General features: G+C 51.2%; 5 protein-coding genes and 1 non-coding gene across 17 annotated transcripts in view; 2 read left to right on the forward strand and 4 right to left on the reverse strand.

The window, feature by feature from the left end:
• Window positions 1-6319: 6319 nt before the first annotated feature.
• On the forward strand, window positions 6320-26741 carry LOC138824820 (tRNA-splicing endonuclease subunit Sen2-like). 3 transcript variants are annotated; one of them, XM_070019148.1, is made up of 12 exons: window positions 6320-6358; window positions 8468-8672; window positions 9141-9222; window positions 12551-12587; window positions 13493-13949; window positions 14760-14837; window positions 18676-18726; window positions 20268-20406; window positions 21796-21832; window positions 22374-22485; window positions 23100-23189; window positions 23933-26741. In XM_070019148.1, the coding sequence occupies exons 2-12, from the start codon at window positions 8484-8486 to the stop codon at window positions 23990-23992; spliced, it is 1332 nt and encodes a 443-aa protein (XP_069875249.1). In that variant the 5' UTR covers window positions 6320-6358; window positions 8468-8483; the 3' UTR covers window positions 23993-26741. The 3 variants fall into 3 exon arrangements, with proteins under 3 accessions (XP_069875249.1, XP_069875250.1, XP_069875251.1); XM_070019149.1 differs by having other exon boundaries at window positions 6345-6387; XM_070019150.1 differs by lacking the exon at window positions 6320-6358 and adding an exon at window positions 6710-6740.
• On the reverse strand, window positions 26732-36238 carry LOC138824821 (MKRN2 opposite strand protein-like). Of its 2 annotated transcripts, none has more exons than XM_070019153.1 (5): window positions 35577-36238; window positions 34018-34301; window positions 29463-29512; window positions 27930-28092; window positions 26732-27172 (listed from the first exon to the last, which is right to left on the reverse strand). In XM_070019153.1, the coding sequence occupies exons 2-5, from the start codon at window positions 34233-34235 to the stop codon at window positions 26950-26952; spliced, it is 654 nt and encodes a 217-aa protein (XP_069875254.1). In that variant the 5' UTR covers window positions 34236-34301; window positions 35577-36238; the 3' UTR covers window positions 26732-26949. The 2 variants fall into 2 exon arrangements, with proteins under 2 accessions (XP_069875254.1, XP_069875252.1); XM_070019151.1 differs by having other exon boundaries at window positions 35559-36238.
• On the reverse strand, window positions 32907-33036 carry LOC138824911 (small nucleolar RNA SNORA40). The gene has a single exon (XR_011371225.1). It is a non-coding gene; the product is annotated as a small nucleolar RNA SNORA40 (small nucleolar RNA).
• Window positions 36239-36392: 154 nt separating the features above from the next.
• On the forward strand, window positions 36393-51006 carry LOC138824823 (E3 ubiquitin-protein ligase makorin-2). Its single transcript, XM_070019161.1, has 8 exons — window positions 36393-36497; window positions 41515-41643; window positions 42983-43161; window positions 44386-44687; window positions 45581-45795; window positions 46748-46858; window positions 49842-49986; window positions 50071-51006. The coding sequence occupies exons 1-8, from the start codon at window positions 36472-36474 to the stop codon at window positions 50206-50208; spliced, it is 1245 nt and encodes a 414-aa protein (XP_069875262.1). The 5' UTR covers window positions 36393-36471; the 3' UTR covers window positions 50209-51006.
• A 93-nt stretch (window positions 51007-51099) lies between these two features.
• Window positions 51100-119051, reverse strand: LOC138824822 (RAF proto-oncogene serine/threonine-protein kinase). 7 transcript variants are annotated; one of them, XM_070019156.1, is made up of 19 exons: window positions 118877-119050; window positions 118525-118709; window positions 73842-74072; window positions 68675-68787; window positions 66840-66942; window positions 66430-66587; window positions 64659-64757; window positions 62474-62627; window positions 61895-61954; window positions 59149-59176; window positions 58912-59039; window positions 58496-58613; window positions 56423-56507; window positions 55789-55965; window positions 54663-54709; window positions 53400-53518; window positions 52439-52570; window positions 52233-52367; window positions 51100-52061 (listed from the first exon to the last, which is right to left on the reverse strand). In XM_070019156.1, exons 2-19 carry the CDS (start codon window positions 118597-118599, stop codon window positions 51918-51920), a joined length of 2106 nt encoding a protein of 701 aa, XP_069875257.1. In that variant the 5' UTR covers window positions 118600-118709; window positions 118877-119050; the 3' UTR covers window positions 51100-51917. The 7 variants fall into 7 exon arrangements, with proteins under 7 accessions (XP_069875257.1, XP_069875255.1, XP_069875260.1 ...); XM_070019154.1 differs by having other exon boundaries at window positions 118602-119051; XM_070019159.1 differs by lacking the exons at window positions 118525-118709; window positions 118877-119050 and adding an exon at window positions 118435-118457.
• A 10826-nt stretch (window positions 119052-129877) lies between these two features.
• Tmem40 (transmembrane protein 40) overlaps window positions 129878-138984 on the reverse strand; it is a 19260-nt gene continuing 10153 nt past the window's right edge. Inside the window, exons 3-12 of one of the 3 annotated variants that reach the window (XM_070019167.1) lie at window positions 138488-138622; window positions 137250-137339; window positions 136353-136406; window positions 135521-135565; window positions 135275-135307; window positions 134676-134723; window positions 132177-132248; window positions 132009-132083; window positions 131346-131408; window positions 129878-130346 (exon numbers count right to left, since the gene is read on the reverse strand). In XM_070019167.1, coding sequence (XP_069875268.1) covers window positions 130327-130346; window positions 131346-131408; window positions 132009-132083; window positions 132177-132248; window positions 134676-134723; window positions 135275-135307; window positions 135521-135565; window positions 136353-136406; window positions 137250-137339; window positions 138488-138622 — 635 coding nt within the window. In that variant the 3' untranslated portion in view covers window positions 129878-130326. The remainder of the gene's footprint in view (window positions 130347-131345; window positions 131409-132008; window positions 132084-132176; window positions 132249-134675; window positions 134724-135274; window positions 135308-135520; window positions 135566-136352; window positions 136407-137249; window positions 137340-138487; window positions 138623-138984) is intronic. The other 2 variants (XM_070019169.1, XM_070019168.1) reach the window with 2 other exon arrangements.

Raw genomic sequence — 138984 nt, forward strand, 5'->3', positions numbered from 1 at the left:
TGTTCCCAATTTACTAATTTACAGCAAGAAATGTAACTGCCAGAAAAGACCGGATACACGCGTCTTCCCGCCAGGGCCTGGGCTCTCTGAAGACCCGCTCCGCACAAAGCCAAACCCGGGCCTGAGCCGGGCTGGCTGTGGGGTTCTCCCGTCCAGAGGCTTTGGAGCAGAGTCCTGCCTCTGGGGTCCACTCCGCCCTCCACCCGTTCTTCCTCCCTCTGCCTTCCCACCCACCCAAGCTTTCTTTAGATGGAGAGGTTCTTTGCTGAGCTGCGTGTCTACACTCAGAGCTGCGAGCGGAGGCACGCCTGTGGTCCCGGTGCTCAGGAAGAGACAGGAAGATGGCTGGATCCTAAGAGCTCCAGACCCCGCTGGGCCGCACAGCCAGAGCCCAGCTCTTTACTACAACAAACAAACAAACAAAAAGAGCAGGGCGCCGGTGGCTCACGCCTGTCATCCTAGCTACTCAGGAGGCTGAGATCTGAGGATCATGGTTCAAAGCCAGCCCTGGCAGGAAAGTCTGTGAGACTCTGATCTCCTGTGAACCACCAGAAAACCAGAAGTGGCGCTGTGGCTCATGTGGTAGAGCGCTCACCTTGAGCTGAAGAGCGCAAGGACAGCGCCCAGGCCCAGAGTTCAAGCCCCACAACACACAGACTACAACACTGCCATCCCTAGGGCGCTAGTTCCTTATGAGCTCCTCCCTCCCTGGTCTCCTTGGGCTGAGCCCCATTCCTCTGGGGTTCACCGAGGGCCCGCGGGGGCCTTGTGCCGGGCATCTTCCTGGTGTCTGGGATCGTCGCCCCTCTGCAGCTGAAGCAGCTTCAGTGTCTGTACGCAGGGTACCCAAGCAAGTCTGAGTCACGCATGCCCTCCCTCAGCCTTTCCTGAGTCTCCATCACCCGCGTTCCTAAGACAGCATTCACAGCGCACCCCAACTTCTCAGGCTGGTTTGTCTTTCTAGCTGCCTACTTGGTGGTTCTAATCACACACACACACACATACACATGTGCTCTGTCTCTGTCTCTGTCTCTGTCTGTCTCTGTCTCTGTCTCTCTCTCTCTCTCTCTCTCTCTCTCTCTCTCTCTCTCTCTCTCTCTCTCCTCTTTCTCAGCACTGGAGTTTGAACTCAGCTTCCTCAGTAGTCAGGATTACAGGCATGAGCTACAGTGCCCGGCCCCAGAGCTGACCGGAGGCCCTGAGGACATGCTCCTCCAGCATCCTGGAGTCAGGGCCATGACTCAGGGCTTCCAGGGGCTTCCGGGGGCATCGCACCACCACCATCTGCCAGGGCAGAAAGCTTGGACTGGAGGAGGAGAGAGGAGCAAGCCCAGAAGGAAGAGTTGGAAGAAGGTTCTGGAACACGTGACTGTTTGCTTCTCCCATCAGAGACAGCTCTTAAACAAACAGCGCGCTTCCTCCATGAGCCCTCGTGTGGAATGCGCGGACTCTTCCTCCTGCTTTCTGCTGATTAAGTTCCCCCAAAACCCCCTGAAGAATTTTAATAAGAAATGCAAAAATCAACAACAGTGCTGCCGGCCCTTTCCTGTGATTAAAGAAGGGGAAAGCAAATATCGCAGATTGCACATATTTCATAAGAGGATGTTTGGTTTGGGTGAAAAAATATGAGAAAGAAAAGAAAAAGCGATTTTCTTTCTGGCAGCAGATCCCTGCCTTCGCTGCAGTCTGGTTTCGGGTTTGATGACTGCGACATTATTCCTGGTTTGCTGGAATTCGGGCCCAGGGACGCCCTGAGGAGGACGCGGCCGCCCCAGGGCGAAGGCCACGTTTGGCCTGTGGGGGTCCAGCCTCAGCGCAGGGCACGGGGCTGCCCAGAAAGGGAAGAAGAAAGAAGGGGGGCAGGAGGAGGAGGAAGAGAACGAGGAAGAGCAGGAGGAGGAGGAGGAGGAGGAAGAGCAGGAGGAGGAAGAGCACGAGGAGGAAGAGAAAGGAAGAGCAGGAGGGGGAAGAGCATGAGGAGGAGGAGAATGAGGAAGAGCAGGAGGAGGAAGAGAATGAGGAAGAGCAGGAGGAGGAAGAGAATGAGGAAGAGGAGGCAGAAGATGGGTGACACCACCTGGGTTATGGCGGCGGCAGCAGCGGGGAACGAGGCCTGCAGGTGGAGGACGCGGGTTTGAATCCCCCTCCGCCTTCCTTGCTGGGGTCATGTTGGGAATGACAGGAAGCGTTTACTAAGAGAAGAGCCAGTGCCATCATGCCTGTCATCCCAGCTAGAGGGGAGGCTGAGGGCTGAGGATCCTGGTTTGAAGCCAGCCTGGGCAGGAAAACCTGTCAGATTCCCATCTCCAGTGAACGACCAAGAAGCCAGAAGTGGAGCCATGTCTTGAGTGGTGCAATGCCAGCCTTGAGTGAAGAAGCTAAAGGCAGAGCTCACGACCTGAGTAAAAAGAAAGAGGCGCAGGGCACAAGCACTACCAGCCACCAGGTGGGCCGGGGAGGAGGTGTGGGAAGGGGGAGGGGCCGTGCCCCCCATCCCCAGCCTGCTTCCCCCAGAGCAGAGCGCCAGCCACCACCCTCAAATCCCAAACAGGAAAGTCTGACCTTGCTGTATTCTAGTCTTGTATTTATTTGCTTTCCTGAAACATAATTTCAGGGGCAAATACTTAAATATAAGAAATAGAGGTACACTGGTGGCTCAGGGCTGTCATCCTAGCTACTCAGGAGGCTGAGATCTGAGGATCACGGCTCAAAGCCAGCCCGGGCAGGAAAAGTCTGTGAGACTCTTATCTCCAGTAAACCACCAAAAAGCCAGAAGTAGATTGTGGCTCAAGTGGTACAGTAAAAAAAAAAAAAAAAAAAAAAAGCTCAGGGACAGTGCCCAGGCCCTGAGTTCAAACCCCAGGGACTGGCACAAAGAAAAAGAAAAAAATGTAATGATTGCTCATATTTTCAACACCCATATTTACTTTTGTGAAGGAATAAAACATTAGAGATAAGGCTGAAGTCCCACCTCCCAGCTCCTACAGATGACTAATGACTAGGTGCATACACATCCTGTCTTTGTGTGTGTGTGTGTGTGTGTGTGTGTGTGTGAGAGAGAGAGAGAGAGAGAGAGAGAGAGAGAGAGAGAGAGAGAGAGAGACATTCCCAAGGCTTGAACATAGGGCCTGGGCACTGTCTCTGAGATTTTTTTTATTTTATTTTTTGTTCAAGGCTAATGCTCTGCAGCTTAAACCACAGCTTTGCGTCCAGCTTTTTTGGCTGTGATTAGAGATAAGACTCTCAGGGACTTTTCTGCCTGGGCTGGCTTTGACACATGACCCTCAGAACTTAGCCCCCGGAGTAGCTCGGATGACAGGTGTGAGCCACCGATGCCTGGCTCCTGGCAGTTTTAAACCATGTCACCTACCTGTCGGGACAGTCCCTGTATGAGGGCATCCAGTGTAGGTTTGATTTTCCAGCATGGTATATATCCCATGATTCGTATCGTCCTGCAACTTGTCTTTTGAAATCCGTGATCACACACACGCGCGCACACACGCGCGCACACACACTGGGTATGCGTGATTGCTGGTGGGAAGGCACAGCCGGAGGTGCCATTCCGGGGCCCCGCGCCCGCTCACCTCTCTGACTATTTTCGCACTTGTAAAACGTGTGCACGCCCCGACCCCCTGGTTCCGGGGGGAGCTGAGCCTGCCCTGCGGTGGAGGCGCCCAGGCCGCCGGGCCCGGGGCGAAACCTGCAGGGACACCGCCATCTGGTGGCCGCTCCGGGGCACTGCAGGGCCGGGCCGCGACTCCCCGCTGTCTGCGGGGTAAAGTCCGAGGGCCCAGCCTGCGAGGCCCGGGCCTCCGCCGCCGCCCCGCCCGGCCCGGCCGACCTCACCCGCGCCGACCTCCGGCCCCGCCAGGCACGGCTCCTCCCCGAACCTCGGAGCCCACTGCCGCCGCCTGGGCCTGGACCTGGACCCCTCGGGCCTCCCCCTGCCCTCCTCCTCCCCCTCCCCCCTGCAGCCCCTGCAGGCTCCGCTCCTGCGCCACCTCTTCCAGGAAGGCCCCCAGGCGCCTCCAAGCCCCCCAAGCCCACTGGCTGAGCTCCCTGGTCAGGCCGCACTGTTTCCTACCAGGAGATCAGGTGTGCAACAAGCCCTACACCCAGCCCAGCCTCCAGCCCTATGCCCAGCCCCACACCCAACCCTACACCCAGCCCTACGCCCAGCCCTACACCCAGCCTCCAGCCCTACGCCCAGCCCTACACCCAGCCCTATACCCTCCCTACATCCAGCCTCCCCGCTACACCCAGCCCTACACCCAGTCTCCAGCCCTATGCCCAGCCCTACACCTAGCCCCCCAGCCCTACACCCAGCCCTACACTTAGCCCCCAGCCCTACACCCAGCCCCCAGCCCTACACCCAGCCTCCAGCCTGTCATGGGAACCAGATACCCAAGGGCAGTGCGCACAGGGGACTGAAAATCCGGTGTAAAGCTTTCTTCCTGGACGTGCCCCACATGTCGCAAGGTGGTCCTGTGCACTGCTGCAGGGGCAGATGCAGCGTTCTGGGTTAGGACTCACGGGCCTAGTCATCTACGGCTGACACCCATGGCCTTTGCCACCCCTGGGTGCCCCACGCCCCTCCCAGCTGCTCCGCCTCAGCCCCCTGCCCTCTCAACTTGCACCCCGTCCCACCAAGAAAGGTGCTTTCTGGGCTCCGCTTAGTGCCTGTTTTTTTGCCTGGGGGGGGGGGGGAGGTTGATTTGTGACTTAACTGTTGTGAACTGCGCAGTCACGGCGGTGACTCGGGGTGGAGGGAATGTGTGCCTGATACGGCTCTTGGCACTGGTGGCTCCAGTGCCAAGCGTTGTCTTAATGAATCAACAGCTGATAGTCTATCAGGTATCTTTAAATAGAAATGCACAATTCAGAAATTAAGCCCTGGCCTAGGAGAGATATATATGGAAATGCCACGAATTCGATTTTATATATGTGAGACTATTTCTGTGCCAGGACTGGGGCCTAAACTCAGGGACTTGCACTTCTGCCTGACTTTTTCCACTCAGGGCTGGTGTTCTACCACCAGAACCGTACCTCCACTCCTGGCTTTGCAGGAGTTAATTAGAGATAAGTTTCATAGACTTTTCTTCCCAGGCTAGCTTTGACCTATGATCTATGGATCTCAGCCTGGAGCACTAGGTGGGATTACAGGTGTGAGCCACAAACAACGGGCTTTGATTTTTTTTTTACTCTTTTATTATTTTTTATTGTAAAGATACATGCATGTATTTTAATTTTTTATTACCTTTCAGTGGTTGCACAAGAAGTTCCCTTTCTACAAAACCATGTCTGGCACTGTCAGCCACCGCTCCTAACCCACCCCTTCTCTCGCTTTCTATTTATTTTGGTCAGTCTGTCCCTCAGCTCTTCAGCTCAAGGCGAGCGCTCTACCACTTGAGCCATGGCGCCACTTCCGGCTTTTTCTGTTTCTGGGGTGCTGAGGAATGGAACCCAGGGCCTCATGCATGCAAGGCAAGGGCTCTACCCCTGACCACCTTCCCAGCCCCACTTTCTTTTTGATTGAGGTCAGGTGATTGCATACATTTCACTTCTTCACAGTGTAGTGATTCTTAAGGCACAAACACCTTTTAACCTTCCCATTGGCTACCTTTGAATTTTAGGAATTCTAGTGCAGGCCAGGGGCGGTGGCTCACGCCACACATCCCGGAGGCTGAGGCGGGATGGGCCGAGCTCGGGGCCAGGCCGGGCGCACAGGGAAACGTTCTGAGGATCGCGGTTCAAAGCCAGCCCGGGAGGAAAGTCCGTGAGGCCCTGATCGCCAAGGAACCACCCGGAAACCGGAAGCGGCGCTGTGGCTGGCGCGGTAGAGCGCTCCCTGGCGCTGCAGCGCCCAGGGCCCGAGTTCGAGCCCCACGACCGGCAGAACCACCCCCGCCACCCCCCGTGCAGGTGATCCAACATCCGGGATCCGCACGCCTGGGCGTCCCCGACTTTCCAGGGCGCCGACCCCGGGTGAGGGGCCCCAGGACCGTCCATGCCGAGCGCGGGTCCCCAGCGGCCGTGGCGGGGGCCGCTCCGGGCAGTGGGGCGCAGGGCCCGACCCGGACCGGGCTCCCGCCGCCCGCCCGGGCCGCCGCATCGAGCAGCAGACGGGGCCGCGCTGCCCCGCGACGCCCTCGCGCACGCGCGCACGCGCGCACACGCGCACGCACCCGCTGACCCGGCAGCTGGGGCCCGAGGCGGACCGCGGGGGCTCGGGGACCCGCCGCGCGCAGGCGCACTGCGCTCGGCCGGCCGGGCGCTCCGCGGCTGCGCGCTCGGCTGCTTTTGCGACTGCTCTGCTTGACGGCAGCGGGTCAGCCCTCCCGGGAACCGGCGTTACCAGGTAACGGCAGGCGCGTGGGGAGGCAGCAGGTGAGGCTCGCGGGCGGCGTGGGGAGCGGGAAGGGGTCCCGCGGCCGGGCCGGACCCTCACCTCGGGGCCGGGGCGCGGGCTGGGCCGCAGCCGGGCCGCTCCGGACGCGCCGGGCCCCGGCCCGCGGCTCGGGCTCCCCTGTGGCCCGTGGGCAGCCTCTCCCGCCAGACGTGCCTGTGCGTGCACCCCGTCTGGAGCCTCTCCCGCCCCGCACCCATGGCAGCCCTCCCCACTGCCCTCCGCCCCCCACCTCGGCCCGGGACAGCCTCCTGTGGGGAAACTAGAGTGTCTGCTCAGCTGCCCTCCGTGGAGGACCCCCCCCCCCCCCCCGGCAGGACCGACCCTTGCAGTGGTCAGTTTTTCTTTTTCTTTTTCTTTTTTTTGGTCGGTCGTGGGTCTTGAACTCTGGGCCTGGGCACTGTCCCTCAGCTCTTCAGCTCAAGGCGAGCGCTCTACCACTTGAGCCACAGCGCCACTTCCGGTTTTCTGGTGGTTCATTGGAGATAAGAGTCTCACGGTCTTTCCTGCCCGGGCTGGCTTTGAACCGCGATCCTCAGATCTCAGCCTCCTGAATAGCTGGGATGACTGGTGTGAGCCACCGGTGCCCGGCTCAGTTTTTCTAAGTGATAGATTTATTTTATTTTATGCTAGTCCTAGAGCTTGAACTCAGAACCCGGGTGCTGTTCCTGAACTTTTGTGCTCAAGCCTGGGGCTCTACCACTTGAGTTACAACTCCACTTCTGGCTTTTTGATAGTTCATTGGAGATAAGAGTCTCATGAACTTTCCTGCCCGGTCTGCCTTCCAACTGTGATCCTCAGATTTCAGCTTCCTAAATTGCTAAGATTACAGGTGTGAGTCACCAGCACCCAGAAGGTTTATTTAGGTGGGGGGGGTTCGGGGGATTTTTTTTTTGTCCTAAGTCCAGCACTCAAAGTCAGCACCTGATGCTTGCTTTCATTTGTTGGTTGGCACTCTATGACCAGAGCCATGCCATCAACCCCAAATAGTGTGAGCATGCACATGTGCACGTGCTCTGCTCTCTCTCTATATATACATACACACACACATATATACATATATATACATAGAAACACACAAAAAATACTTTCTGACTTACCCTTTTAAAATGTACAGTTCAGCAGTCTTAGGGTTTAAAGATGGGCAGCAGCCCTATGATCAAATTTTAGAACATTTCATCACCCCAAAATAAACCGCATCTGTTCTCAGTCACTGCCGCTTCTCTCTCTGTTCAGCCAGGTAGCCACTCACCTGCCGTCACAGAGTCTGCTTATTCTGGATGCTCTATATTAAGGCCTCACATTTGCTCCTTTCCGTCTGTGTCTTTGACTTAGCCTAATGGTTTCAAGGCTCATCCATGTTGAATGTATTTGAACACATTCCTTTTTGTGGCCAAATAATATGCCATTGTGAGGATAGACCATCTATAGTTTGTCAGTCATTCTTGATGGACATTTGGACGTTTTCTCCTTTTTTGGCTGTTATGATGAACACAGCTGTGAGCATTCATGTACAAATGTTTCCATAGACAAGGGAGTTCACTTCTCTTAGATTCCGAATCTAGGGCCACAGTTCAGTTGTTGGATTTCTTGGAATGTCTCGAAGTGAGCTGTCAATTTGTTTTTTTTAAATTCTGAATGCTGTATCCAGGTCAAGGAGGACTCAGGCTAAGCTGTGAAGGTGGCACTGAGAAAAGCCCAGTTGCTCCGAAAGCCCCTGGGTGGGTGCCTGGCTGAGGAGGCGCGGGAGGCCCCGGGAAGGCGCCATCCTGGTGGGCGTTTGTCGTGGGGCCTTTGTCCCAGGAGACCCAGCACTGTGACTTCACAGCCAAGCCTCCACGTTGTCACCTTTCCTTGGAAACACCACCAGTGACTTCTTGGGGTCCCGAGCTGGAGAGCAATGTCCTGGTGTCTCACGTGTACCGGCCAGTCCTGTCTTCCAGCTAATTATGGGATACATATGTAATTCACAGACAGAAGGTGCTGGAGCCTGGGAATCTTAGCTCAGGTTTTACATGTCATTATTGTTTGCTTTTCTTTTTCCTTGTCTGCTCTCTAAAGAACACAGCCCTGAAGAATGGCAGAAGCAGTCTTCCATGCCCCAAAGAGGAAAAGAAGGGTGAATGAGAGCTATGAGTCTCCGTTGCCCATCCCGTTCTGGCAGGACCCCGGTCCCAGGCAGGGATGCCCACAGCTCCGCGCCGAGCTCATCAACAGCAGGGTGATCGTGAGGCGCTCGGAGGACATGAAGCAGCTGTACAGGAAAGTAAGTCCGGCTCCCTCCTGCCCGCCCTGAGCCCGCTGCCCTTCGCCAGCTCCCAAGCGGTGCCACCCACCCCCAGAAGCTCCAGAAGTCATACCACTCACCCGAATCCTGCCGGGAGCCAAGCAGGGTGGGTCAGATTAGCCACTCACAGCCCACTCAGTGAAATGGGGTCAATGGCTTGACCTTCGTGGTTCACTTATGAAAACAAAGCCAAGTCGTTTGTGGAGGTGTGGAAATGACCCTCACTCACCTGCCTTCTGTCCCCAGAGGAGTGGGTTCCAGGAGCCCAGCTGGGGGCGATGGAAGGGTGGGAGGGGCCTTCGAATGTTCTCAGTCCTCTGTGTGCTGGAAGGAGGCCAGGTTTGGTGTTGGCTGTTCTCCAGCGGAGGTGGTTTTGGCAGGGCACTGGTAGCATTTTGGTGGGATTTACAAGCACGCCTGACTAACCATGTGCCCTTTTCCCCAAAGGGCTACTTTGGAAAAGGTGTTCTTTCCAGAAGCCGGCCATGCTTCACGGGTTCAGATCCTAAGCTGGTTGCCACGTGGAAAGGTAAAGTTGAACAGCAAATCTTCATTTCCTTTCATCTGTGACCTTGCACCTAAAATTGAATGATGAGTTCTAAAGAAGAAGTAAGAAGCACACTGACAGTTTACCACTGCCCCAGAAGAGCAACTAGGAAATCTCATCTGGGTGCTGGTGGCTCACATTTTCCATGTAATCGTAGGTACTCAGAGGGCTGAGATCTGAGAATCCAGGTTCAAAGCCAGCCCAGGCAGGAAAGGTGTGAGACTATTATCTCTAGTTAACCACTAGAAAACTGGAAGTAGTGCTGTTATTAAAGTGGTAAAATACTAGCCTTGAGCAAAAAAGCTCAGGGACAGCACCCAAGCCCCGAGTTCAAACCCCTGAACTTTGTGGCTTGTGTCCAAGCTGTTCACAAACTCCTTCCTCAGCCTCACCAGGCTCGACTTTTTTTTTTTGGTCCAGTCGTGGGGCCTGAACTCGGCCTGGGCACTGTCGCTCAGCTCTTCAGCTCAAGGCTAGCGCTCTACCACTTGAGCCACAGCGCCACTTCCGACTTTTTTCTTTTTTGCTTATGTGGTGCTGAGGAATCGAACCCAGGGCTTCAGGCATACAAGGCAAGCGCTCTACCACTGAGCCACCTTCCCAGCCCCCCCTTTTTTTTTTTAATAAAAAATAATCCTAATAGATGCAAACTTTTTAATTTTATCTATTTTTATCTAGTTTATTCTTTCATCGCTTGTACTTTTGGTATCATATTTTTAAAAATTGCCAAATCTAAATCATGCAGATTTTCTAGTTTTCTTCTAAGAGTATAATTGTTTTAGCTCCTCTGTTTAGGTTTTAGGTCCATTTTGAGTTAATTTTTTCATGTGGCATAAGATGAAGGTTCGGCTTCAGCTCTGCCTGGGAATCTCTCATTATTTCAGCATATGAACTTACTTTTTTAGGGGGAAGAGTGGGCTTTTGGTGTGGTTTAGTTGGTTGGTTGGTTTGGTTTTGTTTTTGATAGCCCTAGGGCTTGACCTCAGCCCAGACACAACCCACTTCTAGGAATTTATCTTAAAGATAAACTAGAAAAAATGGGGAAAGTGTTTATTGTAACACTGTTTTTAATATTCAAAGAATAAGAAAAATCCAGACACCCTTTAAAGGGACCAGTCACAAAAGCTAGTGTATTGGCATAATACAAAGCCTAGATCAGAGCCACAAGAAATACTGCTTAACAGAGTAAAGTCCTCACTGAGCGATGGTTTATCTAAAAAGGGAATAGTAATGTATGTTGAAGATGAAAGCACTTGAGAGGTTTGTCTAACTTGATTTAAACATCAGACACGTAGATATGTATTGAAATATCATGTTACCCCATTAGTAGTTACAATTGTTAAGTTTTTATGGGTTTTGATTTTGTGCCAATACTGGGACTTGAACTCAGGGCCATGTGCTCTTGCTTAGCATTCCTTCCTCACCTCAGCTCAAGGCTGATACTCTACAACTTGAGCCATAGCTCCACCTCTGGCTTTTTGCTGGTTAACTGGATATAAGAGTCTCTCAGATTTCTCTTCCCAGGCTGGCTTTGAATTGCACTCCTCAGATCTCAGCCTCCTAAAGTAGCTAGGATTACAAGTGTAAACCACCCAGTTGTTATGTTTTTATGCCCCAGTTGTATATTAATTTGGATTAGAGGCATGGCCTAGTGGTAGATTGCCTGCCTAGCAAGTATTAGGTCCTAAGTTCAAACCCCAATATCACCACAAAGAAAATTAAAAATAAAAACAAGAGCCAGGCGCCAGTGGCTCACACCTATCATCCTAGCTACTCAGGAGGCAGAGATCTGAGGATCTCAGTTCAAAGTCAGCCTGGGCAGGAAAATCTGTGAGAATCTTATCTCCAGTAAGCCACCAGAAAACCGGAAGTGGCACTGTGGCTCAAGCAGTAGAGTGCTAGCCTTGAGCTGAAGAGCTGAGGGGACAGTGCCCAGGCCCAGAGCTCAAAACCCACGACTGACAAATAAGTAAAAGCAAAAGGATAAGTTGATGTGGTGGTGTGTGCTTATAATGCCATCACTGTAGAGAAGGAGTGCAAGTGTGAGGCAGCCTGGGTCGTAGTGAGAGCCTGTCTCATAAAAAACAAGGATAAACCATTATTTTTAACTATGCCTAGGAGAGGGAATGAAACAGGTAGGAAAGAGATGGGACTTGGAAGTCTTACAGATATATAATTGTAAAACGAAGCTTTTTTCCAGAAACGCATCTTTCTAGGGAAGTTGTGAAATAAATGACAAGCATGTGGGTAGTTGGGTAACCCCTAGCGAATTATTTGAAGTAAATAACTTCATGGATGGATGGATGGATGGATGGATGGATGGATGTAGAGATAACAGTCTTGCTGTGTAACAAGGGCTAGCCTCCAACTCCCAATCCTCCTCCTAACACAGCCTCCCAAGTGCTGGAATCCCAAGCATGCACCACCATGCCTGGCTGTTATATAACTTGAAAACATAGAACTTTAGCTCTTTAGTCCTGGGGTAGACTTTGTGTCCCTTTCTCTTGCTGCAAAGATGCTGATGCCATTTGTAAAGCAGCCACGTTGATGGCTGTGCACAGCAGCCTTTTGCTCTCTAGACCGCAGGTTTGCCTGGAGGTCTCTGACCCGAGGGTGGTGGGTGGTGAATTGACCAGTCTCAAGGCAGAGAGAGAGGACCAGAACTGAAACCCAGATCACTCAGCAACCCCATGAGCACTTTAGAAAATGAGACCCAGCCGGGCGCTGGTGGCTTACGCCTGTAATCCTAGCAACTCAGGAGGCTGAGATCTGAGGATCGAGGTTCAAAGCCAGCCTGGTCAGGAGAGACCGTGAGACTCCTATATCCAATAAAACCACCAGAAAACTGGAAGTGGCGCTGTAGCTCAAGTGGTAGAGCGCTCGCCTTGAGCTGAAGAGCTGAGGGACAGTGCCCAGGCCCAGAGTTCAAGCCCCACAGCCGACCAAAAAAAAAAGTGAGACCCATTGAGATTTCTTGAGCTGGAGCTGGAGCCTACACTTCCCAGGTCTGCGCCCACGTCCCCGCCCTTCCCCGCTACAGGGGCCTGTGCTCTGCTCTCCACCTGGCGTTCGCCCAAGTGGTTGGATGTGATGGAGAGGTGCCCTTCCCCCGCCGCCACTGCTGAGCTGGGGTGCAGAGTTGAGGGTCTGGAGAGCCCAGCGGCAGGGGCCAGGTTGGCTGAAGCGCTTGCCGGGCTGAGCGCAGGGAGGCATGGCCAGCAAAACAAGTACGCACACTCACCTTCCAGCTGCGTGCCTTCGTAAACCTGGCGTCACCTCGGACACTAATAGACCGTGTTTGTTGTTGCAGACGTGAAGACACGCATGCCTATAATCACGTCAAAGAAGTAAGTGACCTGAAGCTTGGCTTTCCTTATAGTTATAGCTCAAATAAGACTCTTAGGTAGCCTTTTTCACATGCAAGGTTTTTTCTTGTTTTGTTTTTGCATAGACAGGTTTTAGAGAATCTGAGTTTTATGTGGCTCGAATCATATTTGAAATGCATTAAGTGAACTCTCTGCTTTAATTTACTTACATTTTCATACTTTGTTAAATGGTGACTTAAGTCTTATCAAATGAAGCTCTTAAAAAAAAAAAAAAAAAAAAAAAAAAGCCAGGCACCAGTGGCTCACACCTGTAATGCTAGCTTAGGAAATTTGAAGCCAACCTAGGCAGGAAGGTCTGTAAGACTCTTATCTCCAGTTAGCTATAAAAAGCAAGAAATGGAGCTGTGGCTCAAGTATTAGAACAAATAGTAGCCTTGGGCAAGACAAAGCTCAGGAACAGCACTCAGACCCGGAGTTCAAGCCCCAGGAACAGCACTGAAAACAAAAACCAAACAATAAATGCTTTTTTCATGACACTTAGAATATGCAGAAGTAGCCGGGCGCTGGTGGCTCACGCCTGTAATCCTAGCTACTCAGGAGGCTGAGATCTGAGGATTGCGGTTCAAAGCCAGCCCGGGCAGGAGAGACCGTGAGACTCCTATCTCCAATAAACCACCAGAAAACCGGAAGTGGCGCTGTAGCTCAAGTGGTAGAGCACTCGCTTTGAGCTGAAGAGCTGAGGGACAGCGCCCAGGCCCAGAGTTCAAGCCCCACGACCGACAAAAAAAAAAAAAAAAAAGAATATGCAGAAGTATATGAGGGCAACCTTTACCCAGGATCCGCTGTTGAAGAATGCTCCGGTTGTTCACTGTGCAGTCTTCCAGCCTGGTACAGACATGCTGGCACTGATGCATTTCTGCTTGCAGGTATGAGCGTCGTGTAGAATGGGCCACAGAGGTCATGCGGAGACAAGGCCAGGAGGAGAGCACAGTGTGCGAGATCCTCAAGGAGTTCACAAAACCTCTTGGACATCCTTGCACAGGGAGGAGCGAAAAGTGTGAACAGTGCGATGCCCGCGGCTCCCCGGTCGCCTCCACCCTGTGCCACACAGCAGAGCCCCAGGGCCCTTCTGTGACGAATGGAGACTCTGGACAGCGGGGTGGGCACCCTGATGGCCTGCAGGAGAGCTCTGGACACGACCTGCTTCCTGCACCCCCCCTCGAGGGACCCATGGTAGAGGAAACGGCAGCTCTGCCCCGAGAGCCCCTCAGCACCCAGAGCGGACATCAGCCATCAGGACAGAGGGGGTCCGAGCCTGAATACGTGCTCGTGGAAGAAGGCGTGTGTGATGAGCAGCAGGAGGCAGGCACCCCAGCGGAGGAAGTAAGTAAAAGAAAGCACCCCAATTCTCCTTAGGTGTGGGCAGCCCCCATTATCCACAGACTGAAAATACCTGGATTTGTCTTGATCTGGGGAGAGAGAAACCACACTGACACCACTTACCATAGTACGTTGTTACAGTTACTCTGTTAGTGGTTGTTGTTAACTCCTACTACACCCGATCTATAAGTTAGTTAAACTGTCTTGAGCGTGTCTGGATGGGGAGAAGCGGGGTTTGTATGGAGCTTCACTGGGACCCTTGGGCGCCCCCTGCAGATACAATAGTATGTATTGAGTTAGGGAGCCGCCTGGAAGTCACTCCCTCCACAGCCATCTGTTCTGGTCACTGGAGGCTCAGCTCTGCGCGCAGGCCTGTCAGCCCCAAGCATGTGGGATGAAGTTGGAGGGAACCTGCGGGCTGTCAGGGCCATTTCTTGGGACAATAGTAACTTGTTTAAATAACATGCTAGTAATATAAAGCAAGACCAATAATTCCTCTCCTTTGATGGGGAAAAAAAGAAATGCAGTGATCCTTTACATATGATCTGCAATACAGCCCGCATGAGAGAGAACGGGTTTATGAAGTCAAGAACATACGTTGATCGCAGAATCCAGCAAAATGCTCCAAGCTGCAACAAGACTCATAGACAAAGGGAGATCAAATAGGTTATTTTTATAAGCGAGGATTGTTTGTTCACAGTATTTCCAAGGCAGCTTTTTAGTTCGGGAGAGTTTATCATTTTAGAGCGCAGTGGCTCTATCAGGGCTTGCACTCGTTCCTGCTCTGTGCTTGATTTCTTTCCTTCTCCTCAGTGGGTGCACAGGCAGAGATTAACATGCCGGAGGAATCCATATAGGATCTTTGAGTATCTGCAGCTCAGCCTGGAGGAGGTACGTGTCCACCAAGCCTGTCAGCTCCCAGCGGGCCCTGCGGGATGCTTCCCGCGAGCCGGCCTTCGCAGCGGCCTCAGGGCACGGTTCTGAACAGAACACAGCCGTGGGTTTGGGGTCGCCATGAGCAGCCTCAGAAGCAGGCCTGCCTACATTTCCCTTCTCAGCCTTTTTCATTTGCTCTAAGTTGTGTGTTGGGGCTGAGGAGATAATGTCTGCTGTAGGCCAATGGTAGAGTGCTTACCTGTCGTGACAAGGCCTAGGTTAAAACCTTGGCACTGGGAAGTGGCACTGTGGCTCCAGTGGTAGAGCACTAGCCTTACACTGAAGAGCTGAGGGACAGTGCCCAGGCCCAGAGTTCAAGCCCCACAACCCATAAAAACAAAAACAAACCTTGGCACTGCTAAAGAAAGAAAATGTAAGCCGGGTGCCGGCGGCTCACGCCTGTAATCCTAGCTTACTCAGGAGGCTGAGATCTGAGGATCCCGGTTCAAAGCCAGCCCGGGCAGGAAAGTCCGTGAGACTCTTATCTCCAATAAACCACTAGAAAACAGGAAGTGGTGCTGTGGCTCAAGGGGGTAGAGCCCTTGCCTTGAGCTGAAGAGCTGAGGGACAGCACCCAGGCCCAGAGTTCAAGCCCCACGAACGACCAAAACAAAAGAAAAAAAGAAAATGTATTTGAGGACAATTCTCCTATTGTTTCATGGAGGATTAAAGAGGGTTCCTCTGGCATTTGTCTTGTGGTGGTGGTGGGGAGTGGGGGGGTTGAGATAGTTTTCTCACTACGTTTAGAACTAGGAACTAATCCTTTTGCCTTGGTCACCTGAGTGCTAGGACCACAGTCATACATTGCCACTCCCAGCTGAGTACTTGTTTTCTGTTTAGGATTTCAGATTGAATGTTTCAGCACTAATTTTCACCAGATTCTTTTTTTAATATGGCTTTGTTGAAATATAATTAACATACCATATAATTCACCATCTAAAGTATACAACCTTGGGGTAGGGACGTTATTGAAAAGAAAAAAAGAGATCATATTGTTGGTGGTGGTAGTAAAAGATACTATAAAATCATTAAAACAATGTAGTACTGGTGTAGGAGTGGAAAGATCAACCAGAAGAGTCTACAACCATACCCACGCATAGATGAGAATTCAGAGTATGGTAAAAATAGTGTACCTTATCCATAAGGAAAAGACAATGGATCTGAGGTATGGAGCTGATTGGCCATGTGGGAAATAAGTCATAATCCTCCCTCCTATCCTATGTCAGAACAGGTGAAGTATCCCCATGGTCCTGTGTGCTGGGCCGCTTGCCAGCTGGTGGATGGATTTGGGGGAAGTGACTGGATCCCAGAGGGCTCCGCCCACTCAGTGGACTCACCCCTCAAGGCTTCATAATAGGAGGGGAGGCAGGACCCGGTAGAGGAAGGGAGTTTCTAGCTTCGTCCTTTGGGGACTGTATCTGCCCTCCCCCCCCCCTCTTCCTGTATTCTTCTCTGTTCCTGTCCTCATGCAGTGGGCTGTTCCTGTGAGCCCAGCCACTGATTGAAACCCGAGATCCTCTGAACCAAAGTAAATCTTCCCTCCGTTCATGCTACATCAGGCCTGCTGTCACATTAGTGCAAAGTCTGACTGGCACAGAGACATAAAGGAAGAAATTTTACGGAAAAAAGCAACAATAGTAAACAGATATTGGTGGCTCATGCCTTATAATCCTAGCTACTCAGGAGGCTGAGATGTGAGGAATGAGGTTCAAAGCCAACCCAGGCAGACAAACCTCTCATCCAGCAAAAAGTGGAGGTATGGCTCAAGTGGTAGAGCACCAGCCTTGAGTGAAAAAACTAAGCAAGAGTTCAAGCCCTAGCATTGGCACAAAAGATAAAAAGTTAAGAGGTATGAGCTGTCTTCTAAGAAACATAGCACATAGATTCCACTATTTAAAACTCCGTGTTGGGGGTATAGGTAAGTTGTAGAGCTTGTATAGCATGCCTGTGACATGGATTTGATCCCCAGACCATCACTGCAGAAAAAAGGGCTCAAGCCTAACCAGAGCACCACCCATCCGGAACTCATCTTCCCTTTTAGATTGGTTTCCAACTTCAGCTCCTGCGCCTGCCTCACTCAAATCCTCATCCTGTCTAGAGCACCCTTGCTCTCCTTGGCCTCTTTCCATCCTTGGGATGAGAACCCCAGGAAGCCCCTTTGTGGGGATGACAAAGCAGGGGTGTGCCCTGTTCACGGAGGACGCCGTCTGCCCCGTTTCCTGGTGCCACCCACGTGTTAGGTTAGGTGCTGGAGATGAGAATAGGAAATGGGCAGTCCCTGTAGCTGAGGGAGAGGTCGGTGGGACAGGAAGGGGCGTGAGCAGTTGTGCACCTCTGATAAGGCCTGCTGTGGAAGTGGTCGGCAGCCGAGCCGGCTCCACCGAGCTTCGGCTCACAGGGTCCGGGTTCTGTACCCGTTTCCATCTTGTGGGTTGGGGCAGTCCATGGGGAAGTAGCTTTCACCTCAGGCTCCACTCCAGGGTGGAGAGGAGCTGACGGGGAGTGGGAGCAACGGAAGAGCTGTGCGCAGGGCCCTGTGCTGGTGGCAGATAGACGCCTTACCTTACTGAGTCCTCACCCCACCCCATGAGGAACCCCAGGTCCTGTTACCTGGCTTTGATGGGGGAGAAGCTGACCCTTTACTGGAAGGCGGGGCGCCCCTCCTCTGCTGTCCGCGTATTTATAATGTCACTCTCCAACTGTACGGAAGCATCAGCGCTTTCTTGGGCCTCTGTATGGCCTGTGGGCCGGATGCTGTGGTTTTGTAATGATAGATGAGGATGAGCAGCAAGCTTGCCCAGCACAAACAGGGTCTTGAGTTCCATTCCCTGTATGGCCCAGAAGCTAAGAACAGTTTAGTTTGTTTTGGTTGGTTTGCTGTGGACTTCTAATCAGGACTCAAACTCACAATCCGCCTACAGATGGGCATGTTATGCCCAGCCCAGAACATCAGTTTACTTTTGAGGTGGCAACAATTCAATCTATGTAAGACTCTTCCAGGAACATGAACTATTTTTTAAGGCAGTGCTGGGGGTGGAGCCCAAGGCCTTGAGCATGCTAGGCAAGGGCAGTGCTCCACCCCTGAGCCGCAGCAGCCCTAGCCCGCGGCGTGGCACCAGTCCATTTTTGCTTTTTTTTTTTTTTTTAAAGTCAGTCGAGGGGTTGATATCTGGACCTGGGTGCTGTCCCTCAGCTCTTCAGCTCAAGGCAACTGTTCTACCTCTTGAGCCACAGTGCCACTTCTGGTTTTCTGATGGTTCATTGGAGATAAGAGACTTACGGATTTTCCTGCCCAGGCTGGCTTTGAACTGTGACCCTCAGATCTCAGCCTCCTGAGTAGCTAGGATTCCAGGCGTGAGCCACCAGTGGCCAGCTTCATTGTTCATATTCTTGTTGCTGGCCAGTTGTATTGGGATGAGATAGAATTTTTTTTTTTTTTTTGTCGGTCGTGGGGCTTGAACTCTGGGCTTGGGCGCTGTCCCTCAGCTCTTCAGCTCAAGGCGAGCGCTCTACCACTTGAGCTACAGCGCCACTTCCGGTTTTTCTGGTGGTTTATTGGAGATAGGAGTCTCATGGTCTCTCCTACCCGGGCTGGCTTTGAACCGCGATCCTCAGATCTCAGCCTCCTGAGTAGCTAGGATGACAGGCGTGAGCCACCAGCGCCCGGCTATGAGATAGAATTTTGTAGTTGCTTTGATCTGCATGTGCTTTGCAGCCAGGGATGCTGAGCACTTCTTCATGCATTTAGCGACACGGCAGCGTTTCTAATGAGCTTTCCCCTTGCTGTCTGCAGGCCTTCTTCCTTGCATATGCCCTGGGATGCCTGAGTGTTCACTATGAGGAGGTAAGGTGTTTTGTTAGACAGTCCTCCTAAAAGTTTCCCGACACCCACAGCAGGCCGTACTAATACTCTTACTTAAAGCCAAATGCTGTCCCTGGTGCCATACCCCAACCCCTACTGATTAAAGTAGGAATTGAGGTGTCTTTTCCTGAGTTTTGGCTTTGGGTTCTGACTGAAGACTGTTTAAGTAAAAGCCAGCTTTGAAGACTGTTTAAGTAAAAGCCAGCTTTGATTTGACCCTTTTAAATTGAATTTTACTCTCAGGAGGACGGTTTTTTGTATATATTGATCAGGAACTCAGCATCAAAGTAGTACTAAAAATATGCAACAGTAGAATCTAAGGGCTGTCATGCGTGATTCAGTCATTGTAATGTAGCTATACAGAAACAGGACCAAGAGTCAGAAAAGCACATGATCATCTCAGTTGACACAGAAAAACCCTTGGACAGAATTCACCCTTTTACGATAAAAGCTCGGAAGAAGCTAGGCGTGGCAGGCACGTCACTGAGCTTAATGAAGGCTACAGATGACACACCTACACCCAACATCATATAACATGGAGAAGGGCAAACTCGTTTCTCCTGAAGTCGGGAACTCAGCAAAGGTGTCCACCCTCCTCACTCTTCCCCGAATCCCTAGCAAGAAGGTAGGAGAAAGAAAAAAAAAGGGATTCAAGCAGAGAAAGAGTAAGTCTGCTTATCCCCATATGCAGATTATATGATCCTCCAAAAGCCTCGCCGGTCCCCCTCTCCTGCCCCTTCCCCTTCCTCCACACCGGTCCCCCTCCCCTGCCCCTTCCTCCACACCGGTCCCCCTCCCCTGCCCCCTCCTCCACGCCAGTCCCCCTCCCCTGCCCCCTCCTCCACGCTGGTCCCCCTCCCCTGCCTCCTCCTCCACGCAGGTCCCCCTCCCCTGCCCCCTCCTCCACGCTGGTCCCCCTCCCCTGCCCCCTCCTCCACGCCGGTCCCCCTCCCCTGCCCCTCCTCCACGCCAGTCCCCCTCTCCTGCCCCCTCCTCCACGCAGGTCCCCCTCTCCTGCCCTCTCCTCCACGCAGGTCCCCCTCTCCTGCACCCTCCACGCTGAGATGGGCTCTGCGGCTGCGCTGTACCTCTGGCCTCAGTTGCCACTTTCCTGCTTCTGCCTGCCGGTGGGAATCGCGGGGAGCCCAGGCAGGAGCTGCGGGGGCCGGAGCCTCGGGAGCCGTGCAGATTGCTTCTAGTAGCCACATTAAATTAAAAACAGGTGATGTTAATTTGAATCACATCACATCGTTCATAGATCAAAAAAACGATGCGTTCTTGTCTTCTTTCTCGTAGTGAGTTGGATCTTGGTGTGTTTCACACTTCCAGCGCCTCTGTGGGGCTGAGCCGGTGGATGGCGGGGCTCAGTCTTCCAGCTGGGCCCCAGGGCAGGGGCAGCCCCAGGGGTCCGCCGGCCCTGGCCCAGGGCAGGGACACATGCTTCAGGGCAGGGACACATGCTTCATTGCGCCTTCCCCCCTTCCTTTTTTTCTTCCCTCCCTCCCTCCCTCCCTCCCTCGCAGGAACCTTTAACGCTTGTGAAGCTCTGGCGCGCGTTCACCGCCGTGCAGCCCACCTTCAGGACGACGTACATGGCATACCACCACTTCCGAAGCAAGGGCTGGGTGCCCAAGGTGGGGCTCAAGTACGGGACGGACCTGTGTGAGTAGCTCCCGGGGAGGGAGGGCGCGGGCGGCCTGTGTGAGTGGCTCCCGGGGAGGGAGGGCGCGGGCGGCCTGTGTGAGTAGCTCCCGGGGGCGGCTGGGGGCCTCTGGCTCACGGGAGACTGCGGAGCGCATGCACCGCACGCACAGCCCACCCGGCGCCTGCCCTCAGTTGTCTTCCACGACCCCCGCTTGCCTCACGCCATCCTTGCCCTTCAGGACTCCCCGCGGTGGATCGCTGGAGACTTGTAGGCATGGTTTGCCTGGGCCCCAGGGCCGGGGCTTCCAGCCCAGGCACCGCGGTAGTCCAGTACTCCCTCCCCCAGCGGCCAGGCGCTGCTTAGAAAGAGAACACAGTTGTGAGCACCACAGACACAAAAAGCAGGCAGAGTCATCTTGAGGGCGGCCAGCGCCCTGTGGAGGAATGTCATGAGCAGAGGCCAGAGCAAAGGCTGCTACTTAGGTCAGGAAACAGCTCTGGAAGCTGCGAGCGCAGGTGGGGAGCAGTTGGCAGGTGAAAATGGAAAGAGCATACTAGGCAAATGGCAAGTGCAAAGGCCCGAGGCAGGAACACGCCCAGCAGGTCGCAGCAGCAAATGTGCTGCTCTGAATTTCCAGAAGTAGGCATAGGCTGTTTGTTCAGATGGGCTTGAGTCTCACTCATCTCCAGCCCCAGAGCTGAACCAGCCAGAGTGGCTGCTCAGCACATTTGGAGTAATACAGGATTGCTCCACATCATTCAAACTTCCTGCTTTTTTTTTTTTGGTGGGCGGGGGGGGGGGGGTTGCGTGGAGTGGTGGTATTGGAGTTTGAACTCAGGGCTGTGCGCTTACTAGACAACGCTCTGCTGCTGCTCCCGCCCTTTTTATTTTATTTTGAGGTAGAGTATCGGAGGGTTTCCCTTTTTGCTTGCTGTATCTGGGACGACAGGCACATTCCACCATGCCCGGCTTTCTCTGTTGAGATGGGGTCTTGGAAGTGTTTTTGCCCTTGCTGTCTGGGAACTGGACTCCTCCTGATGTTTCTCTGAATTGCTAGCATTGCAGGCCAGGTGCCTGGCAGAACTTCACAGCCATGATACAGTTTCACACTCTACCATGGAGAGTGTAAGGGAAGAGGCAAGATAAGGCTCACAGGGAGGCCTTGTGTTTAGTCCCCAGTGCCAGGGAGAAAAGAGAGAGCAAGAAAGAGCCACATGTGCTCAACTGGTCGGAAGTGCGTGGCGAGGAGGGAAACCTGGGGGGCCAAGGCCTTGGGAACTCCCTTGCGTCAGGAAAGGCGTGCCGGCGGGGCGCAGGGCAGAGCGCACATGCAGAGAAAAACAACTTAGCAGTAGAGGACGCCGTCCATGGCCCATGGTGATAGGCTGTCTTTTTCTTCTTTGCAGTGCTGTACCGGAAAGGCCCTCCGTTTTACCATGCAAGGTTTGGAGCACTCTTTAATTGATTGAAGGCCACACAGGGCTTCCGGTATTGTCGCCATAGTGATGATTAAAAACCAGGTCCCTCTGGCCTGACCAGGACCATGCAGATGTCCACGTGGGACTGGGGGCGTGGCTTGGTGGCGAGAGGCTGTGCAGCATGTGGGAGGCCCCCCTTCCGTCCCCAGCGCCTCAGAAACAGGCCCGGCCTCTGCCCTCACCCCCAGCGGTCCCCTATTGGGTGGAAGACTGTGTTGGGTCTGTGTTGAAGTCAGTGTAGGCACATAGTGGTCGCCCCAGGCACCCCGGGTACCTGTCTGCAATTGTGCTGGGAAGTTCTGTTCCTTGTCTACAGTTCTGTGTTGGAGCCAGCTGCAAGTTTGAGGTTACAGGAGAGAGAGGGCTCTGGTAGCCGTCAGGGTGTCTAGGCCCCCTCAGGACGCGTGTGCTTTTCCTGTAGCTTCATTCTTGGGAAGACAGGCAGTGTTGTTTGTGGGCAGGTTGGCTGCATGGTTTTGATCTCCTAACCCACCTGTGTTTTGCAGCTACTCGGTGATCGTGGAGCTGGTTGATGACTGCTTTGAGGGCGCCCCCCGCAGGCCATTCAGCTGGAAGTCCTTGGCTGCGCTGAGCAGAGTGTCAGCCAGTGTCTCCAAGGTAACTGCAAAAAAGTCATTTGAAGCCTGGTGCCAGTGGCTCATGCCTGTAATCCTAGCCACTCAGGAGGCTGAGGTCTGAGAACCAGGGTTCAAAGCCAGCCCAGGCAGGAAAGTCAGAGAGACTCTTGTCTCCAATGAACCACCAGAAAACCAGAAACAGCACTGTAGCTTAAGTGATAGAGCGCTACCCTTGAGCTGAAGAGCTGAGGGACAGTGCCCAGGCCCAGAGTTCAAGCCCCACAACTGACTAAAAAAAGTCATTTGTAGAACTTCCTGACATCCCTTATTTTTGCTCAAAGCTGGTGCTCTACCACTTGAGCCACAGCTCTACTTGTAGCTTTTTGTTGGCTAATTGGATATGAGTCCTACAGATTTTTCTGCCCAAGCTGCCTTCAAACCATAATCCTTGTATCTCCGCCTACTGAGTTGCTAGGATTACAGGCGTGAGCCCCTGGCGCCCAGCCTGAGTTTAGTCTTCTACCTCCATGTTCACATGCGCAGTGTGCTGCACCTGCGTTCTCTTGCGCCTTGGCGGGTGCCGGGGGAAGCAATGTGTCCGTGTGTGCCATGCACGCATGCCTGCCCACACTCTCTCGCCGCTGTTTCTCACAGGAGCTTCTGCTGTGTTACTTGGTGAAGCCCTCCACCATGACTGAGGAGGAAATGGGGTCCCCGGAGTGCATGAAGAGAATTAAAGTTCAGGTGGGTCCACAGCTAGACATGCACTGTCCCAGAGTCCTGGCCACTGCTGTGTGACCTTCCAGGCCCCGGAACCTCTCCCTCTGCCCTCCTCCTCCCTCCCCCACAGTGGCCTCTCAGTGGCCAGGCCCGGCCTCTCACATGCCTCACCTCCTGATGGCTGAGCTTCTTCCTGTCCTCCTGGCTGACTCCCCCGCCAGGGCTGCCCGGTCCACTGTGGAATCATCCATTGACTCTCCCCCGCCAGGGCTGCCCGGTCCACTGTGGAATCACCCATTGACTCTCCCCCACCAGGGCTGCCCGGTCCACTGTGGAATCATCCATTGACTCTCCCCCACCAGGGCTGCCCGGTCCATTGTGGAATCACCCATTGACTCTGCCCCGCCAGGGCTGCCCAGTCCATTGTGGAATCATCCATGTTTGTGTTGGTCCTGGTAGCCCTGTATGCACACTTACACACACGCACATACCCAGCCTGCCCCTGCCTTCTCTCACGCGTTGCCCCCCGCCTCTCACGCTGCCCTGCCTCCCACCCTGCTGTCATCTCCAGGGCATCAGTGCCCTCCTCCCCGAGGCTGGCTGGCATGGGGCTAGCGGCTGGGGCTGTGGCGTCCGGCTGCGTGTTTACACATCGTCTGCCAGCGGGGCAGGGGCGGCTCACCTCTCCACCGCTGCCTGGAGCCTGGCCTGATGGCATGTGCTTGGAACCTTAGAGAATCAGTGCTTCTCATTTTTCCTGCCTGCAGGAGGTGATCCTCAGTCGCTGGGTTTCTTCACGAGAGAGAAGTGACCCGGATGAACTTTAGTGACCCAGTGCAGCCTCCCGGTCTCCTGCCAGGGCCCGGGCGGGTGGGTAGAATGTCCTGTCCTGGAACTGAAGCTTTAAAGGGCGGCATGCACACCACAGAAAGGACTGCAGACTCCACCCGAGCGCCCGCCGTCCCTCCTCCTGCGCTGTGGAAGTCAGAGCTGGCGAGTCCAGCCCCATGGCAGTTCTATGATCTGGGCACAGGCTGAGTTCCTGTCACCCTGTCCCTGGGAGGTGGCGCCGGCAGTCCCCTGGGAAAGCTCTTCTCTGGGGACCTGAGCACTGGAGCAGATGCGGACTCAGGACCCCACGTCCCACGCTTTAAATGGAAAGGCAGGCTGTGTGTGCCCGTGTACCTATGGGCTTGGCGCTAACCCGAGCGCTGGAGAGCCGCTTTCCGAGGCCGCCACTGCAGCGCTGGCTCTCCACGGTGCCTGTCCTCTGCCGAGCGCAGCCAGGCCTGCGTGTTGAGAGACCTGGACCAAGCCAGCGCGCAGGGAACGTTTCGGGAGGGTGAGCCGGCGTCAAGGAGCAGGGCTCGCTGGGCTCGGCTTCTGCTGGCTGCGAGCCGAGCGGAGCCGAGCCGGAGCTGTCACGGCCCGGCGGGGTGGGGGGCGGGGCGGGGCCTGCCTCCAGCCTCCGCCCCGCGGAACCTGTCAATCCTTCCAAGGGACCTGACTCTCCCTTAAAGAGCCCACCCGGCAGCCCCCACTGCACCGACAGTGAGGCGTCTGCGTGAGTTTGGGTGAGGACCCCACATCCACGCGCTAACAAGGAAGGGCTTGGACGGGATGGGGTGAGAGGGCCGGAGGAAGCCTGGGGCTCCTCGAAGCTCAGCCCTGCGCCTCTTGGCAAGCAGATCGCAAAGCGGGCACGGCGGGCGCCCGGGCCGCCGAGGCCTGCGCTCACCCGCGCGGGGCTTTCCCTTAGCAGCCCCGGCCCCTCCGCGCTGCCGTGCCGCGGCAGAAAGCAGCCAGAGCAAAGCCCACGGAAGCGTGGCCCCAGGGTACCGCACCCGCCCGGCGATCCGAGCCCTAACAACAAGCCCGGAGAGCCGACTCCGGGCTCGCGCGAAGCCCCTCCGCGCGCCTCCACCTCTCGCCTCTGCGGGGTCCCGGCCGCGTCCCGCCCGCGCACCCTGCGTCCTCAGCCCGGGGCTGAGCTGCGGTGCCGCGCCCCGAACCGCTCCAAGGGTAGAAGCCGCTTTGCGTCTTCTCCACTGAGGCTCCCGACGCTGCCCCCGTGTCACCTCCGCGGGCCAGGGGGCGGCACCGCCATCATGGAGGACCGCGACCCCAGGCGGAGCCGGGGGCGGCACCTGGGTGCCAGGGGTCCGCCCGAGGGGCGTCGAGGCGCAGTCTTCAAGCTGAGCACAGGGAAGGTCGCCATTCACAGCGTTGGCTGAGCCCCGCTCCGAAGGCCGCCATCCGCACCCGCACGCTTCCCGGGAGGCTGCGCGCTGGGCCCCGGCGGTGCGGACGAGGAGGGGTGATGAGTGTAACCGGCGTGGGGGTCTCCCGACACTGAATGCGCGAACTGACACCGCTGTTTGCTTTACAATGGTCGGTTCTATGCACCGTGCGTCCCCGCGGGAGGCCGCTGTGTGGCGGGCCCCGCGGCCCCGCGGCCCTGGTCTGCAGGCGCACTGTCCAGTGCCACCTCCTGGAGTGTAGCTGGCACTGGGCAGTGGCTAAAGCTCTGTGGTTGGGACTCAGTTCTGAGCAGGCCAACAAGACTGGAGACTGGCTTTTCCTTCTTGTTTTTCCTTAACTTTTCTTAGATTTAGGGGGTTGGCCCGTGCCATGCACGGTGTAGGAGTTTGGGAAGAACAGCCTGTGTGGGTGGTTGTGTCTTTCAGTTCAGTGACCTCCGAGGCTGGGTTGTGAGGGCCCACTGGTCACTCCATGAGCACAGACCTGCTCCTAATGGCCCCAGGAGTAACGGCGTGAAGGGCGCAGTGGCTCACGCCTGCAATCCCAGCTACTCAGGAGGCTGGGATCTGAAGATTGCAGTTCAAAGCCAGCCTGGGCAGCAAAGTGCATGAGACTCATCTCCAATAAAAAAAAAAAAAAAAAAAAAAAGCTAAAAAAGTAAGTGGTGCTGTGGCTCAAGCGGTAGAGCACTCGCCTTGAGCTGAAGAGCACTTGCCTTGAGCTGAAGAGCGCAGGGACAGCGCCCAAGCCCAGAGTTCAAGCCCCACAACCAACAAAAATAAATAAAAAAGGTTTCCCTTTAGCTGGGTACGGTGGCTCAGGCCTATAATCCAAGCTACTTGGGAAGTAGAGATCAGGAAGATCATGGCTTCAGGCCAGCCTAGGCAAAAATTTCACAAGACCCCATCTCTACAAAAGAAGGCTGGGCGGAGGGGCTGTCGTCCCAGCCATAGCAGGAAATATAAACGGGGATGGAAGTCCAACCAGCCTAGGTAGACATGGATCCTATCTCAAAAATAACCCAAGCAGAACAGACTGGAGAGGTGGCTCAAGTGGCAGTGTATCTGCCCGGCACAGGAAAGCCCTGAGTTCAAAATGAGCACCACCACCAAAAAGAAGTTGGCAATGAAAACCATGAAGTATTCTGCATTTCCCTGCCCCACCCCCACCCCGCCGGACTCCACCAGCCGGGATCTGCTGAGCTCCAGGCAAGTGATAGGGCGCGACTAAACAGCACTGCCACTTTGTACCCTAACAGACCTCCATCGCAAGAGCCCCAGTGTCTACAACAGTTGTAATGCGTGCCATTTTTTTACAGTTTTATTCGTTAGTGTTTGTTCATTGCAGTGCTGGGGGTGAGATGCAGCCACAACCCCGGCCTGAAATGTCTACTAGCTCCGTGACTCCTCACCTTGAAGAAAAGCCATACGTGTGCTCAGCCATGGTGAAATGCCCTTAGGTGACCTGTAGCAGCCATCCCCTCTCCAGCGCGTGCGTGTGTGCACACACACACATGGCTTCCTCAGGGACGGCCTGTCTCAGGGTGGGGCCAGTGGATGGCGTGGAAGCCATGCTCCTCCACGGCCCGGTAGAGTGTGATGTACTTGGAGGCCAGCCTCGTCCTCGGGACCACATACTTCTCCGTGAACTCGCCCTTGTCCAGCTGTGCTTTGCCTTCGATGCTCAGCACGCAGTTGACGAAGGTGAGGGCATAGCTGTAGCAGTTGTGGTGATCTTCTTCGTACCTTCGGGAGAGGCCACAGGCAAGAGAGAACCCAGCTCTTACTTGTTTTTGGAAGAGATGGGGTCTTGCCGTGTTGCCCAGGCTGGCCTTACACTCCTGGGCTTGGGTGATCCTCCGGCCTCGGCCTCCTGAGTGCCCGGATGAGCAGGTTCACCGCCGTGCCTGGACCCTCAGAAGGCTGAGCTTTATGGTTTGCTTTGGTTTCAGTAATGGGGCTTGAACTTGGGGCCCGGGTGCTGTCCCTACGCTTTTTTGCTCCAGGTTAGTATTCTAACACTTGGAGCCACAGCGCCACTTTTGGCTGTTGTGGTTAGTTGGAGATGAGAATCTTGCCGACTAGTTCCTGCCCAGCCTGACTTCAAATTGTGATCCTCAGATCTCAGCTTCCTGAGTAGCTAGGATTACAGGCGTGAGCCACGGGTACCTGGCTGTCTGAGCTTTAAAGCCGCTTGGATTCGCCAGGCCAGGTCAGGAGGAGTTTGAGGCTAGGCGGGGCCTCATAGGGGGACTGTATTTCAATTAAATCGGGAGGGAGAAAGGAAAGGAGAGAAGAAAAAGGGAACGGGAGAGAAGTCTCAGGAGCAGCTGGGAAGCACTTCCAGAGCGTCCCGGGACCCTGAGGGCTGAAGCCACCCAGAGACCCACCGGCCATGGCTGCATCGGTGCAGCACCCTCTGCAGGACACCTCAGGCGCCCCGGGAGTACACAGGGACCCACTGGTGACAGGTGGGAGCCGGGAAGGGCCTGCGGCTGCTTACCTGTGGGGCAGCCAGGCCCCTGCGGCAGAGAAGTCCTCCAGGTACTTGTCCCACTGGTCCATCAGTGCGAACAGGCCCGGCTGCACCAGGGGGACGCTCAGGCTCTGCTCCCACCCCGCCCGGTCCCGCTGGACGCCCAGCGCCGTGTAATGGTACACGACCCCTGCAAACGCAAAGGGCCGTTCAGAGGCCGACTCCGGACTTGAGCCCAGGCGTGCAGGACCAGCCTGGGCACATCCAGCTCATCTCAGAAAAGGTCAGGTGCATCTGACAGTTTAAAAAGCCCCGCTGTAAGTTTCTGGTCACTCACAGCTGATGTACTGAGCCAGGAGTGAGGCTGCTGGCAGCACCAGCTACGGCGGCCTGCAGGGGGCGCCCTCTGCGCCTTCTGCAGGGAAAAAAAACTCTGGGTGAAATCTGCTGCCAAAGAAACATTTTGTGGGGGCTGGGAAGGTGGCTCAGTGGTAGAGCGCTTGCCTTGCATGCTCGAGGCCCTGGGTTCAATTCTTCAGCACCACATAAGAAAAAAGCCGGAAGTGGCGCTGTGGCTCAGGTGGTAGAGCGCTAGCCTTGAGCTGAAGAGCTGAGGGACAGCGCCCAGGCCCAGAGTTCAGTCCCCATGACTGGACCCCCCCCCAAAAAAAAAAGAAACATTTTGTGTCATCTTTCTATGCGGTGTGTGTGCGTGCACACGCATGCACATGCTGCAAAAGCACTCTACCGCACTCCAGCCTGTGCTGGTGGGGTTTCTGTTTAACTTCTGTGGGATTTTGTTTTGGGAGGGGGGAGGTACACCAGTACTGGGGCTTGAACTCAGGGCCTGAGAACTCTCCCTTAGCCTTTCCAGGCAAAACTGTTGCTGTATCCTTTAAGCCCCAGCTTAAAAGCTTAAAAAAGCTTCCAGCTTTTTGCTAGTGAAGCAGATAAAAGTCACAGACTTCACTACCCAAGCTAACTTCAAACCATGATCCTTCGACCTCAGCCTCCTGAGTAGCTAGGGTTATAGCAGTAAGCCGCCAGCACCCAGCTCCCTGCCCCTATTTTATCCCTGCAGCTTCTCAAACACAGGACACCACTGGCAGTAGGTGTGAGTTGGGCATTTGGGGACTTGAGATCAGATCCCAGTTCTGGATCCAACACAGAAACTGACATCTTTGGGCAACTCAGCCTCTCTGGACATCTGTTTCTTCCTCTCTTATACATCTAGTCGAGCCAGCTACCGGTAGCTCATGCCTGTAATCCTAGCAACTCAAGAGGCTGAGATCTGAGGATCATAGCTCAAAACCAGCCCAGACAGAAAAGTTCCTGAGACTCTTAAGCTCCAACGAACCACCAGAAAACAGAAGTGGAGCTGTGGCTGAAAGTGATAGAGCTCTAGCCTTGAGCAGAACTCAGGGACAGCGCCCAGGCCTCACGTTCAAAACCCAAGACCAGTAGAGCCAGGGTGTGGCTCTTGCCTACGTATGTAAGGCCCTGTCTTCCCATCCTGACTGTGGGGCTGATGAGCTACAAGGGGTGTGAGAACATACTCACCTGTGGTATTGGTTATTCCAACATGAAGATCAGACTGCCCATCGTACTCCCTGAAAGAAAGGCCATCGCGTCATCGTCTGTGTGCATTGACAGTGCTGCCTGAGCTGGTCTCGAACTCCTGGGCGCACACACCCCTCCCACCTCACCCTCCGGAGCAGCTGGAACTGCAGGTGTGTACCACTGCACCAGCGATCAAGGGTTATTTTTCTTGTTTCTGTGTGTTTGGCCTACTGCATCCTCCAAAAAAAAGAAGGAAGAATTGTTGATATTGTTGATATTGTGCCATCAGGACCAAAAGGCGTGCAGAACTGCCTTCCTGGGGCTGGGAAGGCAGCTCAGTGGTAGAGCGCTTGCCTTGTATACATGAGGCCCTGGGTTCGATTCCTCAGCACCATATAAGCAGAAAAAGGCAGAAGTGGCACTGTGGCTCAAGTGGTGAGCACTAGCCTTGAGCTGAAGAGCTGAGGGACAGCGCCGAGGCCTAGAGTTCAAGCCCCACAACCAACAAAAAAAAAACTGCCTTCCTTTCTTGAGGATGGGGGAAGGGAGCAAGATCATTTAGGATAAAAGTCTTCTCATTCATTTGTTGTTTTGTTTTTGTTTTTATCAGTCCTAGAGCTTGAACTCAGGGCCTGGGCCTGTCCCTGAGCTTTTCCACTCAAGGTTAGCACTCTACTACATTGAGCCACAGCTCCACTTCTGGTTTCCTGGTGGTTCATTGGAGATAAGAGTCTCCAGGCTGGCTTCAAACCTCGATCCTTAGATCTCAGCCTCCTGAGTGGCTAAGATTACAGGCGTGAGCCGCCAGCGCCCAGATCTCTCATTTGTCTTGAAAATAACAAAGCTAGAGAGTCAGCTGTCAGAGTGCTGTGGCGCCCCCGGTGGTGACAGCTCTGGGTCACTGGTTGAGGGGTGCACTTGAGGTCAGAAATACTCCCTGCTGCTGTATTTGCTTGGACCGCAGAGGCCATTCCTTCTGAAGTGGAACTTCGCATCCTCCTGGGGCTCCTGGGGTCCGCATGGAAGTCATTTGCCGGTGGGGCTCCTCACTCCCTTCTGCGGGAGGGCTCCCCACTTTCAGGCTACTGCAGCTGAATCCAGAAGTATCAGAGGCCCTTCTCGTTCCAAGCCACCCTGGCCCAGACCCCAAGCCCAGACCCCAGCTCAGCCCCAGCACCATAAAACAGGCAAAGGGGAACCCCGCCTGGTGGAAACGTTAACCTGCACAAAGGAGGAAGGACCACCAGGCAGACCAGCAGGGCATTGTGGGAAAGAAAACACATTCTTTTGCTTTTTGGTTCCTTTCAAAAACAGTGATATAAAGCTGAAATAATAATTTGCTGTTTCTGTGTGGGTTCTCCTGATTATCCTTGGCTTTTCCATTTTAAGTTTTACTTTTGCAAGTCCAGAAGAGAATGTGTTGAGATTTTGATTGGAATTGCATTAGATCTGTACATTAAAGTGGGGAGGGGCAAGGGGGGAGCTTACAGGCAGTGCTTCTCTGAGCATGTGCAGAGCCCAACTTCCATCCCTAGCCCCAGGGGGAAAAAAACTAATTTTTTTCCTTTTGTCAGTCATGGGGCTTGAACTCTGGGCCTGGACGCTGCCCCTGAACTCAAGGCTATCACTCTACCACTGAACCACAGTGCCACTTCTAGTTTTCTGGTGGCTCATTGGAGATAAGGGCTGGGAAGGTGGCTCAGTGGTAGAGCGCTTGCCTTGCATGCCTGAGGCCCTGGGTTCGATTCCTCAGCACCACATAAGCAAAAAGAAAAAAGCCGGAAGTGGCACTGTAGCTCAAGTGGTAGAGTGCTAGCCTTGAGCTAAAGAGCTGAGGGACAGCACCCAGGCCCAGAGTACAGGCCCCACGACCAGACCCAAAAAAAAAAAAAAAAAAAAAGAGTCTCAAGGATTTTCCTGTCCTGGCTGGTTAGGAACCGTGACCTCAGAGCTCAGCCTCCTGAGTAGCTAGGTCGACAGGAGTGAGCCACCGGCACTTTTTTTTAAGGACCAATCCAAAAGCAATGTCACGTTATCCCGAGGCTTGTTTGGTGTGACAGCACACAGCTGCAAGCTTCTGGAATCCAACTCAGTTAGCACGAGCCTCTTAACCAACAGTGGGAGTCCCAGGGTCCTGGATGGTTATGAGTGGAGGCCAGGCAAGCTGGTGGGTGGGAAGCACAGGGGAGAGGCTGGGGCTGGCTTGTGCCTCCTCTGCTGGCCAGCTTGGAGCCACCCAGAGTCGGGGAGGAGCCTGGCTTCTTCGTGGAAGAATCAAGATGGGAACCTGCAGGCTGACCAGTGCCTGCTGCTTACAGCAGCTGGGGGGGGGGGGGAGTGGGGGAGAGGAGACCAGGGCGGAGCCCTGAGCCGGGCTGGTAGCTCCTGGCAGGGCCATTGATTTAGTCACTACCAGCAGCTCCACAGACCATGGGGCACAGCCTCTTCTCGTGATTTTGGAATCCATCCTTTATAATAATAATTAGTAGTAGTATTTTAGTGAGTCTCACTATATAGCCCTAGGTGGCCTCAAACTCCAGATCTTCTTGCCTGCACCTCCAGCTGGATGCAAAGCCAGATGACGTCTGCAGCAGGAAGAGACCAGCGCTAGCCCTGGACATAAGGTGGGGTGCGGCTCAGTGGAAGAGCTAAGTGCCATCCCTGGAGGATCACACACACACACACACACACACACACACACACACACACACACACACACACACACACACACACACACACACACACACACGTCCTTCCTGTTGAGTGAGTTCCCTTCCATACAAAACAGTCTAAAAGCCGGGCGCCACTGGTTCATACCTGTCATCCTAGCTACTCAGGAGGCTGAGATCTGAGGATCACCATCAAAGCCAGCCCCAGAAGGAGTCCGTGAGACTCTTATCTCCAATTAACCATCAGAAAACCAGAAGTGGCGCTATGGCTGAAGTGGTAGAACGCTCATCTTGAGCTGAACAGCTGAGGGACAGGGCCCAGACCCAAAATTCAAGCCCCATGACTGAACAAGGGAAAACAAAAGACAGTCTAAGTACTAGCCCTTCAGGCTCTGCACATAGTACCTGCTTGTCACACAAGTGATGAACTATCCCAAATCATTTTTTGTTGTTGTTGTTTCTGAATTACCTGCGGGGGCATTTACAAGTTAGACTTTTTTCTTTCTTTCTTTCTGTTACATCAACTCTATTCTCATTGCCAACTGCTGGAGGAATCATATTCCTTCTTTTTTTTTTTTTTTTTTTTGCCGGTCATGGGGCCTGAACTCTGGGCCTGGGCGCTGTCCCTCAGCTCTTCAGCTCAAGGCTAGCGCTCTACCACTGGAGCCACAGCGCCACTTCCAGCTTTTTCTGTTTATGTGGTGCTGAGGAATTGAACCCAGGGCCTCATGCTTGCAAGGCATGCACTCTACCGCTGAGCTACCTTCCCAGCCCTCATAATCCTTCTTAACCTACCAGAATCTCATATTCAGCAATGAGTTCTGAGTTGCAAAACAGCATTGGCTGTTTACACCTGTCTGTAAGGCTGTGTCACAAATTAAACAAGACACAAACAGGCAAGTGCTCCAAGTTGGGCTCTTCACACATATTTTCCCCTCCTAAAATCCCTTCTGCGGGGTTGTTCGTGGATTGTGGTGTATGATTGCCCGTGTCATTGCAGGGAGGTGTACATGCCCCCTCCCCCGCCTTCCCCCCTCTCTCTCTCCTTTTGTCTGTTTCCTCTTGGACAAGCTGGGAATGAAACCTGAGGCTCGCTGTGTGTGACACAAGTGCTGTGCCGCTACGATGTGCCTCTGGCCACACATTGTTGCCTGCTTGGGTTTTTTGCTATTGTTTTGTTTTCCATTCCTGAGGTTTGAACTCAGGGCTTACACTAGCTAGACCGGTGCTCTACCACTTGAGCCACACTGTCAGCCCTTTTTGCTTTATTTTTTGAATTGGCTTTTGTGCCCAAACCAGCCCAAACTGTGACCCTCCTATGTATGCACCTTGCATAACTGGGATGATAAGTGAACATCACTGGGCTCAGCTTGTTGGTTGAGATGGAGTCTCGATAACTTTTGCCCAGATCTCTGCCCCCTGAACCGCTGGGATAGTAGGTATGAGTTCCCACACCATTTTTTGTTTTGTTTTGTTTTTTGTTTTTGTCACTCGTGGGGCTTTGAACTCGGGGCCTGGGTGCTGTCACTGAGCTCTTTAGCTCAAGGTGAGCGCTCTACCACTTGAGCCACAGTGCCACTTTCGGTTTTCTGTGGTTTATTAGAGATAAGAGTCTCTCAGATTTTCCTGCCCGCGCTGGCTTTGAACCCAGATCCTCAGATCTCAGCCTCCTGAGTAGCTAGGATTATAGGCGTGAGCCACCAGCGCCCAGCACACCATTCATGTTGATAAAACAGAAACCCATAGGTATCAATCAGGACGTCAGGCCCCCACACCAGAAGGACTGCCCACCAACCCACACCGCACAGCACAGATTAGAAAGAGAAAGTGACTGTGTGCCATAAGGCCAAGCTTGCAAAGTCAGCACAACACAAGAGACTCGGTACCTAAGAAACGTGCCCTGGGTTGGTCTGAGGAGGAAGGAACATGTTTCCTGATGCCCGTTGGTAAGTGGGCTGGAGATGCTGATCGGGGCTTCCTCCAGCCTGGCTGAGCCCACGTCCTGCTGGCAAAGGGGGCAGCGCTGTGGCACCCCGAAGCTGTAGATGGACATCTTGCAGTGGTCGAATTTAATTAAAGGCCTCCCGGCCTCAGCACAATGCATCTCCGGGGCTCTGGAGACTTCCCTTTCCTGCTCGCACAGCCAGCAAATGAGCCCGCAGAGAGTAACCTGAGGAAGGCAAACCCAAACCGTGTGGTTAACCAGTAACCAGCCAGCACACAGGCTGCGTTCTTAAAGAGCAAGTCTGATGTGTTGGTTTCATTTCGTAGTGGATAGTATCCAGCTCCCACTCATTCATTAAAGCCCTACTTTCTATGCCTCCTGTCTTAGCTTCCGTGTGTGTGTGTGTGTGTGTGTGTGTGTGTGTGTGTGTGTGTGCGCTTCTAGCATTAGACTTACAGTACTACCAGAACTATTGTTTAATTCATTTTGTTTCTCCCACAAGTCTGGGGGCTTCTTGGGTTGTGGGAATTTTTTTTTTCTTTTCTCTTTCTTTCTTTGTCCAAGAAAAATAAACTCATGCATTCAGCCTTGGGCAGTTTTGTGGAAAATTGTGATTGCCTGTGTTCATAGACACTGGGCTCTGTTCCTGGCTCCAAGGAGAATATATAGCATTACTGGCGTTCATTTTTGTTGTTTTTTTTGCTGGTGCTGGGGCTTGAACTCAGGGCTTGGGCGCTGTCCCTGAGCTTCTTTTTGCTTAAGGCTAGCACTCTACCACTTGAGCTACAGCACCACTTCTGGCTTTTTCTGTGTATATGGTTCTGAGGAATGGAACCCAGGGCTTCATACCTGCTAGGCAAGCACTCTACCACTGAGCCACCTTCCCAGCCTGGCATTCACTTTTGTGTTGCATAAATACCTGTAATCTTTCTAGGCTGCTTGGCCATTGAGTTATTCTGTAAAGTGAGAAATCCAGAGTGTGATTGTTCCAGGTGGAGAGATTGCCAGGGAGGGGCAGAGGTAATTTCTGGGGTCTGGGGCTATTCTGGGTCTTTAGGGTTACTGCACTATTTCCTGAGTGAAAATCCATCACCCATCATTATTTTCCAATTTAAAATAACTTTAAGCAACTGCATACAAATACAAGGGGAAAAAAAAGCAAGGCTTCTCATTTCTCCTCCATTTTCCCAAGAATAGTAACTAACAGTAGGTTACTAGGCATTTACTATTATTAAGTTAACCCTATTATGGTTTGAGGGCTGGGGTTTCTCTCATTTTGGACCTTTCCCCAGCCTTGGTGATCCAGGCTTCGGATGAGTGCGTCATAACCCTGCGCTCTGCACCCGGACTGTGTCCCTGCTCAGGCAGAAGCAGCCTTAAGGTGAGAGCTTCTGAGGAGGGCTCCCCACCACAACAGAGGCCCGGGGTGTTTCCTCCCGCGCACTTCCTGAGTTTAACGTGCTGGGCACAGGAAATACCCACCAGCCTCCTGTCACTCACAGACTACACAGGTGCCCGTGTTCTCCTGACAGCCAGGCAGACAGGCTCTAGCTGCCGCTCAAGGACCTGGCAATCACCGGCTTCCAGAAACACCGTCAGATCGTTAGTCCCGAGGCCGGCGGCGCCGTGTGGCCGAGTGCAGACATATATACGTGTGTGTGCGCACATCATGGACAGAGAAGGAGGTGCATTATTTGACACATCACAGCATCTTCAATCCTATTTATATTACGGATAAAACCAAAATGCACAATTCATAGAGGGTGTGTGTCCCGAGGCTGCTCCGGACGGCTCCCGCGCGGGCCCGCAGTCTGCGTCTCCCCAGCTTCTCCGGTTCCTTCCTCCACCTCGGTTCGCTAGCTTCGGACGTGCTGTGGCTTGGCCGGAGCCGACCTCAAGCCGTCTGAGGCCCGAGTTCCACGAGAACAGCAGGAGAAGGAATGAGACGAGCGCGGGGCGAGCGAGCGGGGGCTGCCCCGCGCTGGCCCCGGGGGAGCGGAAGCCGGCGCGGGCCGGGCGGGGGGCGCGGCGGGGGCCCGGCGGGCGCGGCGCTGCGGGGCGGGGGTGACCCCGGGCAGGGGCGCGGCGCTGCGGGGCGGGGGTGACCCCGGGCAGGGGCGCGGCGCCGCGGGGCGCGGACGCCCAGGCGCTCGGGCGGGCCGGGCAGGGGAAGGGAGGCCTGCGGCCCGCGGTCCCCGCAGCCAGGCTGGCTCCGCCCCGAGCTCCCGGAAGGCCCGCCCCCGCCCGCGGGGCGGAACCAATTGTGACGAGGGCGCGGTTTCCGGCCGGCGCTACAAAGGTGCTGCACGTGGGGCGCCGTGACGCGGCTGCGCGGGTCGGGCGGCGGCGGCGAGGCGGCGGCGGAGGCGCGACGACGGCCCCGCAGCCGGCCGCCATGAGCACCAAGCAGGTTACGTGCAGGTCAGCGCGCGGCGCCGCGGGCCCGAAACTGAGGCTGCCGCGGGACTCGCAGAAAGCCGCCCCGCGGCTCGCGGTGGCGGGTCGAGGCCCGGGGCGGCGGCGCGGGCCCTGGGGCGGACGGGCGGGGGAGGCGAGGCCGCTGAGGGAGGGAGGGAGGGGCGCGGCCTCGCGCAGGCGCGCGCCCGGGCCCCGCCGGCCTGCGGCTGCACCTGAGCCCGGCGAGTTAGCGAGGGTCGGCGGGCAGCGCCTCAGCGCGCGCGCGTCCTCTCCCCCCCTCAGCGCGCGCCCCGCCCCCAGCGCGCGCCCCCGCCCCCAGCGCGCGCGCGTCCTCTCCCCCCCTCAGCGCGCGCCCCCGCCCCCAGCGCGCGCGCCCCCGCCCTCAGCGGCGCCCCCTCCCCGCCCCCAGCGCGCGCGCCCCCGCCCTCAGCGGCGCCCCCTCCCCGCCCCCAGCGCGCGCGCCCCCGCCCCCAGCGCGCGCGCCCCCGCCCCCAGCGCGCGCGCGCCCCCGCCCTCAGCGGCGCCCCCTCCCCGCCCCCAGCGGCGCCCCCTCCCCGCCCCCAGCGGCGCCCCCTCCCCGCCCCCAGCGGCGCCCCCTCCCCGCCCCCAGCGGCGCCCCCTCCCCGCCCCCAGCGGCGCCCCCTCCCCGCCCTCAGCGGCGCCCCCTCCCCGCCCCCAGCGCGCGCGCACCCGCCCTCAGCGGCGCCCCCTCCCCGCCCCCAGCGCGCGCGCACCCGCCCTCAGCGGCGCCCCCTCCCCGCCCCCAGCGCCCCGCCCTCAGCGGCGCCCCCTCCCCGCCCCCAGCGCCCCGCCCCCAGCGCCCCTCCCTCAGCGGCGCCCCCTCCCCGCCCCCAGCGCCCCCGCCCTCAGCGGCCCCCCCCCCGTGTGTGGGGCTGTGGGCGCGCCGCTTCCTCTCGGGCGCACGCCGGCGGGCTCGGGGATCGCGTCTCGCGGAGCTGGGCGCCTGCGCATGGGCCGAGCACCCCTCACGCAGCTGCAGAGCCCGCGCCCCGCCGCTCCACGGGCCGCAGCTTGGGCCCGGTAGAACCATCCGCGTGGAAAGTTGTGTTTTCATTTTGAACTCGGGGTGGGCGCTGCCTCGGAGCCTCTCTGTGCTCCAGGCCAGCGCCCTGCCTCTTGAGCACCACTCGCGGCCTTCTCTGTGTATGTGGTGCTGAGGAATCGAACCCAGGGCCTCAGGCATGCTAGACAAGCCAGGCCCTAAGTGGAAAGTTCAGCACTGTGAAATGCTGTCTCCTGTGCAAGAAAGTATTAGAAAATATTGTATAAAGTTACTTTCAGGAGCTGGGCGAGGCGGCATGAGTCTGTTATCATTAAAGAGACAGGCCCACCGGGTGCCCGTGGCTCACGCCTGTCATCCTAGTTACTCTGGAGGCTGAGATCTGAGGATTATGGTTCAAAGACAGCCCAGGCAGGAAAGTCCATGCGACTCTTATCTCCAATTTATCACAGAAAAAGCTAGCAGTGGCACTGTGGCTCTAGTCGAAGAGCACTGGCCTTGAGCAAAAATGAGATCAGGGACCACACCCAGGCCCAGAGTTCAAGCCCCAAGTCTGGCAAAGATAAATAAATAAGATGAATTCCTTGCTTTTTAAGTCCAGTGTTTTCACTTTCACTGTCTAGAAGTATTTTTTGGATCCTGTTTAGTGGGAGTTCTGTATGCCTCTGCCAAGTGTATGAGATTTTCTCTCAGTCTTGGGGAAGTTTTCTGTTACTTTATTGAATAAGTTTTAGTGCTTTTAGTTTTGAATTCCTCTGCTCATCAGTTCTGACTGCGTTAATTGGATCTTTTGGCTGAGTCTGTCAATTCTTGGATTTTCTTTTGGCATGTGCTGAATATTTTTCCATGCCTTGGATTTGTTGTTGTTGTTGTTGTTCTAATTCTTCTATTTTATGCCCAGCTCCTGATTCTGTTTTCCATTTCACATGTTCTGTTGCTGTGCCATTCAACTGTGGTTTGCACTTGTGAAATCAAAACTTTTATACTTCCAAGTTCTTTGTTAAGGTCAGCTCTCATGGTGTTAATATCATCTCTTAATGAGGTGTGTAGTGTTCCATTTTTCTCTGTCTTTTTGTGTGATTTGTGTCTTCTTTGTCATTTCCTCCTTTCATTCTATTTGCTTTTGGATATCCCTTTTATGTCTTCGACCAGTTCTCTCATCATTTCTTTGATGGTTCTTTTGTCCTCCATCTCTTCTTCACTTGGATTGTTGGCTTTTGGATTTGGTTTGTTGTTGTCTTGGTTGTTGATGAGTTTTGTAATCTTCTTGTATGCATTTGGGTGCAGGGGCTGTGGAGGTCGTCGGGGTTGTGAAGTGTGGTGGTGGAGTGACTCACTGGATGGATCTGTCAGACTTAGCGTCTTCAGCTCTGGGTGGTGCGGATAGCATAATATGTCCTGCTCAGTGGTTGGGGCTGTGTGGTGTGGGGTCAGTCTGGTGTTCAGGCCTAGGCTTGGGCCCAGTGACGTGTTCCTAGTATGTAGTGCACAGCAGTCTGGTATCTTGATCTGGTTCTGTATCCGGGGTAGGTGGATCCCCACTAGCCCAGTGGGGACTGACCCCTGGCCAGTCCTGAACTGGCGTCTCTTTGCAGAGAGGCCGGGTGGAGGCGGACAGGACAGGACAGGACAGCGTTGAGCACCTGGACCCCCTCAGAGGTAGAGGGGGAGGGCGCAGGTTCCCACTGTCTCCCCCCCCCAGTCCTGGATTGGGACAGGAGTGTACCCCTGGGTGGGTTCCCACCGGGCAGTGCGGGAGATCGTCTCCACTCGTGTTCTGGGTCGGTGGGTTTGTGGTCCTGGCCGCTTGCATGGCTGATGGCTGGCATGCACTTGCTCCAGGGCTAACTTGCACTAGGTGGACTGGTTCCGCGTGGGTGCCCCGGGCTGGCCAGCTCTCCTTGGGCTGGTGTGCTCGGTCAGGCCTGGGATGGAGGCTGGGGGGCCTAGATTCAGGCCTCTGGGGTGGGAGTGACCTTTAGAAGAGCTGGCTCTCCCTGTAGGTGGGGGAGAGTATCCCCCCTTCTTTTGGCAGATCAGGTTTTTCTGCTTCAGCCAGGGTGGTGTTGGACACAGGGTCCTCGTGCCCACCCGGTATTGGTCCTGGTGGTCCTCTGCTGGAAGCAGATGGAGCGGGGAGGGGGGGCAGGGAGGTGAGGAAGGAGTCTGCCTTCAGGCGGGGGGGAGGGGTCTGGGCCAGCACTCTGGGTCCCCACCAGTCCTGGTCTCCCGTCCCCAGCAGGACACTCACAGCTGCTGGCCTTGGTTCTGGGCTGACCAGCGGTGTTGAGAACATTTTCTGTCTCTGGGTGCTGGGTTCACATTGCTGATCTTTGTCGCTGTCTGTGCTGGTCCGGCCCTGGGCAGCTGAGGAGCGGCTCCGGCTGCTTAGCTGTGCTGTGGAGCTAGGCTGGGGGCGCGGGGGGTGAGTGTGTGAGGTGTAAGTTCTTCATTCCTGTGAGTCTCTGTTTATGTTCTTCTTGTTGTCGATCTCTTGGGGTGAAGTGTGCGTTAGGATCCTACTGTCTGACTGGAGAGAGCAAGGTCACTCCCTCCTGCTTGGCCGCCATCTTGACCAGCACCAGGTGTGAAATTTTGTCAGTTGGTGAGTTGTTGGATATTTGGGCTCCCTGTCTTGGACCATCAGATACAAGTATTCATGTGGATGTGTATTGTTTTTTGGGTAAACACCATTATGGCAAATGTGTTTTCAAGAAACTGTCCAACTCTTGTCCACATCAGCCCCTTTTCCCCATTTATAGACCGGGTCTAGGTCTAGGGTCTCCTCTATTTCCTTGCTTTTTTGGGGGGGGGGTGTAGGTGTGTGTGTGTGCACATGTGTATGTGTGTGTATTATAATTGACTGGGTGTTCGTGGTACACATCTGTCATCCTAGCTACTCTGGTGGCTTAGATTACAGTTTGAAGTCAACCAAGACATAAAAGTCCATGAGACTTATATCCAGCTAACCAGCAAAAATCCGGAAGTGAGAGTGTGGCTCAAGTAAAGCACCAGCCTTGAGCAGCAAGAACAAATGAGAGCAATGGAGCCTTGACTTCAAGCTGTAATACCAGCACGACAATTTCAATAACTATAATTACATGCATGTATGTTGTATACACACATCATATACGTTATATACAATTTGTTAGCAGTCTTGGGACTCACGGTCAGGCAGGTGCTCTACAGCTGAGCTACTCTACTGTTTTTCCCTGGTTCTTTTTTAGGATAGGGGATCTTGCTTCTTGTGTGTGTGTATATGCATGTGTGCGTGTGCACATGCACACTGGTCCAGGGCTTGAACTCAGGGCGTGAGTGTTATCCCTGAGCTTTCTGCTCAAAGCTAATGCTCCACTTCTTGAGCCACAGCTCCTCTTTTGGATTTTGGGGGGTTTATTGGAGATAGAGTCCACAACCTTGCCTGCCCAGAATGGTCATACCCTTTAAAAACTCAGTGGTGATAGCACAGCAAGAAGTATTTTCTACATGAGGAGGCTCACATTTTTCATACTTAACACATCTTATTTCAGAAGGATGTATCTTCAGATAGAAACTTCTGGGAGTATTAATTTTTCTTCCAGAAAAGCGGTCCTTGTAGTAGACATCTATACTAATTTGGGGGGGGGGTTGGTCATGGGGCTTGATCTCTGGGCTTGGGCGCGCTGTCCCTCAGCTCTTCAGCTCAAGGTGAGTGATCTGCCGCTTGAGCCACAGCACTACTTCCGGTTTTCTAGTGGTTTGTTGGAGATAAGAGTCTCACGGACTTTCCTGCCCAGGCTGGCTTTGAACCGTGATCCTCAGATCTCAGCCTCCTGATTAGCTAGGATTACAAGCGTGAGCCACTGGCGCCCGGCTTTGTACTCATTTTTCGAATTGAAGATAATACGTATCTTGTGCAGATCAGCGTAATAGCATTTGCTTAGTCCGTGTCTGTGGGGTTGAACATGTGCTGAGTTCATATGCGTGCGAGAGACAGCTGTGTGCTCTTGTCTCTCTCAGGTACTTCATGCACGGCGTGTGTCGGGAGGGCAGCCAGTGCCTGTTCTCGCATGACCTGGCGAACAGCAAGCCGTCCACCATCTGCAAGTACTACCAGAAGGGCTTCTGCGCCTACGGAACCAGGTGCAGGTAAGGCTGGGTGGGGATGCGGGCGGTGTTCAGTTCAAAAGTAATGGAACATCATCTCAAACCATGAGAAGCGTAAAGTATAATGTTTTATATCTATTTTACCCCATTTAGCAGGTCCTAGACTCTTCCTCTGCCGGCACTTTATCTCCTTGCTGTAATTTTGCTGAGTAATGTTTGTGTGTCATCTTTTCGTTTTTGTACTGGTCTTGGGCGTGAATTCAGGGCCTGGTGCTGTCATGAGCTTTTTTGTTCAAAACTAGAGTTTTACCACTTGAGCCCCAGCTCCACTTTCAACTGTTCAGTGGTTCATTGGAGATGAGAGACTTTCCTGCCCAGGCTGACTCCTAGCCATGATCCTCAGATCTCAGCCTCCTGAGTCCCTAGAATTACAGGCGTGAGCCACCAGTGCCTGGCAACCATCATTTTTGAAACTAATCTTCCGTACATATTTATGTGCCTTTTGGTTTTTTGGTACAAGTACTCGTGCAGTGAGCATTTATATACACAAAGCCTTTGTTTGAAAGGTGGCTCAGCGGTAGAGTGCTTGCCTCACATGCGTGAGGCTCTAGGTTCGATTTCTTAGTACCACATAAATAGGAAAGGCTGGAAGTGGCGCTGTGGCTCAAGTGATAGAGCACTAGCCTTGAGCTGAAGAGCTCAGGGACAGGGCCCGGGCCTAGAGTTCAAGCCCTACGACAGACAAAAGAAAAAAAAGAAAAAAATCTTGTAACTAATAAACTGGAATGTGGGCTGGGTGTGGTTCAGGTAACGGATGGCTGGCCTGCAGGCGTTAAGTCCGACTTCAAACCATAGCACCCATAGCACCCGGGAAATAAAGCACAGCAAAAACCTGTCTGCAGAGTGGAATGCATTGTAAAAGCTTTTTTTTGGGTGTGGGTGTGGGTGATAGCAAGGCTTGAACTAAAGTCTATGCAAGCTAGGTGGGTGCTCCAGCCATGCTGAGCCATGTTTCCAACCCCACCCCTACCTCCCCAGCACTGAGCATACTTCTGCACTGCTGCCTGTTTTATGCTTCCCGTCATAGGTAGGATAAAAGTATGGGGCACCGTGCGCAGCTTCTTCTACCAAAGGACTTCTCTGCCCGGGCTGGCCGGGGCTACAGCGCTGTGCGAGCCTTCTGCTCTTGCCGGATGCTGAGCGATGCACCCTTCCACGCGCAGGCCACGCGCAGCGCTCCCCCTAGCGGGCAGTCCTCACGGACGCTCCCAGCGGCCACCTCAGCCACGTGGCAGAGGCAGCGACAGCGGCAGGTGTCTGGGGCGAGGCAGCACGCATGGCCAGCATGGCTGTGACGTGTGTGTGTGTGTGTTTTGTTCAGATACGATCACACCAGGCCCTCAGCGGCAGCAGGCGGCGCCATGGGGCCTGTTCCCCACGCCGGGCCTTCCCCAGGCACGCACAGCCCGCACCCTCCTGACCTCGCCACATCCACCGTGAGAATGCACGCGCACGAGCCGGGGAAGCGGGAGAAGAGGACGCTGGTTCTCAGAGACCGCAGTGCGTGAGCAGCAGCCCACCCAGCCCGGGCTCCTCCATGGCCTCCTCTCCCCCAGGGTCCTCACCCAGGGCTCGCGGGGGCTGCATGCACCCCAGATGGGCGAGTGAGCCCCTAGTTTGTCCCCATGGAGCATAAAAGCAATCTTTAGGGGTGTCGGCTTGGCGGGGAGCGTGTGCCACCAATGCATGGGTCGGCGCGGCGTCTGCTGGTATCAGGTCTGGCATTGCAGGGGGGGCAGGCGCCGGCTGCTCTGTCCTCTTAGCAGGTGGCAAGAGCTGTGTTCGTTGGCCTCGCCTCACCGTGAAGGCTGTCTGGCTGTCAGTGGTGAGCCTGGAGCCAGGCATGTTCTCCTGGCCAGTCTGTGGGGCCACGGCTGCCAGCCAGAAAGGCTACTGGGCGGCTCGCGTGTGGGCGGCGTGGCTAAGCAGGGCTGGGCTCACCTTCCTGTGCCTGCCAGGCGGGCCCCGGAGGCCGCACCTATAGTGCTGAGGCTTTTGTTTTTTTGTTTTTTTGTTTTTTGTCCGTCCTGGGGCTTGAACTCTGGGCCTGGACATTGTTCCTGAGCTTTTGTGCTCAATGCTAGCATACTACCAGTTGAGCTACAGCTCAACTGGCTTTTTGGTAGTTTTTTGGTAGTTTTAGTGGAGTTGCATGGACTTTCCTGCCCAGCTGGCTTCACCATGATCCTCAGATCTCAACCTTCTAAGTAGCTAGGGTTATAAGCAGGAGTCCCCTGCACCCAGCTTGTAGTGTTCGGGCCCTGACGTTGGGCTTGAACTCTGGGCCTGGGCATTGTCCCTGTGCTCTTCAGCTCAAGCCGAGCGCTCTACCACTTGAGCCACAGCACCACTTCTGGTTTCCTGGTGGTTCTTTGGAAATAAGAGTCTCACGGACTTTCCTGCCTGGGCTGGCTTTGAACCACGATCCTCAGCTCTCAGGCTCCTGAGTAGCTAGGTAGGATTATAGGCGTGAGCCATCAGCTCCTGGCTAGTGTTCTTTTTTTTTTTTTTTTAATACTACCATGCTCTGTTCTTTCCTTCTCTCCCCGTACTGTGGGGCTTGCTTTTGGTATGTTGTGAGTCTACGGTTCCTTTCACTTTCTCCTCTTGGCCTCTTTTCGCTCGCTGTTCCAGGCTTGCTGCTCGTAGGTCACAGGCAGTGGGTGAATCCTCTGGGTTTTGGCTCTGGGCCGCCCCGTTCTCATTGGTTGTGTTTGTGCTCAGATCTGTGTGGCGTGGCTGAGGAGAAGACGTCCGTGGGCGTGGCGAGTCACCCGGGCGGCTGCAGCGACGCCCAGATGGGCCTGGAGACCAAGCCGCACTCCTACCTGGACGCCATCAGGAGCGGGCTGGACGCTGCGGAGGCCGGCGGCTCCTGCGGCGGGGAGCAGCTCTGCCCCTACGCCGCCGCTGGCGAGTGCCGCTTCGGGGACACCTGCGTCTACCTGCACGGGGACGTGTGCGAGATCTGCAGGCTGCGCGTGCTGCACCCCTTTGACCCCGAGCAGAGGAAGGCGCACGAGAAGGTAATGCGGGGCCTGCGTGGTGTGGCCCACGTGCTGCTGTCGTCCGGGCCGCACACGTGGCACCGGGACGCGCATCTCACGTTCTCGTTAGCGCAGTGCCATCCCAGCATTTTAAAAAGCAATTTGGAATAAGGAGAAAAAGAAGAGGCCTTAGAAGTGTACAGTTCCGAGAATAGATACAACAGGAGCAGGGTGTGTGTGCGTACGCGTGTAAGCACGTTCGTGTGCTTGCCATCACGCATGCGTGCTCACACTCACCCAGCCTCCTTTCTCCCCAGGGTTCTGCTTGTCTGGCTGGTTGCGGGCGGGCGGCCTGCACTCTGGGGCCTTTCAGGTTCCGAGCGTCTCCGGCCCCGCAGCTTCCCTCGCACGGGGCTGTGTGCCTTGCACAGGACACGGGAGGACCCGTGGAGGGGGGCCAGTGCCGTCCGCACCGTGCATGGGGCTGGGGCAGGGGTGTGACATGCAGGGGAGCAGGGAGCCGCGGTGCTGCAGCGAGCTGGCCCAGCCAGGGCCTGGCGGAGGTGGCACCCAGGTGCCCACGAGCGAGCAAATGTGGCAAAGGAGCTGCCGCTGCAAACCTTTCGCTGTGCCGCCAAGCTCGCCACGCAGGTGCGCAGTCCAGCACTTCTGATTCTACTGTGGCCGAGTGGGGTGGAACTCAGGAGCCATGAGGCCGGGGTGCCAGCGATGGTGGGTGCTGACCCCCGTCCTCTGCGGCTTGGCTCTGCGCTGGGGGCAGCCCTGTCCTGCAGGGCATGTGTCTGCGGCCCGGTGACTCCTGCTGGGCATCTGAATCTGGGGACTGTGGCCACGCAGGTGTGTGCTGCGTGTATCCTGCCCGAGCTCCCTGCCAGTCCGGAGTCAACGCCGCCGCTCCTTGTCTCCTGCAGATGTGCATGCTGACGTTTGAGCACGAGATGGAGAAGGCCTTCGCCTTCCAGGCGAGTCAGGACAAAGTGTGCAGCATCTGCATGGAGGTGATCCTGGAGAAGGCGTCGGCCTCAGAGCGGAGGTTCGGGATTCTGTCCAACTGCAACCACACCTACTGCTTGTCCTGCATCCGCCAGTGGCGATGCGCCAAGCAGTTCGAAAACCCCATCATCAAGTGAGTGCCAAGGCCTCAGCCGCCGGGCCAGGGATCTGCGCCGCCTCCTGGCCTCAGCGCCCTGCCCAAGACCTGGCCTGTGGAGCCCCGGGCCGCAGCCTGTGCTCACAGAAGCCACAGCGTTGCATGCATGGGTGCTCCCGCAGCCTGGTTCCCTTTTTCATCGTTGTTTGTTCACTGTACTTGAGGATTCCCTGGACTGGTCTGTGGTCACGAGTGCATGCTACACAGCCTGACCTCGGAGGTGCCCCCGGCAGTTGCTGTGCCTGCCCCATGTGCTTCCTGCGGGCTGTGTCCTGGGGGGGGGGCACAGGCTCTGCATTGGCTCCGCCCTGGGCAGAGTGCATCATCCACCGGACACTGGTGCAGACACTGCCGGGCCCAGCCGGGCAGCCGAGGGAGGCTCTGGCTCTCTGTGCCTGCTCTGGGCACGGCGTGGAAAGACACGTGCGCAGTGTGGCCTCTCGTCACATTTTTGTAGTGTGGCACTTCAAGGCCCAGCCCTGTGGACGCGTAGATCAGCACCACTTTCCACTTCATTGTAAATAAGTCTGTTGGCTGGGCAGCGCGCCTCTGTCCATCTGCTCACCTGGTGAACAGATGGAGGTGTCCATCTGTGACACCTCCATGCACACCTCCATGCTTGTGAGCACGTCTGTGATGTTTTTCTTCCTGAAGTGTATTCCAGGAGTGGGGTGCAGGCCCTGGGGTAACTGCATTTCACTGAAGGGCGGGACACCCCTGGCACTCCTTGCCCCTCGCCCGCCCTGAGACGCCCTAGAGGAGGGAAGCCGTGGCGCCCGTCCTGCTCTGGAGATGCGCTCCGCGCCGTGCGGCGTCTCCCAGCTTGCAGGTGCAGGACGCCTGCCACGGGTAGACGTGGGAGCCAGGCTCCACGGAGGCGCGCGGGGTCCAGGACGACCTCCTCTTACACACCTCGTTCTCGCTGCAGGTCGTGTCCGGAGTGCCGTGTTATATCAGAGTTCGTAATTCCAAGTGTGTATTGGGTAGAAGATCAGAATAAAAAGAACGAGCTGATCGAGGCTTTCAAACAGGGAATGGGGTAAGTGTCTGCTGGCTGGGGTTCAGCCTCTCCCCCCTCAGGCTGTGCTCCAGGATGGGGGGGTGAGGGGCGTCCTGGCGTCCTGGCGGAGGGAGTGGTGGCATCCCCTAGGGACCCTGGACATGGCGCCTGTGGGTCTTTGGCAGTACCTATGGAGGATCTTCCACGTCACAGCCTGGTCTCCTGCCCGAGATGCAGCACCAGGAAGGCTGATGGCAGCCCCTCCCACAGCTGAGGTGAAGTGGCACAAACAGGAAGCTAGAAGGCAGACATGCGAAGCCCAGGCCGAGGGAGGAGGGGCATGCTCTGGGTTTCTGTGCCTCGGTGTGGGACTTGAGCCTTGTTGAGATGAGGGATATTCCAGAACATTCCGGATGGAGGGGAGCTGAGTCTTGAGGGGCTCTGTGTGTGGTGTAGGGAATGCAGCTGTGCTGGGTGCTGCTCTGGAGGTTGTGGGATGGGCTGTGCGGGCTGTGCGGGCCAGGGCTTGTCCTGCGGCAGGTGAGCGGGACCGACATGGCCAGGGCTGGGTCTGCGTGAAGCAGCATTGCTGGGCGATGGAGCGTGGCCATGGAGCATAGCGGTGTGCTGGGATGTTTTTCTTTTCTTAACCAACCTTTGATCTTGGCCAATTTAATATTTTATGACTTTTTAACAATTTTTACGTGGTGTGCAAGGGGTTTGCTGTTGAACTTGTTGGGTCTGGTACTTCTCCATCTACACTTGAATCCGGGCCTCCCACTCCCCGCCTGGGCTGGGACTCTCCCTTGAGCCGGCATGCTTGCCGCCCCGCTGGATGCCACCCCGCTGGATGCTGGCTGTCCTGGAGGTGGCGTCTCACAGGCCAGGCCGCACGCGCGAGCTGCTCCTGCTGTGCCGCCCTGCTCCCGCCCAGACCCTCTGCACCTGATTCCCTCGGCCCTTTACAGACGCCCTTCTCCAAGGCAAGCTGGCGCCCGCCCCTTCTGGGTCGCTGGGAAAGCGACTCTGCCAGCAGAGCTGCCTTCCCTCCCCACGCGTCCTTGGCCACCAATTGCTGGGGAGGGGGGGTTTCAACATCTGGCACTGCTGGCACCGCCAGGCGAGTCTCGGTCCCCGCGTGAGGCCTTCACTGGCCTCCGGCCGTTACTTCAGCCAGTGTTCCCTGCCCTAGTCTTTCCTTCCCTGTGACGCCGTCAGCCGGCCGCACTTCCGGTTTTGTCAGTCTTTACTCTTTGCTCACTTCCTGACCCAGCTGTGTCCTGCTGCTTCCAGCTGTGTCCTGCCTGGCTTTAAGGTCTTACCCTCCGCATTATAAATGCTGTACAAGCGGCTCCATTGTTTGGCTCCAGTGTAAAATCTGTTGGATTTTGACGGTGGGTAGATGACCCAGCTCGGGCTTGGCAGCGCCCGTTATTTGCTGTGGTTTGCATCGCACAGGCTGCTTGGGGACCTGCTGGTGTCCTGTTGCTGCAGGCGCCATGGAGATGCACGTTTCCCCCCATCCCACTGCCAGTGCTTGTGCCTACTCTTGTTGCGATTTTTTTTTGCCAGTCCTGGCACTTGAACTCAGGGCCTGGGCACTGTCCTCGGGCTGCTTTTGCTCAAGGCCAGCACTCTACCACTTGATCTAAGGGGCCACTTCCAGATTTTCCCCTCCATGTAGCACTGAGGAATTGAACCCAGGGCTTCATGCGTACTAGGCGAAGAACACTCTACCACTAGGCTACATCCCCAGCCCCTTGTTTTGATTCCTGAGCCAGAAAACTATGAAAACATTTTTCCTGGGGGTTTCAGGCATCTGCCTTTCCACAGACCTTGACCTAGGCCGGACTAAAGGAGGTGTCGCCACAGCCACCTCGCTGCCCTCGGCGCTTACCCCCCTAGGAAGCCACCTACTTGTGTTTCTACAGTGTCCGAACCTCCTCATATTATCGTCACCGGTGGGAGGTTCGTGGAACTGTGACATGTTAGTGGCTCCCTCAAATCCTAATCCCCACACTCAAGAAGCTGAAGCAGGAGAGGCATAAGTTCAAGGCCAGTGTGGCCTACATGGTGAGGCTCTGTCTCCAACGATGAACAAAAGGTTCCTCACTGCTCAGGAAGCCTCTCGTGCCACCTGTACAAGGGGAAGGCAGGCACAGCTGGGTGCATTGGGCTCCGCACAGGTTCTGAGTAGGAATGTTCCAGTATACTGTGGTAGGGACCCTAGGGACTCTTCCTGATGGCATGGTCTTGAACATTCCTGTCAGTGGCGGGGTGCTGCGGGCAGCTGGGTGCGGCAGGGACGTGGGACGGCTCAAGGGGCCGTGGTGACAGGTGGGCGATCCCCTGCATGCTTGCGGGCAGGTCGATGCAGTCTGACGTGAGCAGCTGCACAGGCCCTGGGATTGAAGCCAAGTGCGGGAGGCAGCCGGGCCCAGAGACGCACTCACGTGTGCATGCGCGCGCACGCTACAGACGGGCTGAGCCCCTGCTTGATGCTGGTTTTAAGAGCACAAAGCATGAGGTGGGACACTGGGTGGTGTGGAGGGAGGGGGGCGTGCCGGGCTGGCAGCTCAGGACCTTGCTCGTGACCAGGCCGCGCCTCTCCATGCAAGAATGCCTGCCTGAGGGGCCTCAGAACGGGGGGTCAGCAGGGGTCACCCAGAGACCAAAACCAGAGCAACCTGATTGGCGCTGAGGCTCCAGTGGCAGAGAGCTTGCCTTGCACCAGAAACTCAAGCACAGCGCCGGAGTCACGCGGTCCTGCCTGGGGTGGGGACCGAGGGAAACGAGCTTTCCTAGCAGCCGTCTAGGGCCGCTGCAGGGACGGGGGGAACGTGCAGGGCACTCTTGGGACTTGGGCAGAGCAGGTGGCCGAGCTTCAGACCTTGGCATAGAGCACCAGAGGGCGAGGGTGAGGGCTCACAGCGGCCTCCAGTAGGGTGGGAGGCCTTGCTCCTTGCAGCCTCTGGATCCCCCTGCCGCCTCTTCCTCCCGCCTCCCTCCCCCTTCCCTGCAGGAGGAAGGCTTGCAAGTACTTTGAGCAAGGGAAGGGGAGCTGCCCCTTCGGAAGCAAGTGCCTGTACCGCCACGCCTACCCTGATGGGCGCCTGGCAGAGCCCGAGAAGCCCCGGAAGCAGCTCAGCTCCGAGGGCACCGTGCGGGTGAGAAGGGCGTCCGAGCTGGGGCTGGGTGGCGGGGTCCGAGGGCGGCCTCTCCTGACCTGCCTCGCCGCGGCTCCTGTGCAGTTCTTCAACTCCGTGCGGCTGTGGGATTTCATCGAGAACCGGGAGACGCGGCAGGCACCCGCCACGGACGACGATGACGTGGCCGAGCTCGGGGATCTCTTCATGCACCTTTCCGGAGTGGAGTCGCCAGAAACCTAGTCAGGGGTGCTCCCGACTTGGCTGTGCCAGGTGCCCGGTGGAGCCCGCAGTGGCGTGGGGCTGGGCCCGGGCGGGCGGAGAGCGCCTCCCCTGGCCTCATCCCACCTCGGGGCAGCTGGGAAGAGCGAAGGGATAAAAGGACGTGCGCCTCGCCCCCACGATCACTATTTTTATAGCTGATTTTAGTTGTCCCTCCGGCCCCCGGGGACCAGCTCGCCCTTCCAACTACTCTGATTGCTTTGAAAAGAAACCTGGCTCCTGTCCTTTGTGAGTTTTTCTCAGAAGCAGCCGCCTGCAGCCACGCGGGAGGCCCGCCATGGTAATGTCCTGCCGTGAGAAGGCCTTGAGCTCCTTGAACGCTGCACACGCTGGCCCGTGGCTCTGGGCCTGTGGAGTGAGGACGTCCCTCTCACGTCCCAACTCAGCCACCATCCACCCTCCCGTGTACGGCATGGTCCAGGGCAGGCGTGCTGTCTGGCGGGGGGTGGCCAGCACCACCTGTGGGCTGAGGCCCGCCAGGCCCGCTCCATCCATCCTTCAGCCCTTTTGTGTGAAAACTTCACAGCACCCAAGACAGTTTCTGACCGTGACTTGATTTGAACTGGAGTGCAGACAGACTTGCAAGGCAGAACATTTATTCCAAACCTTAGTTTTATCTATTTTTGTAAAAAGCTGAATATTTTATAAAGGTGTGGGCTGCGGATGTCTGTCTTACTTGAGTGAGTGTGGCGTGCGTTCCTTGCCAGTTAACTGCAGTAAAGGTTTCAGAAGGAGCAGGCACGGATGTGGGCCTGGCTGAGCCCATCTCCAGCCGAGCTCTGCGCCTGCATTTCTGCTGGGAAGGGGGTGGGGGGTGTTGTTCCTTTTGAAGGAGCTCGTAGCCATTACACCTAAACTTAATTTATTTTATTAAAATAACATCATTGAGGAGTCATCAGATAACTTGTATCTTGTCAGACGCAATAAACAAAATTAATTAAAACCCAAATCATTAAGAAAACCTGTATTTCCTGGCTTTCTTGTAGACGTGACGTGACTATAGGCAGGGCTGGCCCGTGGCCCGCCCCACAGGGGCAACTCCTGGAAGACAAACTGAGCATGAAGGGGGGGCTGCTGGGGGGCGGGGACGGCTGGGGAGGGAGAAGGGGAGTCTGCTGGGGGGTGGAGGGGAGGGGAGGCTGCTCCCAGGTGGGCTGGTGGAGCACCTTGCCTCCCCACAAGGTCAGATGTGGGCGCCGGGAAGGAGGCTGTGTCCCCGAGTCACACTCCTTAGTACCAAAGCAGGCTCCTCCGGGCGGCTGGCACAGCAGTCCGGGGCTGTTTGGTGCATTATGTGCAAAACTGGCCACGCACCACTGTGAAAAGCCCACATCCACAGCCCCGGGTCCCCGCAGTGGGCTGGACTGCTCCATGCCCTGGATGTTCGTCTGACAGCCAGAGCCCAGCTTCCATGACACTGGACCAAGGGAGGCTCTGGGCAGGGCCAGGAGCAGGATTGGCCAGCCTGGGAGTGGCTTCCTTCTCCAGGGTCAGGTAGAAAAGAAGGCAACATCCGTGATGGTAAGGCCCCGTGAGTTGTCTAGATGGTCCTTAGCAGCAGCAGCAGCAGCTCCTCTGAAAGCATGCACTGTGCTCCCAAAGAAAGGGGACAGAAAAGTGCCCGCTCCCTCCTTCCTCCCTGGGTGGCCAGAGCACAGGTGCAAAGTCAGCTAGAAGACCGGCAGCCGCGGGGACGTGGTCAGCGTGCAAGAGTTGATGTCCTCGGTGTGGGCTGCGCGGTGCAGGGAAGGCTCAGACGCACTCCGGTTGATTTTCGGCAGAGAGTGTTGGAGCAGCTCAATGGAAGACAGGATCTGAAACAGGCCACACCGTGGTCTCTCGGTTGGGGCCACGCTTCCTGTTGGGTCCAAAGACAGGCCACCCCCTACACGGGACGGGACGGGACGGGACAGGGCGACACGGCCGTCCTCCCCGCAGTGGCAACCCTGCCGCTCCAAGTGCTGCATGCACCCAGGAGCGCTCACCTGGGGGAAGAGGGGCCTCTCCTCCTTCGCCTTCTTCACACAGTCAGCAACCAGCCGTTTCATTGCTTTGGGGCAGTTCTTGTACAGCTTGCTGAGATCTGGTGAGGCGTACCCTCGGCCCACCATGAAGATGATCTAGGGAAAGAAGGGCATTGAGAAAGGGAACAGAGCCAAGCCTCCACTGCACAGCGTGTCCCACTGGTCACCTGGTCTCGGTCGCTGATGTGAGAGTAGGGCAGCTCCCCGGTCATCAGCTCGTACAGCACGATGCCGTAGGAGTAGACATCCGACTGGAAGCTGAACGGGTTGTTATCCTGCATTCGGATCACTTCAGGGGCCTGTGGAAAGCAGACACATCTGTCCTGCAGGGTGACCCACAGCAGCCCCTTCCACTCAGTAGGGAAATCCTGTCCTGGGACATGACACACTTCTTTGTGGTTACTGGAGTTTGAACTTAGGGCACTGCACTTACCAGACACTTTTTGAACAAGAGGGTGGGGGTGGGGGTGGGGGCGGTGTGTGTGTGTGTGTGTGTGCGCGCGCACGTGTGTGTGTGTGTGTGTGTGTGTGCGCGCGCGCGCGCGCACCATTCCTGGGGCTTGAACTCAGCTGTCCCTAAGCTTAACTCAGCTGTCCCTAGGCTTTGAGGCTCAAGGCTAATGCTCTATCACTTAAGCCACAGTTCCACTTTTGGCATTTTTAGAAGATATTTGGGAGATGAGAGTCATAGGCGGGGGCTGGCTTCAAACTGCCATCCTCAGATCTCAGCCTCCTGAGTAGCTAGGATTAGAAGTATGAGCCACTGGCCCCTGGAATGGCATTTCCTGTTCATTCTCAAGCCTACCCAGATGGTGACCCTCCTGTTTACACCTCCCATGTGGCTGGGAGACAGGCACATACCACCACACTGGGATCTTGCCCAGGCTGCCTTCCACGTGGCTACGACTGTAGCTGCAGCCACCAGGCCAGCTGTTCCCTGAAGGACTTGACCCTCGGGCTCACTCTAACTGGGGTCCTGCTCTGCCGCCTCACCCATGCTGAGCTTCCGCTTTCGCTCCATACAGTCTGACACTAGAGGAATTTACTGAGGTGCGGGGAAATGCACAGGGCTCTGGGGTGCGGCCCCAGCTGTGCGCAGAGGACAGCAGTGGGCACCCAGCTCCTCACCATCCATAGCACAGAGCCAGTGGGCTGCTCAACCTGCTGAGAACCACTCCAGCGCGACTTCACCGTTGCCAAACCAAAGTCTCCAATTTTCACCGTGAGGCCTTCGTGGAGAAATATATCTCAATGCCTGTTAAGGACTCTGGTTGCAAAGCAGTGGCCCAACTAATTCTGAAAAACTTCCCAAATTTCTGTCGCACGTTCTCTCTACTCCCCCTGGTCCAGCGTTCTCAGAACTGAAGTTTAGGTTTCTGGAGTTTTAAAAAGTGCTTTTGAAATTGCCTCTATCCCCACAAGGCCAGTGGCCTTATAATCTTCCTGGGACTGTTACCCAGAGTTCTTCCAGGCCTAGCCACACGTGGTGACGGCTTTATGGTCACCTCTGCCCGCTTTCTGCATTCACACAGCCCACGGATGGAGTGCTGAGTCGGGAGGAAAGCTCACTAGATTACCAACGGGTAGCCCGGGAAGTCAGCCCTCCTCCTCCAGTCTGCGCCGCCTGCTGGCATAGCGTGGCTGGATGCTAGAACCCACCCGGCTGTGACCATCTCCAGCCTCAGATGAGTAAGTACCCAACACAGGCCATGTCCTGATCCAGCTCCTCTCCCCAGCTAAGCAGCAGAACTGGGTTCTAATACCTCCATGCTCCTCGCAGAGGTGAGGGGTGTGGCAAGAGCAGAAAGTTGAAATCTGAAACAGTTTTCCACACACCCTGAAGACTTGCCTCCACTCACACTTCTGAAACACACTTGAGCATCAGGAAGAGGCAGGAAACCCCTGCATATCAAGGTCTTTGCCTAGAGACAGGGTCTCCCTCCGTACCTAGCTGGCCTCAAACTCACCATACTCCAACCCCAGCTTTCTCAGCTGTCGATCACAGGCGCTTGGCACCACACCTGCTGCACTTTTGGGAATCTTCTAGCATTTGGCTTGTAAACGAGTTATCTCCTTTATATACATACACGTCCTCCACAAAGTAGAAAAAATAAGTAGGTCTATTTTAAGTTTAACCAAAATGTGTATCGCAACTCTTGTGGGAACGTTTTCAAATCACGGTTGCTGGGAAAATTTTTAAAAGAAAGGAACCTTCCCCAGAAAACCCAGTTTTGTGGAGAGTTTGTGGAAGGCAGCCACTCTTCTGGTGCCTACAGAGTTTGCTTCTCCACCAACTTCCTGACTTTTGCCCTTTCCTAAAAAGTTGTCCCTCAGCACGGAGGCTCCCCTCTGAAGCAAGCGGTTTGTTGGACTCAAATCACCAAAGGATACTGTTGGATTTCATGTCTCTGTGGATGATGTTCTTTGCATGGAGATAGCTGCGAAGGGAAAAATGAGTGAGTCAGACAATTTCAAGTTCCTGGGAAATAAAGCCTGCCTGCCTCCAGGGAGGCTGTGCGGCCCGTCTGATCCCACCCATGGCGATCAGCACAACCACACTAACACTTTAAGCACCAACTGTCCTTACAAGTCCTTCTGATAACAGTGCCCATTACCTAAAGGACAAGTAATGTGACGTCCCCCAAATTAAGTCTCGTGCAGGTTCCGATTTGGATTTACCTTCAACTAAGCCAAGTAAAAGAAGCTAAGCATAGAAGACCGTATCTTAAACTTCATATGGCGTGACTCTGCTTATATGAAACACGAGCTCTAGAGACAGGATGTGTGTGCCAGGGCCTGTGTGGAGGTGACTGTTAATGAGCGTGGGTTCTTTCTGGAGCGATTGAAAATGCCCTAAAATTAGACTGTGATGGTCATATTACTACAAACAGACTAGAAAAACACTAGGATAAACTGATAGAAGGATGAATTTCAGTTTTTCAATTAGACTTCTGTTTTTTTTTTTTTTCATGAAATTCTGACAAATTTCTTAAGATTCTGAATTCCACATGAATTTTGGGACAGACACGCAGACTGCAGCATTTGCCTGCGGACCACAGCCAGAGGGGTCGGAGGCTCCCTGTGCCTTTACCCTAAGGGCGTGTTTATCCCGTGGTGCTTCCGATGCAGCACTTGCACGGCACCGTCGCTAGTGTCTCTAGCTCTGAGGACTGTAGCCAGCAAAGAACTGTGGCCAGAGGGCAGAACATAACCGAGAGCTGGGATGAGTCATAAAAGGAAAACAAATCATCTCCAGGTGACATCCCGCCCCGCCTCGGTACTGTCCGCCTGACACAGCAGTGCAGGTCCAGCCCCAGAGCTCGAGAAGATGGTGCCGGTCGCGCTCTGTGGTCACGCCTCCCCAAAAGCTGAGTAGCAACTGGAGCCGGGACCAGGGCCCAGTGCGGAACGTGCACTTCTCATTCTTGTCAAGCCTCCATTGGGCCACAGCAAAGACCCCACCTGATCAGACCACGCACCACAAAGCGAGACAAGGGCCGCCCGGCCATCTACTCACTCCATCCCCTGGGCCGTCTGCCGCGCGATGTCAATGAGCTGGAACATCTGGAATTTGGTCTCCTGGACGTGCAGGTGTTTGTAGAGGCTGCTGCCCTCGCACCACTGTGTCACGATGGCCAGGTTGTCCTTCGTCATGTACCCCATGAAGAGCAGTATGTTCACATGCCGGGTTTTGCTGCGGGGAGAAGAGGGTGCTCAAGACCGTCTATTTCCCACAGGCACCCCGACTCGAGGGGACTGGTGGAGCGAAGCTATGGGACTGCCAGCTGGGGTGCTAGGCAAAACAAGGAGCTGCTCTTGGAGCCCCTCTGTGCTGGCCATGCCAGTGCCCTCCACTGGGGCAGCAAGGACCCTCCTCTGCGCAGTCCACACTATCTGTTGCTCTCCCACAAGTCTGAATGGTGAGCAAAGACTGGAAAGCGGGAGGCGCTAGACCCAGAGGAAAGCAGACCAGCACGTAGAGGAAAACAATGGGAACAAGAGAGCCATTTCCCTACTGCATGTCATCACCAACCAAAAGCTGGGCTGCTGAGTGCCGTGGGCCCCGAGAGCTGAGCATACAAAAAAAGACTCATGCCTGATCTGTACCGCAATGCTGAGCAGGTGGCGCTGCCCACCCCGGGCCCACTCACCGCAGCACAGCAACCTCGTTCCTGAACGCCTGGAACTGCTCTGGGGTTGGGTCGACAACCTTCAGGATCTTCACTGCAACATCGCCTGAAAATGAGTTTGTAGTCAGTGTAGACTTTGTTTTTTTGAGGGAGAAACAGTGAGTTACTTTTCAAACCATGCATCCACTCAGATGGAACCAAGAGGCCAACTTTGGAACGGAGGGCAGAAGCATCAGTAAGTGGCTTCACTTAGCAGGCCTGGTGCAAAGCGGCCCACCAGTCCTGGGGGCCCAGGAGCCTGGTCGTGCGGGACGCACCAGCAACCTGGCTGATGGATGCCAGGGCGTGAACGGACTGGACCGGAGATAGCCCTCTACATACGATGGACACCATCATGAGGCTTCTTTGCCTTCTGGACCATTAAAAAGTAACCCTGTACCAAATGCTCACTACACCCTGATCGCCTTTAACGGCGCCCTTTGCTGTGACGTCAGCAGTCCCCCTCACTCTGAGGTCACCAGCAGAGGGGAGTCCCCACCTGAGGGCACCTAGCCGGAAAAAGAAGGAGCTGGAGTCCCAGCCCCAGGCAGGGGGCGCGCTCAGCCCCCCGCCCCTGCAGGATGGAACCGGGACCGGCCTCTTCATGCTGCTTCAGAAACGCTCGGGAGCAGCTCTACTCCATACAGGCTAGAGTTACAAGTCATTTTCAAAGTGTCTTTATACAGCTGCATTTATAGTTATTACAATCCGTTACTTAACACCCTTTAATGACCTCAAATTTTCATAAATGAATTTGCTAAAACAAGGCCTTCCACTCAGGATGTTGAGGCCAACCTGGGCTACACAACAAGCTACCATTTCAAATACAAGAAGGCCAAGCATGGTAGCTCAAGCCTATGGTTCTAGTTACTTGGGAGGGAGAAATCTGGAGGATCTCAGTTCCAGATCAGCCCAGGCAAGAAGTTCAGAAGACTCTCAACCAATGGCCAGGCATGGTGGCAAGTACCTATCATTTCTGTGTGGGGAAGTCTGAGTAGGAGAATCATGGTTCTGGTTGATCTAGGACTATAGTAAGATCCCATTGAAATTAACCAATGTAAAAAGTGTAGAAGAACGGCTCACCTATCTAGCAAGGGCAAGGAGTTCAATCACAACAGAAACAACAGAACCCTAGTCTTTCAAATGATAGAAGTAGGGGTCAGTGGAGGGTGCCTGGCGCCCTTCCCCCCACGAGGAGTGCAGTGTCGGGGCAGGCCCTCTCTCTGGAGCACTACTGGCGCACAGACTTTGTCTGCGTGTGTGCCAGCACTGGGCCTGAACTCAGATCATCAGCGGTAATGAGCCCCAGGCGCACTGAGAAGTGGAGGCACTGCACAGTTCAGGGGATCCTTTCAACCCGTATCTTGGCACCAGAACAGAAATTCAAGCACCTAGCTGCTTCACAGCTTTGCTGCATTATAACCTGAGTTAAGAAGAGATGTTTTTTTTTTGTGGGGGGACGGAGGGGGAATATAGCATTTTCAAGAAAATGCTGCCTGTATGTGCTAACACCTTGAGCCTGAGGCCCTAAACACCTGACACAGAATGTTACGTACACTGCCAAAAACATACACTGCATAGCTAGAGAAGTTACAATGGTGCCTTGCTTCTGAGTGAGAAGTGTTTCCATATCAATAAGAACTCTCAATCCACGCACTCGAGAGAGCGCAGAAGCGATCTCAGGGCCTCTGGCTTTCCTGGCTTCCCTAGTCTCAGCAAAGGACACATCAGCCACCTCTCTGGACTGCAGTTTCTCTGATGTCGGCTCCAGCTTTAAGTCTGTAGACTACGCCCAACAGCTGCAGACTCCACTCATTTAATAGCTTCACAGCACGTCCCATGGACAAGCTGCTTAGTTGCGGAAAAGTGTCCCTGACATACCTGCAGAGCTCAAACCTTGTTCATCTGCTCATCCTGAGGACAGCACACCACGCAAAGCACGGTGGTCCACATAGCACTGTGCACTGACCACAGGACCTTGGGGTACAGAGAAGTGCCACCAAGAGCCGAGGAGCGGGGCCTCCACGCCCGCTGTCCAGGGCGCCCCAAACTCACCATGCCACTTGCCCTTATACACGGTGCCAAAGGAGCCCGACCCAATCCGAGTGGACAGCATTACTTCACTGGCTTCAATCTCCCAGTAATAGCTTGAATCTCTCTGTCCACGAGGCCTCTGAAACAAGCAGGAGCATTCACAAACTCCTAGGAATAACACGTCAAAGAGAGGGCAATCCGACCCAGCCTGTCCCCTTATCTTGTGAAGTCTGTCTTTGGGAAATGCTGTAGCGTAGCTATGGCAAATTGCCAAGGCATCTGACAAAGATGCCAGCAACGGTACGAACACTTATCATCTCTTTCACTTGGTAAATTTTACCAGCCCCATTCCCAATGAAGTTTAATGCATTCTAATTCCCAGCCAGTCCGTTCTCACTGCACCTTCAGTGGCAGAATCTGCTGCTGGCCATACTCACAATTTTGTTTTTCTCCTGCATTCCGGATCCTGGTGCCCGCTCCCTTTGTACCGGCACGGGGGGTTTGGGCTGGGACCAGCCTGTGGGGCTCAGGTTGTTAGGGCTGCTGGATAGGGCTGAAGGAGAGGCTTAGCAGATAAGACAAACATAACCACACGTGAATAAGCGAACAGAAGACAAACTGTTGCACGAAGAGAAAAAAGGACCATTACTGTTTGCTAAATGAGGGAAAAGTACCTGATTCACTGTGACTTCGAATTGCATCCTGAAAGAAAAGGAAAATGAGTCAAATCAGATACTGCAAGAGCTCTCTGGAAGAGGGAAAAGAAAAGGGTTTACAGGAACAAAATGGAGTATAAAACTTCTGAAACGCAAAGTGAAATTCCACATTTACCAAATGTCTGGGGCCAGTTTCTTTTTTTTTCTTTTTTCAGTTGGTCGTGGGGCTTGAACTCAGGGCCTGCGTGCTGTCCCTGAGTTCTTCAGCTCAAGGCTAGTGCTCTACCACTTGAGCCACAGGGCCACTTCCGGCTTTTTCTGTGTATGTGGTGCTGAGGAATGGAACCCAGGGCCTCGGGCATGCAAGGCAAGCATTCCACCACTGAGCCACCTCCCAGCCCCTGGGGCTAGTTTCTTCAAGACTAGTCTTGAATGAAACAGTTTTTCATATGGAAAACATTTTTTTTTCTAGAGAAAAACAATGTAAATAAACTATATACTCTGTCAAGAAAGACTAAAAAAGTGACTATCAGCTGGGATCTTTCCAAAGACAACATTTTGCTCTGAGAAAGCTTAAAAAAAAAAAAAAAAAGCAGGAAGAGAGAAAATGAGAGGAGAAAGCTCGCAGCGGTGCGCCACCTCTCCCCCACTGGGAGTGGCTGTTACCCTATCTGAGCCTAGTCACAGAGAGGCACAACACGAGCCCCCAGTCCTACCCCTCCACTACACGTGCGCAAAGCACCGCAGCAGGAAGCGTGGTCACCGGGTGTGGCTGCAGGCAAGGCCAGCACAGAGCGCTGTCTCAGCCTACACTGACATACTCCTCAGTGACAGGTCAAAGGTTACCTCTGGAATGTCTTGGAAACTGTTTGGAGAACTGTTCCAATCACAAGAGGCCACTGTGTTTACACGTGTGTTTCTGGGAGGTTCTTTGAGAACCATGGTGGGACAAGACACCAGTGCTCTGGCGCTGTCCGACTGTGACAGGACACGCCCACTCAGCGAAGCTCAGGGTCACACTATGAGGCCCAGGCCAGCCTGGAACTCGGGAACCTCCTACGCCATCCCCTCAGTGCTGGGATTGCAGATGTGGCCACACATTTGGCTCTCAAGGACATCTTGTCAGGAGAGAAAACAATCGTAGCTGTTTCTCCACTGCTCCCCTTTCCTCCCTCCCATTTTAGCGGTGTTGCCAAAGCATCTTCAGAGTTCTTAGTAAGGCCTGGTTCTGGTTCCCCAACCTGGCCAGTCTTCACAAATCACCCGCTGCAACATAAGCCCCGCCCGCCTGCGAAGGCTGATTCTGAATATGTGAGGGAAGGTGGAAGCCGGGGTCTAGGCTAAGTGCAGTCGAGTGAGTGCAGGTGGGCAGGATGCTGGCAGAAATGACCTGGACATCAACAGAACTGCCAGGAGCTGGGGCTACATCACCCACCCAACCTGGTCTATGCTTGCTGTCAAGCAAAGTACAATGCATTTTTATTAGCCATTATCGTTATTTCCCTGTACCTTGTATTTTATTTGATGGTAATTTTTACAATTTTATCAATTTATTCTAGGAGAGATTTTTTTTTTTAATAAAACTGAAATCTAAATACTAGTTTAGAAGAATTATAACCTGCTGGGCACCGGTGGCTCATGCCTGTAATCCTAGCTACTCAGGAGGCTGAGATCTGAGGATCACAGTTCAAAGCCAGCCCGGGCAGGAAAGTCCGTGAGACTCTTATCTCCAATAAACCACTCGAAAACCGGAAGTGGAGCTGTGGCTCAAGTGGTAGAGCGATCACCTTGAGCTGAAGAGCACAGGGACAGTGCCCAGGCCTAGAGTTCAAGCCCCACGACTGCCAAAAAAAAAAAGAATTATAATCCTTTAAAATAAAACAACAACATCTAGCTTAAAATGCTGAGTCAAAAAGGATTGGCGGGGGGGGGGGGGGGGGGGGGGGGGAGGGAGGGAATCAAAATTGACTTCCAAAGTATAGGAAGGCAAAAACACAGCAGTCAAGCCCAGGTATTTCATAATAAAAACTGCAGTTTTTCACTTTTAATATTCCTTCTTGGAATTAGCATGTGTAAGAGAAAACGAATCATCTAATAGAAGAAAAAACAGCTACTCTATTATGGCGTTATTATGAGGACTAAGTGTAATGACGTAACAAATAAATTTCAGAATACACTCGGCCACCACAGTAATGAGAGAACAGGCACGTCAACGTTGCCTGGGTGCGGGAGAGCTGTGACTAACATGGAGGTGCCTCTGAGTTCTCTCAAGGGTTAATTCGTGGTACAGGGTTCCAGGGCATATCAATCTATCTTTGTATCTTCTTTTTCTTTTTGCCAGTCCTGGGCCTGAACTCGGCCTGGGCGCTGTCCCTCAGCTCTTCAGCTCAAGGCTAGCATTCTACCACTTGAGCCACAGCGCCACTTCCAGTTTTTTCTGCGTATGTGGTGCTGAGGAATGGAATCCAGGGCCTCATGCATGCAAGGCAAGCACTCTACCACTGAGCCACCTTCCCAGCCCCAGAACTAATTTTTCAAAAAATAATCTTCAATGCCATTGGCTTAAAATATTTAACTTGAAAAACACATTTTTCAGTAAAATCATATACAGTGCATTTTTATTCACACATACTCTTGACAACAAAATGAAAACATAGAAAGCAGTGTAAATAGAAATATAAACTTTAACCCAGCAATTGCTTCACTGCCCAACAGTCTTAGCCCTTAATCATAAGAGAGCAAAGGCATGAAGAAAAATACCTACTCTTCCCCTCAAACAAAATCGTCTGGACCACGCCCTGGGAGAAGCATTCAGGCTGTTATTCTAGTCCAAAGCAATAGAAATAAAGAAGAATAAAGAACAAAGCAAGTATTTTGAGTGTATGCAGTTGTTAACAACGATGAACTCTAAACTAAACAAGAACATACTACAAAGCCAAGAGAAGAAAGAGCAGCTTGGAAACTCTAGCTAGGAGCGCTTTCACAACTACCTAAACACCTGCTAATTAAACTCTAGGACTGCAGCCATCTACTTCTAAATACAATCAACAAACTTGTAGGAGGTACTAACTGCACCTCACTGTTATTTTCTCTCACACACAAACATGGAACTACTCCACACAGCTTTCACGCTAGCTAACTGGAAACACTATCCACATCTGATGCACGGAAAGGACAGCCTCTCTCAGGAGGCTCTGCTTCTCCACCTGATCTACCAACCTTAGGATACAAATGTCATGAACAAAGAAAAACACTGCACCACTCCTCATTAGGTTTGAAACCTGAAACTTTCGACCCAAACCCACCAGCGAAACTCCTCACCAGCCCCAGGATACCCCGTTACCTCGATCATCCTGCTGTCCACAGGCAGGGCGGTGCTGACCATGTGGACATTGGGTGTGGACGTGGACCGCTGCCTCTGGGACAGGGAGCCTTCGGAGGAGGGGCTGGAGGCATTGAAGGTGAAGGCATGGGGCGTGGAATGCCTGTGGTAGGTACTGGGCAGAGAGGAGAAAGAAAACCCCATGTTGGCACTTAGGCTGCCATGCTGGTCCAATCATGCAACTATCTTCCTCAGTAAGGTATTTCAAGAGCAAATTCAGGCACTTCAGTGTGCAAATTTTTGAAAAGGAAAATAACATATGCACTTGGTATTTCATACACACACAAAAAGGGAAAAATACACTGTATGTTCTCCCCTTTTTAATAAATCAGCCATGCAGAAGACCAAGTGTTTATAGCATCTCTTGAGAAACAACAGACTGACTTTTGTGGAGCACTATTGTCTCCTAGACTGGCGGGAACTGCCCAGCTTCACTTAAAGACTAAATTCAAGGATGTGAGAGATCTTTGAACAAGTGTAGTTAGAGCTGCAGAGCACATCTGCAAAGTGGACACAAGGTACGGCCCCCTGCATCCTCCCCACAGACAGTCCACTGGGCACCTTATTCCCACTTCGGGCTCCAGATTGGCAGCAACTGAAGTTAATCGCTGGCTTTTGTTCAGCCGCACAGCTCTCTCACCAGACAAACCAGAGCATTAACATGATATTGTGGGATGGAGATATAGCTCAGGGTTACAGCACTGGCCTCATATGTGTGAGGTCCTGGGCCCATCCCAGCACAGCAAAACAATAGAACAAAACACACCAGTTATGTCTGGGCATGTGGCTCAGGAGCCGAGTTCTCATGGGCCTACGTGAGGCCAGAGGTTCCATCCCCATACTGTTCCATCCCCTCCATACTGTAACGTGTAACGTTTCACTATCTGCTATAAAGATTAGCTTAGGCTTTGTTCAGCTGAGGTATGAACGCATTGTGAACTCAAGGGATGAAAGTCTGGATTTTCTAAGGGAAATTGTTCTCTGATCTTGAAAAACCACCTTCTCCTGCCATTCTCTGTGCTTTCGGAAGCCGAGCTCCTCCTCATTGTTGAAGGCAATCAAACATGAACACGTATCATGATGATTCAACCCCTTTTTGAAGAGGCTGCCTTTATTCCAGGCTGATTTCACAAGGCCACTAAACATTACCTCATTACATATAGATTAAAGCCAGATATTCTGAACAAAGACATTTTATTTTAGATTCTAAATTCTTATGTAACACTGAGAAATGGTAACTAAATTCTGAAAGCCGGTAAAGACAAATTACATGCTTAATTCAAAGGCCTATTAGAAAGGATATTTATTTTTATTTTTTGGGGAGGTCCGGTCGTGGGGTCTGAACTCTGGGCCTGGGCGCTCGCTGTCCCTCAGCTCTTCAGCTCAAGGCTAGCGCTCTACCACTTGAGCCACAGCGTCATTTCCGGCTTTTTTCTTTTTGCTTATGTGATGCTGAGGAATCGAACCCAGGGCCTCAGGCATGCAAGGCAAGCGCTCTACCACTGAGCCACCTTCCCAGCCCCTCATTAGATCATTTTGAAAGATAGTAGTCTATATATAACACATAGCTTTAGCAATTGAAGTATAATAAGTGTCTTCAAGTTAAGGGTTTTTGTCTTATGAAATTAATGTATTCTGTTTGGGGCCCTTTTCTTTTCTTTTTTTTTGGTTGGTCGTGGGGGCTGAAGTCTTCAGCTTGAGGCTAGCACCCTACCACCTGAGCCACAGTGCCAATTCAGGCTTTTTTCTGCTTATGTGGTGCTGAGGAATGGAACCCAGGGCCTCATGCATGCCAGACAAACACTCTGCCACTGAGCCACCTTCCCAGCTGTTTGGGGCCCTCTTCATTGAGGCTTACCTCAGTACTATTTGAGGAAGACAGAACCTTAGGGTTTTGAAACCTCACTGAGACATCAGGGGTGTTGTGAAAACAGAAGAACGACAGTCTAGTCAAGGTGTCTATGGACTATACAAACCCAGAATCCCGGGGCCAAACTTTGACAGTGCTACCAGAAACACAGGAGGACTAAGGAATGTGCACACACTGGAGCAGAGTGAAAGCAGTCTCTGTCTTTTGAATTTGAGCTTCCAACTCCACTCATCCCATCTAACTTTTAAAAAAGAAAAGCTATGGGTACAAAATTACCTGGGAGGTGCTCGGGAGACAGACTCTCGCATCCGCCGCATTGTCAAAGAAGGTAGTGCTGGGACCCCACTATCACCAATAGTGGAATTGGGAAACAGCCTAAGTGAAATGAAGGGGGTTGACAGGTTTAAGACATTCTACGGAGAACACAGGCTGCCAGGCTGCCGTGCCTTGTCCCACAACTATCTATCCAAACCAACTTTGCCCAGTCTCCCATTTTCCTCAAGTACTATAAGCACCTGATGTAAAAAGACTATTGTGACCGATGGCACACTGGGTGATGATGGCCCGCCAATACGGCACACAGGCTCCAGCCAGCACTGCTAGGAAATACCTGCCAATGTCTTGGTACACCAAAGTAAGGGTTTGATTCTGGTGCATGTGTATGCCCATGCTTGCCTGGCACTGGGGCTTGAACTGAGGACTCATGGTCTAGCTCTGCTTTTTCTCTCAAGGCTGGCACTCTACCACTTGAGCCTCACCTCAAGTTCTGGCTTTAAGCTTGCCAGCTGGAGATAAGAATGTCCTCAAGTTCTGGCTTTAAGCTTGCCAGCTGGAGATAAGAATGTGAGGATTTTTCTGTCTGGGCTGGCTTCAAATGGTGATCCTCAGATCTCAATATCCCGAATAGCTGGGATTAAAGGCATTGAGCAACCAGCACCAGGCTAAAGGAATTTTAAAAAAAACTATAGTATGTTATTTTACAAAACCCTTCACACTCTAGCCATTTTAAACCCAAACACAGTTTTCTCCAGAGTGAGGTGAATAGAACATCAGCAAGGCGCTGGTGGTTCACACCTATAATTCTGGCTACCCCAGAAACTGAGATCTGAGGATCGTGGTTTGAAGCCAGCTCAGACAGGAAAAGCCCACAAATCTCTTATCTCCAATTAACCACACACACACACACACACACTCTCTCTCTCTCTCTCTCACACACTCTCACACACATTCTCTCTCTCTCTCTCTCTCTCTCTCTCTCTCTCTCTCTCACACACACACACACACACACACACACACACACACACACACACAAGCTGAAATGGAGCTGTGGCTCAAGTGTACAGCACTAGCCTTGAGTATCAAAGCTCAGAGACAGTATCCAGGCCTTCAATTCAAGCCCCAGGACCAGCACAAAAAAGAAAAAAGAAAAAGAAAGAGAAAGAGAAAATGGGCTGGGAAGGTGGCTCAGTGGTAGAGCGCTTGCCTTGCATGCCTGAGGCCCTGGGTTTGATTCTTCAGCACCACATAAGCAAAAAGAAAAAAGCCAGAAGTGGTGCTGTGGCTCAAGTGGTAGAGCACTAGCCTTGAGTGAAGAGCTTAGGGACAGCACCCAGGCTCAGAATTCAGGCCCTACAACTGGACACCCCCCCCAAAAAAAAAGAAAGAAAGAGAAAATAACAAGTGTGTTTTGTACTTCTTCCCTAGAATCAAAATCCTAACCACCCACGAATGCTACTGTCCAGAGGAAAAAGCCAACGTCTTCTCTGTCCCCAACACCATTTACCTCATTGAACCAGGTCAGCTCTTTCCTAACAGACGCAGGTCCTACCTGCTCACTTCAGAGTCCTAACAGTGCACGGAAACCAGCTCTTTCATACAGTGTCATGCTGTGAGGCAGATGGTTTCTGGAGCAAATCATTTAATAAGTCTAAAACCCAGACTTCCTGGTCAAAATGTACAAAAAGCACCTGAAAAATGTTGACACAAGCACCCCTGTATTCTTTGGGAGAACTGAGGGAGTGAATAGATGAATGAATGAGTTCCTCACAAGAGCTGTCTGATGTTACTCCAGTCCACACACATAGTAGGTACTTTGGTGCTACAGTGCTCGTGAAATTTGTAGCCACAAGTCTGACATCGAAACCCATTTAGCAAGAACTTCTGACAAATGTCACAGAATGCAAGCTTCAGAAACGTCTTCCGAGCCTGTAACAGCAAAAATACAGGGGCAAAATTAGGTTGAATGAAAAATTGCCAAAGACAAAGCAATTTCTTAAAATTAAGTGTACTTTAGGGCTAATGAACTCCAAACTGCCTATGTAAACAACGGCATGCTTAATTAGAAACTGATAAACAGCAATAATATACATGCTTATTACTGCTATTGTGTGAGACAAGGATGTAACATGCCAGAGAGAGAGAGAGAGAGAGAGAGAGAGAGAGAGAGATGCAACTTACAAAGTTGTGTGTTGTGAGGGGAACATGATCCAGAAAATCTACTTGAAGTTCTTCTCCAATCAAAGAGGCAGCATCGGTATTCCAATCTAAACGTGCTTTTTTACTGAAAAAGATTTTTCGGAACATGAAAGGGCAATGTTGGAATAAGGTTCAATATCGGCACCTAACAGTAGCTGCCATTAATTGCATGCTTATCTAAATATGACTTACATAATCCACATGACAAACCCATAAAGTAGGTGTTGATTTTTTCTGTTTTTCTGTTTTTTTGTTTTGTTTTGTTTTGTTTTTTGGTCTGGTCGTGGGGCCTGAACTCTGGGCCTGGGCGCTGTCCCTCAGCTCTTCCACTCAAGGCTAGCACTCTACCACTTGAGCCATAGCGCCACTTCCGGCTTTTTTTTTTTTCTGATTATGTGGTACTGAAGAATCGAACCCAGGGCCTCAGGCATGCAAGGCAAGTGCTCTACCACTGAGCCACCTTCCCAACCCCTAGGTGTTGTTATTCTCAAGCTAAAAATGAGAAAACTGGAGCTCTATCAGGGTAATCCTCAGAGTGCAAGGACCTAGGATTGAATCCAGGGTCTACAACTAGGTAGCTAAAGAAGAGGCTGGCAAATTTGAAGCCCAAGTGAATAATCACAGAGAGACCCTATCTCAAACACAAAAGAGAACCCAGGCTTACTGGACTCCAAAGCTTATACTCTTAGAATAAAGTTTTCTTAGCCAGGTGCCAGTGGCTCATGCCTCTAATCCTAGGATCTTAATTGGAAGCCAGACCAGGCAAGAAAATCTGTGAAGACTCCAATAAACTACTCAGAAAAAGCCAGAAGTGACTCTGTGGCTCAAGTGGTAGAGCTCTGGCCTTGAACACAAAGAGGCTCAGGAACAGCACCCAGGCCTGAGGTCAAGCCCCAGGATTGGCAAAATAATAATAATAATTCTGTAAAGTGGGTCAGAAATATTACTACAGTGCTAAAAATGTATTGTTTAATAGCCTTTTTTCAATCTAGAAGATACATAAATGGAAAGGAACCACAAATGCACTTTTCCATTAATAAATAACAGGCTTAACTCTACAGAGCTGTTTGCAGCATCTATAAAAATAAACATGACCCTCTGAAAAAACGTAACTGTCTTTAAATTTTACTCGAGGCCACTGTTTCTATGCATAGGATAAAAAGACAGAAAACTGTGATCCTTTAAAAGTAAAAAATTAAGCCCAGTCTACATCCATAGCACCCAAATCTACCCCACCAGTAAATAATCCATCCCTTAATAGAATTCATTCCCAATACAAGGTCACAGCAACTCCTTATCATCTCAAACCCCATTTTATCCTAGAAGAGAACAGAGCACACTTTCTGATGGACCTGCAGGAGTTATCTACTGCCAAGAGAGCCAGGCCCGCTCTAACTATTCCCTGTCTCTGAATCTCTCTAGTCCTTCAGGAGTACCATGGATTGGCTTGGGAACCACCCTGCGGCTACACTGGGTTAAAGCCGACACCTGCTTCCAAAATTTGCATGTCACCAAGCTACCTCCTCAACCTAGAGGAATAAACACACTGAAGGCTGACCTGCTCCCTCTTCCCCATTTCTCGTAAAGTTGAGAACTACTGGAATCATCAGAGATAAATGCTGAAGATCAGTAACAGGACGTGCTTCTTTCCCAAAGGAGGACAATAGACAGGTGGTAAGTTCAAGTAATTGTCTCCTGATAAACAAAGATCTAAAGATGCACAGAACTCTAAAGAAACCTAGGGTAACTGTTTTTAGTGGCACTAAGCTAGGCGATGCTTGTATTCTGAAGAAGGAGCTGTCAGACTGGTTCCTTACCCTTTGTGTCCGTGGAGGAGTCTGAACACAGCACAGCACTCTGGCTGGAGGCCCCGCACCTTGAGAGCTTTCCTAAGGCAATCATGCAGGCTCATTCCATTTCGCACATTGACCTACAGACAAAAGACCATCTTTAGAACCAACAAAGGCAAGTACAAGCTGGGCGCTGGTGGCTCACGCCTGTAATCCTAACTATTCAGGAGACTGAGATCTGAGCATCAGGCAGGAAAGTCCAGTCCACAAGCCTCTTATCTCAAATTAAACTGAAATGCAGACCTGCAGTGCTAGAGAAACCTCATGTGTGCATGCCGGCTGAAGTACAACCCTGCTGGGGCCGTCCTAACCCTTCTTAGGCAGCCTTTTTTCTGGATGACTTAAGACAGAAAAAAGCCCTCAAGAACGAAGTGGGCTGGAAGTGTGGCTTAAGGGTAGAAGGCTTGAGTTCAAACTCCAGGCCTCCCCTTCCCCTCCCCAAGGAGCAGGATGGAAACATCTGGGCCTGCCCCATTACTAGTCTCAAAACAAGACACAGTGTTCAGATGCAAAGTAAGAGTTGTTCACAAAGCTTCATCTTGCTTTATCACTGGTCTGCTCTGAGGGGTAAGAGGGGCTGGCTCCCCACAGAACTAGCACAGCCTAGGGAATAAGTCAACTCAGGAGGTGACAGGACGGAAGAAGAGCTTCTCCTGAGGGACCAATTACCAAGGGAGTAAAGAAATAAGATTTTCCAAACTACAGGAGCTCATTTGGAGTTTATCACAAGAATCTGAAAAAAAAAAGAACTGGGAAACTACACTACATAGGGTGTCAAAGGTCAATTGATTTTTTTTCACCCATACGAATTATCTATTTAAAAATAAAGTTAAGCTGGGTGCCAGTGGCTCACACCTGTAATCCAAGCTACTCAGGAGGCTGAGCTCTGAGGATCATAATTCAAAGCCAGCCCAGGCAGGTATGTCTGTGAGACTCTTATCTCCAATAAACCACTTGAAAACCAGAAGTGGCGCTGTGGCTCAAGCGACAGAGTGCTAGCCTTGAACTGAAGAGCACAGGGACAGCGCCCAGGCCCAGAGTTCAAGCCCCATGACGGACCAAAAAATAAATAAATAAATAAAAATAATATTAATATTCTTTAAAAGTTTCTTGTATGTACCAAACTAGTTCAAACAAATGTTATCTTGGATTTATGTCAAAAGCAACTGGTAAAAGCCCAGTGATGGTGATTCACACCCATAATCCTAGCTACTCAGGAGGCTGAGATCTGAGGATCCAGGTTTGAAGTCAGCCCAGGCAGGAAAGTCAGTGAGATTCTTATCTCCAATTAAGAGGTACTATAGCTTAAGTGGTAGAGTGCTAACCCTAAGTTTTAAAAAAAGATCAGCTTGTGAAAAATACTGATTTCCAGCCTCTCCTTTAGTGCACCTGACAGTTATTTTGGAATAAACCATCTGCTCGTATTATGAGCTGGTCCTAAAGGCAGCGGCTCTCAGCTCTGATCACACACTGAACTCATTCAGCAAGTCAAACAGGCATGTATGCTTAAAAACAAAATGACAAGGCCCTGGGATAGTGCCACACACCTGTAATCTCAGCTAATTAAGAGGGTATTACAAGTCCAGGACTAGCCCATGGCAGAGTTAATGAGATCCTACCTCAAAAATAAAAAATAAAGTGGCCAAAAGCATGGCTTAAGTGGTAGAGCACTTGCAAAGCCCTAAGCTCAATGCCCGATGCCCCCACCAGGCACAAAAAGCTTGCTAATTACTTCAAAAATCATTTAAATTGGACACACATCGTGTGTCTCTGTACTACTGCTCCCATGGAAACATACTGGACAAGCCCTGTGGATACATGCTGGACAGGCCAGTGCCCCTGTGGATACATGCTGGACAGGCCAGTGCCCTGTGGATACACTGGACAGGCCAGTGCCCCTGTGGATACATGCTGGACAGGCCAGTGCCCCTGGGGATACATGCTGGACAGGCCAGTGCCCCTGTGGATACACTGGACAGGCCAGTGCCCCTGGGGATACATGCTGGACAGGCCAGTGCCCCTGTGGATACATGCTGGACAGGTGCCTGCCCCTGTGGATATACCGGACAGGCAGTTGTCCCCTGGATCTACACTGGAGCCCAGTGTGTGTTAGAACAGATGTATCAGGTTTCCTCAATGAAGATACCTGGAGTTGCTGCAAAGTGCTAGCTGGAAGGCAGCAGCCTGCCCTCTACTCTACCATGGCTCCTCGGAGCCAGGCACCTGGGGAAAGATGGTCTTCCTGGCATATATTCAGGGCCCATCTTTTGGCCAAAAAAGAAACTGACTTTTTTTTCCCTATAAAAGTAGCAGATGTCAAGCTTCTAACTTACTAAGTCCTAATCACATGCTATGGTCAGACAAAGCCAGTAAGGACTCCATACATGGATAAGGCATTCAGAAACAGTGGCAACTCCCTGCACCAGCCAATCAGCCATTGTGCTATAGCATAAGCCTCACTTCATAAAGGCCAGGAATCAGAAGTGCAAAATAACACATAGCTTGTCTAATAAAAGGCAATGCAGAAATTAAATTTAGGTCTGGTTGTCATAGATCCATGTTCCTGACCAGTGTGCCACATGAACTGTCCGGGCCCCTAGGCAAATAGGTAGTGAAGAAAGGAGAAGTCAGTATTCAAAACACCCAGATTCCCATAACACTCACAATTCCCACTTGACGGCTCACTTTAAGGTCGAAAAGAAAAATAATGAGCAACAGTGGATGAAACTGGAGGCATGGCTCAGCAGTAGAGTGCCTATTTAGCAAACAAGGTTTCTGAGTTCACATCCCAGTACTGCCACAAAAAAATAAAAATCACCTTACAACCAAAAGACCACTATGCAAATACTTCTATTTTTAGCAAGGAAAACAAAAATAAGATATACTCTATACATCAGCTGGCCTTTTGTTTCGCCCTTAGTTCAAAAGGCACCTAAGTATATACACAATACAATTCAGAAGCTCTGTAGATCCACAAAAGGAATATAAAGAAGCTGGGTGCAGTGGACCACGCCAGTAATCCTAGCTACATGGAAGGAGATTAGGGGACTGCAGTTTGAGGCCAACCCATGATAAAAGCTTCCTGAGATTCCATCAAATGATGTGTGACACAGTAAGGCACCCGTTAGTCCAGCTCACTGAGTCTGGGCACAGAGATGTGTGTCTGTCACCCCCAAAAAACAGGGTGAACAGAGTAAGAGGATCATAGCCCAGGATGGCCCCAAGATAAAGCAAGACCTTACCTCTAAAATAACCAACCAAAAAAAAGTTTGTAGACTGTTGGCCTAGCAAGTGCAAGGCCTAGCGTTCCATCTCCAGTAAACTCCCCACCCTCAAAAGGAAAAAAATATAAAGAAATTTATTAGCAAAGCAGCGAGAAGAAAGCCTATAGTATTAAACTTCTCTGCATTCAATTTCCCAATGTGAGCGCTTGTGTATGTAGAATAAAAACAATGCATGGAGCTTACACAAAGAATGCAAAAACAGGAAAAAAAAAAAAAAAAAAAGGAAGTGTTGACATTTAAAACTGAAGTTTTCTCAAATTTCCCACCAAACAAAATCAACCCAATTCCACTTACCTGTTTCAGCCAAGTAGTTGTTTGTTTGTTTATAATTCAGAAGAACAGAAGGCTTTTTTTTTTTTGGCGCGGGGGGGGGGGGGGGGTCCAGTTATGGGGCCTGAACTCTGGGCCTGAGCGCTGTCCCTCAGCTCTTCAGCTCAAGGCTAGTGCTCTACCACTTGAGCCACAGTGCCACTTCCAGCTTTTTTCTTTTTGCTTATATGGTGCTGAGGAATCGAATCCAGGGCTTCATGCATGCAAGGCAAGCGCTCTACCACTGAGCCACCTTCCCAGCCCAACAGAAGGCTTTTTGAACAGTAAATTCTTAGAAAAAAATTGAGATTCTGGTCAGGCACAGTGGCTCATGTACATAATCCTACCTACTTTCACAAGATTCATAGTATAAGGCCAGTCTGGGCAAAAGGTTAGGAGGACCACATACATCTCAACAAAAAAGCTGGGCATGGTGGTAAAGGCTTGTGATCCCAGCTACCCAGGAGGCCCTAAGTAGGAGGTTTGTAGCTCTAGCTGGCCTGTTCAAAAAGACCCTACTTGAAACACAACTAAAGCAAAAAAAAAGGGCATGGCTCAAAATGGTAAAGCACCTGTCCAACAAGTGTGAGACCCTGAATTCAAATCCAGCACTTCAAAAAGAAAAACAGAGATTTTGTGTTAGAAAGCCCAGTGACCATATTCTATACCATGATGCAATCATGAGCCTGTCACTGGCACTTGAAAACATAAACTGTGCAGCACAAGGAATGATGCCCTGGAGAAGAGATAGCCACTAATTTCTTAAGCTATCTATACTATCCTAGAAAATAAATTAAAATTATTTTTTCTAATAATTTGGCACTCTACCACTTGAGCCACCGCTCCACTTCTGTCTTCTGATGGTTAACTGGAGATTCATGGATGTTCCTGCACAGGCTGGCTTCAAACCACAATCCTCAGATCTCAGCCTCCTAAGTACTTGGATTATAAGCATTAGCCTCTGAGGCCTAGCATCAAGTTAGTTTTAATGAGCTAGAAAAATCTAAAGAAACTATTCAAAGCCTTAGAAATATCCCCCATAAGTGAATATGGTCAAAGTATTTCTAGCATTTGTAAAAGCGGAGCAATGAAACCAGCTGACATTGTTTTAAGATAAGGGGGAGGGGACAGTGTGTGTGAAAGGGTAAGAAGGCTGGTAAAGAAGGTGAGGTTGATGCGGAGGTACATCATATTCATGCATGGAAAAGTCACAACACCCCTTTCCTTGTAAAATTCATCTATGGTAATAAAACCTCTTAAAAAGCAAAAATCTTTATAAGCATGTACTATTTGGATGAAGATTCAGGAAGGATGCATTTGGGTCAAAAGTAGTAAAAACAAGGCCAAAAGTTGGGACAAAGTAGGGGATATGGAAGGGACAATTTAGTGAACCAAAAACTGCACCTAGAAATCTCAACTAATACAGACTTTCAGTAACAATGGGATTTTATCAGTCTGTAAGTTGGGCCACTGAATTGACAATATTTTCTATAGGCCTACACAATAAAGAGCTACATTTTCTAACAGAAAGAGTCACATACCACTGTTCTTTGCTTATTTGGCAAGAAAACACGGATAGTGTTGCTTGTCTTAGAAGAATCTGTGAGTTTGCCATCATCTGACGCCCGGCGCTGATAGCCAAACTGCTGGACTATTGTTGGAGAGATGCAGCTGGAACCATCGAGCACCGCGTCTTTCAGTCCAAAACCATTGCTGATCGCCTTCCAGGCTCCCTGTACGTGCTCCATTGATGCAGCGCAGACAGTCCTAACCTGGGAAGAAAAGAAGTAACTCGCAATTCTAGAACAAAAGCACTTAATGTAAGAACACAATATGAAGACTAGTTGGGAAAATACTACTTTGTGGATTTTTTTTTTTTTTTTTTGGCCAGTCCTGGGCTTCTTTTGCTCAAGGCTAGCACTCTACCACTTAAGCCACAGCACCACTTCTGGCTTTTTCTGTGTATGTGGTACTGAGGAATCAAACCCAGGGCTTCATGCCTGCTAGGCAAGCACTCTACCACTACAACATTCCCAGCCCTGGATTTTAAAAAAATTCATGAACTAACCAGAAAAGGGGGGGAAAAACCTGTAACAGTATATTTCCATAAAGTATTTTATAAGAAAATTTAAAACTAAGGGAAATGGGTTAAGGAAGTCAAGAGTTTATCAAGGGTTACATACATGGGTAGTTAAAATAAGCCAAGCTGGCCAGGCACTGGTGGCTCATGCCTGTAATCCTAGCTACTCAGGAGGAGTAGATGTGAGGACTGTGGTTAAAAGCTAGCCCAGACAGGAAAGTCCATCCAACTCTTATCTCCAGTTAACTACCAGAAAACCAGAAGTGGTGCTGTGGCTTAAAAGGGACAGAGCATTAGCAAAAGAGATCAGAGACAGTAGCTAAGCCCCAAGTTCAAGCCCACGACCAGCTGCTCCAGCAGAAGTGCTAGGCCACGCTGGTCAGGAACCTGCAAGCTCAGGACAAATAGGATACTTCTAACTTCCTCATCAAAACAACACAAGTATGTCTTCATCATGTACTGAAGGGTAGACATCTGAAAACAAGAAAGAATCATCTTCCTAAAAGGCTGGCTCAGTGTGGCAGAGACATGGCCCTGGGTTCCATGCAGACACTACCCTCAAATGCTAAGGCAAGCCTAGCTTCTAACACTGTTATCTCTGGCCTTGTTAAAATATACACCCACATATGCAGATAAACATAGTTAAAAAACGCTAAAACAAGACAGGCCAAATGCATTCTCCTAGTAATGTGAAGGCTAACTGTGTTCAATTATTTAAAGTAATACATATATCTTGCTATAAAGGATAACTATTCCTTACATACAAAGAACTTCTAAAAATTGTTTTAAAAAGGTAAACAAAAAGAAAAAAGGTAAACAGTGGTACAGGGAAAAAAACAAATTAAAATCACAGAAAAGAACATCCATAAACAGGCTATAAATAAAATAACTAGAACTACAATCACAGTCTAGGAAGGCTAAAGTAATAGAACCACATGAGCTCACAAGACCAACCTTGACAATACACCAACACCCCTACTCAAGAGAAATAGCAAGCCTAGATCCACTCTACTCCTCTCTATGCTGATCTCTAGTCTATTAGACAAGTGCCACAAGAGAACTAACACTACTGAAGGCAGGCGCTGAAAAACCTGCTTTATGAGCCGTTTGATGACAGAAAGAGTGGCTCCTGCCGGCGTCAGAGCTTTGGAGACACCCCATCCACATCATCAACTCGGAGTCTATATGAACTTCTCTGAGTCTACTTTCTCATCCCCAATACTTGAGGATAGCACATTCTACAAATCCACCAAAAAAGTTTGCCTTTTATTGGCTTCACTGTTCATTCTCATCTCAAATTTGAGGATATACTTGCTTTTAATCATTTAATTCTCGATTTTATAGTATAAACTCTTCTTAAAACTACATCTTTTGGGACAATGATGGAAGGAGTAATGCTGATCAAGATGCACTGTATTCACTTAAAATAAAAAAACTACATCTTTTTTATTCAGGAGGCAAAGCAGAAGCCAGTCCATGCAAAGTTGAGACTATTACCTCAAAGAAGGGGAGGGGCTGAGGTAGAATGCTTGTCTGGAAACCAGAAGGTCTTTGTGGGCTTCTGAAATACTTAGTTCAATACCCAGTAAAGAAACAAAACTTTAAAATCCATTTTTATTAATACAGCTAACTTTTGTCTTGATCTCTCAACCTCATTTGTTTTCTATGTGAGTATTCCTTTTTTAGAAAGTTAGAGGGTGGGAGCCGGGCGCTGGTGGCTCACACCTGTAATCCTAGCTACTCAGGAGGCTGAGATCTGAGGATCGCGGTTCAAAGCCAGCCCGGGCAGGAGAGACCGTGAGACTCCTATCTCCAATAAACCACCAGAAAACCGGAAGTGGCGCTGTAGTTCAAGTGGTAGAGTGCTCGCCTTGAGCTGAAGAGCTGAGGGACAGCGCTCAGGCCCAGAGTTCAAGCCCCACGACCGACAAAAAAAAAAAAAAAAAAAAAAGAAAGTTAGAGGGTGGGGACTGGGAAGGTGGCTCAGTGGTAGAGTACTTGCCTCCCATGCATGAGGCCCTGGGTTCAATTCCTCAGTACCAAATAAACAGAAAAAGCCGGAAGTGGCGCTGTGGCTCAAGTCATAGAGTGCTAACCTTGAGCTAAAGAGCTGAGGGACAGTGCCCAGCCCAGAGTTCAAGCCCCACGACCAAAAAAAAAAAAAAAAAAAAAAAAAAAGCTCAGGGACAGTGCCCAGGCCCTGAATTCAAGCCCCAGGACACACACACACACACACACACACACACACACACACACACACACACACACACACACACACACACACACACACACACACACACACACACACACACACACACACACACAGTTCAAGCCCCAGGACTGGCGCGCGCACACGCGCACACACACACACACACACACAATTGGAAAAAAAAGAGGGGATAACTATTCCCTTATTAAGTTAAAAGATGAAGTTATAAAAATGCCAAATACTAGTGAGTTTACAAACACCAAACTGCCAGAGTAAAAATACACACAGACCTGAATTCTGTAATCAGAGGACACACATACGAATTCAATGCCAAGTCCCTAAACACCTAACCTGCTGTCATCTTATCTTGTTTTTTGGTTTTTTGTTTTTTTTTTGGCCAGTCCTGGGGCTTGAACTCAGGGCCTGGGCACTGTCCCTGAGCTCTTTTTGCTTAAGGCTAGCACTCTACCACTTAAGCCACAGCTCCACTTCTGGCTTTTGCTGTATATGTGGTTCTGAGGAATGGAACCCATGCATGCTTCATGCATGCTAGGCAAGCACTCTACTACTAAGCCACATTGCCCCTAATTTATATCAACTATACTCTTTCCACCTCTTTGCAATATAACCATGCTAGTATATGGGCTCAACAGCCAGGAAAGGTATCTTCTTCGCCAATGGAATAGAAGATCCAGAAATAAGTCCACATGCCTACAGTCAGCTGATATTTGACAAAGGAGCCAAAGACATACAATGGAAGAAACACAGCCTCTTCAACCACTGGTGCTGGGAAAACTGGGCGGCCACATGCAGAAAACTAAAAGTGGACCCCAGCCTATCACCATGCACCAACATCAACTCAAAATGGATTAAAGACCTTAACATTAAACCTGAATCTCTGAAACTACTGCAGGACAGAGTAGGAGAGACACCTGAACTTATAGGCACAGGAAGGAACTTCCTGAACAGAGTCCCAGGGTCACAACAAATTGGAGAGAGACTCTACAAATGGGACTACCTTAAAATAAAAAGCTTCTGCACAGATAAAGCTATCGCAACCAAGCTAGAAAGACAACCAACTAATTGGGAAAAAATATTTACCAGCAATATATCAGACAAGGGGTTAACATCCTGTATATACAGGGAACTCAAGAAACTAATCCCTCCCAAACCTAACAAACCAATTACTAAATGGGCAAGGGAACTAAAGAGACTTCTCAGATGAAGACATAAAAATGGCAAAGAAACACACGAGGAAATGATCACCATCCCTGGTTGTAAAGGAAATGCAAATAAAGACAACCCTGAGATACCACCTTACCCCAGTCAGAATGTCCTACATCCTCAAGTCAGCCAACAACAAATGCTGGAGGGGATGCAGAGAAAGAGGAACCCTATTACACTGCTGGTGGGAATGTACACTTATACAACCACTTTGAAAAGCAGTCTGGAGGGTCCTCAGAAAGCTAAATATTGACCTCCCTTATGACCCAGTCATACCACTTCTAGGCACCTATCCTGAACAACAGGAACCAGTATACAAGGACACATGCACCTCCATGTTTTTTGCAGCACTGTTCACAATAGCCAGGATATGGAAACAACCCAGATGCCCCACCACAGATGAATGGATCCAAAAATTGTGGTATCTATACACAATGGAATATTATGCAGCCAATAGAAAGGACAAAATAATGGCATTTGCAGGGAAATGGATGGAGCTAGAAGAAATCATGTTGAACAAGGTAAGCCAAGAGCAAAGAGACAAACGGTACATGGTCTCCCTGATAAGTGGATGTTAAATCCAAAATGTTAGGTGATACAAAAAATTAACAGGACTTAAGAAACAAAAGACTTCCACTCATCTGGTCAAATCACTACTAAATAACCCCATGCTGCTGATCACATGTATGGTGTATATGTGCACACCGGAGGGGAACCAGGAAGAGGACACAAAACTAGAGGGAATCAGGGAAACCCATCCGCTGCCCTGGACATTGACCAAAATGAACTAAGCAACTCAATGGCAGCGATGGGAGGGAGGGAACAAGTGGGAAAGAGGGAAAAGCTGATGCTATGCAAAACAAAAGAAATGTACATATACCCAATGTGGAAGAAATGACTGCATTGTCAAAGCTCATAGAACTCATAAATGTTATAGACGATAGACAATTTGCTCCAGGAAAGTTAGAATGTGTTTGTGACTTTGAGCATCACTATCCCACAATACTGTGAAATTTGGGAAATTATGTAACCACTTAATCACAATAAAAAATTTGAAAAAAAACAAAAACAAAAACAGAGTGTGAAGGAAGCTTCGGATAACATAGTCTCAAAATGTGGTAATTATCTGACTTCTAAAAGTGTAACACCTCCATACATCACCTCTGTAATAACAATAAAAGACCAAGACATTCTCCAAAAACAAAAAAAAGGTATCTTCTTTGTAATACCAGGGAAAAGATATAAAAAACTCAAGACAGCTGGGCACCAGTGGCTCACACCTATAATCCTAGCTACTCAGGAGGCTAAGGATCACAGTTCAAAGCCAGCAGGGGCAGGAAATTCTGTGAGATTCTTATCGCCAATAAAAACCACTAGAAAACCAATAGTGGCGCTGTGGCTCAAGTGGTAGAGCGCTCGCCTTGAGTTGAAGAGCGCAGGGACAGCGCCCAAGCCCAGAGTTCAAGTCCCACAACCGACCAAAAAACAAAACAACTCGAAAGCTCTTCTTTCCAAAAAATACAGCTTTTTTTTCAAGCTGTAAAACATGACTCATTAACACATAGGAAATCCCCCCCCCCCCCCCGGGTCATGGGGCTTGAACTGTGGGCCTGAATGTTGTCCCTCAGCTCTGCCACTTGAGCCACAGCAGCACTTCTGGTTTTCTGAGTGGCTTATTGGAGATAAGAGTCTCATGAACTTTCCTGCCCAGGATGGCTTTGAACCACAATCCTCAGATCTCAGCCTCATGAGTAGCTAGTATTACAGGCATGAGCCACTGGCACCCAGCTTTATTCTGTTTTTTAAGTTTTTGGGGTTTTGGTTTGTTGTTTTTTGTTGTTGTTTTTGAGAAAAGATTTCATTATGCTCCAGGCTAGTCTTGATCTCAAAATATTTCTGCCTCAACTTCCCAACTGGAATTGTGTACAGTATGTACAGCTTTTTTTAAATTTTATTCCTTTATCGGTATTACATGATTACATAAATTTCAAAGTATTGTGGGATACTGATACTTAGCTAAAATCACAAACACATTTTAACTTTCACAAGGTGAATTTTCATTATCATGGTCTATAAAGCTTATGAACTCTATGAACTTTGACAACTCTATGAAATTTGACAATTTCAGTGATATGTACATTTCTTTCCTCTTGCTTAGTGTGAGCTGTTCCCTCTTTCCCTCTCATTCCCCCCCCTCCCTTCGCTGCCTTGAGCTGCTTAGTTCACTGTCATCAGTGTCCAGTGCAGCTGATGGCCCCTCCGCTGTATTGTTTCCGTTTCCCTCTGATTCTGTGCCCTCCGCCTACCTTCCCTCAGATGAGCACATGGATATACTATGTGGGGTCAAAACAAACAAACAAAAAAAAGCAGAAGAGATGTGTCACACAAAAAAAAATCTTTGAAAAATCTTCAATTGAGACTCATGAACACAAAAATAATGGACCAATACTGTATCTGAATGCTACTAGTCTAACTCTAAAGTCCAAATTCCTAGGAATGCTTGCAATTTCTCCAAATACATGAATCCACACAGATACATATTCTGGTACTTAAACAGACAACTTCTGAAAAGGATTTGTGTAGTCTTAAAGTATCTTCCTATACCCTACCAATGAGCTCTTTCCATGTATGTGCTAATCCTGATATATGTAAATGTCATAGCCATTTGTGGCAGGTGATAGTTCATGTAATTTTACCAGTCTTCATTTAATCTATTGCTATTTTGACTAAAAAACTCAGATACCAAATTTTCGTTATTTTTTGTTGTTATGTGATCTTATTTTAATTTCTACTTTAAGGTAGAAGATATTTACTTCTCAGTTACAGTAATTCTAATTCCTATTGATCATTTTTAACCAACAGACTTCCAACCAAAATTCCAAAACCAATGAAACAATGGTTGTAGAGCCACAACATATTACATATAAAGTTATGTAAATTAAAGATGCTGGCTACATTTTAAGGAATTTTATTGTCATTAAGATGTTGTATGGAAGGGTTACTATTCTATGTCAGGTAGAAGATAGCTATTTTATATGACATAATATAAAATTATAACCATAGAAAACTCCATGAGAAACATTACCATTTAAGAAAACCTGTAGCCAGGTGCTGGTGGCTCACGCCTGTCATCCTAGCTACTCAGGAGGTTGAGATCTGAGGATCCTGGTTCAAAGCAAGCCCAGGCAGGAAAGTTCATGAGACTCTTAATCTCCAATAAACCACCAGAAAACTGGAAGTGGCACTGTAGCTCAAGTGGTAGAATGCTAGCCTTGAGCTGAAGAGCTGACAGACAAGTGCCCAAGCCCAGAGTTCAAGCCCCACGACTGATGGATGGAAGGAAGGAAGGACACAAGGAAGGAAGGACGCAAGGAAGGAAGGAAACCTGTTAGGCCAGCCAGTGTTTACTTTCTGTTGATACTTGCTAAAACTAATGAGATAGTAAGCTGTATCTTCCAAAAAAATACTTTTCTTGAGCTGGGAATGTGGCTTAGTAGTGGAGTGCTTGCCTAGTATGCATGAAACTCTGGGTTCAACTCCTCAGTACTACATACACAGAAAAAGCCAGAAGTGGAGCTGTGGCTCAAGCGGTAGAGTGCTAATCTTGAGCAAAAGGAGCTCAGGAACAGTGCCCAGGCCCTGAGTTCAAGCACCAGGACTAGCAAGAAAAAAATATTCTTACAATTCTGTACCAACTAAATTTCAGGACAGTAATATCACAATAGCCATTAACTGCCTATTATCTAAGTCTTTTACATTCAATACCTCATGTGACTCTCCTGTAACTCCTTATGAGATAAACTATCATCTCAACTTTTTTTTTGGGGGGGGGGGGGAGGGTCCAGTCGTGAGGCCTGAACTCTGGGCCTGGGCACTGTCCCTCAGCTCTTCAGCTCAAGGCTAGCGCTCTACCACTTGAGCCACAGTGCCACTTCTGGCTTTTTTCTTTTTGCTTATGTGGTACTGAAGAATCAAACCCAGGGCCTCAGGCATGCAAGGCAAGCACTCTACCACTGAGCCACCTTCCCAGCCCTCATCTCAACTTTTGAGAGAAGTGGTGGGTGGCCATCCAGCTGAAACAAGACTAAGATTACACAGTGAGACACTCAGCCAAGGTGACCGGCGGGCTGCGAGGCAAGCTGCAGTCACAGCTCTATCAGGCTTTCCTTATTCTTAAGACTGCTCAGCAGGAAGCAGACCTGTGGCTTAAATTGGTAGAGCACCAGCTTTGAGGCACCAAAGCTCAGAGACAGCGCCTAGGCTGAGTTCAAGCCCATGATGAGCAAAAAAAAAAAAAAGACTGCCCCACATATGACAGGTTAGATTTCAGCCTTGTGGCTTCCTGCTATCTCTAAGCCTGTTTCTAATTAAACTTTTTATTTATAACAAAAGTTAAATTTAGAGGAAGATTAAAGAAAATAGTTACCCATAAAGTTCCTCATCCTCATTATATTTTTGTATATCACCTAATATTTGAAATGTAATCCATGAAAAGTAGTTCAAAATCTATCTCCACCTTTTAACTAACTGTATGGCCTTTCACCAAAATTCTTGTTTTGGTTTGTTTGTTGGTTTTGGGGCTTGAACTCTGGGCCTGGGCGCTGTCCCTTAGCTCTTTAGCTCAAGGCTAGTGCACTACCACTAGAGCCACAGAGCCACTTCCAGTTTTCTGAGTGGTTTATTGAAGATAAGAGTCTCAAGGGAGATAGGAAGGGGAAACAAAGGAGGAAGCAACAATGCTTGATAAGAAATGTACTCTGTATCTTGCCTGTGTAATTGTAACTCCTCTGTACAGTATTTTCACAATAAAAAAAAATCATAAAAAAGCAAGTCTCAAGGGAGTCTGGGAAGGTGGCTCAGTGGTAGAGTGCCTGCCTCTCATGTGTGAGGCCCTGGGTTTGATTCCTCAGCACCACATAAGCAGAAAAGGCTGGCAGTGTCACTGTGGTTCAAGTGGTAGAGCACTAGCCTTGAGCTGAAGAGCTGAGTAACAGCACCCAGGCCCAGAGTTCAAGCCCCATGGCCTACCAAAAAAAAAAAAAATCTCAAGGGCTTTTCTGCCTGGGCTGGCTTTAAACCATGATCCTCAGATCTCAGCCTCGAGTAGCTAGGATTACAGGAGCGAACTACCAGCGCCCAGCTTACCATAATTCTTTTTTTTTTTTTTTTGGGGGTCCGGCCGTGGGGCTTGAACTCTGGGCCTGGGCGCTGTCCCTCAGCTCTTCAGCTCAAGGCTAGCGCTCTACCACTTGAGTCACAGCACCACTGCCGGGTTTTTTCTTTTCTGCTTATGTGGTGCTGAGGAATCGAACCCAGGGCCTCAGGCATGCAAGGCAAGTACTCTACCACTGAGCCAACTTCCCAGCCCTTACCATAATTCTTAACTTCCCTATATGCCAATTTTCTTACTCACGTATGTCATAAATTTATGATTGAATGTCTTCTGCGTATCAGGCATTGTTCGATGTTTAGGTTCCTTTAGTATTCAAAAGAAAAAGATTCTGACCTTAAAACTAGATCAAGGGGCTGGGAATGTGGCTAGTGGCAGAGTGGTTGCCTAGTATGCATGAAGCCCTGGGATCCATTCAATACCACATACACAGAAAAGGACAGAGTGGCACTGTGGTTCAAGTGGTAGAGTGCTAGCCTTGAGCCAAAGAAACTCAGGGATAATTTCCAGTCCCTGAGTTCAAGCCCCAGGACTGGCTAAAAAATAAATAAGTAAAAAAATAAACAGATCAAGAAGCACAACATAAAGTAAGTTACACAACATGATAGAGGGTGCTAAGTACCAGAGAGGGAGAAAGATTATAATCTGTATAGTGAGGGCGGAGCAGCCTTCATGGGGAGGTTAAGCTGAGCCACGATTTGGAAGGGGGCCTGTTCCTGGCAGAGGAGCCAGTATAAAGAAAACTATGTCCACAACAAGAGATGGCAGAGTTCAGAATATGGGAAAACGCTATATACACAACTAACAAGATGACAGAGCTCAGTGAAGTACGAATACAGCTGGGTAGCAGTTGTATCACATGATGCAGACCACACAAAACCCTGCAGTTCACCGTAAGGACTTGGTCCTATACTGAGTGAAATGAGAAGCCATTGAAAGGCTTCAGACCAAGCTGCATCTGACAAACAACAGTATGCCCATTTGTCCTAACAGAATCTAAAATAAATCCCTTCAATTATGTGAGTATTTTGATTGACACTTTAGACCTGTGATTACTGGGTCAACAGGTAAGAATTATGTGTGAAGACTGCTACTGTCACATTTTTTTTGGGGGGGTCCGGTCGTGGGGCCTGAACTCTGGGCCTGGGCGCTATCCTTCAGCTCTTCAGCTCAAGGCTAGCGCTCTACCACTTGAGCCACAGCACCACTTCTGGCTTTTTTCTTTTTGCTTATGTGGTGCTGAGGAATTGAACCCAGGGCCTCAGGCATGCAAGGCAAGCGCTCTACCACTGAGCCACCTTCCCAGCCCATACTGTCACATTTTTTGTATCTTCACTCTGGACTTACTTTTAAAAGTTTAGTTTCTGAAGGAGCTGGTTGTAGAAATCTATTTTTGGTCACTTTTTTTTTTTCAGGGACAAACCCCAATAAAACCGGAAAGGGAGGGTTGTGCTATTACTTCATCTTTCTTAGAAATGACAAAGGCTTTTTAAAAGTTTAGAGAGTGTAGAGGTAGTTGATAACGGTAACCAACAACAAACAACACTGTGGGTTCAGGATGGAACCTAGGGCTTCCTGGACTAGGCAAATGCTCTGCCACTGAACCATATCCCCATCCTATTATCTTTTGAAGTCATCTTAGCAGGTCAGCTTTCCATCAACAGGTGACTGGCTGAGTGAGAATACTGTGTTTAAATTTCCTTAGGGGGGAAAGACGCATAGTCCAATTCCCAAAAAGCTCTCTGATACCCATACAATAACAGGGTCCAGGAAGAAGGAGGAGGCTTCTTTTTCTGACTTGTTTTTTTTTTTGGGGGGGGGGAGACAGGGTCTCACTTGGTAGCACATGCTGGCCTTGAACTCACAACCCTTCTGTCTATACAACGTGGGTGCTAGGACTTCAGACATGTGTTATCAACAGAGCAAGCGGGGACAGTGGGGACACACAGGTTGTCAGCCACTAAACCAACCACTCAGTAGAATTAAGGAGAAAACAATAAAACTTAAAGTCTGTCTGCCATTTGTTTCTTGCAATAACACAAAAATGCTAAAGTGTGGGGAAACTGCTACATTCACATTATGTTTACAAAGGATTCTGTAACAATAGTCACTACTTTAGATTTACCATGGGCAAACACCTTAGGTCATATTGTTATAGCCCTAAAATATGAAGCAATTTCTCAATACATAAAACCTAGATACTGTTGAACACCAACAAGTTATTTTGGATGGTGCTAGATTTTTTTAAGGGTCTTGTGCATACTAGCACAAAAAAAATTTTTTTTTTCTTTTTTTTTGGTCAGTCATGGGGCTTGAACTCTGAGTCTGGGCTCTGTCTCTCAGCTCTTTAGCTCAAGGTGAGCACTCTACCACTTGAGCCACAGTGCTACTTCCGGTTTTCTGGTGGTTAACAGGGGATGAGTCTCATGGACTTTCCTGCCCAGGCTGGCTTTGAACCGTGATCCTCGGATCTCAGTCTCCTGAGTAGCTAGGATGACAGGCGTGAGCCATCTTAGCACAAATTCTTATCTGCTGAGTCATGGTACTGGGGATGGATTCAGGGCCTCCAACTTTGGCTTAGGATAGTACTCTGCCACCTGAGCCATACATCCACTTCTAGCTTTTGTTTGGTTAAGTAGACCTAAGAGTCTCTCAGATTTATCTGTCTGGGTTTGCTTCAAACTGTGGTCCTCAGATCTCAGTTTCCTGAGTAGATGACAGGCATGAACCTCCAGCCCTCCAGCTGTTAACAAATTTCATAGGCTACACCTAATCAGTTAACTTCTATGGTTTAAAATACAGTTCTCAATTTCTTAAATAACTTGAAACTATAAGAAATTAAGGAAAAAAAACTGTTAAATTCATATTTTGAAAATGTTAAGAATACTTTGGGTAGCTGGGTTGCCATTGGCTCATGCCTATAATTCTAGCTACTCAGGGCCGGGCACTGGTGGCTCTCACCTGTAATCCTAGCTACTCAGGAGGCTGAGATCTGAGGATCACAGTTCAAAGCCAGCCCAGGCAGGAAAGATCATGAAACTCTGATCTCCAATAAACCACTAGAAAACCGGAAGTGGCGCTGTGGCTCAAGTGACAGAGTGCTCACCTTGAGCTGAAGAGCTGAGGGACAGCGCCCAGGCCCTGAGTTCAAGCTCCACAAATGACAAAAAAAAAAAAATTCTAGCTACTCAGAAGGCTGAGATCTGAGGATCCTGGCTCAAAGGTAGCCCAGGCAGGAAAGTCCGTGAGACTCTTATCTCCAATAAACCATCAGAAAACCGGAAGTGGCGCTGTGGTTCAAATGGTAGAGTGCTCATCTTGAGCTAAAGAGCTGAGGGACAGTGCCCAGGCCCATGGTTCAAGCCCCCATGACCAAAAAAAAAAAAAAAAAGATTAGTGCATACTAGAAAAAGCTATGAGAAAAAAGAAAATAAAGACTATGAAAAAAAGAGAGGGAAAAGCAGGCCATTGATTTTCACCTCTTTCAAGAATAAGATTACCGCCGGGCGCTGGTGGCTCACGCCTGTAATCCTAGCTACTCAGGAGGCTGAGATCTGAGGATCGCGGTTCAAAGCCAGCCCGGGCAGGAGAGACCGTGAGACTCCTATCTCCAATAAACCACCAGAAAACCGGAAGTGGCGCTATAGCTCAAGTGGTAGAGCGCTCGCCTTGAGCTGAAGAGCTGAGGGACAGCGCCCAAGCCCAGAGTTCAAGCCCCACGACCGACAAAAAAAAAAAAAAAAAAAAAAAAAAAAAAAAAAAAAAAAAAAGAATAAGATTACCGGGGCTGGGAAGGTGGCTCAGTGGTAGAGCGCTTGCCTTGCATGCATGAGGCCCTGGGTTCGATTCCTCAGCACCACATAAGCAGAAAAAAAAAGCCAGAAGTGGCGCCGTGGCTCAAGTGGTAGAGTGCTAGCCTTGAGCTGAAGAGCTGAGGGACAGCGCCCAGGCCCAGAGTTCAGGCCCACGACCGGCAAAAAAAAAAAAAAAAGAAAAAAAAAAAAAAAAAAGAATAAGATTACCAGCTAGACACTGGTGGCTCACACTTGTAACTCAGGAGGCTGAGATCTGAGGATCAAAGTTCAAAGTCAGCCCAGGTAGGAAACTCTTATCTCCAATAAACTATTCAGAAAGAGCTGGGAATGGTTCTGCGGCTCAAATGGTAGAGCAAAAGAAGCTAAGGGATTGTGCCCAGGCCCTGGGTTCAAGCCCCAGAACCAGCAAAAAGTGGGCGGGAGGGGAATTATACTTTTAAAATACAAATCCATTGGAAAGGCAAGGCACAAGTCCTACCCATCTGTCCTCTGGCCTCAGATAGCTGGTCAGCACAGTAGCTACCGCTCAACCCTTAGGTATCAGCAGCTTAGGCAAACAGTTGCACTCTATTTTTCAAGAGTCTGAGAGGCTCTGAGCAAGGTCCCTGAAACCTTCTTGCCTTCATCTACACAAAGCACACACGCCTGGCAGAATGGGTTCTAGCAGGTAGAACACTGTTAGATATGCTAACAGGTGAAGGGTCAGAAACATAAACACATACTACATTTGTGAAAAACTAACATCAGAATTTAAAAGGCAACATATTTATTGCTTAGCACAATTCCTAATAAACTGATGAGACGGAATCTGTCTACAAAAGACACTGGCTGTGATAACTTGCTTGGGCTGAGAAGGCTGGATTAACAAAGCACAGCACTAGAAGTATCAGAAAACAGAGCTCCTGGAGGATTAACTAAGGGGGCGGGGGGAACCTGGAGGCTAGGAGCTGGACCTGGACAGGATGGGGGACGCTGTGCACTGAGTATAGGTCTATCCTCCCTCCTTCCCACCACTCTCTAAAGGACAGACTGAAACCTCTGAAATCATGATCCAAAATTCACAACTCCTCCCTTAAGCTGTCTATGGCAGGTACTTGGTTATAGTAGTGAGGGTGACTAATACAGAAACACATTCTGCCCCCCCCAGCCTAGCTCTAAAAATAACATCAATGAGTTGCTGCACTTATAAGCATGTCTAAAAATAAATAAGGACTGGGGGTATGGTTCAGTGTAAAACATAATAGTTAACATTCAAGTGCGACTGGGTTCAAGTCTCATCATCAAAGAAACATGACAGACAGATTATATAGTATCAAATCAACAGAATCTATACATTAGAAAACAAAGTAAACCTTTAAAACTCTGGGATGGCCTAAAGCCGATAGCTGGTTTTGCTTTTTTCAGTTTACCATATGATATAGAAATAAAACAGCAAGACTAGGGCTGGGAAGTTGGCTCAGTGGTAGAGCGCTTGCCTTGCATGCCTGAGGCCCTGGGTTCGATTCCTCAGCACCACATAAGCAAAAAAGAAAAAAAAAAACAGCAAGACTATCAGTGTTAGACTAACCAAGAACAGCAACTACACAAAGTACTGGTAAATTAACTTCAGAACAATCAATTAAAATGTAACCACAGCAGGGTATGGTGGCTCACAACTGTAATTCCATCTACTAGGAATCCAAGTAGGGAAGACTGAGGTTCAAGGACAACTCATGCAGCCGGGCACCGGTGGCTCACTCCTGTCATCCTAGCTACTCAGGAGGCTGAGATCTGAGGATCACAGTTCAAAGCCAGCCTGGGCAAGGGAAGTCTGTGAGCCTCTTATCTCCAATAAACCACTAGTAAACTGGAAGTGGCGCTGTGGCTCAAGTGGTAGAGTGCTAGCCTTGAGCTGAAGAGCTGAGGGACAGCGCCCAGGCCCAGAGTTCAAGCACCACAACTGACCAAAAAAAAAAAAAGAGAGAGAGAGAAAAGAAAAGGACAACTCAGGCAAAAAGTCAGCAAGACCTGATCTCAACAAATAGGCTGAGCTTGGAGCTCAAAACTGTAATCCCACTTCTGAAGATCTAAGTAAGAGGATCATGGTCTAGGCCATCCCTGGCCAAAAAAAAAAAAAAAAAGCCGGTGATATAGCTCAAGATAGCTCAGCATGTACCTGCTGAACAGGCATGAGGCCAAGAAAAAGAAAACTACCAATATTTATATCATCTTATCATTTTAAGTGATTGGAGGGCTGGCAACATGATAATCTCAGCCACTCAGGAAGCAGAGATAGAAGGCTTGAGGTTCAAGGCCAGCACAGGCAGTCAGCAAGACTCCATCTCAACCAAGCCCCACAGAGATAGTATACAGCTGTGACTGCAGCTACATGGCAGACCTAGGTAAGAATATTATGGTCTGAAGCCAACCCCAGGCAAAAACAGGAGATCCTACTCAAAAAAAAAAAAAAAAAAAAGCAACTACAAGTAACAAAGGGGTGGGGGGAGTGTAGTTGAGGAGGTGGGAGGGAAAGGATGGGATGATAGGGGAAAAACAAAGGAGGCAACAATGCTTGATAAGAAATGTACTCATGCCCTTGCTCATGTAACTGTAACCCCTCTGTACAGTGTTTTCGCAATAAAAACTTATTTTTAAAAAGGGGTGTGGCTCAAGTTGTACAGCACCCGCCTAGCAAGCACATCTAAATTCATACCACCAAAAAAAGAAAATTAAACAAGCTAAGGAAAGTATTCCTGTCTCTCTCGTATGTTATTGTCAGTCTTGAGGCTTGAACTCGGGGCCTAGGCACTGTCTCTGGACTCTTTTGCTCAAGGCCAGCACTCTACCACTTTGAGCCACAGCTCCACTACCACTTCAGGTTTTTGAGTGGTTAACTGGAGATAAGTCTCACAGGACTTTTCTGCCCTGCTGGCTTCTGATCCTTAGATCACAACCTCTTGAGTCTCTTGAGTAGCTAGATTACAGGCATGAGGCACTGGTGCCCAGCCTTGCCTCTTTTTTTAGATTAAGTTCAAAAGGCTCTATGAAGGCTGGGAAGGTGGCTTAGTGGTAGAGTGTTTGCATGCATGGGTTCAATTCTTCAGTACCACATATATAGAAAATGCCAGAAGTAGCACTGTGGTTCAAGTGGCAGAATGCAAGCCTTGAGCAAAAGGTCTGGGACAGTGCCCAGACCTTGAGTTCAAACCCCAGGACTGTCAAATAAAAAGGGGGGGGGCTGGGAAGGTGGCTCATTGGTAGAACGCTTGCCTTGCATGCATGAAGCCCTGGGTTCAATTCCTCAGTACCACATAAGCAAAAAGAAAAAAGCTGGAAGTGGCGCTGTGGCTCAAGTGGTAGAGCGCTAGCCTTGAGCTAAAGAGCTGAGGGACAGCGCCCAGGCCCAGAGTTCAGGCCCCACGACCGGACCCAAAAAAAAAAAAAAAGGATCTATGACAACTGAAGAGAAATAAATGATTCAAATTTAAATTGGAATTCCAAATTCTATTATATGACTTAGATTTAAATAATATAGATTTGGACCTGAAACAATTATTACTTAATGATGGTACTATTCTTTTGTAATAGATAGTTTATAAATAAGTAAAACTTGTTTCTACAAGAAAAATATGCACTGTCTCATGTATCATAAGCAATTTAAATTTTTCTTCAAATTTAAAAGTTTTGCTTCCTTTCTAAATTCTAAAGAATTTAAATGTGTCATCTTAATCCTATTTCTAATCTTTTTTTCTAGTGTGGCTTTACTTCTTATCTATTAAACAAGAGGATACCAAAAATATAACCTTTTATTGATACAGATATCATACAGGAAATGGATAAGGACTTCAGTAGAAATACAAAGAGTCTACAAATTCTTTTTTTTTTTTTTTTTGGTGGGGGGTCCAGTCATGGGGTCTGAACTCTGGGCCTGGGCGCTCGCTGTCCCTCAGCTCTTCAGCTCAAGACTAGCGCTCTACCACTTGAGCCACGGAGCCACTTCCGGCTTCTTTCTTTTTGCTTATGTGGTGCTGAGGAATCGAACCCAGGGCCTCATGCATGCAAGGCAAGCGCTCTACCACTGAGCCACCATCCCAGCCCCGAGTCTACAAATTCTTAAGTCATCGTGTGTGTGTGTGTGCGCGCGCACGCACACGCGTACATGCGTGCACATGCACAGGCCACATGTGCATACATGCTGGGACTTGAACCCAAGACCTCAGACTTATTTTTTAGCTTGTTGTAGGGCTTGAACTCAGGGCTCTTTGCTCAAATCTAGCACTCTACCAATTGAGCCACACACAGCACCATTTCCAGCCTTTTCTGTGTATGTGGTACTGAGGAACCGAACCCAGGGCTTGAGGCATGCTAGGCAAGCACTCTACCACTGAGCCACCTTCTCAGCCTGACACTGTCATTCTTTATCTTTATTCCAAACTTTTCTCCCTAGAGGTAGTAATAAATGTGAGATAAAATAAATACTCATGCAATTAGAACACTGCTTAACCACAAGCCATGACTCATTTATTCTGAATGTTAGTCAATACAAAAGAATTCTTATACATCAGAAACACCTGGGAACTGCCCTAGAGTTAAAATCTTGTTGGCTACTCAGAGAATCTCTTTGGTTTAGAAAGAAAAAAAAGAGGAAGAACTGATAACAAGAACTTAAAGTCTGCATCTGTCATTAAGTGAAAATCTAAATATCCTGTAAGTAGCCGATGGCAAACACTTGTAATACCAGCAGTAAGAAGGCTGAGGTCAGAGGATTATGAGATTGAGGCCAGCTTGGCTATACAGGGAGAGCCTGTTCAAAATAAACAAGCAGCAACATCAAGTCCACTAAGATGTATATTTTTAAATAGGATTTGTCTAAATTTAGCATTAATGGGACTTGCCAGGCATCCATACCTGTAACCCTAGTTACTCAGGTGACAGATCTAAAAATTTCAGTTTGAAGCCAAGCCTGACAAATCCATGACACTTATCGTCAGTTGCAGAAAGCCAGAAGTGGAGCCATGGCTCAAGTAGTAGAGAACCAACTCAGAATAAAAAGCGTACGGCCAAGTTCAAACCAAGTACAAGCACACACAGTTGTAAGAAAAAAATGTATAGGGCTGAAGGCATGGCTCATGTGACAATGCGCCTGCTTAGCAAGCACGAGGTCCTGAGTTAAAACCCCAGTACTGCTCCCCAACCCTTGTTTGCACATGCTAGGCAAATACTCTCCCAGTAACTTACCAAGCCTCATAGCTCTTGGTTTTTTTTAGTCTATATCACAATATAGTCCATCTCACTTTATAACTTAGGCTGCCCCTGAACTCTTCACCCTCCTTCCTCCATCTTCCAATCCTAGGATTCCAGGCCTGCAAGGGCCTGGCATGTTAGAATTAATAAACCAGAGCACAAAGTGCTGGCGTGAAATAGTACCATTTTCCTTAATACAAGCCATAGAAATTCTACTGATTAGCAATTACAAATCTTTGCTTATTATACTAATTAGGAACTCTTCTAGATCACCCTTAAACCTCCAGCCTGGGATTTTACCAGTCTGCTGGTAAAGGTCTTAAACACTGTTAACACTACTCCAAATATTAAGAGCCAGTTTCCAAAATACAAACTACGAGACCTTATTTAACTCTCATATTACTTACAGAAATCTATTACTTCCCCATATAGATTATATACTTTTTTTTTTTTGCCAGTCCTGGGACTTGAACTCAGGGCCTGGCCTGGGCACTGTCCCTAAGCTTCTTTTGCTCAAGGCTAGCACTCTACCACTTGAGCCACAGCACTACTTCTGTTTTTTTCTGTTTATGTGGTGCTGAGGAATCGAACCCAGGACTTCATGCATGCTAGGCAAGCACTCTACCATTGAGCCACATTCCCAGACCATATATGTAAATACAGAGAGAAGGGGGGGGGGAAGGTAGAGAAGAGGAGAGAGAAGGAGAGAGAGAGAGAGAGAGAGATAGAGAGAGAGAGAGAGAGAGAGAGAGAGAGAGAGAGACAGGGTCACATTATGAAGTTAGAGGAGAGAAAGGCAGAAAGAGAAAACAAGGAGGAAGAGAATTGAAGAGAGGGAGAAAAAGGCAGGGGGAGGGAGGAAGGGAAAATTCTAACACTGAAAATACCACTTTCTGATATTATAAGATTATAAAATTGAGGTCCAAATGCAGTGACTCACATCTATAACCACAGCTTGAAATCAATTACTGAAATCAATGAGCGAGCTGAGGTTGTTAGTAAATTTGAAAGCATTTAATTAAAGGCATTGATGGCTCATACCTGTAATCCTGGCTACTCAAGGAAGCTGAGGCATAAGGATCTCAGCTGTAAGACAAACTGGCCACGAACTTATCTCCAATTAGCCACCAAAAAGCCAGAAGTGGAGCTAGCAGAGTGCTAGCGGTGAGTGAAAAAATTCAGACAGCACCTAAGCCCTTACTTAGTTCAAGCCCCAGGACTGACCCCAATAAACAAACAAAAATATGCATCATGAATTCTTTGCAGAGGGATTCAACATCTTCCACTAACTTACCAAACTGATCAACAAAGGAAAAGAAGAGAGGCCTTCTAGAAAACATGTGATCACATATATAGAGAGCTATAAGAAAGGTGATACTAGCTGGGTGCTGGTGGCTCACACCTCTAATCCCAGCTACACAGAAGGCTGAGATCTGAGGATCGCCTTCAAAGCCAGGGCAGGAACGTCTGTGAGACTCATCTCCAATAAATCACCAGAAAACTGGAAGTGGCACTGTGGCTCAAGTGGTAGAGCACTTGCCTTGAGTTGAAGAGCTGAGGGACAGCGCCCAGGCCCAGAGTTCAAGCCCCATGACCAACAAAAAGATACTGAGCTGGCAATGTGGCGTAGTGGCACAGTGCTTGCCTAGCATGCATGAAGTCCTGGCTTTGATTCCTCAGTATCACATACACAGAAAAAACCAGAAGTGGTGCTGTGGCTCAAGTGGTAGAGTGCTAACCTTGAGAAAAAACAAGCTCAGGGACAGTGCCCAAGCCAAGTTCAAACCCCAGGACTGCCCACCCCCACAAAAAAAAAGTGATATTGTAGCCTCCAAAGGAATGTCCAGATAAGAGTACAAAAGGAATGAATGCATGACCTAGTACCAAGGTAAAACCAGAAGTCTACAGTGTACCCAGCATGTTTTTAGCACTGTCAGAAACAAGCTAAAGGCAAGATTCTTGCCAAGAGACTGCGTGCACTGAGCATATTTAATAAGAACCAAGATAATTTCCTTTCCCATGAAGGAAAATGATGAGGAAGTAAAGATGGGGTGTGTGGCTGGATGGCACAGCTCTTGCCTAGCATGCCCAACTGCATCAGGAAGGTGGGGGGAGGGGAGTTGAAGAGAAAGGTACCTGGGATTTAACTAAAATGCAAACCTGTTCTACCAGAGGCATGTGAGGACAGTGGGAAGGAGCCCCAAGCTACTGGAACCTATACCCCCTATGGATTAAAAGCATAACTAGGATCTCTCTCTCTCTCCCTCTCTCCCTCTCTCTCTCTCTCTCTCTCTCTCTCTCTCTCTCACACACACACACACACACACACACACACACACACACGATACAGAACACTGAGCTAGATACAAACTGTATTGTGATTTCCCTTGAATTTACCTCTCCTTAGTCTAGCCTTGGTTCATCTGACAGAGTCATCACTTTCAAGACTGCAAACTTAAGGTTTGCTTGTTTGTTTTTGGAGGGAGGGTGAAGGGACACAGGGTCTCCCCAGGCTGACCCTGAACTATCTATACATCCCACACTGATCCTCCAGGCCTTGGCCTCCTGAGTGCTAGGATCATAAAAATGTACCTACCACCATGCCCAGATCTTTTCCTTCTTAAATTGTTCACAAAACAAAACGAGCTGGAGGGCTCAACAAACATGAACTGCTCAAATACTTCCTCCTCCTTGTTCAGGCACAACAATGTGTGCAGCCTGCAAAATATTTACACTACAGTTTCCCAACAAATCCACGGGGGGCGGTCTCACTCACTGCAAGGTGCTGTATGTGTGTCAACATCTTGAGTTTCCTCACTGCTTTTTCTCAACTTCTGGCCACAAAATGGTAACCTCATCAGCTGACTGGCCAGCACACCACAAGAAATGTGCCACATTCTATGCTTCCAAACATCAGCGGGAAGGAGCCACCTAGGCTTAAGAAATAGGCTAGTATTTAAATGTGTAACTGATCTTAAGATACAAGTTTAAGTGAGCTAGCCAAACTAAAACAATCACTTGCATAGAAGATACTGAGTAAATTTCATGTTTAACTCTCACCACAAAAATGGGTTTTTTCTTATTTTCATGTTCAGTATCTGAACTATTTACGTAGCAGTCCTGGGGATTGCACCTGAGGCCCTGAACTTCCTAGGCAGGAGGCCCACTAGAGCCATTACTCCTTCTGATTTGTTTTTGCCAGTCCTGGGGCTTGAACACTGGGCCTGGGCGCTGTCCCTGAGTTCTTTTTGCTCAAAGCTAGCACTCTACTACTAGAGCCACAGCTCTACTTTCAGCTTTTTGTGATGAATTGTAAGTAAGCGTCTCATGGATTTTCCTCCCTGGGCTGGCTTCGAATTGTGAACGTCAGATCTCAGCTTCCTGAGCAGCTAGGATCACAGGTGTGAGCCACTGGCACCCTACTCCAGAACTTTTTAACTCAAGCTTTTCTTCTCACCTTCAAATCAGGCTGTTTCTTCATCTAGGCAGCAACTGATGCCATTCATTCATTTATTCAGTGCCAATACTGGGGAACTTGAATTTGAGGCCTTGGGCTCTCACTTGGGCCAAACTTTCAGTAATACATTTTTGCTGGGTAATTGGATAAGAATCTTGCCAACTTTTCTGCACAGGCTGCCTTCAGACTGAGATTCTCAGATCTCAGCTACATAAGTAGCTAGGATTACAGGCATGAGCCACTGGCACCCAGCCTCAATGACTAATTTTACAAGGAATAAACCATTACAAAGTACAACATCAATACAAGCACCAAAATATACAATGTGAAAATAAAACATGGTTTAGAGATGATTATTCTGCTGGCCAGGTAACAATCGGTTAAAAAAAAAAAAGGCTACATAGTGAATGAGGAAGGAAAAGAATCAAAACCATCCTGGTCTTTCAATTTGTTAACCAGCTGGGATACTGGTATATAATACTTGACTGAGTTCTTGCTTTCTGTTCCATGTTATTATACACCAATGTTCACAGCAGCAATGTTCAAATCAGCCTGAAGATGTAAACACCAAGTACCCCACTGACAAATGAACAAAATGTGGTGTATCCATTTAACATTACTCAGCTATAAAAAGAAATGAAGTACTGATATACACTACCAATGGACAAAATCAGCCAGACACACTAATTTTATAGTATTTTATTTTGAAGTGTCTGGAACAGGAAAAGTCAGAGAAAGCCAGAACAGAATTACCAAGGGTTAGGAGTAAATGGGGAGATTTGGGGGGGTGGGGGAAGGTGTTTGGTTTCTTTCTTTCTTTTTTGCTAGTCCTGGGGCTTGAACTCAGGGCCCGGGCACTGTTCCTGAGCTTCTTTTGCTCAAGGCTAGCACTTACTACTTGAACCACAGCACCATAGCTTTTTCTATATGGTTCTGAGGAATTGAGCCTGGGGCTTCATGCATGCTAGGCAAGCACTCTACCACTAAATCGTATGTCCAGCCCCAGTTAGTTTTTTGTTGTTGCTGTCTGTCCTGGGGCTTGAACTCAGAGTCTGGTGCTGTCCCTGCACTTTTGTGCTCAAGGCTAGCACTCCACTACTTGAGCCATATGACTTCCAAGTTTTTCATGGTTAATTGGAGATAAAGAATATCATGGGCTTCTCTGCCTGGGCTGGCTTTGAACCACGATCCTCAGATCTCAGTCTCCTGAGTAGCTAGGATGACAGGTCAGAGCCACCAGTGATGACCAAGGAGAGTTTTTTTAATAGACTGTTCTGTTTTGGATAATGAAAAAGCTGTGGAAATGGAGAACAGTGATGATGATGATGACAACAAAGCACTGTGAATACACCTAATACCACTGAATTGCACAACCAAAATGGTTAAAATGGCAAAATTTATGTTTTTGTTTTTGTTGTTTTTGTTCCATCATGGGGCTTGAACTCTGGGCCTGGGCACTGTCCCTCAGCCCTTCCACTCAAGGGAAGGGCTCTACCACAGCGCCATTTCTGGTTTTCTGGTGGTTTATTGAAGAGTCTCACAGACTTTCCTGCCTGGGCTGGCTTTGAACCGTGATCCTCAGATCTCAGCCTACTGAGTAGCTAGGATCACAGGTGTGAGCCACCAGTGCCCGGCATGTTATATATATTTTAACACACACACATACACAAAGCCTAAGGACCAATTCTACATTGTCCACTAGGAAGTTAATACTAGGGCAACAACGGTCACTATCTCCGCTCTCACAATTGACTGAGGTCAAAGAAGGCAGGAGAGTACTACATACTCATTCTCTCCAGTTAAAAGTTCCCTAGGTGCAGATTCCCATCCTTACAGATGCAGGAGATCATCAGCCCAGCAAGAGCTGCTTGAGGCAATTAGTGAGTTGTGAAGAAGGCCTTCAGGAGCTGGCGATAAGAATTCAGGAAGCTGGAGAGATAGTGCCCCCAACAGAGAGCCAAGTATATATAAGGGAGGTAATTACTACCACTAATGCTAAGTGGCAGAGTTCTCAGGATGTATCTTCTCATTACTACAGATGCTATGTACATGTATGAGAAAAAGTGGGGAGGGGGGAGCAAGATGAAGAGATCAAGAGAGACAGAGACAGTGTGAAAGCACACAAAGAAAGAAAATCCCCAAGTGAAGGAAAATCCACTCATTCATTCAACTGTTGTATAAGCAACAGTTGTGTAAGGTTTTAAGAACTGGAGAGAGCAGAGTACTATAGGCCCCACCTTTAAGGAGCTTAAGTCTAGTCAGAGACAAAAGACTTGGGGGATAAGGGGAAGAGATTCAACACAATAAACATTGTTTAGCACCTTACATACAACAAATTGAGCTGTAATCAGAGGCCAGTCTCTGCATTATCCTGAGCATTAAAAAGTATTTGAAACAGTCCTCTAAGAGGAGAACAGTAAACAAAGAGATTAATAAACCTTTACTTACAAAGTCTACAATGCAAATTACTAAAACAGTTTTGCACAAACCATTTAAGGTCTAATAAAGCCTAGTAGTTAGTGCTGGCATTTAGATTCAGCACTTTCACTGAAGTATACAAGCCAGGTCACTTGGCGTCTCAGAAATTTATCTCAAGTATCATTTAAACATTAAGTAGATGGCACTAACTGGGGATCATAAATGACTTTACAATAAAGGCCATAAAAGAAGAAATGCAAAATGTTCAAGAAGGTCTTAAGGACAATGGAAAAGACAAGTAATAAGGGGAGTAGAGAGCAAAAGATCAGGAAATGATGTTTTAGAAGATGGTTTTGAAATGGCTCTTTAAAGAGGAACAGATGAAAATGTAGAAATCTCTTTCCATTAGATAAGGGCCTTGTAGGCACCACTTGCCAATGCCAAATGTAGGAACTTGAACATAGTTAGCACTTAAAAAAAGAAAAAAAAAGCTTTTGCAAAGGGTGACACTAGCCAAAGAACATTATATTCATTGCCTGATTTAATGGCAACCTCTCTATACAACACCTTAATAATAACAATAAGTTTTATTTTAAAACGTGTGGAGTTTTCTTTGGGGGGGAGGGTCAGTCCTGGGGCTTGAACTCAGGGCCTGGGCACTGTACCTAAGTCTCTGTGCTCAAGGCGAGCACTCTACCACTTGAGCTACCACACCACCTCTGGCTTTTTCTGTGTATGTGGTGCTGAGGAAGCGAAGCCAGGGCTTCATGCATGCATGCTAGGCAAGCACTCTACCGCTGAGCCATCTTCCCAGCCCAAAAATAAATAGCATTTTTAGTGGGACATGCTGGCACACACCTTTGAGCACACTCTTACCACCTGGGGGACAGGGCCAGAGGACAGTGAGATGGAGGACAGCCTAGGCTACATAAAAAGCTAGGGGCCAGCTTGAACAGAGTGTCACCCTGTCTCAAAAAGCAAAAAACGACCAGAGCTGGAGGCTCGGCTCAAGTGATACAGCAAGCTGCCTAAAGAGCATGAGGTCAAGTTCAAATTCCAAACGAAGAGAGAGAGAGAGAGAGAGAGAGAGAGAGAGAGAGAGAGAGAGAGAGAGAGAGAGAGAGAGAGAGAGAGGGGGGATAAACCACATTTCTCTGGATAGCTGTGGATAGCTGGTGAACAAAGACAGAATGACTCTGTACAACATAATTTTCTTGCCGGGCCCTGGTGGCTCACGCCTGTAATCCTAGCTACTCAGGAGGCTGAGATCTGAGGATCGCGATTCAAAGCCAGCCCGGGCAGGAGAGACCATGAGACTCCTATCTCCAATAAACCACCAGAAAACCGGAAGTGGCGCTGTAGCTCAAGTGGTAGAGCGCTCGCCTTGAGCTGAAGAGCTGAGGGACAGTGCCCAGGCCCAGAGTTCAAGCCCCACGACCGACAAGAAAAATAAAAAACAAAAAAAAAACCCATAATTTTCTTCAATCCTTTGAATTTTGTATCACTGTTGACTACATTATACAAAAAACAATATTATTACATTTTGTAATAATTGGAAGTAAAGAATACAATGGTATGTGAAAAAATAAAAAAGAATTCACATCAGAGGGTCTTAAGATCCAGGCAACGGGTAATGAAAGCCTGAACAAATTTGGAGGCAACAGGAAGTAACAAGGAAGTCATTCAAAAACATAACAATCTGACACATGACTAAATAAAAGGGATGAGGTAAGGGCCTATACTATGAACAGAATTATAAACATTTTCCTTATAAGCGTATTTTCTTATAAACAATGTATTCAGTGAATATGTTAGAAAGTATAGAATATAAAGGAAATTATTTCTACAGTTTAACTACCACTGGTAAATGCCTATGATCCTAGCTTTGTGGGAGGCTGTAGGTCTGAGAACACCCTAGGCAAAAACAAAAAATAAACAACAAAAATAAACGCTAAGCACCTGTAATCCTACTAGTCAGGAGGCAAGAAAGTCAGTGAGACTTTTATCTTCAATAAATTACCAAAAAAGCCAGAAGTAGAACACTGGCTCAAGTGGTAGAGTGCTAGCTACCTTGAGCAAAAAGAAGCTCAAGGAGAGTGCCTAGGCCCTGAGTTCAAGTCCCAGGACCAAAGGAAGAGGAGAAATTTTAAAAAAAAAAAAAAAAAGACCCTACCTGAAAATATCTGAAGTTAAAAAAGGACATGGACCAAGTAGTACAGAGCCTAGCAAGCACAGGCCCTGAGATAAAAACCTTAGTACCAAGAATGAATGACAATATGTAATTTACTGGCTTTTATTATATTCACAGTTATATATCCACCTCCACAATCTATTCTGGAACATTTCAACACCCCAAAAAGAAATCCCTATCATATCACTGCTTATTCCCCACTTACTCTAGTTCCAGGTCTGCTTATCTCTTGAGATCTCATTCTAATAAATGAACCCATAGGACACACTGCTTTCTGTGCCTCGTTTCTCTCACTAATCACAGGAGTTTCAAGGTCCATCCGGGCTGCACTGTCTACTAATCCTGAATAATATTCCCCTATACTAAGTTTGGGGCATTTTTAAAACATAACTATAACCATTCCAGAAACATTATTTCATGATCAGCATTTTTCATGTCATAAATGCTTTGTGACATATGAAATAAAGCACAGTATCTCACATCAAATGGCTGTGTTGTGATTTAGTCACTTTAATATTGTCTGACATTTTAATTATTTTCAATTGTAAATGAACCTTTGAGGGGGGGGGCCTGAATTCAAGGACTAGACACTGTACCTTATTTTTTTCTTCTCAGGGCTAGTGCTCTACTCCTTTAAGCCTAAGTGCCACTTCCAGCTTTTTGATGATTAATGATGAAGGTAACCGTTTTATGGACCTTCCTGCCCAAGCTGGCTTTGAATCAGGTTCCTCAGCTCTCAGCCTCCTAAGTAGCTAGGATCACAGGCATGAGCCACAGCACACAGCACACAGACTTGCTAAGGTGTCCAAGCTTGTCTCAAATTCACACATCTCCTTCCTCAGCTTTCTCAGTGCTAGGATTTCAGGCATGGGCCACCGCACCAGTTATAAACTTTGAGGTTTTTTGGTGCTAGTACTGGGGCTTGAATTCAGAGCCTCAAGCTTTCACTTGTCTTCTTTGCTCCTAGCTGATAATCTACCACTTGAACGTATAGCCTCTGTCCGGGACTAGAGACAGCCAGCAAAAATTAAATACAACAGGTAGAAAGAACCCTCGGGGCTGGGAAGGTGGCTCAGTGGTAGAGTGCTTGCCTTGCATGCATGAGGCCCTGGGTTCGATTCCTCAGCACCACATAAGCAAAAAGAAAAAAGCCGGAAGTGGTACTGTGGCTCAAGTGGTAGAGAGCTAGCCTTGAGCTGAAGAGCTGAGGGACAGCGCCCAGGCCCAGAGTTCAGGCCCCATGACCGACAAAAAAAAAAAAAAAAAGAAATAAGAACCCTGCACAGCATACATACATCCTCAGAAGCAATTAGACATGTCAGGTTCCATTAAAACATTGACTGCCACTGCCTGCTGCTACACTGCTGCTATATATAAAAATGTAAACAATTTCTAAATCCTAAAGATTTAAACATCCTAAAATACCTTCAGGATTGTTTGTTCCCACACAGTAAAACCCTTCAGAATCTGATCTAAAAATAAAATTATGTGTCAAGTGTTCTTCAAAAATACTATGTATACTGATTGGAATGTGATGCCAATTAACACATTTTGTAAGTAACTTGCCAGTGAAACTTCAGATAGCCTAAGCCAAAATCAACAACAAAAAAAACAACACCCTCTTGACATTTTCCTTAAATGAGAAATTCTGCAAGTAATTTTAGAAGGCAAACAGATCTGAAGTTAACTAAAATCATGAACTCATTAAGAGTAGCTTCTTGTGGTGACACCTGCCCATATTCCAGTTACCTAGGAGAGATAGGAGGATCTCAGTTCAAGGCCAGCCTGGGCAAAAGTCATCAAGATCCAATCTAAAAAATTAAAATTAAAATTAAAAAATAAAACAAAACCAAGCTAGGTTATAGTAGCCCATGCCTATAATTCTAGCTACACAGGAAGAACATGTAGGAGGATTGTAGTTCCAAGCCTGCCCGGGGAAAAGCTCCAGGCTCTACCTGAAGCTAAAAGGAGAAAGAGCTGGGCATGTGGCTCAAGTAACAGAACCAAGCTTGAGGCCCAGAGTTCAGACTCCCTCATTGCTGTCTCACATCTGTTTTTAAAATGAAATTACTGAAAGCTAGCTGGGCACTGGGGATTCATGTCTGCAATACTAGCTACTCAGGAAGCTGAGATCTGAGGATCATAGTTCAAAGCCAGGCCAGGCAGGAAAGTCTGTTGAGACTCTCATCTCCAATTAAACACTAAAAAAGCCACTATAAATGAGGCTGTGGCTCAAGTATAGAAAACTAGCCTTGGGCACAAAGGCGCAGGGACAGCACCCAGGCCCTGAACTCAAACCCCAGGACTAGGACAGGAAAAAAAAAAATACACAGAAAGCTATACACGTAATTCTAGAGAAAAGAGAATATAACAAAATGGTTCAAATGCTAAAAATTAAAGGTGAAAACTTTAACATGTAATCAACTCCTGGGGTCAGAATACAGTACCCAGCCATTACTACTATGAAGATTACAGACAAGATAGTTTAGCTCTATACCAAAAGAATCAACTGAATCATGGAAACAAATTATCTAATATCACAGTAGTATCTAGTATCACACACAGTTAAATGAGGAATTATAATACACATGCATGCCAAAAACAAAGATCTATGCAACTTTTTTTTAAAAGAACCAAATTTCAACTAATTTAGTCAAGGTGAGCAAGTTTCCAGCTAATTCTTATTTTGAAAAAATGACTTCCACAACCTCCCCTACTGAAGTCAAAGCCTGATTCTGTGGTTTCATAAGCCTCCCTCCTCACTGTCACATTAGTTCACTGCCTTTCAAAGACAGTATTTAAAATAGTCTTAGGCAAGTCAACCTTCAAGCACGCTGTATGGCTAGCAAACTCTGCCCAAGATCAGGATTATTATGTATGATCTAGTATGTTCCTAACACACAAACAAAAGTAGTGCCTCTGTAACATTAGTTTCTATTTTTAGATAATAAGCTACTGCTTTATCTGAAATGTAAGTGTAGGACCATACATTTACTAATACATTTCTTGAAATAGTAATTTGAAGTTACTAATTATATTTTCTAACTCAAAAATAAACCTAGTGCTTCTGCAAAAGTCAAATTTAACTTCTAAAAAGTATCAAATGGTTACTGAATCTTCAGAGCAAACAAGTAGCGTATTTTAAGCTAAAGGCAGATAGGTTTAGAGCACTTAATACAATAGCATTCTTCAGTTTTAAGACACTTTTTGTCCTAAACAACCCAGCTTAAAATGCTTCTGGTTTTTTGGCGGCCATGGGTTTTGAACTTGGGGCCTAAGTGTTGTCCCTGAGCTTTTAGCTCAGGGCTAGTGCTCTACCACAGTGAGCCACAAGCACAGCTTCCTGCTTGTTTCTGGTTTTTTTTTTTTTCTGCTAAACCAAATCCCTTAAAATATATTCAAATTTATTTTAGTTGGTTTCCTATTTCAAATACATTTAAGTTTTTCCACTACTGACAAGACCTTCACAATCCCACTACAATTTATAATCCAAAACACCACATACCTAAAAGATAAGCTTTTAAAACAGAAACAGTAACAGGTTTATTTTTCCAAGAATCCAGTGTTCCACTGGGTCAAATGTTTCTGTTGGATTTTAAACAGCTTAGCCCTTGAAGTGATAAGAATGAAAACAAGTCAAAAGAACCTCAGTGTTCTTCAGTGGCATGCAATCTTCGCAGCCCAAAAAGGCTGCGGAACTTCGCGTCGAAGTCCTCCAGCACCGGAGTAATCTACGCCGTGGCACACAGGTTCACCGCCAAGGCCATTCCCGAACCCGGTGCGCACAGAGCTGGGGCCCTCTAACAGATCGGGCGCTGGGGAAGTCCTCCAGAGACCCGGGTCACCGTGCGCGCCCACGGACACACGCCTTTCGGCTACCTCGGACACGGCTGTCTATTTCTCGGTGCTGGGGAACACACCCCATCTCGTCGAGTCCTCGGAAAGTTAGAACCGGGAGAGGGTACCACGCTTGTGGGAAACGTTTCTGGTGAGCAGAGGGCCTGAAGTGTGGACCAAGCGCTTCCCAAAGGGACCAGGAGACGCGAACCGAAGCGTTAGCGGGCTCACCCTCGCCCGCCACCCCCGGGCACCGGGCCCCCACCGGCCCCCGACCGGCCCTCCCGGCCCCAGCCACCCGGGGGCGGCGGGGGCGCCCGCGAGAGCCGGCCCTCCTCGGGACGAACCCGGGCGAGCCCGCCGGCTCCCGCGGTCCTCCAGCCGACAGGGCTTCCCCGGGCGCGCCCCTCGCTCCCCGCCCCCCGACTCCCCGCTGCCCCCCAAGCCCCTCCGGCCTCGGCCTCTCCCGCGGGCCGCGCGCGCCCGCGCATCCCGGGCGGCCAAGGAGGGAGCCGGCGCCACCCCCCGGGGGATGCTCGCTCTCCCCGGGCCAGCCGCGGAGCGGGGAGGGGGAGCGCCGCGCGGCCGGAGCCCCGGGAGGAGACAATGAATGGAGCCGGCGGCCTCGCCCTCTCCCCACGCCCCGACGCCCCTCGGCGGGCTCCGGCCGGCGCCGCCCGCGCGCGCCGGGGCTGCCCCGCGCGCCGGCCCGGAGCCCACGGGGGCCTCCGCCTGGGTGGCGGGCGTCTGTCACGGGAGCCGGGAGGCCCGGCGGCGCGGGCCCGGGGCCCGGCGACGGGAGGCCGAGCCCACCCGCCCGGTGACCCCCGCGCGCGCCGGGCACCGGGGTGGCGCCGGGCCGCTTCCGCGACGCATAAGGAAACCCGAGCCGGGACGTGGGAGCCGGGCTCGCCGGCCATGACACCGGGCCCGGGTCCCCGCCCGCCCGCCCGCCCGCGGTGACAGCGGCCGGGCCCCGGCCCCCGGGGAAGCCGACCCCCGGCCCCGCCGCCCGGCCCCGCAGCCTACCTGGGGGAGCCGGCCACCCCGCGTCCGGTCGTCCCCCGGCGGCGTCCGGGCCGCTCCTCCCCGCGGCGGGCGAGGGAACCGGGGGCGGTCACATGAAGCGCGTCCCCAGCCCAGGGGACGGGGCCCCGGGAAGGCCCCGCATCGCCGCACTAGCGCCCCGCGCCTCAGGGCACGCGCCCCAAAGCCCGGCCAGCTGGCCCTTGCGGGGCGCGCAGGGACAGCGCGAAGGAGTCTTCACGCCTCACGCTCGCTCCCCTCCGACTCCCGCCATCTAAGATGGCGGCCTCGGCGCCCGCGATGAAGACGCTCTCGGGCGGCCCCGGCTGCCGAGCCCTGCACTCGGCGCTCTTCCTCCCGCCCTGCGGAGCCGCCGGCTCCCCCTCCGCGGCGCACGAGCTCTCCGGGCCGGCGGTCGGCGCCGCGCTCGGCTCGGGCATCGATTGCTCTTGCCCGGACGCGGGCCCCGCCCTCGGGGGCGTGGCCTCGGGACCCCGCGGCCGCCATTTCGGCCGGAGGTCGGGTCCCGAGGGAGGGGGCGGGGCCCGGGGAGCGCGGGAGCCGGCGCGCGTGCTGCGGTGCTCGGCCTCGGTGAAAGCCTCCCCAGATGCCGCCGAGCTCCGTCAGCGCGGGGGGTGCGCGTGCGGACGCCGCGCTGCGGGGCACAGGCCGGGGCCCCGGGCTCGCGTGTCACACGCACCGAGTGACCGAGCCCAGCACGGGCCTCCGCGTGTCACACACCCAGTGACCGAGCCCCGCGGGCCTCCGCGTGTCACACGCACCCAGTGACCGAGCCCCGCGGGCCTCCGCGTGTCACACGCACCCAGTGACCGAGCCCCGCGCGGGCCTCCGCGTGTCACACGCACCGAGTGACCGAGCCCAGCACGGGCCTCCGCGTGTCACACACCCAGTGACCGAGCCCCGCGCGGGCCTCCGCGTGTCACACGCACCCAGTGACCGAGCCCCGCGGGCCTCCGCGTGTCACACGCACCCAGTGACCGAGCCCCGCGCGGGCCTCCGCGTGTCACACACCCAGTGACCGAGCCCCGCGGGCCTCCGCGTGTCACACGCACCGAGTGACCGAGCCCCGCGGGCCTCCGCGTGTCACACGCACCCAGTGACCGAGCCCCGCGCGGGCCTCCGCGTGTCACACACCCAGTGACCGAGCCCCGCGGGCCTCCGCGTGTCACACGCACCCAGTGACCGAGCCCCGCGGGCCTCCGCGTGTCACACACCCAGTGACCGAGCCCCGCGCGGGGCTCCGCGTGTCACACGCACCCAGTGACCGAGCCCCGCGGGCCTCCGCGTGTCACACACACAGTGACCGAGCCCCGCGCGGGGCTCCGCGTGTCACACGCACCCAGTGACCGAGCCCAGCACGGGCCTCCGCGTGTCACACACCCAGTGACCGAGCCCCGCGCGGGCCTCCGCGTGTCACACGCACCCAGTGACCGAGCCCAGCACGGGCCTCCGCGTGTCACACACAGTGACCGAGCCCAGCACGGGCCTCCGCGTGTCACACACCCAGTGACCGAGCCCCGCGGGCCTCCGCGTGTCACACACCCAGTGACCGAGCCCCGCGGGCCTCCGTGTGTCACACACACAGTGACCGAGCCCCGCGCGGGCCTCCGCGTGTCACACACAGTGACCGAGCCCAGCACGGGCCTCCGCGTGTCACACACCCAGTGACCGAGCCCAGCGGGTCTCCGCGTGTCACACACCCAGTGACCGAGCCCAGCGGGTCTCCGCGTGTCACACACAGTGACCGAGCCCAGCACGGGCCTCCGCGTGTCACACGCACCCAGTGACCGAGCCCCGCGCGGGCCTCCGCATGGGCCGTGTGTTCTCCAGCACACAGCCTCAGGCGAGCACCGAGGACAGCGTGAGCACCAAGCCAAGCACCCATCGCTAGGAAGGAGAGGGTGGGAACGGATCCCAAGTGCAGCCGCCAGGGCTGGAGGCCATCCCACCAAATGGCCATGCCCCCTGGGGTGGGGATCCATCGGTGAGCACAGCGGGGGTGGCCAGGAGGAGGAGGAGTACCTTGAGGTTCAAGGGGCAGGAAGGCCAGAGAGGCTGCCAAGCGCATTCTGTCTGAGCCAAGGAGACAGCACGGCCCCGGCTGTGCGGTGGGCCGCTGGTAGAAGCTGGTGTGACAGCACCGGCCGTGAGGCCAGCCAGGTGGAGAGGACAGGCGTGCACGGTGCGACGCCCCCGCCTTGGCCTTTCCATGCCATCCTCTCCCAGTTTAATTTTAGTCACAGATGAGTTGGGCCGGCCTGGGCTGGTGCCTGGGAGAGCCCGCCATGTAAATAAACAATGACTCCACCAGAGGAGGGAGGGAGTGGCCTGCTCTACCATATTGGGTCAGGAAAGCCTCCACGGAGGACACAGCTCACCAGAGGATGAGTGGGAATTTTCTGGAGTGGGAGCAGTATGGGCCAAAGCACAGAGGTGTGGTTAGGATGGTATGTTTGGCAAAACAGTTCGTGGGCTTGAGATTGCTAATCAAACCCTCCCTGGACAGAGAAGAAAAGAAGAGATCTGAAGATGTCCAGCCTGGCATCGGTCCGCTCCAGCCATCACAGGGCGTGAGGGATCCGACACTGGAGCGGCAGGCATTGCTATGGTGTCAGATGCAGAAAAGCTAGCGCTGTTAAATATTAAGACGTAGCCAAGCACTGGCGTCTTACTCCTGTCATCCTAGCTACTCTAGTGGCTGAGATCTGAGGATCAAGGTTTGAAGCCAGCTTGGACAGAGAAATCATAAGAGACCCTTCACTCCTCCAGTTAACCAGCCAAGTGCCAGAAGTGGAGGTGTGGATCAAGTGGTAGAGAATTAGCCTTGAGCAAAATAGCTAAGGAAGAGCTTGAGGCCCAGAGTTCGAGCCCCAGTCCTGGCACCAAAACAAAAAGATACAAGTGCTCTTATAAATAGCTTGGGGCTTATACACTGGGACAATCCCTGGAAGTCAGTTCACAGTACTAACATGATAAAGGCACAGGTCTTTTGTCCCAGGAATTCTCCCTTGGAATGTATCCTGCAGGTACACTTGCACCCTCCAAGAAATCTTGTACACCATTGCTTGTGATCCAAACACCACACAGCGGTAGAAAGATGGCAGTAGACTGTGCACTGATACAGAAAGATGTCCAGGAATGACACAAAAATTGGGCTGGGGGTGTGGCTTAAGTGATAGAGCACCTACCTAGCAAGAAACAGACCCTGAGTTCAAATCTAGTACCACAAAAGAAAAACTATAAGCAGCATGAATAGTGTGCTTCTTTCTGCAAAAAAGGACAACATTTACCTCTAGTTTTGAGTACATCTGGGGAGACGCGAAACACAGTCACAAGCTACTTCTTGATCATTTTTAGTCTTTAAATGATGGAGTTGCCCACTCAAAGCTTTAAAGCAAAACTAGCCCAGAGGGAAACGTAAACCATAAAGGGAGAGGAGGAGACGGGGAGAGGAGGAAAGAGTTGTACTCCAGTTCCTCCTCTATGCTCCGTCCTCTTTCTCCCCCACAAACCCCGTGGTGTGCATTGGCACACTATCCAGGCCTCCAAAGGCTTGAGCCTGGGCCTGGCCAACTCCGCTGCTCTCCTGCTCCTGAATTGCCAGGCCCTGGGAGGAACCCGGCTCTACTAGGCAGCCCCACTTCCAGACACCCAAGTAGGCCAGAGGAGGCCATGCAGCACCTCACCCCAGGAAGGCTGGGCTCATGGCCCTTGACCCTGTTCCTCAGCAGCCCGTGGAGGAGAACATACTTCCTCCCGCCTGTCCACCCCAGCACAGCCAGTACAAGCTCTGGAAACAGGAGGCCAAATCCCAGCTTCCATCACCTCAGGAAGGGGGATGGGGGGCGGGGAGGAAGAACACCTTTCTTCAGCCTTTGATAAGGGGAAATGAGCAGGGTAGCAAGCACCTCTCCAGGCCCCCAGTCCGCTCAGAGCACCTCTCCCCACACGCCTCCCATCTCTCTCCCCCACACACTCTGCCCAGGACCCTCTAAGTGCATCTCCCAGAGGTTCTTGTGCTGGAAACATGCCCCCCCCCAAATGGCGCCGACTCTGCAGGTGGTGTAGAAGATGGGGACAAGTGAGAGGCAATCAGGCCACTGGAGGTCCCGCCCTTAGAAGGCATCACATCGTTCTCAGAGGACCCTGGTGGTTATTTTTAAAAAAGCCAGGCACTGGTGGCTCACGCCTGTAATCCTCGCTACTCAGGAGGCTGAGATATGAGGATCACAGTTCAAAGCCAACCCAGGCAGGAACGTCCACAAGACTCTTATCTCCAATGAACCACCAGAAAACCAGAAGTGGCACTGTGGCTCAACGTGGTAGAGTGCTAGCCTTGAGCAAAAAAAAGCTCAGGAACAGGACCCAAGCCCTGAGTTCAAGCCCCATGAGCAATAAATAAATAAATGTAAGGTCCACTCCTGGTTGGCCAGCAGACTCCACCCTCCTCACAGCAAAGTCTCCACCCAGTACCTGCATTACCTAGGCAACTGGGACACCTGGAAGAGGTCACATCTGCATCCGCTGAGGTCACATCTGAATTTGATGTGGCTACACCTTTCTCTGCCCATACCCTAGATAAGGGCTAGCCCAGGCCCAGAGGCTCTTTCTCCCTGCTCTTTTCTAGCTCTTTTCTCTCTCTTTCCCAGGCCTTTCCCAGCCGCATGGAGTGCCAACCTTGCCTGGTCCCAGCAGGTCTACTGAATAAACCTACCCCTTACCTGAATACCACGTGTGTGCTGGTGCTGTTCTTACTCGGCTACCTCTTTTTAAAAACCTAACAATAAACACCAACAAAATTGCCTTCTGGCTTCCAATCTGGCCTTGGGACAGACTGCTGTCAAAGGCTGGGATGCCATGGATGGAGGTGCTCACCAGAGCTGAGCAGAGGCTAGCCATACTCTTGAACCTCCAGAACTGTGAGTTTCTCTCTTTTCTTTGTCAAGTATCCAGCCTCAGGTACTCTGTTACAACTTCTGAAAACAGACTACACATCAGGTCTAAAAGAAGAAAAACTCTGGCTGGGGAGGTGGCTCAGTGGTAGAGCGCTTGCCTTGCATGCATGAGGCCCTGGGTTTGATTCCTCAGCACCACATAAGCAGGAAGTGGTGCTGTGGCTCAAGTGGTAGGGCGCTAGACTTGAGCTGAAGAGCTGAGGGACAGCGCCCAGGCCTGGAGTTCAGGCCCTACAACCAACAGGAAAAAAAAAGAAGACAATCTGTAGCCCTTTAAATGACTCTAATTCTCCCTCTTGGGTCCAAATTCATCCCAAAACGGTGTACACTCCAACTTAATTTCCACTTCCCCTCCTCCACTAAGCCCCGCAGTGTGCCTTCCACACGGTCATTCACAGAATGCCTTTCCTTCTCACTCAGAGCACTCAATGCTCAGGGGGGTTTACGTTTGCTTAAAGACACACCCTTAGCTGGGCACTGGTGGCTCGAGCCTATAATCCTAGCTACTCAGGAAGCTGAGATCTGAGGATCGGGGTTCAAAGCCAGCCTGGGCAGGAGAGACCTTAAGACTCCTATCTCCAATAAACCACCAGAAAACCGGAAGTGGCGCTGTAGCTCAAGTAGTAGAGCGCTCGCCTTGAGCTGAAGAGCTGAGGGACAGCGCCCAGGCCCAGAGTTCAAGCCCCACGACCGACAAAAAAAAAAAAAAGAGACACGCCCTTGCTGTTGAAATCCTGCCTCAGTCTCTCTCCTCACCAGCCCTATCTGAGGCCTCTTGTTCCCAAACTAGCTCTTCTCTCTTCACACCCTGTCTGGGCTGTGCAACCCAGAGCCATTTGATGACTTAGTTCCTATTTTTCCCACTACAGGGAAGGTTTGCCCTGCTGTGTGTCCCCAGTCCACAATCTTCCCTGGAGCCACCTTTCCAGGCAGCGGCTGCCAGTTCCACTCCCAAGTCCGTGACATACCTATGTATGTTTTCCCAACCCTTCACTACCTCAACTCTCAGAAAAGGCTCAGACTTTGGAGTCATCCTCTGAACTTCCATCTCTTCAACCAATTCCCTGAGTGTCTCTAGACCAGGCATTCTGTTCCTGATGGGCCTGTCAGAAACCTCAGGGCCACCCTGGGACTGAAGGTTTTGTGGTCTCTGTCTTGAAATTCTTCATCGTCTTACCCTGGAATCCATGCTTTGTGACTGATGCGCCAGGGAACAGTGCAGGTCGCTGGGGCTTCGGGAGCCTGACTCCCTCAGGAGCCACCGGTTCCTCCTCACCTCCCTGGGAATTCTGGCTACTCACGCCTCCTCTTCAGCATGTCCACTCTCATCCCAGACCCTTCCCACCCCAGCATCTCTTTGTCTCTGCCCCCAACCCTCCCCACCCCATCATACAGTGGCAGCCCTCCACTGGGAGCATGGCATGATGTCCAGAGTGACTTTCCTGTCCACTGTGTAGCAGGTGTATCTGGCACTGGGAAAGAAGGAGATCTAGAAAGCCCTTCTCAGGGTCAGCACCTTCCCTGGACACATCCCTGAACTGGCGGGGGGGGGGGGGGGAAGGGGGCGTGTACCATGAAAAACAAACAGAAAACAGCAAGAGAAGCCAGGAGCAGTGTTGGCTCAGTCCTGCAGCACTAGTGACTTGGGAGGTAGAAACTCGGGGATCACAGTTGCCAAGCAAAAAAAAAAATATATCTGGAAACTTCATCTCCAGCAGCAGCTAGGTGTGATAGTGCATGCCTGTAATCCCAGCACAATGGAACACAAACAGTCCGGGCCGGCCCGGGGACAGGGAAACCCTTTCTTGAGAGCATGTGTGGAGGTTTTAGCAGGGCAGTTCAGCTCCCCGCGTAGCTTTGACTAGAGAACAGTCCTTCTCTATGGAGGATGGTCGTCCTTTTCAACCAGAGGTGTGGCTTCAGAGGGACGCACATGGAGTGGTGAGGGAGGAAGGGACACCTGCCCAGGAAGCCAGATCAACCGAATCCACCCTGCTGGTCAAGAGGGGACACGTCACAGCCAGACTGCCTTCACAGCTATGAGACCAGATCTTGCAAATAGGCAATGAAAACAGAGGCTGGAGGCGGGTGGCTCAAGCGGTGGTAGACATCTGCCTTGGCATACATGAAGTCCTCAGGAAGAACCAACAAGCAAATGAAAGAGGAGAGTGAAGGAAGGGAGGAGGGAGAGACAGCCAAGTTATACTTTTTGGTCCACCGCATAGCTCTTCCCCCCCGCCATATGGATGGCTCTGCAGGGATTCTAGGAGTGTTACACTGCTTTGGAAAGATCTTAACACGTGTCATTCTCCCCAAACAAGGTCACAGTGGATACAGCAACCAGAATAAAGACAGAAAGCACGTGGTAGCATGGTGGTCTCTGGGTGGACAGACCCTCTTCCATGAGGGCTCAGAGCTCCAGCGGACAATGCAGAAGCAGCATGGTCAAGTCACAGGTCACTGGCTGGACTGGATAAAGTGGCTGCTGGCCATCCTGGTCAGAGGGACACACACAGCTTCCACCTACCCCAGGAGACTGCGCCTCTCCTGAGATCCTAGGGGACCTCAGCGACGGCAGCTGCCATCTTTGAAACACACCAGCAGTCACGCCCATGAGTTACATCTTAAAATCCTTTAATTCTCTTGGTAAAGAACATCCCAGATTTGCATTATGCTCTCAGGGTGGATTATGAATGTAAAGCTATCCGCTTGTTGAATAGAAGCATTTAAAGCACATCATCTTCGGACCTGGGGTTTAGCTCAGTGGTAGGGTCTCTGCTTGGCCTACAGGAGGCCCTGAGTTTGATCCTCAACCCCACAAAGCAAAAAAAAAAAAAAAAAAAAAAAAAAGATGGTAAAATATATCCTCATGATGGCATATTTACAGTTTAAAAATCATACCAGTGCCGGGTGCTGGTGGCTACATCTATAGTCCTAACAACTCAGGACACTGAGACCTAAAGATGAGCCAGGGGAAGGAAAGTCCATGAGACCCTGATCTCCAATTGACCAGTAAAAAAACAGAAATGGAGGTATGGCAGAGGCTAGCCTTGAGCAGAAAGAGCTAAGCAAGAGCATGAGACCCGGAGTTCCAGACCCACTACCTCCATAAAGAACTAAAATAAAATAAGACAGAAATGACACTAAGCCATAAAGAACTAAAATAAAATAAGACAGAAATGACACTAAGCATTTCACAGCACGGGAGTGGCACCACCCACTCCGCCGCTGAGAGGAGGACTTACTGAGATGTTATAGTCTGCCACCCAGAGTTCCCAGAGCGTGGAGATGGTTAATACACACTTCTGGCCAGGACAGAGGAGTAACGTTCACGGAGCAAGGCTTAGTGGACGACTAAAACTTTAATTTCTGGTTCTGTCATTGCCACCGCTATCCACAGTCTAACACGGGCCATTTCCCATCCTTGGTTCATGTGGGGTAATTCCGTGGAGAGAATGAAAGCTGGATAACAAGAGCCAAAGATGAGCTTGGCTTGTTGAACTCCATGGACTCCCGCTTCCCTAGTTCATGCTCCATGACCTCAGGTCACTTTTCCTTACATTTGTGAACATTTGTTGAGTAGCTATGACATGCTGGATGTCAGCAACTGAGCTGACCTCCGGGGTGGTAGAGATGCTGCTTCGACGGTCCTGGGCCTCGGGGAAGGAGCCCATGAATCACGTGCAAGACCCTGGACCACAGGAGTCTGTGCCATGATGAGTCACATGAAGAGGGCACAAGGGGAAAGGCAGAGAAGAAAGCGGGAGTGGAGCTCTCTGGGACAAGAGCATGAGAGACAAAGGCTCCGAGCAAGACCAGTCGAGCATGGAACAGGAAATGTCCCAGCAACCCCCAGTTCTGGTATCCACACCAGGCCTGGTTAGGTCAGAGAGCCTCCATCTCAACAGAAGAAGCTGGGTGTGGTGGCTCACGCCTGTCCTCCTGACACCTGTTTTCTCATCCCAGGGAAGCCTAAAACAGGTGAGTCAGAGCTCAGACATGTGCCCAAGCGGGAAGGCAACCTCAAAAAAAAAAACCAGCACAAAAAAGGGCTCAACAATAGAACGCCAACTTGGCAAGTGCAAGGCCATCAGTTCAAACCCTAGACTGCCCAACGCTGCCAAAAAAAAAGAAGGAAAGAAAGCACCAATATACTCTACATGAAAACCCAAAACAAAGGTTCATCTTACCTGAAACATGTGAAATTAGACATGTCTAATATTTTCTGTACATTTTGTTTCTGGCTTTTACATTAAAAAAAAAATGTGTGTGTGCCAGTCCTAGGGCTTGAATTCACGGCCTGGGCACTGTTCTTTTTTTTTTTTTTGTCGGCCGTGAGGCTTGAACTCTGGGCCTGGGCGCTGTCCCTCAGCTCTTCAGCTCAAGGCGAGCGCTCTACAACTTGAGCTACAGCGCCACTTCCAGTGGGCACTGTTCTTTAGGCTAGCACTCTACCACTTGAGCCACAACTCTGCTGCTGGCTTTTTTGATGGTTCATTGGAGATAAGAGTCACAGACTTTCCTGCCAGGGCTGGCTTTGAACCATGATCCTCAGATCTCAGCCTCCTGCTGAGATCTGATGTGAGCCCCCAGTGCCTGGTTCATCCTGACTCCTTTCTGTATTTGCCCTTCCTGAGGTTCACTTATAGAAGTAAAGAGCCACAAAAGCTCAGAACTTAGAAAATCTCAAGGATCCTTCTACGCAGACCTCTCTAGCCCCAACATTTGGCAGGTGGGCGAGCAGGCCCGGGGGGAAGAGTCCCGTATTCTGCCTGGCATGTGACTGTGCTATGAGAACCCAGATCTGCAGAACTGGGTCATCCAGGATCAAAGCCCGGTCCTACCATTTATGAGCTGTGTGCCCCTGACAGGCACCTCACTCCCAGAGCTGTGCTTTCCCTACCTGCAAAAGAAGCAAAGAATCCAGACCTCCTCAGCTACAGAGGGAATTAAATGCAATAAGATAGGAGAGGTTGTCATCTACTAGGGACCCCATAAACGTTCCTGTTCCTTACCTCTCAAATAGCTTTTCTACACTTTTGGTTATTTCTGTTCCACAGAGCCCTACAAGTTGAATAACTGGCCCAACCAGTACAAGCATTTTCACAGGCCTTGCGCTCAGTGCCCCTTTTGTTTCTTACGGATACTCACTTAATGGCCACAGCAACATCTGGCATTGTCAGTTTCACTTTACTTTGCCAGCATAAAATACTACAGTTAGTCAGTGGCTCACGCCTGTCATCCTAGCTACTCAGGAGGCTGAGATCTGAGGATCGCAGTTCAAAGCCAGCCCAAAGCAGGAAAGTCCTGAGACTCTTGCCTCCAGAAAACCACCAGAAAACCAGAAGTGGTGCTATGGCTCAAGTGGCAGAGCACTAGAACTTGAGCTGAAGAGCTCAGGGACAGGGCCCAGGCCCAGAATTCGAGTCCCATGACCAACAAAAAATAAAAAATTTCAAAAAATACAGTTTTGGCCAGGCACGGGTATCACATACCTATAACCCTAGCTACTGAAGAGGCTGAGGTCTGAGGATTGCAGTTCAAAGCCAATCTGGGCAGGAAAGTCTCTGAGACTCTTATGTATGAGGCTGGAAGTGGAGCTATCGCTCAAGTGGTGAAACCCAGGGATAGCACCCAGGCCCAAGTTCAAGCCCCAGTATCAATACATACACAGGTGTGTGTGTGTGCTCACGTGCTCACACACACACGCAGACACAGACACAGAATTTAGTTTTTCCTCTGGGTATCTGGGCAAAATAAAATATTTATCATTGTTTTAAGTCGTACTTTTTTGATGAATCCTGAGGGTGAATATTCCCCCACATCCGCATTTCCTGTTGTCTTATGCATCTGTTCATGACCTTTGACTTCTGGGGTGTTAGTATCCTCTTATCAATATGAGTGAATTTTTTTATGATAACAAAATTCTTATGATCTATACTGGCAGCAAATATTTATGCCCAATCCCTTGTTTGCCATTTTAAAAAATGTGTGCCAGTACTGGGCTTAAACTCAAAGACTGGGCGCTGTCCCTTAGCCTTTTCACTCAAGGTTGGCATTCTACCGCTTGAGCCGTAGCTCCACTTCTGGCTTTTTGCTGGTTAATTGGAAATAAGAGTCTCCTAGGCTTTCCCACTTGAGCTGGCTTTTAGCCACAATCCTCACATCTCAGCCTCCTGACTAGCTAAGGTTACAGGCGTGAGCAACCGGCGCCTCGCTGCGTTTTCATGTTGAAGCTGATTTAGTTTTACTGTCTTTGTTGTGTTGGTTATCATTGTGATTGTGATTTGGGAGTTTTTAAATTTTTTTGTTTTGTTTTGTTAGTGTTGGGAATCAAACAAACTTGAACATGCTAAGCATATACTCTAGCACTGAGCTGAATTTTCTTTCTTTTTTTAGGTCCGGTCGTGGAGCCTGAACTCTGGGCCTGGGCGCTATCCCTCAGCTCTTCAGCTCAAGGCTAGCGCTCTACCACTTGAGCCACAGCACCACTTCCAGCTTTTTCTGTGTATATGGTGCTGAGGAATGGAACCCAGGGCTTCATGCATGCGAGGCAAGCGCTCTACCACTGAGCCACCTTCCCAGCCCTTTCCCTTTCTTTTCTGTTTTCCGGTAGCACCAGGGCCTCACTCACGTGGGGCAGGCCCAGAGCTACACTCTAGCAGCCACATTCCACGGCGTCTATGCTGTCCCCTCCAGAGGAGAACTCTTTTATCTTAAGCCAAATATAATGGGTTGAATTGAGTGTCTCCAAAAGACAGGTTGAAATCCCGGCCTCCAGAAACTTGGAGCATAACTTTATTTAGAAACAAAGTTTTTGCGTGTGTAAGGATTAAGATGACAGGAAGGAAGGCAGAGGGGCCACTAACCCAATACAACTGCCGGTTTTCTGTTGGTTAGTTAGCTCTTTTGGGATTGGTTAGTTTGGTTTGGCTTTGAGACAGTCTAGATACAGCCTAGACTAGTCTTCAAAATTGTGATCCTCTTGTCTCAGCTCCAGAGTGCCGGGATTTCAGGCAGGAGCCACCATGTGCAGCTTCACCTACTATCTTCATGAGAGAAGACAGTCTATAAAGCACGAGGCTTGAAGCAGCACAGAAGCGAAGAGTCTCAGAGGGAATGCGGCCCATCGGTCACCGCTATGCCAAGCTCTGGCCTCAGGAATTATGAGAGAATATCTGTCAGTTGTCTTGAACCACCAAATTTGCCATATGCCTGGACATGACCTGACTGTCAAATTCTCCTACGAACATGAGAAGCGAGGAGGAACTGGATGGGAACGCTGCTGTGTTGCATGCGGACGTACCAGGCTGTGGGCAGGGTCAGCACTCGGCTTTCTTAGCCTCCAGGAAGATGGCAGCAAGTTTAATCTCTACTTTGCAAGCTACATGAAGACACACTCAAGGGACTGGCAGATGTAAATGTGAAAAATGGAGCCCTAAACCAGACGCCGGCAGCTCACGCCTGTCATCCTAGATAGTCAGGAGGCTGAGATCCGAGGATCACCGCTCAGAGCCAGCCCGAGCAGGAACGTCCATGAGACTCTCATCTCCAATGAACCACGTCACAGAGTGTAGAGCACTACTTGCCTCCCAGGCCGTGAGGTCAAACTTGAGGACTGGCACTCATATAAAAAAAATGGAGCCCTGGATTCCATCTCCAGAACCAGAATAACCATCAGCAAAAAAGAAAATAGAACAAAACATGGGAAAGTCAAAAGAATTTTTTTCCCAGAACTGATGAGAATACCCCACTTGTAAGCTCAATAACACATGCCAGAGCCATAAGAGAAGAGGTGGATACATTCCCCCTTCACAAGGTTGTCTGCATAGTAATAAATACTTTAAACAAAGTCTAAGGTCAAATGGTAATGGGGGAGGAATTACCTACAGATAAAGGATTGGATTCTCTTGTAGAAAAAACAGAGGCTGGAAAGGTGGCTTAGTGGTAGAGTGCTTGCCTTGCACGCATGAGGCCCTGGGTTCAATTCCTCAGCACCACATAGGCAGAAAAAACCAGAAGTGTCTCTGTGGCTCAAGTAGTAGAGTGCTAGCCTTGAGCTGAAGAACTCAGGGACAGTGCCCAGGCCCTGAGTTCAAGCCCCAGGACTGGCCAAAAAAAAAAAAAAATGAAACTCAGAACCCAGTAGAAAAATAATCAAAGCTAAGTTAGGTAGAACATGTCCAGCTCCTTGGGCTTAGTCCCCAGAAACCACACACACACACACACACACACACACACACACACACACACACACACACACACACACACACACACCCCTAGCTACAAGTCACAGAAACAGGCCATGTCAACTAGACAAAAAAAACAGCTACCACCTTAACAAGAGAAGCAACTCGGAGAAACCACCCTCACCCCTACCCTCCAGAGCCAGACACACCCAGCCTTCCCGTGTGTTAGTGACTGAGCCAGACCCAGGGTTAGGACCTCAGACCAAGGTTCTTTGCCACGCCATGCCCTGGGAGCATTATCAGACTGTCACCATCTTGCCTGAGGTTAGAAGAAGGAGCTGCTCGGCGGCTGGCTCTGGCTGCCTGTGGGGTGCTGGCGCCCCGCTTGGGATTGCTCCTTGATTCTGACCTTTGGTAAAGTGGTGAACCTCTCAATGTCAGTCTTCTGGAGTGCAAGGTGGGGACCGTCCAGTGGGGCCTTCATACCATCGTTAGGAAGAACAGCGGGTTAATGCATGGAAAGTGTCTGTGGCTGTCGTCGGCACCACGCAAGTACCAGCCGGCCCCGGCCGTCACCGACGGGTGACCTCGAGTCTGGAGATACAAGAGAACTTCGTTTATTCTAAAACTTCCTGCGTTCCTACCCTCCAGGTACACGATCACTTTCCAACACATTCTCTTCTTTAATCCTCCCAACGGTTCTGGAAGTCTGCCTCCATTTTTCCAAGAAGAAAACCGAGAATCAGAGGGGTTCAAGTTACCTGTCTAAAGTCACAAGGCCCGGGAGGGGCCAGGACCAAGATTCAAGCGTAAGGGTGGGCAGGCTCTTTGCCACGGCAGCCACGGTTCGGTCAGGCCGGCGGGCCCGCGCGTCTTTCACCCCACGAGTGCCCGGGAAATCCAACCCAGGACCAAAAAAAAAAAAAAATGCCAGGCCGGGCTGCGGCTCCAGTGCCAGGGCCCAGTGCAGCCACGTGATGGGCTGATTTGTAGTGAAGTCAGGAACATTCCCGCACCTCGGTCCCACCCCGGGCAGGATTCCTAAGGTGGGGAGCGGGGCAGGGGAGGGCGGGGAGAGGAGGAGGGCCGGCTCTGCACACCGCCCTGCTTCTAAGCGCATGTCCCTGGGCAGTCACGCTGGAAACGCTCCAAAAGCCCCAACCTAAAATAGCATACTACCCTGTTATTTTCATGGCTGGAGAAAAAAAAATGCTCCAAAGCAAAGCAAGTATTTTTATCCCAGGCCTGGCTTAGAATAGCAACACCTATTTACTCGGAGGGTGGAGGCTGAGGACCAGTTCCAGGGCTGGAGACTCTGGGTTGATGACTCTGGATCCTCACCCAGGACCCAGGGCAGGGAGGCCGCAGCCCAGCCTCCTCCCCCACCCCACCCCCAGACGCCTGCCTCATTTTCTGATCTGCTCCACCCTCCAACCTTCTATCCACATTTGTTTTTCATTTTCTGCCAGGCTGGGGCTTGAACTCAGGGCCTGATTGCTGTCCCTGAGGCCTTTTTTTTGCTCAAAGTTAGTGCTCTATCACTTGGAGCTACAGCGCCACTTAGGGCTTTTGTGGTGGTGAACTGGTGATAAGAGTCTCAAGGACTCTCCTGCCCAGGCTAGCTTTAAACCGTGATCCTCAGATCTCAGCCTCCTGAGTAGCTAGGGTTACACACATGTGCCACGGGAACCCCGGTAAGCCTCCCCTCCTCCGGCCCTTTCTTCAACCTTTTCTTCCCTCTTCCACCAGCAGCTGATCTTTCTTGAGCCTGACCGTGGCTCTCCAATGATAAGGACCCTGCATCAGCTAGGAATGACTGTAAGCCACCACAGGAGGCTCCTGTGGAATAGCTCAGTGCAGAGCCTTTTCCTGCCATGCACAAAACCCTGGGTTTAGTCCCAGGACTGAGAAGGAAGGAAGGGGAAGGGAAAGGAAGGAAGGCAGGAAGGCAGGAAGGCAGGAAGGCAGGCAGGCAGGAAGGCAGGAAGGAAGGAAGGAAGGAAGGAAGGAAGGAAGGAAGGAAGGAAGGAAGGAAGAAAGGAAGGAAGGAAGGAAAAACTTTCCCAGGCCAAGTGGGTCTTGAAGAAGTTGCAAGCTGGGGGGGGGGGGGCTGGGAAGGTGGCTCAGTGGTAGAGTGCATGCCTTGCATGCATGAGGCCCTGGGTTCGATTCCTCAGCACCACATAAGCAGAAAAAGCCAGAAGTGGCGCTGTAGCTCAAGTGGTAGAGTGCTAGCCTTGAGCTGAAGAGCTGAGGGACAGTGCCCAGGCCCAGAGTTCAGGCCTCACCAAAAAAAAAAAAAAAAAGGAAGTTGCAAGCTGTATACCACTGGCTCACACAATCCTACACTACTCAACAGGCTGAGATCTGGAGGATCATGATTCAAAGCCAGCCCAGACAGAAGAGTGTGCAAGAATCCCATCTCCAAAGAATAACCAGTCAAAAGCAGGGTTGGAGGTGTGTCTCAAGTAGGTTAGCACCAGCTGAGCAAGCACAAGACCTTGAGTTCAAACTCTGAGCTACAGAAGAATGAAGTGGAGGTGGAGGAGGAGGAGGGGAAAGGGGGATGGGACGGGGGGGGAGGAGGAGAAGAAGGAGAAGAAGAAAGTTACAACTGATACTCAAAGCTTATACTCCAAAAATATCTCCCCAAAACCTGTCTACTCAAAGCACAGGCTACAGGAACCAGCAGCTTCAGAATCAAAAGGAACTTGTCAGAAAGGCCCAGACTTAGAGCTCAGATGGCCTGGACTTGTGGATCAGAAGCTGCCTTTTACAGGTAGAAACGCTTCCCTATGACCTCTCCTCCCCTCCTTCCTCTCCCCTGCCCACCTCTCATTTCCCTCTCCCTGAATCCGAGCAACCGAGCTCACAGCTCTCAAAGCTGTCCTTGCCCCTAGCTTTGGGGCCCCAGAGCGCTCTCGTGTTAGCAGCAGCTTTCTGCTTTTTATTCTCTGACTTCAAAAGTACTTCAACTTCAAACCTGAAACTTGAATGGAAAGCAAACTCATGTATTTGCACATGGCCTTCACATTTGCATACACTTTGCATCCCCTGGCCACCCCAGCTCCAGCTTCTCAGGGTGCTTGGGACCTCAGGGTTTCTTGGCAGGCTGGATGTTCATTGCTAACATGAGGAAAGACTTGGGTAAACTGGGATGGTTGGCTAAGCCCTCTTTCTCTACCACCCAATGTCATACTTCACCCAGTAATTCTGCCCTTAGAATTACCTGGGCAGCTTTGATGAAAGACCCTGCTTGTTACCCCAGAAGCACTAAACCTGGATCTCCGGACGTAGGGCTGACGTCAGGATGTTACACAAATTCCCCAGGTGATTTTACTGCTCCTGATCTGCCCAGAGTCACTTTTTGTTTTTGCACTGAGTAGCACATTTGCCAGCAACAGGATGAATTATCTAAAGAAAGGAAGAAAAGAGCAGGGAGTGATCTTCACCGCATCCCCGCCTCTATGAGGAGGGAAAAGTGTCTCTGGACCCTCGGAGGGTTTTATCATTGAATCCATGAAAAAACTGAGATGGGCAGATTAACAGATGAAACTGTATACACAATTAATTGTGTGGGAGGGGCATCACAGGGAAGAAAAAGGAAGCCTAAGTACCCAGTAGGAGCTGGAAGTGTCCAAACCCTCTCCATAGAAGTGGAAGACCCATCCACCTGCAGAGGAGAACGGACCAGCTCTGGGAAGCTGAGCTGAGGAGCGCTGGCATCAGGCTGGGGTGTGGGGGTCTGGACGTGGGGACAGCCTCCGGTCACCTTGCCTGTGCTGCCGCTGATCTTCCCTAAGGACACCTGACAATCGTGCTTCTTTGGGAGGCTCTGAGGGTCCTATGAGCAGCATTCAAGGGCCAGAAGCTCTGTTACCTGGGATGATGCAGAGTCGTCTGTGCCCGTGACATAGACAAAAATACTGAGGCTCGCCGGGCGCTGGTGGCTCACGCCTGGAATCCTAGCTACTCAGGAGGCTGAGATCTGAGGATCGCGGTTCAAAGCCAGCCCGGGCAGGAGAGACCGTGAGACTCCTATCTCCAATAAACCACCAGAAAACCAGAAGTGGCGCTGTAGTTCAAGTGGTAGAGCGCTCGCCTTGGGCTGAAGAGCTGAGGGACAGTGCCCAGGCCCAGAGTTCAAGCCCCACGACCGACAAAAAAAAAAAAAAAAATACTGAGGCTCAGAGATCTTAAGTAACTTAGCCAAGGTTACAGGCACAAGTGGTGGTTTCAGGTTTGCCTCTTCACACTGCCACAACGACGGGGTATATAAAACAGATTACAGATCTCCTCTGCCACCTCGCCAGGTGGATCTCGGGAAGTGGCTTGCGCAAGGCTGTTACAGGGCTGGAGGTGTTCTGTATCACAACCTAGGTAGGTCTTGCACAGGTAGCATGCTATAAAGACTGCTGGGTTGTACCTGAGATCAGTGCACTACACATGGTACCCTCTGCACAAGTACCTTGTACTCCATGCCCTGTGCCGCTGTCCCTAAGAATCCCTAAGAGCATCAGCTGACAGCCACCTTGCCTGACCCCGTCACATGACCTAAAGAGGGAACTATGTGGTCTTCAAGCTGAGTCAAAAAACAACTAACCCTAAATTTGACTGGAAAGTGACTTTCTAATTCCCAACGATACTTCAGAGAAAATAAGAAGGGAGGAAATGAGTGCAGAGATGGAATCCAGGGTCCTCCCTGGGCCTAGTGTCAAGATGGCTTCAGCGTCTACATGACCTAAGTGCAGCTATGAAGCTCTTGCTCCTCATAGCCAGATGGCCAGGCTTCCAGAATCTTTAAGAAAGCAGATGGGGGGGGGGGGGCGTGGGTAAGGAAAGCAGATGGAGCAGCAGAAAGCCTGACCAGAAAGCAACCTAAGAGTGGCTTTTGTGTGGGGCTGGGAAGGTGGCTCAGTGGTAGCGTGCTTGCCTTGCATGCATGAGTACCTGGGTTTGATTCCTCAGCACCACGTAAGCAGAAAAAGCTGGAAGTGGTGCTGTGGCTCAAGTGGTAGAGCACTAGCCTTGAGCTGAAGAGCTGAAGACAGCGCCCAGGTTCAGAGTTTAAGAGCCATGACCAAAAAAAACAAACAAACAAACAAACAAAAAAAGTGGTTCTTGTGCCAGGTGCTGGTGGCTCACACCTGTAATCCTGGCTACGCAGGAGGTTAAGATCTGAAGGTCACAGTTCCAAGGCAGCCTGGGCAGCAAAGCCCGTGAATTGATATATAAAAAACAAACAAGTGGTTTGTTTTCCCACCTATTTGTACTAATTTGGATAGCAAAGATAAAGGACATTTTAAGCAAAAAGCAGCATCTGTGGTCCTAATCCAATAGGTGTATACAGGGAGCACTTCTTAGGGAAAAAAAGGTGATTCAAAGGGTGGAAGTCAACCTGGGCTAGTTAGTTAGTTCTGGTACTAGTACTTGAACTCAGGGCCTGGGTACTGTCCCTGAGCTATTTTACTCAAGGCTAGACTCTATCACTTGAACCATACCTCCACTTCCAGATTTTTGGTGGTTGATTGGAGATAAGAATAGCATGAAAAAAAAAATTTTTCCCCAGGCTGGCTTCAAACCAGGATCCTCAGATCTCAGCCTCCTGAGTATCGAGGATTACAGGCATGAACCAAGGGCACCTGGCTTGATCTAGGGCTTGACTTGGGCTTTACCCAACATACATTTTTCTAAGTTTGTAATTTGTAAGTTTGTAATTTCAGAATGACTGTGGGCCTGTATTTACATTTAAATTATTTTTCAGGGTGCTGGTGATGGCGCCAGGCTCCACCTGCTGAGCCCCACCTCTCCTCCCACCCGTGGCCTCTCCTTTTGAGTGGGCTCCGGCTGCAGCTTTGTGGTTGCACGTTGGGTCTGCGGGAACAGATCAGTCAGCAAGTTAGCTCACAGGTCAGGGCCAGAGCAGCCCCACCCCACGGCCCCATCAATAGCAGGGGGAGAGGCCAGGGATGAGAACTTGGACTTCAGATCTCAAGCTGAGGCTGCATTGGGAGAAGCTTTGGGGGCTCTGGAAGGTGCGTGTGACAGAGACCTTGGAGGCCAGGTGGGTGAAGATGGCGATCGTGTCTGAAGATGGCCCCTGGGCACCATGCCTCCCAGTGGCATCTGGGCAGGTCCTGTGACCTACTTTAGCCAACAGGAGGCCACGGAGTGGCGTCCTGCCAGCTCTGGGACTGAGAATGTAGAGGTCTGGCGGGATCAGTTTTTACCATGTGGGGAGCCCTGAGTTACCCCCAAAATGAGCCTGGTCACATCGTGCTGGGGGGAAAAAAAATCAGGTAGAAAGGAAGGCCTTGGAGAAGGGGGCGGAAGCCTGAAGTTACCTGAAAGAGCAGAGTTTCCACCTTCCCAGAGTCACAGAGCCTAGTCTTGGATGTTCCCGTACCAGCCTCTGCCACCATGGGCAGAGCCAAGTCACAGCAACCTCCAGAGTCCCGAGAGAGGATAGACGGCTGCTCTTTGGAAGCCAGTCCGTAGCGGGGTGTATGTTGTTAGGTGGCGCATAAATAACGAAAGATCACTGGCCAAACCTGATGGAATCAAGAACAAGACTGTTGTGGGAGGGGTGCTTCCAGATGGAGGGGAGCGGGGGAGGGTGTGGAGCGGATCTGCAGGGGTAAACTGAGGCTTACAATGCTGATCGCGGTAGCTTTCCATGGAGGGTGAGAGAGGGATTCCTGAGTTTTAGTGGTTCCCTAGTAGGAGGCCAGAGAGCGCTTAATCGAAGCAGGAAATGTGAGGAAGGAACCCGGCCCTGGGGGGTGGGGAGCTGACTTCCATTTTGGGTACTCAGGTCGAGAGGCTCTGGATGCTCACTGGGAAATATCAAAGGCCAGGAGGGTCCACGGAGGTGCCATCAGCAGTGACGGCAGTAGCTCCAGCCGCGGCGTGGTGTGTGCTTGCCTGGAGACAATGGCTTTGCAAAGGAGACAGCGAAGAATGTGAGGGAGACCAAGCAAGAAGGCATAGTGCTCACACACCAGGGCAGGGGGGCCTGACCGAAGCTGGGGTTCTCCCAGCAGCTCACAGGATGGTGAACGGAGGAGCTGTGGAAACGCACACCCAGTTCTGTGAGTGCGCAGGCGTATGCGTGGATGGATTCACCCTGGGGGCCAGTGCTCCATCCCTGCACCGTCACCAAAGAATCCATCTAAACATTCTTTACTACACAGAGCTCATCCACAGCATGTGCAGCTGGGGTGGGCCCATCTCCAGGCTCCTGATGGCTGGTCTTCCCAGGACAGGGTCTTCCCAGAGCACCAGTAGGGGTAGTCAGGCTCAGGGCTGAGGTGGTATCGGGGCACAGGGCCTCCGGCCTCCCTCAGCATGAGGCCATCACGAACTCTAGGGAAAGCCCCACCTGGTGAGGAGCTAGCAGGACCCAGACCGGCAAGGAGCGCAGGCAGATCACTCTTCACAGTTCTGCTGGTCACATGGCCCTGGTAGCTACAGAAGAGAATTTCCCAGCATGTTGCCTGTGATCCTGGAAAGTGGATCTTCTCAGGTGTAGGAGAGGGGAAGGAAGGACAGAGCCTTTGGCTTAGTGGGACTGGAGCCCCGCCAGGCATTGACCAAGAAAACCTCAAAGCAGGCCAGGCAGGCCTGTGGGAAGCAGCTTGTGGCCAGTGGCATCGTGGAGCCATGAGTCACTATGTCTGCCCAGTGTGCAGTACCTCTCCCAGCTTGCACACTCTCTGGTGAGGCCTCCATGCTCACACTTTGAGTCTGATTTCTATTGCTATAACCGAGTACCACAGGCTGGTACTCTTTCCTTAACAAAGGAAAGGAGTTCACTGGCCTCACAGGTCTAGAGAACCAGGTGTATAGCGTTGGCAGCTGGAGGGAGCTCAGAGGAAGGGGGAAAGCCAGGAGGACAGGGAGGGGTAGGAGCAGGCCGGCTCCGGAGATAATGAACCATCCCAGACAGCATTCATCCATTCCTGTGTTTCCACTTCACGGCCTGATTATCTCCCATTAGGCGCCCCGCCCCAAGACTGCCAAACTGGAGATCAAGGTTAGCATTCCACCACTTGAGCCACAGCTCTGCTTGTGGCCTTTGGGCAGCTAATTAGAGATAAGAGTCTCATGAATTTTCCTGCCCTAGCTGGTGCTGAACCACAAGTAGGCAGGATTTTTTTTTTTTCTCCTGGTCCTGGGGCTTGAATTCAGGGCCTGAACTCAGTCCCTGAGCCTCTTTGTGCTCAAGGCTAGCACTCTACCACTTGAGTCCCAGCGCCACTTCTGGCTTTTTCTGAGTATGTTAGGTACTGAGGAATGGAACCCAGGGCTTCATGCCTGCTAGGCAAGCACTCCACCACTGAGCCATCTTCCCAGCCCCAATTTTTTTTTTTTTTTTTGAGTCTCAGATTCTTCTCGTGTGTGAGCCAGCTTTCTGACACTGTGACAGAATACCTCAGACAAATGAAAGGAGAAAAGGTTTATTTCCTGGGTGTCAGTTCATGGCCACATGATGGCGTTGAATGGGGTCTGTGGGGAGCAGCAGGTCAGGGAAGAGCTCAGAGCAGGGAAGCAAGGGACAAGGTCTCCAGACCCTTTAAAGACACACCCAATGATGTCACCTTCTCCCACTCAGCCCCACTTCTTAAAGGCTCCACCTCCTTTCAATACTGCGAGACTGAGGGCCAGGTCTTCTACATGGAGACATCCAGGGAACATTCGAAATCCAGACTATAGAAATACAATACGCAAAACAGTGGGACAATAGAAGGGGCGTAAAAATCAGTTGTGGGGCCGAGAATGGGAAGCCTCGGGCGTGGGCCACTGAGCTGGACCTAGCTTCTTAATGCCGCATTCTTTATGTATTAGTGACTATTAGCCCACTCCCGCTCACACTTAGCCAATACTAATCTCCTATTATCATCTGTTTTGCCAACAATCCTGAAAACGTCCACTGCATCCTAAACCTCCAGGATCTGTGGTGGGTGGTAGTTGTTTTGGCTCCTTTACCTGATCTCTCTGACTGCTGAAGTAAGAGTCTCTCCCCTTTCTTCCTTCACTTACTCTGCTTCTGAGAGGTGTTTGCAGTCTTACAGAGAACTCCATTCATATTAGACAGTGGTAAGGGAAGGAGGCAGCTAGCTCTGGGGCACAGTCTGCAGTGTGCAGCCCTGCAGCTCTCTCACTGTGGACAAGAGTTCCACTTCGCTAAAGGTCAGGGACACCCTAGGTGTCCCCAGATGAACCTGCCCTGAGTTCATCAGGGGAAAACTCTGAGGAACCCAACTCCTCAATGTTTTTATTGGTTGCTAAGGAGCCCACATGTACCCGGCTGCTCATTGGTTAGTGCCCCCTCTTGTGTCCATGAAGAGTAAAAGCATCTACAGCAGAGCAGAGAGTAAAGGTGTGTGTGTGTGCGTTTGTGTCTACACTGATGCGATACACTTTGCTTTTATTTCATGAATGATTTAAATTGTCTTTATTTTGTTGTTGGAGGAATCTGACTGAATACTTCATTGCATGCTAGGCAGGAACTTATTACTGATCATAGATCATTTTTATTGTGGAATATCATTTATTCACAGAAAAGTATACAGGATATATGCCCAGTATGAAAAAAATAGTTATAAAGCTGTTTGAAACCATGATGCCTCCCTGCCCTCTCAGTTGTCCGTAGTGGATGGACTGGAATCCAGGCAGCTGGGCCGTGAGGGGTTTTCTGTTCTGCCTCTGTCTTTCCAACCTGCAGTCAGTTTTGTTCCTGGGCTGGGAGGGAGAAGTAAGGCCTGCTTCCTGCCCCCCAGCCACTCTGCCCTCTCCCTCCTTCCCTCATTAAAAAGAGCACCCAATGCCTGTAATCCCAACTAATCTTTTGTGTGTGTGTGTGCCAGTCCTGGGGCTTGAACTCAAGGCCCGGGTGCTAAGCGCTACCACTTGAGCCACAGATCCACTTCTGGCTCTTTGGGCATGGTTAATTGGAGATAAGCGTTAATTGGAGATAAGCGTTTCACAGACTTTCCTGCCTGGGCTGGCTTTGAACCATGATTCTCAGATCTCAGCCTCCTGAGCAACAAAGACTACAGGTATGAGCCACCAGTACCTACTTCCCTCTAAATTCTGGGATTATAGTCATGTAGTACTGTTCCTAGCCATAGTGGTCTTCCTAAAATGTATCTTTCTCTCTGCCATTCCTCTGCTCAAACCATCTATGGCTCCCCACTGTCCTCCAACAAAAAAGCCCAGGTAGTTAACCCAGGTTTCAAGGGCTTGCTAAAAGACAGGGTTAGTTCACTGTGTGTGTGTGCTATTACCCACTGAGTTAGCCAGCTGTCTGTGACTATAGTAAACTCCCAGACTTTCCACCTACCAAGAGGAGAGGTAGATTTGGCTGACAGCTTGGGAGATGCCAGTCTGCTGGGGGAATGCTGGGTCCCAAGGGCAGTGCCCTCCTTGATGGCATCTTGCTATGCCCTCAGCCCTGCCAGTCCAGCCCATAGCTCGCGCATCACTTGCTCTGCCCAGCTTCCTGGGCTCAGTCCACGGCCGACCCTGCCCCAGCTCGGGTCCGGGTCCAGACCCTCTGGAGCCCACACAGGATCCCAGGTGCATGTCGGGAGCCAGGGCCAGCAACTGCTGCTGCTCTCTGGACTTCTCCCCTCCTTCCAGTCCAATCCGGTCAAATGGCCTTGAGATCCCATCACACACACAACTCCCTCCGCCCCCCCCTCCCCTCCATTCTTCCCTCTGCAAGGAGGAGGGCAGAAGTCCCTCTCACAGGCCCAGGATGGTCTGGAATGGAAGCTTCCCCCACCCAGAACCCCCAGCTTTCCCTCCTACCCCTCCTTCCCCAACCTCACTCCAAGATCCCAGGCTTTATTTATTTATTTAGTGGGTCATGGGGCTTGAACTCTTGGCCCGGGTGCTGTCCCTGAGTTTTTCAGCTCAAGGTGAGCGCTCTACCGCTTGAGCCACAGCACCACATCCGGTTTTCTGGTGGTCATTGGAGATAAGAGTCTCATGGACTTTCCTGCCTGGGCTGGCTTTGAGCCGTGATCTTCAGAACTCAGCCTCCTGAGTAGCTAGGATGACAGGTGTGAGCCACCTGCGCCTGGCTCAGGCTTTATTTTTGGACCACATGCTGGACTGGAGCTCAGGAATCTGGTGGGGATGTACCCAGACCCTGGGCTGGCACTGCCCTTGGGCCGGACAGAGCCAGGAGAGGTCAAGGTCAGAGCCGGGAGAAGTCCAAGGTCGATGCTGGGGCTGGCCCTTGGAAGCAGGCAGCCCCTCAGCAGGCTCCAGAGGGAGCGGAGGAGGCATAAGGGCTGCAGCCTGACTCCCCTGTGCTCCCCTTTCCTATCCAGGGTCCCCAGGGGCCCAGGGGCCCACCAGCAGGGCTGGGATTGCACCTGCGTCCCTGTGTGGTCAGGCCATGTACTTCTTCTCTGGCTCGCTCCTGGTCCATGTCCTGCTTTCCTTTTCCCCCTTTCTTTCCTTTTTTTGGGAAGGGTTGTACTGGGGCTTGCACTTAGGGTCCTTGCAGCCTCCCTGGGCTTTTTTGGCTCAAGGCTGGCCCTCTACCACTTGAGTCACACCTCTACTTTTGGCTTTTTGGCTGATTAAATGGAGATAAGATGTATCTGCCCAATCTGGCTTTCAACCAATATCCTCAGATCTCAGCCTCAAGAGTAGCTAGGATGACAGGCGTGAGCCACCAGTGCCCCGCCGACATGTCCTCTCTTACTCAAGAAGCCTCAAAGAATATTTAGCTTAACTCTTTCCAGTACAGGGAAGATCGTGTTTATTTGAGTCGTATTGGAGTCCAAGGCCGCAGGGCTGACACTGGGTGATGGTTCCCGACATCTTGCCTGCACCAGGTCCACCTGGGGTTCCAGCCAACCCTGCGAGCTCCACTGGTGTGGCCAGATGGCGTGGGAGGACCGGGAATGGGGCAGGTGGTGTGGGAGGACCGGGAATGGGGCAGATGGCAGCCTGCAGGACCAGAGAACGACACCCCAGAGTCTTGCTGTTTTCCAGAGGCTGTGGCCTTCTCTCCTGACCGCACACCCATCTGCCAGGTGCTGCCCAGCCCCGCCGGTGCCAAGTCAGAGCCCATGGAAAGAGAAGATCTCAGTTTATTGTCCTGGCTTGGCCTCCCGGGGCTCCTGCCATGTGACTCTGTCCTCGGGGCCCAGCGGGGCAGCAGTGGTCAGGCTGGAGCCTGGCAGAGGCCTCAGTCTGTCTTCCTGATCCCTGGAAAGCAAAGACAGCAGGATGGCATGAGGTCCTGTGCCCCGATGCTCAGTACCCCACAGGTCTGGCATCCGGGAGCCCTTAGACCATGGTGGCTCACACCTGTCATCCTAGCTGCTCAGGAGGCTGAAATCTGAGGATCACCATTCAAAGCCAGCCAGGGCAAGAAAGTCCTTGAGACTCTTATCTCCAAGGAACTGCCAAAAAGCCAGAAGTAGAGCTGTGGCTCAAGTGATAGAGCACTAGCCTCGAGTAAAAAAAGTTCAGGGCAGTGCCCAGGCCCTGAGTCTGAGCCCCAGTGGTGACCCCTCCACCCTGAGACGTAGCAATGAACACAAAGCTGCTGACCATGAGGGAGGCCTGCCTGGCCTTCGTGCAACACTGTGTGTGCCATCCCTCAGGAACACACACGTATTTGTGTGATCTACATCCGTGCAGCTCCTTTGGCTGTGACCCTTGTACCCCGCAAGTCTCATCAGGCAAATACATGATTACCAAAGCCCATTTCCTCCATGAGTTTCACACCCGAGCCTCCTGCAGCCCTCCCTCCCTCGTTCCAACCTCAGCACTAATTTAAAACAAAACAAGAGGCTACTAGCCATCCCCTATCGCAAGCTGGGAAATGAGCAGAGGTAGACTGGACCCCAAGTCCCTTGCTTTGAGGCTTTCTTCTGTGTGCTGGTGCACCAGGACTGGGGTTTGAACTGAGGACCTGAGCATCGTCCCTTAGCTTTCTGGCTTACGGCTGGCCCTGTGCCACTGGAACTTACAGCTCCACTTGTGGCTTTTTGGTGGTTCATTGGAGAAAAGAGTCTCATTGATTTTCCTGTCTGGGCTGGCTTCAACGTTCAGTCCTCAGGTCTCAGCCTCCTGAGTTGCTAGGATTACAGGCGTGAGCCACGGGCACCCAGCAGTTGCGGCTCTGTTTTAGCCCTGAAGCCTGGGCTGCAATCCCCTGGGAGGGAAAGACGGTGAGCCTGGGAAGAGTGGAGACATTACCCAGCAGCCGGAGCTTCTGAAGGAGGGGGATGAAGCCCCGCAGCACGCTGTGGATCCGGTACACTGCGGAAAAACACAGGAACAGGGGCGGGCCGATCAGGATGGCATCCCTCCCAGGATCCACACAGACCGCGCTGACCCAGGCTGCGCAGCCTGAGCCGAGGGGACAGCACTAGTTGTGATGAAGATGGCCGGCCGTGGGCAGGGCGGCAGGAACAGACCCCGGGACCCGGCACTCCTGGCCTCGCTGCCGCCACGGCTGCTTTTCCTCATCTGCCCAGTGCTTTGTGTGTTTGCCACTTGAAATTGTATTTGTTGTTGCATTTTCATGGAGCTGCTACCCCTACCTTTCCCCCCTCCCCGCCCGGTCCTGCCTATGACTTCATGTTGACCTTGAAGTTGGCCAGGAAGAAACCACCGCAGCAGGAATTTTTTTTTTTAGTTTAGTTTGTCAGTGTGGCATGATGGTTCACGCCTGTAATCCCAGCTCTTGGGAGGCTAAGATGGAGAGTTCAAGGTCAGGCTGAGCTACACAGCCAGGAATGTGTCTCCCCCAAAATTCAAAGTTTAGATGGCTACTCTTGGGCGATTGGTGAGCGGGAAGGAACGTCTCCTCCAGCCAGGAGCGTGGGGACGAGTGTGGGGTTCCTACGGGGGGCTTACCCAGCCCGAAGTAGATGCCGACTGTCTCCAGGGAGGCGAAGGTGAGCAGGCCGACCCCGAGGGACATGAACCAGTCTGGAAGGGTAGCAAAGGTCAGCCTGCAGTCCCAATGCTCTGTTTCCCGCCCCCCCCTCCACACTCCCCCTCCCCACGTCCCCTGGTCCTCACCCGCATAGTAGTGATAGCACACCAGCAGGGCCCCGATGCCAAAGCAGAGGAGGACGAAGTGGAAGAACTCGTCTGTGAAGGCAGAGGCAGGAAGGTTACTTCTTTGTCCACTTCTTTTTCTCTTTCTGTTGTGGCAGTGCTGGGGATGGAACCTGAGGCCCGTGCACACGCGCCACATCACAGCCCTTTCTTTTTTTTTTTTTTTTTTGGGTCCAGTCGTGGGGCCTGAACTCTGAGCTTGGGCGCTGTCCCTCAGCTCTTCAGCTCGAGGCTAGCGCTCTACCACTTGAGCCACAGCGCCACTTTTGGCTTTTTTCTTTTTGCTTATGTGGAGCTGAGGAATCGAACCCAGGCCTCAGGCATGCAAGGCAAGCGCTCTACCACTGAGCCACCTTCCCAGCCCCTCACAGCCCTTTCTTGATTCATTTGTTTGTTAAGATGAGGATCTTGTTATGTGTCAAGTTTGGCCTCAAACTTCAGGATCCTCCAGCTTCATAGCCTCCTGAGTGTTGGGACTACAGGGATGCACTACCTACACCAGCTTCTCTCCTTCCTCCCTCCTTCCCTTCCCTCCTCCCTCCCTTCCCTCCTCCCTCCCTTCCTTCCTTCTTCCCCTTTCTTTCTTTCTTTCTTTCTTTCTTTCTTTCTTTCTTTCTTTCTTTCTTTCTTTCTTTCTTTCTTTCTTTCTTTCTTTCTTTCTTTCTTTCTTTCTTGGTTGTGGGGATTGAACTCTGGGCCTGGGCGCTGTCCCTCAGCTCTTCAGCTCAAGGCTAGCGCTCTACCACTTGAGCCACAGCGCCACTTCTGGCTTTTTCTGCTTATATGGTGCTGAGGAATCGAACCCAGGGCCTCATGCATGCAAGGCAAGCGCTCTACCACTGAGCCACCTTCCCAGCCCTCCTGTCTCTCTCTCTCTCTCTCTCTCTCTCTCTCTCTCTCTCTCTCTCTCTCTCTCTCTCTTTTCTTTTCTTTCTGTCATGAGACCTAAAATCAGGACCTTGACACTGTCCCTGAGGCCTTTTGCTCAAGGCTAGCCCTCTATCACTTTGAGCCACAGTGCCACTTCTGGTTTTCTGGTGGTTCATTGGAGATAAGAGTCTCACAGAAGCTGGGTGCCGGTGGCTCACACCTGTAATCCTAGCTACTCAGAAGGCTGAGATCTGAGGATCGTGGTTCAATTAGCCAGCCCGGGCAGGAAAGTCTGTGAGACTCTTATCTCCAATAAACTACTAGAAAACCAGAAGTGGCGCTGTGGCTCAAGTGGTAGAGTGCTAGCCTTGAGCTGAAGAGCTGAGGGACAGCGCCCAGGCCCAGAGTTCAAGCCCCACAACCAACAACAACAACAACAAAAAGAGTCTCATAGACTTTCCTGCCCAGGCTGGCCTTGAACTGTGATCCTTGGCTCTCAGCTTCCTGAGTACCCAGGATGACAGGCGTGAGCCACTGGCCCCTAGCTCTGTGTTTGGTCCTATCAATGCTTCAACCCAGGGCCTTGCCCTTGCTTATAGGCACTTGTCTATTCTCTTGTGTTCAAATAACAAAAAGTCTTAGCTGGGCGCCGGTGGCTCACGCCTGTCATCCTAGCTACTCAGGAGACTAAGATCTGAGAATCATGGTTCAAAGCCAGCCCAGGCAGGAAAGCCCCTGAGGTTCTTGTCTCCAATAAACCACTAGAAAACCGGAAGTGGTGCTGTGGCTCAAGCGGTAGAGCACTCGCCTTGAGCTGAAGAGCACAAGGACAGCGCCCAGGTCCAGAATTCAACAGACTTACAGCTGTGCCTCGGGACCCCTTGTGGCCCTGGCCTCAGCTCATCTTTTAGGTAACTCGCTATGCTCCAGTGTGACCCCCACCCCCTGCCGACTCTGTGGATTCTGCGGTGGGCAGGGCGCCAGCCCTCGCCCTCCAGGGAATCCTCGGCATACAGGGCTGCTCAATGCTTCAGGTGTTGGGATGGATGTTCAAAAACACAAACGCTCAGAGATGTTGGGAGAATCAGAGCCTGTGCCCCAGGCAGGAACTCTGCGGTCTGCCCCAGACACCCCTGCACTCTGCCAGGCACTGTGGGAGGCTCTGGGGCAAAGAACACAGTGCGCTTGCTTTTCAGGGGCCAGGCATGGTGGTGCATGCCTGTAATCCCAGCACGCGCAAGGCTGGAAGCAGGAGAGCTGTGAGTGTTAGGCCACCCTGGGCTCCACAGCAAGATCCTGTCTCAAAAGAATATACATCAGTCAATCCTTGAAGGGCTAGAAGCATGGTGGAGCGGTAGCAGAGTGCTTGCCTAGAATGCATAAGGCCCTGAGCTCCGGCCTCAGCGCCCGAGGCGGATTGTGCAGCAACACAAGAGGAAACAGGGCGCTGAGGGGTAAGACCACTTGGTTTGAAAGAGATAGAGGGCGCACAACAGATGTGGCCAGATGTTCTAGGCCACCAGAGCAGCGAACGCATAGAAAGCTGGATGAGCCCGGGGGTCGCAGCTCTAACATAACCCATCTCCTTACCATCTTTCTTTATGTTCTGTCTTGGGAACTCTGAAGCCTCCACCTCCCCTTGGGAACAAGACAGGGCAGTTAGTTTTAACAAGGAAGAGAATTAACATACGTGTGTGTGTGTGTGTGTGTGTGTGTGTGTGTGTGTGTGTGTGCTGTTATTGGAACTTAGCCTCTTAGATCAAGGCTGGCATTCTACCACTTGAGCCACAGCTCTACTTACAGCTTTTCGGTGGTTTATTGGAGATAAGAGTTTCACAGACTTTCCTACCTGGGCTGGTTTTGAAACACAATCCTCACAGCTAAGCTTCCTGAATAGTTAGGATTACAGGTGTGAGCCACGGTGCTCGGTGTGAGACTTAACTTCTTGCTAATAATGCTTCTTTGTGGACAGAGGGTGCTTGTGCAGTAACAGCTAAACAGACGGTGGGGATGGGGTGACCATTTTGGGGGCCCCAGTGACTTCCTTCTTCCGCCAGCTTCCTTCCCTCCTGTTTCCCCTGCACTACAGGGGTCACTGTGACAACCATGCAATGCCTAGCCACCCTCTCAGGCCATCGGGGGTCCCCTCCTGTCCCCTAGGACCCGGCTGCCTCCTCCTGTGTGGTTACCGGTCTCCGACACCGAGCCTCTTCTTTGGAGTTCTGCAAAGGTGAGGAGGAAGTGGTGTTAGTGCTGCACTAGGCTCGGACCCTGGGCGCCGCCTCCGCCCCTCCTCACCCCCCGCCTCCTGTCCAGCCAGCCGGGCCTCCCTCAGTCCCCAAGTGTCTCCCACAGCCGTGCACCCCAACCATGGCCAGGTCTGGTGGAGGACACGCTACACCAGCCTAGAGCACCCCTCCCTACCCGACGCTCACCTGACTCTCCAGACCGTGCCAGCTCTCCCTCGGCGCCCGCAGCACCTGCGTGGGACCCGTCCGTGAGCACGGCTGCGCGAGGGGCCTGGCCCCCGCCCCGAGACTTGGTGGGCCAGGTGGACACCGTGCAGACTAGAAGGTTCCCGCACCGTGTACCAGCCCTGGAGAGCTGCTGCCTACATGTCTGCCCAGATTACAGCCCTTCCAGGGTCCCCGAGGTCAGGGTTTCCCCCCCAGATGCCCCCATTTTAGGGAACGTGGCAACTCTTGTGCAGCCAGGCCACGTGTCCATGGAGGATCAGCATAGCCGTCCGCCCCCCTGCCCAGCCCGCCCCATGTGACGTCGTAGATGTGCTACTGGGGTTTGAACCCAGAGCCTCACACTTGCTACATGGGCACACTACCATGTGAACCAGGCCTCCAGTCCTATTTCCTCAACAGTCCAGTGTTTCCAGGAATAGCCCCAATGACACTGAGCCTATCTGACTGACTGGGAAGAACAAGGCCCAGGAAGCTTGTGCGATCCTCAAGGCCAAGTTATGGCACAGCACAGAAGGCGGGTGACCCCAAGACACCCACCCCTCCCCCCATAACAGCCTCTCACTAGCCACCTCCGTATTCCCCTTCCTTCCTGTCTCCTCCCCTCCCTTCCTCACAGGCTGGGCTACCTCCAACCCCTGATCATCCTGCTCAACCTCCCTAGTGCTGGACTTAACAGGCATGTATCACAACGCTCAGATCTGTACTTGTCTGGGAATATTCCCATGACATTGCTTCTGTCCCTGAAAGCCCCCTGCTTCTCTCCCCCAAAGCCACCGGGCCAAGCAGTTACCTCCATACAGCTGCAGTTCATTGCGCGCCACATCAAGCGCCCCGTGTTCGGTGCCTGTGGAGATAAACCTCCCTCAGTTCTCTGGACCCCCACTGCCTCCTCCAGGTCTGAAGCATAGTTGTCATTTTATGGGACCCCCACAGAAATCATGAGATTAGTCCCCCATTACACAGGGAAAGCAACAGAGGCATGGCAAGTTAACCCAGATCAAGCCTGGGTTGCTCATGCCTGTAATCCTAGCTCCTCAGCAGGTCAAGATCTGGGGATCATAGTTCAAAGCCAGCCTGGGCAGGAAAATCCAAGACTCATATCTCTAAAAAGCCAGAAGTGGAGGTATGGCTCAAAGAGTAGAGTTGCCAGCCTTGAGTGAAAGAGCGAAGAGACAGCACCCAGGACCTGAGTTCAAGCCCCAGTACCAGCACAAAAAGAAAAAGAGGTAAGAGAAAATTAGCCAGGCATGGTGGCACATACCTATAATCCTAGCACTTGGGAGGCTGAGGTGGGAGGATTTTGAGGCCAGCTTGGGTTACATAGAGAAACCCTGTCTCAAAGAGGGGATGGGGAGAGGGAGGCAGGCAAGGAAGAGGAAGACACATAATTTCTCCACCCAGAGGCAACCACCATTGCCCTTCTGATAGTCTTTCTTCCAGTCTCCATTACAACCATACGTACGTGAGTCCCGACAAGACGTATAGCAGACCAAGTGAGGGGTTTGATTTGCTACCAGGACTGGGATAGTGTTTGCTCATCTGCTTCTCTGTGATTGGTTGGAGCTTAGGCACTTTGCTGGCTGAGTCCTGCTGTAAAGAAGGCTGCGCGGGGAGGTCACGCACACACTCAAGGGGAGGTCACGCACACACTCAGCCAAGGGGCAAAGCACACATGAATTAGGCCTACCCGCTGAGGAGTTCCTGGCGGGGCGTGCTGCGCCCAGGCTCTGCCGGCGTTTCCTAGGACCTCGGGGGATTGGGTCCTCATCACCACTTTCTGCAGGGAACAAGACAAGCTGTGGCAGGTGCCTGCCTGGAGCCGGGGCCAGGCCCACGGGGGCTCCTGCTTTTCAGGACTTCGCCTGTGTGGTGCTGTGGTTGGAGGAAGGAACCTGCTTTGGGGACAGGGGCTGAAGAAACCTGCCTTTTGATGTGTTAGGTAATAATCATGTCATATTTCTGTGAGTTTTGTGTCTGCTTCACACGTGTGTGGGGGGGGGGGGCTGGGCTCTGTCCCTGAGGTTTTGTGTTTTTCTTTGCTCAAGACTGGTGCTCTACCACTTGAGCCACAGCTCTACTTCCATCCTTTTGGTGGTTAACTGAAGTTACATGTCTCACAGACTCTGCTGCCCAGGTTGGCTTGGCACCAGATCCTCGGATCTCAGTCTCCTGAGCGGAAGGCATGAGCCACTGGTGCTGCAGCACACCCTGACAGGCATTTCTACGGCCACAGCCCTCATCTCAGCTCCTGAAGGTGGAGCTGTGGCTCAAGTGGTAGAGCGCCAGCTGAGTAAGCACTGATTGGCACCGTGGAGGTTTTTTGTGGTTGTTGTTGTTTTGCTTTGTTTGGTGGTCATGGGACCCGAACCCAGTGCCTGAGCACTGTCCTTGAGCTTTTTTGCTCAAGGTTAGCACTCTACTACTTGGAGCCATGGCTCTACTTCTGGCTTTTTGCTGGTTAGTTGGAAATAAGAGTCTCATGGGCTTTTCTGCCCTGGGTGGAGGGAGGGGGCTGGGGAAACCTAAGCCTCATAAATCACTAGGATTTCAGGTATACATGGGTCACCAACCTTACATTTTGCATTAAAAGAGTAAAAAAACAAAAGCATGTTCCGTTATTTCTTAGAGGATGATGTGGCAATTGGAATCAAGATTCTACTAGGATGTTACTGTGTTTTTCCGCTAAGCCCAGTGTTAGAGCACCCATGCAGGGTCAGTGATTCCTGTCCATATCATAGATTGGTCATTGATTGGCCATGGGTCAATGATTCCGCTATGAACTATGCAAAGAGTAATTCTCTTTAACACCACCGTGATCAGGAATGGAGACATTTGGGGACAAGAGGATGGAGCCCAGAGCCTCGTGTGCACCAGCAGGTGCTCGCCCACATACTACAGCCCCAACCCTAAAAACCTTTGCTATACCTGAAGAGGAGGAGGAGGAAGAGGATGAAGAGGAGGAGGAGGAGGAAGATGAAGAGGAAGACTTGTCTCTCTCATAGTGCCCTGGAGAAGAGAGTCCTGCCTTCCCATCTTGCTTGTGGCAGTTTGTCTCTCCATCTGGGAGACACACAGACAAGGTGATGAGAGTTGTCCGCCCACCTGGACCCCAGGAACCACCCAGGCCTCCCCAGAGGTCTGTGTGCACGCCAGAGGCCTCCCGGCCCTCGACTACCTCCCAGACATCTAAGGCAACAGGAGGTGTGGGAGGTCAAGTTCTCAGAGGATTCTAAGACAGCAAGGCAAGAGTTTCCCTAACACAGATCCCCAAAGCAGGGCTTCTTCCCACGTGCCAGTGGGGAGGGGCACATGGACCTTTCCCATCATCCAGGGATCCTCCCAAGTTCCAGCCCCAGTCCCCCAAAGTCAAGATTTGGGAACAACTAAGGGTCCCCTCAGCTTGAGCGTGCTGGGTGACAGAC

This window comes from Dipodomys merriami, unplaced genomic scaffold (genome assembly GCF_024711535.1).
Source record: "Dipodomys merriami isolate MVZ:Mamm:240054 unplaced genomic scaffold, mDipMer1.0.p SCAF_13, whole genome shotgun sequence".
NCBI classification, from domain to species: Eukaryota; Metazoa; Chordata; class Mammalia; order Rodentia; family Heteromyidae; genus Dipodomys; species Dipodomys merriami.

Coding starts and splice junctions, on each gene's coding strand:
- LOC138824820 (XM_070019148.1), top strand. CDS start 8,484: ATGGCAGAAGCAGTCTTCCATGCCCCAAAGAGGAAAAGAAGGGTGAAT. Junction 12,588..13,492: donor CCTATAATCACGTCAAAGAA/GTAAGTGACCTG, acceptor TTCTGCTTGCAG/GTATGAGCGTCGTGTAGAAT. Junction 13,950..14,759: donor CAGGCACCCCAGCGGAGGAA/GTAAGTAAAAGA, acceptor CCTTCTCCTCAG/TGGGTGCACAGGCAGAGATT.
- LOC138824821 (XM_070019153.1), bottom strand. CDS start 34,235: ATGCATTGTGCTGAGGCCGGGAGGCCTTTAATTAAATTCGACCACTGC. Junction 28,093..29,462: donor TGGAATAACCAATACCACAG/GTGAGTATGTTC, acceptor TTGCGTTTGCAG/GGGTCGTGTACCATTACACG. Junction 27,173..27,929: donor GGGGCCTGGCTGCCCCACAG/GTAAGCAGCCGC, acceptor CCTCTCCCGAAG/GTACGAAGAAGATCACCACA.
- LOC138824823 (XM_070019161.1), top strand. CDS start 36,472: ATGAGCACCAAGCAGGTTACGTGCAG. Junction 46,859..49,841: donor GCTTTCAAACAGGGAATGGG/GTAAGTGTCTGC, acceptor CCTTCCCTGCAG/GAGGAAGGCTTGCAAGTACT. Junction 49,987..50,070: donor GCTCCGAGGGCACCGTGCGG/GTGAGAAGGGCG, acceptor GCTCCTGTGCAG/TTCTTCAACTCCGTGCGGCT.
- LOC138824822 (XM_070019154.1), bottom strand. CDS start 118,790: ATGTGTTGGAAAGTGATCGTGTACCTGGAGGGTAGGAACGCAGGAAGT. Junction 54,710..55,788: donor CAGACGGCCCAGGGGATGGA/GTGAGTAGATGG, acceptor TTCCCTTCGCAG/CTATCTCCATGCAAAGAACA. Junction 52,368..52,438: donor ACATCAGCGACCGAGACCAG/GTGACCAGTGGG, acceptor TTCTTTCCCTAG/ATCATCTTCATGGTGGGCCG.